The 141,993-nt window shown below is 43.4% G+C and overlaps 8 protein-coding genes and 1 long non-coding RNA gene across 11 annotated transcripts; 1 reads left to right on the forward strand and 8 right to left on the reverse strand.

The window, feature by feature from the left end:
* Window positions 1–16,718: 16,718 nt before the first annotated feature.
* HOXB2 (homeobox B2) lies at window positions 16,719–19,825 on the reverse strand. The gene is made up of 2 exons (XM_054993576.1): window positions 19,444–19,825; window positions 16,719–18,017 (listed from the first exon to the last, which is right to left on the reverse strand). The coding sequence occupies exons 1-2, from the start codon at window positions 19,823–19,825 to the stop codon at window positions 17,332–17,334; spliced, it is 1,068 nt and encodes a 355-aa protein (XP_054849551.1). The 3' UTR covers window positions 16,719–17,331.
* Window positions 19,826–28,077: 8,252 nt separating this feature from the next.
* HOXB3 (homeobox B3) lies at window positions 28,078–66,849 on the reverse strand. Its single transcript, XM_054992738.1, has 3 exons — window positions 66,841–66,849; window positions 37,248–37,842; window positions 28,078–32,157 (listed from the first exon to the last, which is right to left on the reverse strand). The coding sequence occupies exons 2-3, from the start codon at window positions 37,714–37,716 to the stop codon at window positions 31,391–31,393; spliced, it is 1,236 nt and encodes a 411-aa protein (XP_054848713.1). The 5' UTR covers window positions 37,717–37,842; window positions 66,841–66,849; the 3' UTR covers window positions 28,078–31,390.
* A 2,259-nt stretch (window positions 66,850–69,108) lies between these two features.
* On the reverse strand, window positions 69,109–73,034 carry HOXB4 (homeobox B4). The gene is made up of 2 exons (XM_054992739.1): window positions 72,488–73,034; window positions 69,109–70,623 (listed from the first exon to the last, which is right to left on the reverse strand). Exons 1-2 carry the CDS (start codon window positions 72,906–72,908, stop codon window positions 70,298–70,300), a joined length of 747 nt encoding a protein of 248 aa, XP_054848714.1. The 5' UTR covers window positions 72,909–73,034; the 3' UTR covers window positions 69,109–70,297.
* Window positions 73,035–92,147: 19,113 nt separating this feature from the next.
* On the reverse strand, window positions 92,148–95,296 carry HOXB5 (homeobox B5). Of its 2 annotated transcripts, XM_054993524.1 has the most exons (3): window positions 94,696–95,296; window positions 93,892–93,894; window positions 92,148–93,346 (listed from the first exon to the last, which is right to left on the reverse strand). In XM_054993524.1, the coding sequence occupies exons 1-3, from the start codon at window positions 95,294–95,296 to the stop codon at window positions 93,099–93,101; spliced, it is 852 nt and encodes a 283-aa protein (XP_054849499.1). In that variant the 3' UTR covers window positions 92,148–93,098. The 2 variants fall into 2 exon arrangements, with proteins under 2 accessions (XP_054849499.1, XP_054849498.1); XM_054993523.1 differs by lacking the exon at window positions 93,892–93,894.
* Window positions 95,297–97,623: 2,327 nt separating this feature from the next.
* On the reverse strand, window positions 97,624–100,986 carry HOXB6 (homeobox B6). Its single transcript, XM_054993528.1, has 2 exons — window positions 100,566–100,986; window positions 97,624–98,588 (listed from the first exon to the last, which is right to left on the reverse strand). The coding sequence occupies exons 1-2, from the start codon at window positions 100,984–100,986 to the stop codon at window positions 98,329–98,331; spliced, it is 681 nt and encodes a 226-aa protein (XP_054849503.1). The 3' UTR covers window positions 97,624–98,328.
* A 6,529-nt stretch (window positions 100,987–107,515) lies between these two features.
* On the forward strand, window positions 107,516–114,919 carry LOC129338958 (uncharacterized). Its single transcript, XR_008597979.1, has 2 exons — window positions 107,516–107,684; window positions 113,350–114,919. It is a non-coding gene; the product is annotated as an uncharacterized LOC129338958 (long non-coding RNA).
* HOXB7 (homeobox B7) lies at window positions 111,514–116,891 on the reverse strand. Its single transcript, XM_054993529.1, has 2 exons — window positions 116,449–116,891; window positions 111,514–112,383 (listed from the first exon to the last, which is right to left on the reverse strand). Exons 1-2 carry the CDS (start codon window positions 116,846–116,848, stop codon window positions 112,130–112,132), a joined length of 654 nt encoding a protein of 217 aa, XP_054849504.1. The 5' UTR covers window positions 116,849–116,891; the 3' UTR covers window positions 111,514–112,129.
* Window positions 116,892–119,721: 2,830 nt separating this feature from the next.
* On the reverse strand, window positions 119,722–121,280 carry HOXB8 (homeobox B8). 2 transcript variants are annotated; one of them, XM_054993527.1, is made up of 2 exons: window positions 120,849–121,280; window positions 119,722–120,026 (listed from the first exon to the last, which is right to left on the reverse strand). In XM_054993527.1, exons 1-2 carry the CDS (start codon window positions 121,267–121,269, stop codon window positions 119,722–119,724), a joined length of 726 nt encoding a protein of 241 aa, XP_054849502.1. In that variant the 5' UTR covers window positions 121,270–121,280. The 2 variants fall into 2 exon arrangements, with proteins under 2 accessions (XP_054849502.1, XP_054849501.1); XM_054993526.1 differs by having other exon boundaries at window positions 119,722–120,029.
* Window positions 121,281–127,316: 6,036 nt separating this feature from the next.
* HOXB9 (homeobox B9) lies at window positions 127,317–134,367 on the reverse strand. The gene is made up of 2 exons (XM_054995685.1): window positions 133,857–134,367; window positions 127,317–130,369 (listed from the first exon to the last, which is right to left on the reverse strand). The coding sequence occupies exons 1-2, from the start codon at window positions 134,365–134,367 to the stop codon at window positions 130,134–130,136; spliced, it is 747 nt and encodes a 248-aa protein (XP_054851660.1). The 3' UTR covers window positions 127,317–130,133.
* Between the last annotated feature and the right edge of the window lie 7,626 nt (window positions 134,368–141,993).

The raw sequence follows: 141,993 nt of genomic DNA on the forward strand, positions 1-141,993 counted from the left end.
AACAATCAGATTAATATCAACAGGGAGGCCTAAACAGAAAGCCAGTATAAGGAACATCAAACAGCGGCATCAACAAAATGCCCATCAAACGTCCTAAAGAAGCTAGTTTGCAGCAGGTCTAGATCATGCAGTTTTGCCTGTGGTGCCACACCTGACAATGTGCCTGCCATACAGCAGGGAGATACTTTCCCTCCTCCATGGCCCTTGGAAGTAATGTCACTGCTTCCACAGACACAGTAACGGGGCAGCCAGGGTCTTTCCCGCCCTTTGCTCACTCTTTGACTATATCAAAATTTACAGGAAATCTGGCTGAGGAGAAGAAAGGTGTCTCTGCTTTCACTTGATAATTCTTTGCCCTTCCAGTATTTTTACTGTTCTATAAGGTTTTTATTTATTTATTTATTTATTTATTTATTTATTTATTTATTTATTTAATGACTTTTCACCCCATCTTTGCTCCAAAAAGCTCCATGCAGTGTAACTGAATTTTCCCCTCCTCCATTTTTTATCCACACAGCAATCCAGTAAGTTAATACATTCTTTACTAAAGTCACAGACTAGAAAAATAAGACATGCAATGGCAATAATATTTACAGGAAATCATTATGTAGAAAATATAAAAGTAGCAGCACTGGACTAAGGTAGACTTTAGCAGCTGAACAGAATCTAGTGATTTTATCCATAGTTCCAGAGCAAGACCAACTAGATGGATGAAGGGAGTTTTGACTGTCAAAAGTTCATGCCTTGGAAATCTAATTGGTCTTTAAGGTGCTATTGAACCTGGATCTTGTTCTTCAACTGCAGACCAACACGGCTATCCACCTGAAACCATCCCTAGTTCTAGGCTCAAGATCTGCTAGAAGAAGGGAAGCACACAATTCCTTTGATCTACCAGGAGTTTGGGGGAGGATAGGAGTGATAAATGCATATCTGAAATCACTACAAAAGAGGCAATGAACTCAGTAAGTTAGCATAAGCTGAGAGAATGACTGGTCCAATATCACCCTGAAAGTTTCATGGCAAGCAGGGAATTCAACCCAGGAGTCCTCTGTCCTAATTCAATGCTCTAATATCCACTCTGAAAAATGAACCACAATGAAACTAAGGGATATAAGTCAGACACTAAACTTCATTATTTTTATATATGCATTATTATTTTACATCCCTTTTTATGTCAGCCCCACATCCCCAGAGCACCACCGTGCCTTTCAACAGAGCTCTTTAGCAAGAAGACACAGGGTTTCTGCAACCCAGCCAGTGTTTCCCTTGTTTTATATTTGCTTCCATCTTTCAAATTAACCATTTTCTTTTTTGCTAGTGTACACAAGAAAGTCCTGAAGGTTCCAAACAACAAAATAATAATGGGATCCCATCAGGGTACTGCAATTAAAAGAGATGGTGTATTCCATCAAGTATCAGGGTTATTTTTTTCTTGTTTCCTAAAAATATTTAATTAGACATTAGCCTTTAATTATATTTACTGCTTCATTTTCACTTGTGTATTTAGAGAGGCAATAGAGTCACTAATTATTGTTATCCCCTAAAGCACAACCGATAAAAGTCTCTCTCTCTCTCTCTCTCTCTCTCTCTCTCTCTCTCTCTCTCTCTCTCTCTCTCTTAATACTTTCACTTGATGAGGATTTGTCCCCCCACCCTAATTTTATTGTAAAGAAAAGCAATCAGAGGGGTTTTTTTTACTATTATTAGTGGTGTAAAAGTCTGGAACAGTCTCTCTGGAAAAGTTAAGGAAGCATGGAATCTCTCTGGGTTTGAGCTGAATACGTGTAGGAATATCATCCATAATAGCAGATCATAATAGCAAATTTCCCAATTTATATGCTTGGGACTTCCCTCTAAATCCTCCTCCTTTGGAGCACTGGGGGCCTCTGCCACTAAAGAGACAACATTGTACAGCATGGACTCAGATTCAGAAAGATTCTCCTTTGCGCAGCTGAATGGGTGGGTTTGTTCAGACATGGTGGTCCATCTCAAGGAGAGTCTGCTGGTAATTTGTGAGTACCATCTCAGCAACTATTCCTAACTCCCGCTCCTAGAACCTTCCTGAGGTTTGCAGTTGACCAATGTTAGCCACTGAAGCAAGATGTCCTTTTGTTGAAGCTACCCTTTGGTAGCTACAGGCTACAGCCGCTTCACTGGGCCCAGGTTACCATCATCCTTGCCCATGTACTAGGCTTTCAAAACTGCAGCACCTCTGGATATTCCAACAATACTATTTGATGGTGTGTACTAATGAACTGACTCCTGAGCAATTTGGTATTAAAGCCATATATTTATTTAACTTATGTACTCTACCTCTCTACTATATTTAGTGCTTGAGGCGGTTTACCACATGTATATTAAAATACTATTAAAATAATATAAATAAATACAAATATTAAAATAGGAATACGAACATTAAACCCCATACATCTAAAAGAACAGTGCTGTCACTAAGGTCATCTAGTCAGCTTCCATGGTAGCGTGGGGATTTGAGCCTAGGTCTCCCAGATCCTAGTCCAACATTCTAACCACTCTAACCACTACACCACACAGTTGGCTGTACCACAAGGAATGCTCAGTTCACACCTGGGCTGGGGTGCTGTTTTTAATGGGTTGGTCTTACCTAGTGTGGTCCAGGTCCAAGCCAAGTGACCCTTGTGGCACTGCTGACACCCTGGAGGCCTCGTCTCAACTTGCTTCAGAGATGTTTAAACATCGCAATTCATCCCTGGTAGGTGCTTAAGAAAGCTGCTAACTGAGTCAATATTTGTTACTTACATTTGGTGCAGTCACTAAATAATTACCATCTGATGACTCAAGCAAGAGAAGCAAGCTGCATGGAAAGGCCTAGAACATGTCTCACCTTTTGGATTTCTGTGTGTCAGGCTACAGTCAAAAGGACCAGAAAACAAACAAACAAATAAGATAATCAGAACAGAGTAACCTACAGCTACCTTTCAACTTTTCTCAAAATTGCACCACTGGTTTCCATGAAGATATTTCTCACCTAGATATTCTATATATACTAATAGCCAAGTGGCCCGGGGCTGTGGATACTTAAATCCAGAGACTGGAGCCATGAACAGACAAGACACATCTTCCTAGACTCCTAAATAATGCACCAGGTTTGCATAAAAATCTGAACTCTAAAAAAACTCATTTAAAAAAAAATCCAAAATGCCTGTAGCTTTAACTAGAGTCTCTCAGTGGCTGTTGCTAGGCAACCATAACAATTTAGCAAGTATTCCAGGCTTGGGTTCTGTCAGTAAAAGGCAGGGGAAGGGGGCAGTGCTCTTTCTTGGGCTGTTTTAGCCCCCAAGGGAGAGCTCACTGGGGCCAGGTCCAGAAGCAATCACAGAGTGACTTGATATCACAAGACTGTTTAATAGCCCCCCACCCCAAAGCCAGTGTAGTATAGTGGTTAGAGTTTCAGAATAGGAAATGGGGACACATGTTTAAATTACTACTCTACTGTGGAAGCTCACTGGGTGACTTTGATTCAGCAACACACTCTCAGCCTAGCCTATATCTCAGGGTTGTTGTGAAGATAATATGGAGACAAGGAGAATGATGTAAACTGCTTTGGATCCCCATTGGGGAGAAAGGCAGGACATAAAGGAAATAAATTATTAAATATAGATGAAGATGGGAGGCAGACGAAAGGTAAATTATTTCGTAGGTTTGAAGGAGATAAACCCATAGGGAAAGGTGAGCATATGGAGGCTACTAGGAGGAGGGAAAGAGGAAATAGTGTGAGTAAGGGGATACAGGGAAAAGTGAAGTATGCTGTACAAGCATACTTGTACAGATACTTGTTGCAGATTCCCAACCATGTAACTGGGACTGGCTCAGTCAGCACCATGCAACTGGGCCATATGGGAGCAGCTGCTAGGGGAGCAGAGGGGAAACCAGAGGGGTAGACAAAGGTGGGTTGGGAGGAGAGAAAGAAGCAGGAAAAAGAGAAGAATCCTGGGGGGGGGCAGAGAAAGGAAAGAGGACATGGTGGTGAAGTGGAAAATGAGATGCCCCTCCACAAGTCCTTGTGGGTCCCCCACTTGTCAGTATCATAATTTTGACACAATCCACTTTGGGACAACAGAATGGGATGCTTAATTTGACACTGGTGACTTTCATTACATTTCTTAATCCAGCATAATCCAGCCCCTCAAGAACCACTATGGCCAATATATCCACGGTTCAGATCAGGATAAAAGAAATGTTGCTTTGGTCTCATTGCAAATCCCAAAGGTCAGCCATGTTAGTCTAGTGTAGCAAAATCCTACAGGAGTCATGTAGAACCTTAAAGAGCTAACATGTTTTATTTCAGCATAAGTTTTTGTGAGTCACATATGCTTTTTTTAGACACATGCATTGTACAGCCCATGGACTTGATTTTATATACAGTATGTGGGGGTGAGGGTGGAAGAATGTTACAAAGAGAGCCCAGTGAAAAGCAAGATCCAAATGAAGGAGTGGTACAGAGTAGGTTTGAAACACTGCTAACCAAGGCTTTTTTTCAGCAGAAACATGGTGGAATGGAGTTCCGGCACCTCTTAAAAATGGTCACATGGCCGGTGGCCCCGCCCCCTGATCTCTAGACAGAGGGGAGTTTAGATTGCCCTCCGCACCACTTGGTGGTGTGGAGGGCAATCTAAACTCCCCTCTGTCTGGAGATCAGGGGGCAGGGCCACCAACCATGTGATCATTTTCACCAAGGGCAATTTAAACTTTAAAAAACTCCCCCTTTGTTCCAGCTGACCCAAAGTGACATCATTGTGCAGTCTTGAGTTCCACCACTGAGTTCCACCACCTCTTTTCCCAGAAAAAAAGCCCTGCTACTAACTAATACAAATGAAGTAGAATACATTATAGCACTTACTAGCTCTCACCTGGTTTGCATATTTGTTAGTTAATAATTTCTACTCTTGTGCTAGAGACAGCAATCAGAAGCATAATGTATGCCTGCCAGTTGCCAAGAACACTAGGCCAAGGCTTTTAAAAATACACACATTTCCTCCTGCAGTTGATGTTTTGAAGAAGTTTAAAAAAACAACAGCGGCCTGAACAAATGGAGAAATCTTTCAGTCATTCAATAATTTAGATTTTATTGAATATGTTCCCTCCTTTCCTCCAACACTTTGGTCTTGCTAATTAGGATAAATAAGAAGAGTTTGCTGTGAGCAAGGATAATAACTGGCGCGGCCTCCCATTTATTAAGTCACTTTCTGTGGGTGGAGAATTGATTGGTGGCTGTGAGTGGCATGTTGCCTAGACCTGCAGCGACTTGGAGGAGTCATTATGATCCGCACAAGGGCCCTAGCTAGAGATTTGTATTGATAAGGTGTCAGTTGGTTTTGTATTGGCCCTCTTGGAGAATTAACCCCTCTAACTTCCCCCTCTCTCTCTGCCCAGTGGTGAGTTATTACATCCTGGATATATGCCAAGTTTAGGTATGCCTCAACATCAAGGAAACCAAGCAACCATCCCCCAAAGTATCACAGTCCCATTGCAGTCTGATTGGCATTGTCAGGATCAGACTCAATTAGGTTGGCAAATAGCCTGGAGAAAAGTGTCCTGTCCCTTTAATAGAGATTTAAAGTGTAGAAATGGGCAGTTGAAGCTTTTAATTAATTTATTTATTTTGAAAATGTATATGGTACCTCTCCAGTGATATGCTCGAGGTGACTTACAGCTAAGATAATATGAAATCATTGTAATGCCCCTTCCCAAACAAACAAAGCCATTAAAACACAACCATTAGAAAAGAAGAGAACAATGCCATTAAAACAGCCAGGGCATGACCACAGCATAAAAAAAGCACACAGAGAACAGCCTCAAATTATGTAAATAAACTGGTCCTGAGGCCGGAAGCAAGCAGACCATATAAGGTTTAAAATATTAACTCCTCTGTTAAAAGCCTGGATAACAAAGAATGATTTAGCCTGGCACCTAAACAAATGCCTCTTTCATTTTATTCTCAAAACAAGGGTGTATGGTTAGACCAAGAGCACGTGGCTGGCCCAAGGTTCTATACAGAGTTGAGGTGTGAATATGGATCCCCCAGATAGTCCAGAGTTCTAATGTTTGTGTATGAGGAGGGAGGCAGCAGCACAGGTTGGAAATGTGTTGAGCTGGAGGTCTTTGCAGGGAGAGGCAAAAATGAAAAGGAACTTGTATCTCTTGTGTTGTGACTCCTCACTGCATAAAGCCTTGGAAATTAATCCCTTTGTGTTTACTACATTGGAAGCTGCCTTTCCAGGCCATTGTTCCATCAGGGTCAATTATGTCTACTAAGACTGGCAGTCACTCTTTAGGGTCTCAGATTGAGGTTTTTCACATCATCCACTACTTGACTGTGTTAACTGGCGATGTGGGGAGGTTAACCCTGGGGCCTTCCACATGCAAAGCAGATGATCTGCTATTGAGCCATTGAGCCACCTTAGCATGCTTTTATCATATGATGAAGATGAAACACAAGATGTGAAGGGATAGGGGGAAATTTCATCTCTAGCTGCCTACAGTAGGTTTGTTGCCTTGGGAATAGGGTTGCCAGCCTCCAGGTAGCGGCTGGAGATCTCCCAGAATTACAACTGGTCTCCAAGCCACAGGGATCAGTTCACCTGGAGAAAATGGCTACTTTTGGGGGTGGGCTCTATGGAATTATGCCATGCGAAGGTCCTTTCCCTCTCCAAACCCCACTTTCTCCAGGTTTCTCTAGGTTTCACCCCCTAGATCTCCAGGAATTTCCCAACTTGGAGATGGCAACCCTACTTGGGAACCCTGTTTGGGTGGAAAGGCGCCATATAAATGTTTTAAATAAGTACAGAAATAAACGTGCTTCTCCATATAACAGTGGGGCCTTCGATTTAGCAAAGAATTTCCTGGCTGTGCTCTGTCACTTTACTGATTCAGTCCAGGTTTACCAGGGCCAGACTCCAGAACCTTCACTGTTGAATTAATTATTGTACATTTGGAACTGGAGGGAGAGCTTCCCATCATGTAACCATGGTAGTGTGGCGTTTAGAGTGCCAGACTAGGCTGTGGAAGACCCAAGTTTGAATCCCTACTCTGCCATGGATGTTCACTGGGTGACCTTGGTTCAGTAATAGAGTCTTAGTCTAACCTTCCTCATAGGGCTTTGTGAGGATAAAATGGAGGAGAACAGAAAGATACAGGCAGGTTTGGTTGGGAAGGTACAAATGAATAAAAATAAAACATGAATCATTTAGGCATTGTGGTACTTGCATGGATTTTTCACAGATGTGGCACTGAACTGTTTTCTTCCAAAAAGTAATCAACGACACTGCTATATAATTTAGACAAAAATCCATGTTATTTGCAAATGACCTGAACATATCCTTCAAAGGAAAAGTAGTTTCAGAAGGCTGCTGTTTTGGATGAGGAGTTTGTGTGCATGGGCTGTGGAAGGGCGGGGATGAACTGTTCACTGCAAGCCCTCACTCAAATCACACCTAACACAGCTGCTTTCTCCCCTTTGGGGCTCCAGATGTATGTTTACCCTTGCATTTTAATATTGTTCCTGCTTAACAATGAATCTGGCACGATGAATCTGATCTAATTTAAATGCTCTTCCTTGGCATCTTGCCCACAGCTTTTGCATTTCTTTCACTGCAATGACTGTATTTCTCTTTTGTGGATCACTCATCTCTTCCCCAGAAAATTCCCTCCTGGGGTCAACCGTGTCCAAAAGTATCAGTGAAAGCTCTCCATTATCCTTCATCTTATTTAATATCACTGGCTTCTGAAATATGCTTGACTAGAAATTGTTCATAAATGAGGAGTTTAGTATTGGCACGTCTATGGCCTTGCAAGGGGAAATTAGGGAAAGATCCCTCTATGTACCTGGCTAGTTTCATCTACTAATGTTCCATTGATAGCTCTGGGGTTACCACCATCCTAACTTCCAAATATATTGTGAGAATATAACCCAAGCCTGCCAGAGTGAAGAATATTGGGATCCAAAATGAACAGAGCCTAAACCCAAACAAACCTGCATCAAAGACTATGGTTCCTATAGCTCACGGATTCTCAACCATAGGCAAAATCAACAGTAGCCCATACATGGGCATTCTCTGTGGTGGCCCTTACCCTATGGAACGGCCTGCCTGTGGCGGTCAGGAGAGCCCCCACTCTCCTAGCTTTCTGCAAACAATGCAAAACCAAATTATTTTAAAAGGCTTTTTACTCAGATAGGAGGGAATTATTGTAGGGAGGGGGTCTCAAATGCTTCGCTAATGAGTTAGGGTTTCCTTGCATATTATCAGTTGCTTTAAATATGTACTCCTATATACTACTTGTGCTTCATGTTGTTTAATGTCAATCCTAGAATTGATTATGTTCTGTTTCAGCAGTTCTTCAGCTATGTATTGGGTCCTTGCTAATTGTAAAATCCTATGACTTTTTTTATGGAAATGTTCTTGATACTGATTGTACTAATCTCACACTATGTAATCCGCCTTTAGTCTCAATGAGAAAGGCGGACTATAAATGACATAAACAAACAAACCAACAAACCTTTGGATTTGAAATGCAAGCAGTGGGTGCCAGTGCCATCACAAAGTGGTTGTCATATAGGGCCAATCACAGAAGGTTCCAAGAAGAGTCTCTTTTTCACATGGCTCTAGCTGTTTCCAGATTGGTGCTCCTTGCAGACATAGAGACAATTCCTTTTGGGGTCTTCTGAGGCAGAAAGTTCCAACGTCAGAGTTAGCTTTTCAGTTTGAGAAAGAAGGAAATGAGCACCAGAAAATATATTGGCATGTTGGAGATCGCAGAGATAGCTTAATGCCTAAAATTAGGGATGTTTCTGAAGATTATCAGAAAGCCACTGTCTGCTCTGGAATCTTATTTATCACCTACTTTTTTCTCCAGTGGGAGGGAACACAAAATGGCCTCTAATATCAACAAAACAAACCAGCCCCCAATACAAGAAGGGGCCTGTTCTGACTAGTAGGCATGTGTCCCATCTGTCTTCCTCCCTTGCTCTAAGCTACAACCCATACACTAAGAACTAAAGGGGGGAATCCTTTAACTTGAACCTTTGGGTACATCCAGGCCCTAAAACAGGGGTCACCAATGTTGCCAATGTCTTGCCTGTCACCAACCAAGTGTTTTTAGCTTCTGATCAGCTGTGGTGAATAAAACATTTCAGTAGCATCTTCCCCTAAGGTACTAGTTTAATTCTCTCACTCTCTTTTCCCAGTTTATTTTTAAAATTGCTTCTCTTCTTTTCTTCATTTGAGCGTCCTCTGTGTGGCTCCGCCTCCTATGGCAGCCATTTTGTAACTGGCTCTGCCTCCTGTGGCAATTATTTTGTGATTCTGTCCACCACCCTCTGTCAGCATTCCAAAAATGCCCACAAGCTCAAAAAAGTTGGGGACCCCTGATGGAAATACTTGAAAACAGAGGGAGGGGGGGAAACAAACTCAGCCATATCTTATTCAGCTGCTACTAGTCAATAGCGGGCTCGTCCCCACATCCTTCCCTAGTGAGAAATTTTACTTATTCGCATGTGTGAATGCCATTTGTGGTCTCATGCTCAGAGATATTTGTACACGTTCCAAGGACTCAGCCAGCATACTGAAAAGTGTGTTCCACATGCCTGCACATGGGTGAAATCAACAGCAGCCTGCACACAGGCTTTCTCTGTGGCAGCCCCCACCCTATGGAATGGTCTGCCTGAGGAGGTCAGGAGAATGTCCACTCTTCTGGCTTTCCGCAAACGATGCAAAAACGAATTATTCAAAAAGGCTTTTTACTCAGATCGGAGGGAAGTATTATAGGGAGGGGTCTCATATGCTTCGCTAATGAGTTAGGGACCATAGCCTTCACCACTATGTTGCCTTGCATATTATCTGTTGCTCAAATATGTACTCTTATACTACCTGTACTTCATGTTATCCTAATGTCAGTCCTAGAATTGATTATGTTCTGCTTCAGCAATTCTTCAATTCTGTATTGAATCCTTGCTAATGCTACGTCTTTGTAAAATCCTATGACATTGTTGTGGAAATGTCCTTAACACTGTATAGAAATGTCCTTGACACTGTATGGAAATGTTCCCAATACTGATTGTGCTAATCTCACGCTATGTAATCTGTCTTGAGTCTCAGTGAGAAAGGCGGACTATAAATGACATAAATAAAAAATACATAAATAAAAAACAAAGTTTAAACTTGCTTAACCGATGAGTTCAAATTGAGCTCTCTCTTTCTCTGGTTCATCAGGAAATGCATAATTAGAGAGACTGGATATTTGGCTGTGCCCTAAAACTTAATGGCATTTCAGTTTGGGGATGGTACCTAACTAATCAGCATATTTTTGACCAAGAAAAAATCTGCCTCTCATTTCATATTGGCTAGTAAGACTGGATACTGCTCTGGTTGGTTGAGACTAGCCTAATCTTATCAGATCTCAGATGCTAAGTAGGGTCAGCCCTGGTTAGTACTTGGATGGGAGATCACCAAGACAGTTCAGGGCTACTATGAGGAGGTAGACAATGGCAGATCACCTCTCTAGCCTTGGAAATCCTATGAGGTTGCCATAAATTGACTGTGAATTAAGGGTACTTTATACATATAAGATCATAAAAAGAGAGGCTAGGTTTATGAAATGTTATGTTTCTTTGTAATTCCTTAGCAATATTGTATCAGAGCAATGTTTTATAGTGGACCCTGCCTTTGGAGGCTAGGGTGGCAAGTGGCAACTCCAACTTGCTTGTGGACAACTGACCTTCAATTATCCTAGAATATGTATGAACAAGTTCAAATGTAATACACACTCCTACAAAAGTGCCTACCCTGACCTGGATAGCCCAGGTGAGAATGATCTTGTCAGATCACAGAAGCTAAGCAGGGTTGGACTTGGTTAGTAATTGGATGGGAGACCTCCAACTAAGACTAGCATTGCAGAGACAGGCAATGGCAAACCATCTCTGAGTGGAACTACAAGTGACAAAAGGCACAGATTGGACACTTGTCAGCTTCCCTCAAGTTTTGATGGGAAATGTAGGCATCCTAGTCTTGCAGCTTGGCTCTCTGACTGCTGTCTAATGGACTTTTCAACTGTCACTTGTCCAACATTCTGCCAAGCTGCCTACATTTCCCATCAAAACTTGAGGGAAGCTGACAAGTGTCCAATCTGTGCCTTTTGTCACTTGTAGTTCCGCTCTAAGTTAGTCTCTTGCCATGAAAACCCCACCAGGGGTCATCATAAGTCATCTCTGACTTGAGGGCACTCTCCACCACCAAAGGGTACAGAGGAGATAGGGCAGAAGAAAAGTTTCTACCTCTTAATACCAGAACTCATGACCATCCTATGAAATTCATTGGCAGGGATTCAGAAGGGACAAAAGACTTCTTCCTATAACACATCATAGCCTGGGGAACTCATTTGACCACTAGTTTAGATGGCTTTTAAAGAATGAGTCTACCAATGGCTACTAGACATTCAAGTCCTCAGCATAGAGAATCATACCTGATATCAGGCCTCTCTCTGCTTGACTCCTCTCTCTTTCCCTTCTCCTTATGTAATTTCCTGTAAATGATTTTCTTTCCTTCCATTGTATCTGAGGAAGTGAGTTCTTCTGACTCATGAAAGATCATACTGGAATAAATGTTCTTTAAAGTGCCACTGGACTTCTGTTTTATTAGACATGATAGCTAAATGGAACTTTCCTGTCCAGTGGCAGTATATCTGTGAATTCTAGTAGTTGAGAAGAATGGCTGCATTCATGACTTGCTTGTGGGATTCCCAGAGAAAGCTGGTTGACTGCTGTTGGATACAATTTACAATTTAAAGGTGAGACTATAATGGGCCCTATATTGGGGGTCTTCAAGAGGTGGACTGTAGAAATGTTTCTCCCTTCTCTCAGAATCTCCTTTCCGTGTGAATGCTGAACAAGGAATTACTATGGATCAGAAGAGTGTGGAAACCTTAAACAAAGTTCACCTTAAGGTCGCCATGTCCCTTAATTAGGGTAGCCAATTGACCAGGAAAACAATACCCTACCCAGTATGCCTTGGACTGCAGTATGGAATGCCAGAACCAGGGGCTGAACCTCTTCCTAGAATGAAGATAAATATGATCAAAGCTGTTGTTAAAAACCATGGCTGACTGAAAAATTGGCAACCTTACTTTAACTGAGGATTGTTAGTTTGCGCCAGTTATAGGAAAATGATAGAGGATGGATAGATTCAGTGCTTAATTTCTTGAAATAATACTGGACAAATCAAGTATAGTATTGAACTCTTACCCTGCCACCTCTTCCCCCCTCCCCCTCACGGCTTCATGCCCCAGCAATTACCTCCCTCAGGGGTGTGTGCCATTTGGAATATTTGCACCTAGCGTGGCCCTGAGTGAAAGTGAATTTATCATCCCCCACTGCTTCTTAAGCCTGGAAGTTTCTCCACCTGAACATACAGGTGGTGCTACCTCTTTTTGCCTGCAAATCCCTCTTCTAAATGCTGTGAGGCCATTAATCCCCATCAATAGCCCACTTTTAAGGACATGTGATTCTATTTGCTTGATTTTATGGCTGCACTTTTCTCTCCCTTCCTTACTCCTCTAATATCACTCCCTCTTCAAAGGAGAGTCAGTGTGGTACAGTGGCCAGAGCATCATCTAGGATCTCAGAGACCATGGTCTGAATCCTCACTCTGCAATGGAAGCATGCTGGGTGATCAGCCATACACTCTTAACCTAACCTACTACACAGGGTTGTTGTGAGGATAAAATAGAGAAGTCTAGTATGATGTAAGTCTTTTTGGAACCCCATCAGTGAGAAAGGTAGGGTATAGATGAACTAATTAATTGCCTTACAAGTTGCATGTTGTCTTCCTGTAAGCCATCAAGTTTAGTGACGGTGCTACTGGTAGGTGTAAACATATGAATAAATGAAAAGGTATACTGCATATGTTCAGAGGCAGTGTTTCTTTAAAATCCTTTCAGCTTTTCTATAAGTGAGCTTTGGCACTGAAACCACTCTGGAACTGAGCCGCATCTCATATTAAACCTTTGATACAGTTATCTTTCTAATGCCTCCAGACTGATATAGACAGAGCAGAGTCATTAATGATTAGTTATCTATATTTGTCAAGGCTCAGTTTGAGCAGGGCTGATCAGAGTGTATCCCTGGAATCTATTCTTCATGCCAGAGTGCAGCCCTGCATTTGTAGCTGGTATTGGAGGCTGAGAAAATTAAGGCTGTTCTGCAAACACTAAATCTGGAGTTAAGTCCCATTAAACATCTTGGAACTAATCCCTGAGTAAATATTCCTAGTACCAGAATGCAGCAGTCACCTCTCGTGTTATGTGGCTGTCCAAAGATAGGCCAGTCTTCGCCATCTCACACCCAGCCTCTGGAGCCCTGCCCCACAGAAGGCAGCCAGCAGAGGATGTGGGGGGTCCCACCAACCCCATACTCCCCAGGGCAGGCTGAGATACAGCATGGATTCCAGAAATCCAGCCCAGCAGAGGAGAGGGCAGCAACTACTACAAATGCATCACACTGCCAGGAGGATCAGATGGCCAGCAGGAGTCCAGGACTTCAGCAGCCTCTAGAAAGAATCTGCCTGCAGGTGACAACAGGCTCAAGCCAGCTGGTGGGGAGACTGAAACCTGCAGGCCTTCTGGCGTAGCCAATCAGAGGCCAAGGGATGGCCTATCGCAGAGAAGGAGACTACTTTTCCCTTCTCTGATAGGCTAGCCTGTTCGGGAGGCAAGAAGTTGAGGGAGAGAGGGCCAAAGCCAGCACACCAAAGAGAGATCCCTCAACAGGCAGAATCAGCAGCATTGGATTAGGGCACGAAGAACAGGATCCTGGAGGAGAGAGGAACCAGATGGTTCAACCTCCTCCACTTTCCATTCTTATATATACAGAGGGGAGGGGGTGTCAAACCAGGGTCTCCCACAACCTAGTCTAGTGTTCCTCACACTAATTGTCAATAGTAATTTGCATCCATGGCTCTTTGGATGAGTCCATGTATATCAAGAGATCTCTGAGAGCTGATGGTGCATAAATGATGCTATCTGAGAACAGCAAAAATCTTTTGGGCCAGATTTAGCTGCAAAAGTTGATCTTTCCAGTGGCCAGAATTCTGTGAGCTGATATGCATGCATTTCCCCACAGCAACCTCTGTTAGATGTTTTCACTGAGAGATCACCCTGGACTAGATCAGGCAATGTACATAAAAGATGTGTCCACACATAGTTGAATATTGCAAGCTAGCAATCATTCACTTCCTGGAGTATCTTGTCCACACAGGGATATCCAGCTGTGAATAGTTGCTATAAGTCATCATCCAACAGTCAGTGGATGCTACTGAAGATATTACAAATAGCGTAGTTTCAAAGTAAAAATAAACAGATGTGTATGTGTGTAAGTTTTAGGGTCAATCTCATACATTGCTTGCTAAAAGGTTTAATTTGAATAATACTCTGTTACTCGGGATGGAGTTATAAATCCAGGAGAATGGATAAACAGAAGTCCTTTGACAGAATAGATTTCTGCGTGTTCAAATTAAAGAATATAAAAAGGGATTCTTAAAAAATAATATATGGGGTTTTTGCTGTTCACTGCTGCCTGCAGTGGATTAAAAAAATAGAATTCTTTGCTCATATTTTAAGGGGAGGGCGTTGTATATTTTGAAAGAAAGAAAAAAAGCTGTCTTCCTTTTATTTCTACACACACACTCACATACACACACACAAGGAAAATAGTTATATGTGTCTAGAGATATGTGGGTGTGTGGGAGAGCCGTGGAAAGCACCCACTGCCCTTGCTCTTTCCATAAAGGAAGATCTTTCTGGAAACGTGTGTGTGTGAGAGAGAGAGGTGACACCGTTTATTTGCCCAGGAAAGGAAACGGTTTTGCAGACCATCTCAAAATGCCATCAGTAAATGTGTCTTTAGATGTAGAGCCCATCAAGATAATTGTGGGATCGGATCTTCTGAATGGAGGGCCTGGAACCCGCCGCCTCCCCGCCTGCGCCGAAGCGCGGCCAACATTCCATCCGCCTCCGCTCATTTCCCCCGCGAAGAAACAACACAAGATTTCTGCCGCCTGTAATGGCCGCCGGCCGGGCCCGCCGCCCCCCTCGCCGTGTGCAGTCTTCGCGTCCTGCGCCATCTTGAGCCTCCAGCGCTCCCCCGCCCGCCCCGCCACCTCCTCGCCTCCAGTGCCTGCCCCTCCTCGCCAGCATCGCACGGCGTGTTCCTTTGGCCCGCAAACGCGCCTTGAATGCCTCCCAAAATCCTGCCATGTTCGGGGAAACACCAGTGACTTAGCAGAGACGTAATATGATTTATTTGTGTGTGCGTGTGGGTCTGTTAAGCATTGTGTATGTCACACCGCCAAGCAGTCGTCCTCTGACCGCTTTTCATTCACGACCCGAGCAGCCGCTCCCCACCCCCCACCCCACTCGCCCCACGCCGCCCCTTTCGGGGAACCTCGGCATCCCTTTGGCGGTGGAAAATGCAGCGAAAGGAAAGGGAAGAAAAGACATAAAAAGAATTACACCGGCAGTTCAGGAGTATGGTTGACCATATCTAGAAAGAAAGAAAGAAAGAAAGAAAGAAAGAAAGAAAGAAAGAAAGAAAGAAAGAAAGAAAGAAAGAAAGAAAGAAAGAAAGAAAGAAAGAAAGAAAGAAAGAAAGAAAGAAAGAAAGAGACTTCGCGTCGGAAACCTCCCCTCCCTCTCTATTTCTAGATAACTGAAAACAGAATGAAATCCGTGCTCTGTGGGCTATTTCATCCCCTTCTTGAATTTTTTCTTCTCTTTTTTATTTTATGCTTGTGCATTATTTGAACCATTTAACTTTGTTGATCGGCTCCCTCTCCTCCCTTCCGCACCATTCTGACACAAAATTTGGGTTCCTAACTTTTGATTCTACTTTTTGGTTGCCACTAAAAAAAGTACAGTAAAAATACGTTTGTGGGGCTCAGTATCCTCTAGCTAGGAAAACTTCGCGCGTGTATTATTATTTGCTATTCGTCTTTCGTTCATTCAGATTAATGAACATGATTATAAGCTTGTTGTGCGGGGCGCTTTTTCGTTCTGCCAGAAATAAAAATTCCTCTAAATGTAGCATGAGTGAATAACTCATAGGAAAATGTCAATTCTGAACATAGCTACTGGTTTGTGAATGATACTAACAACAATTCTTTTGTTGACAAAGTTTGACATGCGTGGTGCTGTTTCTTACCGCCCATTCCCTTCCTAGTTTACACTATTTAGTGTTTGTTTTATAAAGATTAAGCTTATTATAAAGTAGTCTGGCTCATTTTAAAAAAAAACGCCCAAGAAGAAAACTTTGGTTTAAAACATGTCATCTAAATTCCTTTAAACTGAGCACAGCTTTTTTTTTTAAATCCCCTGTTAAATATTGCAAAGAGACTTTGAGTGCACATTGTAAATCTATGGCATTCACACAACCAATATAATTCACCACTTATCTTTAAAAGCAGAAAAAGATGTATAACTTGTATAAGCCAGTGTTGTAAGAAGGCTAAAATATTTATTTATACTGCTGAAATATTTATTTATAGCACTCTTCCTATTAAAGACGGCTAACCAGAAGAAAAATAAAACATATGTTTATTTTTAATGGAAGGAAAGGAAGTCAGATTTTTTAAAAACCCAATGGCCGTAAAAAACAGGAATGTAGCATTTTCTAGACTATAAAGCCATTTATTTAATCTATGAAAATAATGTACAATAAATAATTTGCATTTTACTATTAAAGCATTTGAATAAATAATCTACCTCTAAAACATAAAAGGAAGGGGGGAACTTCTGTTTTTGCTTTTACGTTCTTCCTTCTTTTACTTTTATGTTTCAATTAAGAAATCTAAACGTCTTGTTTTTCTTCCTGAGAAATTTAGTTTTAAGAAATCGGCAGACATTTTCTCCTGGTTGTGCTGAGATTTCGAATGGATGCTCCTATTGACTGGGGAGGAGGAGAATACTGACTGTAAAGATATTTAAAAGGCCAGGATGTAGTCTTCTTTTGGTCTATCAAAATGTATGCCCTCATTTATTATTTTGGCCCCTTTGGATCTCCCTAGTAGAGTGGCATCTATTCTTTAAAGAAACACAACTATGGAAATAAATGCCTACATTTTTAAAGGATTTGTCCTCTGAACTTTCCAAGGAAATGTTTTCCAGTGGGGTGTTCGAGGAGGTGAGAGTGTATGAAGGGAAGGGGGCTCCTCTTGGCTGAAATGACTGGGGCTGGGGTGCTAAATGACGGGGTGTATCCCTCCGTCTATCTTCATATGGGGCACAGGACCCAAGGCAAATCAAGGGCATTTACTGGAAATTCAAATGTGGAAGATCGAAAGTACAAAGCGTGCTTGTAAAAAAGTCCAGGTCGTCGACGGAGAAATTGACAGGGCTGTCTAAGAACCCCTGGAGGTTGGGAGAAAGGCCTTCTGAGGTCTGTGGGCAGGAATCCACCGAGAAGATACTCAGATCTGGTGGCAACAAAGGAGACTTCTGGCTTTCTCGGAAGGCATTGTCTGAGGAGGAAGAGGAGGAGGAGGAAGAGCGGGCGCCAGCTGTCCCATTTGGCTGGGCGTTGGGGGCTCTCTCCTCGGTAGGTGTTAGGTAACCAGCGGGGCCTCTGGAAGGTTCTCCGCTGTCGACCGGGTAAGGGCAAGGAATCTCCAGGGAGTCTCCAAATGGAGAAGAAGGGCCCCTCTCCTCTTCCACCGCCTCTTCGCTGCCTTGGTCCAGGCTGCTGCAACCACCAGGGTCCCCCTCGGGGATTTCCTTGTGCTGCGTCTGCCGCTTATGCTTCATCCTTCGGTTCTGGAACCAAACCTTCACCTGCCTTTCGGTCAAGTCCAGCAAAGCAGCGATTTCCACTCGCCGCGGTCTGCAGAGGTATTTGTTGAAGTGGAACTCCTTCTCCAGCTCCAGCAGTTGCGTGTTGGTGTAAGCCGTCCTCAGCCGCCTGGAACCGCTCCCGCTGTTGTCCAGGAAGCCTTGGGCGTCTGGAGGGAGAACGGATAGCAAATGAAACCAATGCAAAATCTAACATGCAATCAAAAGTAGGTTCCTTGAAGAACTGTATTGCGCGACGGATGGACCCTGTCCCGTTTTCTGCTTGGGTGCTCGCAGATTAAGCCTTAAATTGTTGTTTGGCAAAAGAGCAAAAAGTGTCTGTCCCCCGTCCAAAGGTGCTCAGGATCGCAGAGCCATTCATTAGTCAGCGACACAGAGGAGTGGGACGTGGGTTTTTGAAGGGGACTTGACGGAAGGAAGGTCTTCTCCGCTCATCTTGGAAAGGAGAAATTAGCATTCAACCTACGTTTAGGGAAGACCAGGACTTCACACATGCTACTCTCTCCCCATCGATTTAGAGATAGAAAGTCTCCTGCCCGCCCCCCGCATCCCACCCCAGTATGTGCAAAACGCCCGCGCTGTGGGAATCAATGTTCTCCTCCAGAATTATGTTAACTGTAAAGTTGCTTTGTTAGAACAAGGAAACAGAAGAATGAAATGAGATCGTGCGCCCTGTTTTTCTGTCTGTCCTCCTACCTACCTACCTACCGCACCAATTAGGAAACAAAATTCCAGCAACTAACCCCCCACCCCCAGTCCTCCTTCTTAGGGCGCTTTCCCTTCATCCAGAAAGCCAATTCCTTGCAGTACATCCCTCGGTGGGCACAAATCCAGCACCTTTAGGGGAATGGGGGGGGGGGGCGCTGAACATGAAAAGGGCCCCTTTCTCCCCCGGTTTGGCGATCAGGGGGAGGGGGGGGTCAGTTGGATTGGAAGAATCTTGAAATGAAGACTCTTGATTCCAAGGGATGGATCGAAAGGCTGCCTTGTGAATGGTTATCTGGGAGAGATGGGGGAGGGAGGAGCGGCTATTTTTTCCCCTGTATTTTGCTTTCTCTTCCTCCAGTTCTTTCCACCCATCTTTCTCCCAGTATTGAAATAAAGCAGCTTACAAGAAAATGCCCCCTTCTAAACATATCAAATTCTCTTCTGTGACTCCCTATGTTTATAGTTTCCCTTTGAGAGAGAGAGATATGCCCACAAAACACAAAACAAAACAATATATATATATATATCCCCACAAAACAACTATTGAAGAAATAGGCGATGAATTCGATGCCTCAGCCACAAGAGTGCTAAAACAATAATAAAAATTAGGAGTTGTTTTCAATAAAATTTGCGACACCTATTACTATTAGAATTTTTAAGGACTGAGAGGGGAAGGAAGGAAGGTTTCAGTGTTTTGGGGAGCTTTCAATTAGGTTAGTATTAGGCAGACACGTTTGCCCCCTTCCCGGAGACTGGGTGCCTCTCCCATGGCAGGGCTTTTGGGTGTCTTCATTCAGCCCCTCCACTTCCTCTCCTGCCACCCCAACTCCCCCCCCCCGTGGCCCCCGTGTTGTATGGTCTACAGACCTGCGGGAGAACCGACGGCAGATCCAGGCAGTGAAGAAGAGGAGGAAGATGGCGAAGAAGAGGCAGGGACCTGGCTGGCTTTCTTCAAGGATTTCTTCTCCTTCATCCAGGGGAATTCTCCAGCCAAAGAAGCAAGCTGCGGCGGGGGGTTCTGGGCCTGCCCATGTCTTGGTCTCTTCGGGCTCCTTGGCGTAGGCTGGCTGCTGGAACAAGGATCCAAGCTAAGGAGGGTTTGTTCCAAAGGAGGAGGAATTAACGTCGGTGGTTCCTTGATTGATGAAGTTTGAAATGTCTCCAGGACAGCGGGAAGGGACGTCAGACACTCCGCTAGCGACGGCTGGCTGTTTATGAAGCCTATCTCCCTCTCAAATTCAAAATTCATGGCTTTTTCCAGGGGCCCAGTGCAAAAGGGAGGGGGGAGGGGGAAATGGGGGTGGGTGGGTGGAAGGAAAAGAGGGGAAGAAACGATAGATCTTGAAGGTCTTTCTAATATTTTAGACTGCTTTAGCATTAATATTATTTGCAGTCTCCTCCCCCCCCCTTTATTTTTTTAAAAAATCTTATATTGCTGATAATACAGGCGTATGGGGACCTTGCTCTATTAAAGTGACGAGCAGGGATAAATTGCAGTCAATTCCTGATCACGTGGCCTTCCTTGACCAATAGCAGAACCGGCCTGTTAGAAAACAAAGTATTTTCCATAGTAGCTAATAATAATAATAATAATAATAATAATAATAATAATAATAATAATAATATGTAGCAGCAGCATCCCTTGACTTTGGAATACCTCACCAAATTAAGGTGTTTTATTCGCTACAAACGCAGTCCAAAAGTAGATGCCACGGAAGGTTTCAATGAGATGGCCGGAGAGCTGCAGATGGGTTACAATTTGACTTTTAACTCCTTCTCTACAGGGACTAGAGTTTTGGCATTAGTCCCTTCCAGGAGGGAAGATGGAATCAGGATAGAGGGACCCTTGCCTCTTGTCCCAAAGGACAAAGGACAGGCATGAAGGATGAAGAAGGACTCTCCCACGCAGAATCAAGAAACATTTCGTTTACACCCAGAGACACTAAAACCTCTAGAAAGAAAGTCAGGAGGAATGTCAGACTCGAAAATCTATTTTGGATTTATTTTTTAAAAATTAGCACAGCTGGCAAATTCAGGTCAGTATAAAGGTTGGTTTGAAAAGCTCTTGTTAAAAGTTGGTTTGAAAAGCTGTTGTTAGTCTTGTTCTGGGGCTTCTGTAACTGTTTGAAACTTTTAAAGTGATGGAGAGGGGAAAGATATCTGGTAGAAAAGATCCCTCCCCTCCCCTCCTCTAACAAAGATTAGGAAAAGGATTGTCTTTAAAAGTATAAAAATGAAGTTACAGTACGATATCTCCCTTTCCTATTCCCCTAAATACACCCTGGCCTAACAACAGAACTTTAGGAGTGTGTTTTACACACACACACACACAAAGGAGTTTGCAATAAGTATCCTAGAATATTTCCAGGCATATTTTGTTTCTTTTTGGCAGTTTCACACAAGCTTAGGGAAGGAGAGAGCAGAGCAGGCGTGGGGGAGAAAAAGAGAGAGAAGTGATCAATCTTTTCTCACCAAAGGTTTCTGACAGCCCTGGCTTTGCTAACATCCTAAAGAATTTGGGCGTTCATCAGAATTCCTTAGAGGAGATTTATTCACTAATTTGGTGAGAAGTTGGGAAAGGTAGAAAGGAAGACTCTTTTGAGACTGGGGAAAGAAAATGGATATATTAATGAATCCAAAGGAAATTCTATTAACCAGTTTGGGTGGCTTGGTTTATTTAATCTCCATTTATTTCTTCCAGCCCCAGCCCCAAACTTGCTTGAAAGTAGGCTGGAAAACTTCAATGAAGATTGTAGGAAAATTGTCCATTCAGACACTCAGTGTGGGTGGCATTAAGTAGAACCCCATAAATCTGGTGGTAAAAAGAATCTTGAAAGTGCCCCCCCCAAAAAACCCATCCCAAATCTATGCATGTGAAACTAAAAATGTACTTTGGCATTGAGGATAATGACCAGAACTTTCAGGCTAATTCATCTACAAATATTTCCAAAGCAAACAGAGTCTTGTGGCACCATTAAGACTAACAGATCTACTTTGAGCAAGATTTGGGTCCCATAGCAACTTAAAGACCAACTAGCTATAATACATGTTGCAATTAGCTTGATAGAGTAGGGGTGTGAAATGCAGAAAATTAGCATCTGTAGTGTTAGGGGGTCATTGTTCCAAATGTGCAAATAAACTCGGTTCTAATTTTACTCTGAAGATTCTCTACTTGAGAACTGTTACTCTTTGGTCTTAGATCTCTTGGGGCAACTTTGGGGCACACCCTACTTCATCAGGTGTGTGGAGTAAATCCTAAACCAGAAGATTTACATATACACTCTGTGGGGGGGGGGAGTATTTAAAAAAACATGAAGTGTGAGAGGCCAGGAAAACATACTCCTCTAGATATCTTGTGGTTTTGATGCAATAGACTAAAGACTAAAGACAGAAATATTTTCCAGTATTTCAAAATTGTATCCTCTGTTGCACTCAGGAAAGCACTGTGATCAGAAATATAGCAAAATATGTTGTTAAAAGGCTATGGGTGGAATCCCACCAGCTTTCCCCTTTCTTTCAAAATGGTACTCTTTGAACTCCACCCCCCAAAAGGCTATGGTGGAGATTGATAGACAAAAGCCATAAGGGATGTGGAGGGAACTGTAGCGAGGAGGCACATTGGGTGAGATTGAGAGGGAAGGGGATCTAGAGCTTGCCTTATGTTTCATGTTTCCATGTTAATTTATATAATGTAACTAGCAATGGGATTGTTAACAGTTGCATCACTACTACAGTTTCAGGTGGGTAGCTGTGTTGATATGCAGTAGAAAAGCAAGATCTGAGTTCAGTAGCACCTTATAGACCAACAACATTTCCAGCTGACAAAAGGAGTGGAAAACTTGTTGGTCTTTAAGGTACTACTGGACTCCAGTCTTGCTTCACTACTACTCGCAACACAAACTAATTGAAGCAATAGTGTAAGGGCATGATCTAGCCATAGTTAAGCTCTTTTCAATCTCACTGATTTTGCTAAATTTCCTGGGGAGGATTCAAGACATCTATCTGATGGCAACAAACTGATGGAACTTAAAAAGCAACATATATGGCTGATTTTTCCCCTTTCCCTTTCTCTCATTGCTTTGCTAGTATCTGTGAATCCAGATGGTGACAGAGACAAGCCTATCCTCCCACTATTGTTTGATATTGTGATATACTACTACTAAATATATCTTTTAAAGATTGGAGTATGTGTAGGACAGACCCTTTTATAACTTTGTACACACCCACACCCACGAATACTGCAAAGATGATATTCTGTACTACTACAGTAATATTCTGAGCAGAGAGAGTGGTCCATACAAACTTTGCAAAGAGGCTGTTTCTATATTTAAACTATTTCTAGCCCTAAAAGCAAAGAAGGAAATAAAATGCTGTATCAGTTTATATTGGGGTGTACTGAAAGAATATTGAGCATAGGGGAAGGATTTGGACAAGTTGTTTGAAAAACAATTGATTTTTAGTGCTCAATCAGGCATTCAGAGAATCTACTAGTTCCCATTTTTCAGCTCCATTTTTGCAAACAAAGAATAGGAATTTCTACAAGACATCTATCTGCCTGATCCAATTTCAGCCGACTTCATTTGCATTTCCATTCCCTCCAAGTTGTTATCCACTTACTTTAGTTAAAGGCCCTGGATATTGTTGTCTATTAATGTTTCATCCACGGTGACACTGCATAATGGACTTTGTAGTCATAAAGCTGTATAAAAGGACTTAAGACTACACAAGTGTAGGTTTATGTCAAGAGAATAAAGCTGGTTTGTTACAACTTTGGCAGTTATACACAGGAGTTTTACAGTGAAAATGAAAATGATTGTGTGTGGAAGAGTTTCTCATAAATGTTTATGTAAAGAAGCAAAACTATTGCAAGTATACAGATGGCTTGACTAGAAAAAAAGTTGAAACAGCATGAAGGAGTAGATATTGCAAAAATAGGAAATGCAGGCTATTAAAGCAGATTCACTGAAGTGTGACAGATTTTGGAATGGCTGGTAGGATTTTTTTTTGCATGAGGGTACAGAAGGGAGAGAACTAAAATATTCAGCCTCAGTTCTTGCTCCCCCCACCCCCCTGTGTGTAGGAGGGGGGGAGATCTCAGGCTGTTGATATGGTTGCTGAAATGTGAAGTTTTGTATGCATTCTCTGAAGAAGAGGCCTCTTTGAACTTTGTAACAAATTTAACCCTCACTTAAACTGGACATATTGGAAATTTAAAAGGCAATTTGAAAGAATGAAAAGCATAAACCACACAAATTTGTCTAGCCAGTACCATTAATAGAAAAGGTTAAACACAAAATAAAGAATTGCAAGAGCTTTTCTTATTGGAATGTTAAATGTGAGAACATGATAGGTTTTCAAACAAATGCTCTCAGGCTTACATGGTCTCATGATCTTGAAAGGCAAATCAAAGTAGATTCTAGTAGAACTTGCTGAGCAGGGTTGGAAGCCCATGCTGACTTCTAAGACTGCTTAACATTTATTTATGTCAATGGCGTGCAAGGCAGAAGACCATTTGGTTAACAACACATTCATATCTTTTAAAAATATTTCCAGAAATCTTGCATATCTGACCAACATCACAATCATGATTTTAGCTCAATTATATCATTCACAAAACCATATTCAGGGAAAACATGTCAGGTGGGGGGAGCGGGTCTTCCATTCTTGACTATTGTTGTTTGATCAGGTCCCAATCAATGTTTCCACGCTCTTATGCATTTAAATTATAGCATCACAGAATATTAAATTATGCTTTGCATGGATGAGCACAACCCAGCTACAGTCATGGACAAAGGCGGAATGGGTACTTTGTTTTTTTTTCCCCCAGTTGTTATTTATTGTTGCATGAAGGCTATAATTATTAGTGGGACTTAATATACTGACAAAGCAACAAAAATCAAATAGAAAACAGAATTAAAATAATTTTTCTTGCAAAGCCCTCTGGCCTGCAGTTTATGCCTGTCTGTAGAAATAATCTATTTTTTGCCTTCCATATTAATTAAAAAGAGTTACATGTATAAGATCAACAATACTTGTTCTGGGCAACCCTTTTTTAAAAGGGATATTCATTGCATACATGTTGTGACACATGATCCTTTTCCTTCAGAGTAGTCCTATTAAAACCATTGAGTCTGTTTGGGAGTTAATCGATATCATTTTGTGGACAGAACAGAATTCGCATGAGCAATATTACAACAACAACAACAAAACCCTTAATAGTGAATGCAGAACAGCACCCAGGATTGGACCAACCATCCTTGATGCTAGGGAAAAAGGTAAAGAGGAATCTTCTTTGACTACCAAAAAGATTATGCTGAGGATCATGGGACTTGTATGGGCAAAAGCTCTATGAGATGGAGGCTTTAATATGGAAAGGAGTTGAGTGAGATTAAGTGAAAAAGCTGGCTGGATTCAACAGCCCCCTTCCAAATTCTTTCTTAGAGGATTCAGTCCATGGACAAATATTTTTTGGTAGTCATGCAGAGAACTGCAGCTAAAGATTACTATGACAACTGTGGCTGGACTTGTATGTTACGTTTGTGTAATGGGTCTAGTTCCATCAATGATATATGAGATTTATTTATTTAAAACATTTTAATGCTGTCTTTCTGCTCAGTTCAGGGTGGTAAACTGCCAAAATGTTAAAACAAATTTTAAAATGTTTAATGTTCTAAACATTAAGATGTTTTAATGTGTTGGTTCTTTGCCACCCTAAGGACCCTGAACTGGGTGGAAAGGCAGCATAAAAATGTTAGACAGACAGAAAGATGTTGTGTGTATACATCACACATACACTAAAAAACAGTTCAGCAAACCATAAACATATAGGCACATTTGCATAAACAGAAAGGAGGGTCTATTAGGGTCACTGAGACAATGCTAAACAAAACAGAAAAATGTTCATTTGCTGGTGGATTGTAGTAATAGAGGGGGACACATGAATCTCCCTGGGGAGGAAAATCCTTAATTTCTGTGCTGAGAAGGCTTATTGCTGTTACCCATCTAACCTCAGATGGTGGGGGCACCAAAGCAGAGCCTCTGACAATGACCATAGTGGCCAGGTAGATTCATGTGGGAGTAGACAGTCCTTAAGATATGGTGGCCTCAAGCCTATGGGGGTTTAAAGGAAGAGTGGAAGCTACAATTCAAGGTGCTTAACTTTAGCACTTTGAATTGTAGCTTCCACTCTTCAAGGTCAACTCCATGTAAAGCACTTTGTAGTAGTCTAATCTAGGCGTTACCAGGGCATGCACCACAGTGCCAAGATCTTCTTTCCCAGGAAAAGTGTCAGCTGGCTCACCAGCCAAAGCTAGTAAAAGGCACCTCTGGTCCCCACTATCATCTGCTTATCCAACAGAAGCCCCAGGGGCAGCAGCAGCTCCAAGCTACAAACCTGCTCCTCTAAGGGGAATGCAACCGGCATCCAAAACAAGAGACACTTCATTTCCTCAGTGTCATAGATGAGATGGTAGCCACTGCTGAATAAACACCCTTACCATTGGAGGTGGCCCATCTGCATATAGGGGGTAACCTCGGGCAAATAATGGCTTAGGTGGGTTTGTTGCTGGTATGCTAATCCTATCCTTGAACAGTAAACTGATTCTATGCATGAATGAAGTGACTGCATGATGGAGGTGCGTGTTGAATTTTTACAGGGGTAGGCACTCAACAGCTTTGGCTGTATCTGGTAAACATGAACCATGTGGTCTTAAGTGCATAACTCTGTTCCTTCCCACACCAGTACTGCGTCTTCCAGGAACTGGCATCTGAGCCACATGATTCCTTTTTACAGACGATACTGCTAGGATCCTCCAAGTGGCTCTCACACTGCCCTAGCCACACTTGAATCAGGCCTATAACTCCGGGTACAGAGGAGCCATAACTCAGTGTCAGAGAACATAAGATCCCAGGTTTAATCCCTGGTATTGTGGGTGAAAAGAGTTTTAGGAAAGCAAGATGGGGAAAGGCCTCTCTCTGAGTGCTTGGAAAGCTGCTGCTGATCAATGCAGATAGTACTACGTGTCAATGTTCTATGATTATCTCTCATATTGGGTAAAACTTCCCACAGTGGGAGGAATCTACAACATTCCATTTAATTCCTTAGGGACTTATTAGGTTGGCCCCAACAAGCTTTGCTCCTGGCAAAAAGTAAGGAGGCATCCTCTTGGATGATCCCAAAAGGCTGTTCTTGAGACTCATGGCACCTGGAAGTACAAAAGCCATGGAAGAAGGAGGCTGTTCTCTGGAGGAGAATGGAAATTCCTTAGAAGCCAGCCGGGTCCTACCCACTACATGCATACTGACAAAGGAGGATGTGCCACAGAAGCTTTTCTGCAGCAGACAAAATTAATTTACAGTTTTGTTTCTTAGTATAAGAAGTACATTGCTAGATAGGAAGGTACATGGGTAGATTTGAGCAGAAAACCCTGAGCTAACACGTATCACATTTAAGCAAGAAAAACGTTCCAGCCTCTCCTACAACAGCCTCCTTTCCCAACTCCAGGTCGAAAATTAATCTGGCCCCCGCCCCCTCTCCCCTTTGCATCTTAGGGAAAACGGGAAAGATGCTTCGACTTTTACAGCCTCTGGCCGAGTGCTGTTGGTCCTGGCAGTGGCCGAAGCAGAAGCGGTGGTTGGGGATGGCGGCAGCAAGTAGCCCTCCCCGAGCAAGCAGAGCCCCCCAGCTCTGTCCCCCAAGATCTCAGCTCCACGAAGCTTGCCTTTTGCCTTTAGCTGTTCCTACACTCGTATAAATGTGACGTGCTAATTTGACAGGCCGTTTACATTCGGTTTCTAACATCATAAAAGTTTTATGGGAATGCGCTGCTTGTAAAAATAAGGCACCCCCCACCTTTTAAAAGACTTAGGAGCATAAAACACAAATTAGCCGTGGCGTTATCTTATCTGTCTTTTGGCTTTCACGCGTCCCCCTCCCCCCTCCATCCTTAAAACAGCATCTGCCTTCTACTCCTTTCTTGTTTTATTTAGTGATTTAATTTCACGACAGGTTCTCCCCCCGCCTTTAATTTCAGCAAGAAAGCCCCGTGTGCCTTTTGTTATGATTAATCATTTTCCTTTGTTTTCATTTTAGACCCAATGGCTGTTCAGTTTGGACCACACGTGACCCCCCTTCTTTGTATCCACAGAAGATGATGGGTAATTTTAATTGGCGTGAGACTGTTTAGAACAAGATTTTCAAAGTGGAAGGGAAGTGGGTGGGAAGGGGGAGATGGGGGGGAAAGCGAGAGGAGAAACGAAGCCCCTGGCGATTAACTTTTTAAGTAAACATAATCATCTAGGAAAAGTGTTCCAGTTTTATATGCTGTAAAATAAAAGCTCATATCCTAAGGGAGAAGCTGGAGGGAGGAACAGACAAATGTCTTTCTCGTTAATGTCTGAAAAATTTAGAAATGTTTTTGAACGTCTTTCTGCTTTCTGGCAGTAAAGCCTGCCTTCTGTTTAACGCCTGCTTTCAAATCTCACCAATGGGACACCAGCAAATAAAGAACAGAAAGTTTATTCAAGAATTGTTCAACAGACAACCCTTAAGCAAAGAAATAAAGTTATCTACTGTAAATAACAAAGAAAAATGTTTCAAAAAAGAAGGGCAGAAGAAGTGGCGGAGAAAGGGAAGAAGGGGGTTAGCTAGTTCTTCTAACTCAGGGCTATACAATTACAGTCTGGCTCTGCTTTCATGCCTCCAATAGAACTAAACACATTCTTTTTAAGTACAAAGGTAACTACTGGCTTTTTCCCTAAATTACAATAACTAAAAAAGAGAGGAGAGGGAGAGAGAGAGAGAGAGAGAAAGGTAGGTTGTACAATGGACAGGGAAAAAACACCATGTTCCTTTATAACAAGTAAATACTAAAAAAAGTACATTTTTCCTTATAAATACATAATGTTGGGGATAAATAATACAAAATCAACAAAAGAAAAAATAGTTTAAAACTGGCTATAACAAATAAATATATAATATATATATTTATATTTATATATATGAATGTTCACCAAAACACGCACACACCCCCATTGAAAGACGTCTCCAATGGGTGCCCTTCAAAAGTTGGTATATCTACCCATTAAAATGTAAACTCTAAGTGCAAGAAATATGCCAGTCCGAATAAGAAGCATCAGTAAACACCCACACTGCCCTCCCCTCCCAAAGGACAGTTTACTTCCGCTTTCACTTGGCGACATATCAGTTTTTGTTCAAATATACCCTGTATTCACTTTCTAGAGGAGAGGAGACGCAAGATGCCTTTAGACTTTCCACCCTTCATGAACCCTAAAGAAAGAGAGGCAGCTGCTTCATGAAGAAGGAGAGCTCAGAATGGGCACGTGTCAAAGTGTCTTCCTCCCTTTCTGTGTTTGGACTCTTGCTCCTTATTTTTTGTTTTTAAAAAGTCTCACTTTCCTTTTGCAAAGGGGCAGCCCAGTTTCCTCCACTCCCCCAGTTCTTGAAAGCTTCTGGTAGATACTGGGAAGGAGAGAAGAAATGGAGCTGGAAGTATTGGCCAGGATGCAAAGTTTCTGACTGTAAGGTTAGGGGGAGGGGAGGAAAGAAGGGTGCAGTATCAGTTTCGAAGGGAAAGTTCCACAGATTGTGTGTAGTGGTCAGAAGGTGGGATAGGAGACTTCATGAAGGCAGTTTTCACTCAACCTCTTGGATATCCTTTTATGTATTAATACATTTGTGACTTAGATTAGTTTGGAGGGGACATAGCTTTAACAGGCCATGTAACCAGATCCGCAATTTTGTCTGCATATTGTAAGATTTCTTTCCTTTCAAAAAAGAAATTAAATTATCTATTTCTCTCAGATTATCCCCTTACAAAAAATTAGTACCCTTTTACACATTCAAAAAAATTGTGTTGAAACCTCAGGAGAAAGGTAAATATGAAATGCAATCTTGGAATCCATTCTTCAGCTCCCAGAATTAATAAGGACTTAATAGATTCCAAAAAGAGTATTTTCAAAGGACTGAGAAGGCCCGTTTGTTGTTCCAAGGCACACCAGTCTTAATTGTGACTGGTATCAGTGTATTTGCTTTTCTCCAACAATATAGAAAGCCTAAGCAGGTCTACTCAGAAGTAAGTACCATATTAGTCAACAGGCCTACTCTCAGGAAAGTGTTTTTAGGATTGCAACCACAGCCTGCAATTCTAAATAATTTTATTTGGTAGCCCACATGGAAATGGGACCATTCCAGTTAAGGATATTTGACTTAGTAGTGTTCTATAGAAGAAAGAGTTACTAGTCCTGCACAAAGCAACCCCACTGAATTGGAAGTGGGCAGGAGAATTTCCTGTAGGATTGTGCCCAGTAACTTTAACCTTTTCTATATATTCCATTGCCAGCAAAATGTACCTGGGGCTGCATAGTATAATCTCAGGCCATCTAAATAGATTTATCAGTCAACCAATTAGGTATTCTAGTTAAAATGAAAGGCTCTTATGTAAATGAGAGCTAGTCTGCTGCTGTATAGTTTATACAGGGCACATGCTCAAGGCAATGTTTTTAAAATGCAAAATAATTACCACTAACAATGTCCAACATTACTACCCACATGACCATTAACTTTGCTATACAGGCTATATCCACAAAAGAATTGTAGCAGGATGTTAAATTGAGAGCCAGTATATGTAATGGTTAGAGTGTAAGACTGGGATGTGGAAGACCCAGGTTCAAATCCCCACTCTGCCATGGAAGCTGGCCGGGTGACCCTGGGCCAATCAGTGACTCTCAGCCAAACCGGTGGAGGGGAGTATGTGACTGGTTTGGGTTCCTACTGGGGAGAAAGGTGGGGTGCAAATATCCATGTAATACATTAGGAGATGGACAGGTGTAAGGTGGTAGAATGAACTGGCAGAGCGCTGTGCCACTTTGGACTGATGGTGGGGGATTGAGGTTTCTGAATTCTCCTATCCATTTAAAACAACAACAGCCACCCTGCAAATAGAAAATTAGCAGATTGGGGAGATAAACTAGTTTTACTGCCTGCAGAGACTACCGAAAGAGGAAGTATTCAGAAATACGACTTAACCTTCACTTTGAAATAGTCTGCAATACAGAATTATGCCTCCATCTTTCACTGCCTAAATAGTACTGAGGGTATATGTAATTTGATCAGGAGGGGGTGGGACATGTTTAGAATGGTCTTAAGCAGAGTTTAACCTTTTGGAGTCCATTCGCTTTAACTTATTTAGAAATGTGTAACTCTGCTTAGGGTAGCACTGTCAGGCAGTAAGATCTTAAAGTGAACCAAATGGAAGGTCTGGAGACCAACAAACCCTACTGAGTCCACCCATTCATTTTAAATGACGACTTCTTTTACCCGGGGTGGTAGTGGTCTCTCAGACCCAAGCATGGAACCCATTCTAATTGTTTTTGAAGCCAAAGCTCAGTTTTGGACCTCAGAAAGTACATTACACCAGGAGCAGGCATGAGAACATTTTCTTCCCCACTCTGCAGAATCACAAGCTGCCCCCACAGACCTGAGAATGGAATTGGTGGCAGAGCCTCCAGGTAGAATCATGACTTCCCAGGAGGCCTAAGACTCCCATTTCTGAAACCGCAGCACTGGAGAAAGCCACCCTCAAACAGATCCTCAATTTCTACAGAGTAGCAAGAAGCACTGATGACTGGATCAGATGGTAACCATTTTCAAACCCCTTTCCCCAAAAAGGTTTCAACACAAATGTTTTTGAAGTAAGAGCCCACTGACACTCCCCCTACACAACCACCCAACCAACAACTGCCCTCAGTTCCAGTTCTCCATTAACTCCCCCCTCCCAGTCTGTCCCATCCCTCATCACAGATGGGTTAGTTTGGGCGCCTCTTGGATTCTGCCCTGAGTAGAAGCATGGTGGGTGGAAAGGTCTGTGTACGTTGGATGAGACTCACAAGTTCCGTGGTGCTGATTGGACCCCATCTGAGGGGCACCATTGTATTCCATGCTTGGAGGCTGGTGGTGCTGGAGGGGGTTCAGCCCATACAGTGAGGGGGCAGAAGCAGGCATAGAATCCACATAGTTGCCACCAACGTACACTGGACTGCCTTGCATATTAGGGGGGCCGTAGCCGCCTCCCCCGTTACCCTGTAAGACGTGTGGATCATATTCAGGTGCCGTGTTGGCATACTTCTGTTGGGTGGGGCAACTTTTGATGGGGTTTTGGTAGGCAGTGGGCATGGCATAGGCATTCTGGTGGGGTTTGTTGAAGGAGGGTGGAGATGGGGCATCATAGTTTGAAGTGATGGGGTGCAGAGCGTTCATGAACCCAGCAGAGGATTGCATGGGCTGGGGAGGGCTTCCAGTGGGGGAAGGGCCCCCTGAAGAAGACCCCAAGCCTTTTGACTTCTGATCCTTTTTGTATTTCATTCTCCTGTTCTGGAACCAGATCTTGATCTGCCTCTCGCTGAGATTCAACAGGTTGGCCATTTCCACCCGGCGGGGTCTGCAAAGGTAGCGGTTGAAATGGAATTCCTTCTCCAACTCGACCAGCTGGGCGCTCGTATAAGCAGTGCGGGCTCTCTTGGAAGCCGAGGAGCCCGGAGGGCTTTTCTCACCGCTGCAGCTTTCTGAAAAGAAGGAAGGTCGGGAAATGAAATCAAAGATAATTACTTACATGCAGAAAATTGAATGCACAGGCCTCTTAATAAATCCTCAAACAGGCGAGAAGACTTCAACCTCCCCTCCTTCTCCTCCAGTCCCCACTCCATAATCATGTCATTTATTAAGAGTTCTGTTCTCCAAAGCTGCCCCCTCGCTTTATGAAAATTTGATCATGTCATGCAGAAAAGGAATCCAGGGCTATTTATTTGGGAGTCGATTATTTTGAAGCAGACCCTTTCAAAGGAAATTATGTCTGGCAAGTGGGCAGTGTTTGGAAAGCAAAAATTAATCAAGCACTCATATACACAGGCCTGCAACATTTGTATCCTCATTTTATGTTGGTTTTTCTGGAGGATTTAACAAGCAAGCCAAAGTGCACACATATAGGAGTGTAACAGATACTTGCCAGTGAATGACTGTCATTAATAGGCTCAATCCAACATGAAATTATTCTGTGCAAAACTCAATTCAGCTACCAGCTGAATTATACACAGTGTAATCCTAAACAGAGTCACACCCTCCCAGATCCTTTGAGGAGCAATAAATTTAGAAGAGTGTAATCCTGGTTAGAATTGCATTGTAGGTGTATGTATTTTAGAAGTCAATTTCATTATCAGTATAACCTAACATGAGCTGCAAGGTTTTGGGCCCTGGAACCAACTTCCTTCTGATCCAAAAGGAATAATAAAGTGCCTCTGAACATATGCAGAGAGCCATCTTACTCATCAGTGACTACAATTATCTTCCACACATCTAACACTAAGGTAAAAACTGGGGGGGGGGGGCAGTATGGAGCAGAACATTTACACCTTAACATCAGAGGAATTTCTGCTGTTGAGTAGAGGTTGGGGGTTTGACCCCAAGGATACAATGGTTTGGATCCAACCAACCATTTTGCTGATGAAAAGCAGAGGAGAGGGGCCTCATTGGCAACAGAATAACTATGCTGGGAATGATGGGACCTTCATGGAGAAAAGGCAAGTGGAATGGGGGCACTAGTAAGGAGAAGAATTGGGGCAGATTGGGAAGAAAAGCTGATTGGATCCAACCCAACTCTTTTCGTTTAGAAACAGCTGGATTTAGCATAAGTCTACACATTCAGCAGAATGAAATGATAAAGAGGAGATCTACCACTTCAGACTGCAAGTGTATATGGGACCACTTTTAATTACTTCCCACTGGAGAGGGAGTGGCTTTCTGCAAGAAGAAAACTCCTCCCAGATTAGGGATAATGTTCTAGTCCTGCTATGCTAGTTCTCTACTTAACACAGAAATTCCCTAAATAAATTCCTCTGCACATGTAAATTCTGCCTTGCCTTGGAGAAACTGAGATAGAAGATTATATACACAGCTATAGATGGCATATTATTTAAGGTCTACAAAGGTCAGTATCTGAAATGGAAATTGCCTGGGAACCCAATATATGCTCCTTGTATACATGCCATGGAATACAAGTGGGATCTAAATCTAACTGTATGTACACATATAAGATAATGCATACACATGTGATGGAACTATCCATGTATTTAATAGTTGTGCACACGGCAATGGTTTGCTATAAAATGTTTGCAATAGTTAGGGGGTATGGAGAGGTCAAAGAATGTAAAGGCCCCTTTGAAGAGCAAGCAACGCAGAATTACGCTTCATCAGTGGGAAAGTTTGATTGCTGATATAGGAGATGCTCATGGCATTTACTTGAGCTTACATGATTCAGCAACACTTTAGTTGCTGTTGTTGTTATTATTATTCACACTTGCGTGTCCCTTGCTATGCATCAAGTGGTGGTTTTTATGTGTGAAACACAATCATGGGTCTACACATAGATCTTTCAGAGCATCTCAAACATTACCCTTGCAAATAGAGGAAGGAATGTTCCACACTCAGTAGCTACAAGTAACGGATTAACAGATTATCAAGTGACACACATGCATGTCTGAATCACTTCCAATACACTATATTTCCAACAATGCTTCTAAAAGTTGTCATAGTTTTATTTTTGTTGAAGGCTGCAATTCTAAGGGTGTTTGCTTAGGAATGCTGTTACCAGATTTACTTCCAGGTGGGTAGACCTAGAATTGCAGCCTATAACCGGATCCACAGGTTTTGAATAATTCTGTTTATATCACAGACATCGTGAACTAGACAAAGTGATAGCAGATTGCTTGGTATCTGCACATTTTCTGAACATCCTACTCCTCTCCCCTCCTCCAAGATGCATAGCAACACACATAATGTTTACCCAAGAATAAAAAGAAGTTGGGGATTTTACAGAGGGACAATTATGGCAAAAAACCACCTTAATGACACTTTCCTGAATGTAAACCCAATTGGGACTTACTTCTGAGGAGACCTGTTAGGATGCCTCCCAATGTCTAACTTAAAAAAAAAACAGGCCTCCAGTTATGATCAATCATATTCATTCATTGCAGCTTATACTCAGACAGTAATCTGGTTCTGTGTATTATACGCAATTGCAACAATTAAACAAACAAAAATGTATTTCCAAATAGTATAGTACAGGCTACCTGGCTTTCTCTACAGGAGCTGACACAAAATCACTTTCTATAGGAAATTAACCAGTCACAATGATGGTCTTCCACAAGGAAACAAACCCTTTTGACTGCAAAAGGAACTTACTCCCATATAAGAGCTGCATCCTTAGCTCAATTAGAAGCTCCACTGAAATAACTCCTGCATTTCCAGATGCTTCAGATTTTAATATAAATGCACTAGGGATGATATCCAAAACCATTCACCAGCTTCAGTCCCATATACAGGTTGCAAGCCTAAGGACACTTTCCCAGGAGTAAGCCATACTGTATAACATGGGAGTTGCTTCTGAGTAGACCTGTTTAGGATTGCTTGCATAATCTGCAATATTGTATAATTCTGCACTTCTTGTAAGTGTAACCCCACAAACACTTTCCTGGGAGTAAAATGTCATTGAATAGACATGAGTAGGATTCTGAGTACACCTGCTTAGGAGTGCTCTGTATGTGCCAAACATGTAAATCTTTTTCACAGGAGGACAAACAGGTTCGATATAAAACCACTTTACCTGGTACAACAGGTGCATATGTTACAACAAATTAGTTGACTTCTGCTTAGTGTATGTGTTAGTGAGCATTCATGCACTTCCATATAAAAGGAGTACAGCACAATTTTGAGAGAAGGGGAGAGCATTTTATTGGTTGTAGGAAACTGATAAAATAAGCAGGGGGGGAGAATTAATGCACGATGAGCCAGTTGAGAACAGACAGGATTGAGACTCTGTCACTTAAGCTATGAATACATTGTCTGGGGGAAAAAAATCCTGTCCTTTTAATACAGACTTAATAGGATGTTATGTACCTCCATGCCTTGAAAAGCTTCAGCTTCCCATTTCCACAAATTAAACTTCTAATAATAATAATAATAATAACAACAACATTTGATTTATATACCACCCTTCTGGACAACTTAATGCCCACTCAGAGCAGTTTACAAAGTATTCTATTAAAAGGACAGGGCATTTTTCTCCAGACCTTGGCTAATGAGGCCCTATCTACACATAGAGTAGAATGAGGTGTGGATGAGATGGTAAAAAGGACAGTACTACTTTTAGGGTTGCCAAGCAGCCTGGAGAAAAATGTTCTGTTATTTTAATAGATGCTTAATATGTAAATATGGGCAACTGAAGCTTTTCAAGGAATGGAAGTAAATAACATCAACTGGTTCATAACATACCATCAAACCTATATTAGAGGAATGGGACTTTTTTCCCAGGCCTCTTGGCAACCCTAACAAGTACATTTTATTTTATGCTTGGTTCGAGTAGCTCAGGATTTCCCTCCCCTTCATTTTATCCTCAAAAGAAGTATGCGGTAGATTAGGCTGAGATCCAGTAACTGGCCCAAGATTCTGGCAGAGCAGAGATTTGAACCCAGGATACTCAGCATTCTAACCAGCGCACTATACTGGCTGTCAAACTTCAGGCTGTGGGTGTGGAAGTCATGTATTTGAATGCTCCCCTAGATTTTGTTTTTTAAAAAAACTCCCTGCAAGTAGAAAACTAACACATCAGTAAGTAGCTTGAACCAGAAAATGTCTGTTTTTTTAAAAAAAATTGCAGGGTTTTTAAACAACATAGAATGTTACAAAATGTAGGCCTGCAGGCTGAAGAGGCACAATACATTCTACCACCTCAGGATTTTACTACCTCATTCTACTAGATGTCTGGTCTGAGTTCAACAGCTGGGGCAACCCTGCAAGCTAATTCTATATGCCAGAAAACATGAGTGCTTTAAACCTTTGCCCATTGGGGGCAAAATCTAGTATGAAGTTTTTTTCTTTAGCCTGATATAATGGACAACCATTGAAATTCAGCCATAGTTCGATTCATCACCCCCAGATTTCTGGCATCCCTTGAAAGAATGAAGGCCCAATGGATCTTCAGAGACATGGAACAGAAAGAGGGGTGACCCAAAAGAGCAACCTCTATCCTTTATTTGCCTTCATCTTCCTCTGCACACCTCATAAATACATGCATTACATCCCCTGTGCTGCTCACCATGCAGCTGATATCCTGCCCCTTATGCCTGAGACAGCCTCCCTGTCTTTGTCATCAGCATTCTCCTTTTCCTTTCAATGCCTCCTCAAACCCCATCTTCTTTAGCAGAGCCTTTCCCTCTCCACTTGAGCCGTCACTTACCCTCAGTGTCCATTCCTAGCTCCTCCCCCCATCTAGGTCCCTACTCCTCCTCTGCCAGTGTTGGTCATTAGGGGAAGCTGTCTGGGCAGCAGCCTGCCATTTCTGGAGCTTGGCTCTTATAAATATAGGCCCAATCCAGAGATTTCCTGCATAATCCACACTGAAATGGAGTCACACAAGTTCAGGTTAATGGATGTTTCATAGGAGAACTTGTGTGTGGACAGTACCAATAAATGTTTCCTTCTGGACCCTACCCACTTCCTCCAAACAAGGTTTAGCACCTGGCTCCTCCTCTTTTCTGTTTAGCCCAGTTAAGGTGGGAGAAGTATTTATGGGAAAGGGGGAGAGTATTCCGAAAGCAGATACCTGTACTGGGGGAGCTGTTTTTCTGCTTGGAGTTTTGCCTCGACTCTTTCATCCAAGGGAAAATCTGCTTGGTGAGAGCCGCGTTACTAGAGGCCAGGCTGGCTTTGCTGGGGGCGCTTTTCACCCCCCCAGGCTGGCTATGGTTATTGCTGTTTCCCCCGTTGCTGCTGCTGCTGCTGTTGCTGCTGCTGCTGGTGATGGGATTCGAGGGTGGCGAGACGGGCGGGGGCGGGTGGTGCTCCGGGGGCAGGCTGGGGCGCATGCAGCTCCCGTTCAGGTCTTTCGTTTTGGCCAGGGGGGCGGCGTTGCCGAGGGACTGGAGGGTGCAAGCCGGCCTCTGGTAGTCGCTCTCCACATGAGCAGCGGGCTGGAAAGGTTGCTGGGGAGCCTCGTACCCGAAGCCATTGGCTCCCTGATAGGAGTAGCCCCCGAAGAGCGTGGAGGTGTCGTAATAGGTGGTCTTCTGCATGGCTGGCACTCCCCGGACTTCTGGCTGGCGGCTACCAGGCTCTTGGTGGCCCCTTCCTGGAAGGACATTGGCACCCCCAAGGTCACGTGGCGAGGAGGCCTTCCCCGGTGTCTTTGGGAGGCTGACCTGAAAGGTTAGAAAGGCACACAGAATAATACGCATCGGCCTATGAATCCATCTTGGCCGCTGAAAAGCCGCCTGACATGAATAGCTGCGCTACGGAGGAGGATGGGGAGACAGATAGCAGATGCTGCCAGGAGCAGATTTCTTGCCTGGCGCTCTCCGGCGGGCCCCGCTCTCTCCAGCTGAGGAGCCTCATCAAATGTTTTCCATTTTTTTTTCTTAAAAAGGGAAATAGATAAATTTTTAAAAGCCCTGTCTCTGTTCGCCTACAAAATCAATCCCTCAGTAGCATCGGCCTTGTTATTCTTTCCGATACCGTTCTGATAGAATAGTCATCAATAGACACGGATACAGCGAAAGGATCGGAGAAATATAGACACCGCCGAAGCCCGTGTGCCATTCACGTCAGCCCGGCAGGATCTGTGTGTGTTTGGATGCAAGCAGTTCCATACCTACATGCATACTTCGACACACTCTCGCTTGCCAGAACAAGAACAAGCGTATTCTTCCCACGCCCATAAGAAAAGAAGGGAGGCTTGCCTGCAAGGCTGCAAGGCACACTCCCATCGCCGGTCATTAAAGAAACCTCCGGAAAAGGGTTTAGATTAGAAGGGGGAACCCAGGACGAAGGAACAGCTCCACTGAAAACAGTGGGGCTGAGTGTAAACGTGTGTATACACATCCCAGGTAAATATCCTTTGTGGAACGAAAATATTTTTCAGGAAGAGGAAGAATTCTCTAATAAGTTCTCCTGATTTGATCTCCTTATATCAAAACTAGACTTTTATACTTTCTTTACACACACACACCATTTCCCCTCAGTTGTTGGATTTAGGGGCCTCAAAGAAACAAAACAAAGTGATGGGGGAGGGGAGTTTGATATTTAGCATTCGTTTAAATTTAAGACGAATCCGGATGTAGTCCTTGACCTCACGTTTTAAACGAATACTTCCCCTCTCCGATCAAATTAAAATTCTTAAATGTTGCCTAAAGTGCACAATCCCGATCCTGGGCATGCTTACACGGAAGCAAGTCTTACTGAATATTGCCGGACTTGCTACCAAGTAAATGTGCAGACTTTTGCTGTTTCCAGAATGGGGAGGAGGAGGAGGGGTAAGGAGTGAAAACATTGTCAGATTTGAAGGCATGCACTCAATTCTTTGATGTCCCTTTTGATTCCCTTTAGTTGTTATTTTTGTAACTTCGGTTGCATTTTGAAAATAGATCCTGGCTCAGTTGCCACTCCAGGTGTGAATCTGATCTGTTGCATAAAACACAGTCCCATTCTCTTTCTTCTCATCTTTTCTCAAGCAGACTCATAGAATTCTGTCACCTGACCAATTGGTCCTTTTTGGGGGGGGGGGATCACCCGTCCAAAAAAGACCCTTTATTCCTTTCTAGGAGAAGGTGAATTTTTTCCATGTTGGAAGGGCAGAATAAGATTAGAATTATTTAATGGATGAGAAAATGAATTGGCTGACAAAAAAAATCAATATATCTGTATATGTTGTTGTGTGCATAGGCACAGGAGCACATATATGTATTACCTCCATATATGAGGCCTATACAGAAGGAGTCCTATTTTTTGTGCCTAGCTACACACACTGTATTTAATTTCAAAAGACTTTCAAGTGAGCACCATTCTAATTACTGTTGTAACACAGTATTGGTCACTTCTGACCATTTGGAATAGATTGTAAGCTCTCCCTCCTGACTTCTCTGCATGTGACATTCAAAAGCCTAAATTTAATTCAGATCTTATACCCACGCAATTGCCCCTCCCCCTCCTCAATTTATGCCTTTATAAATCGAGTGTATTTTTTTAATAACCGGTCTAAAATACCATGTTGTGATCCTCCAGTATCTTGTATGGATTAGATATAATATTTCTTGGTGGATGCAGGCTGTTATATTTCCTCTGTATTACAGAAACGGGTTATATCGTAGCTGGCTTTTCTTTAGCTTCGGGAGAAGTATATCTTAGTATGCAGAAACAATCTAGCAGTCTCATCTTTATGAACTGATTTGAAGAGGGAAAGAAAAAACCATTCATTTGATTACAAAAAGGCTTGACTCTGTGAAACTGACTAAGGAGTTCAGCCGGAATGGAGATTCTAGGCCTTGCCGGTTTGTTTTGGATTTTTCTCTGGGACTTTTTAGAAACCTTAAACGATTAAAAAAAAAATTTTTAATGGTACATTAAAAATAAATCCGGCGCTCAGTCCACCTCAGAAGAGAAACCCAAAATGTTCTGTGAGTTCAGTAGCCAAGATTTTGGTCTTCCCTTTTGTATCTCAGCTTTCAACACGTCCCAAATGTCGGTCATTTATCTTAGTTGAAGACGGGTGGAATCGTAAATGATTTACTCCAAGGAATTGTTTTTTAAAAACCTACTGAATCTCTATAGGAATAATAAATAGGAAATTAGGGGGCATTTGCAATTAGTTCCCGGAATCCAGGCCCCCGAAGTTCCTTCTTGTCCGTTTAGAAGTTTCATTTTTTTTATGTCCTGGAGGAGGAAAACCCGATTATAAATCGCCTCCCTTCCTGGGAACTTTTGCAAGAAAGACAAATAAAACAAAAATGAATCGAACAGTCTAGAACAGTTAAATGGCCTGTGACGATCGAACTGCAGGGTGAAGGCATGGGTAGGAGGAAAATTCTTTCCTCTTTAACCTCCATGTTGGAAAAAGAATTCTAAAATTCGCAGTCAGTTCTCTGGGCATGGGAGAAACAGAAGAGCCTTTCCCCTGACAACATTTTCTCCCATACTGCGATGATGACAACGATAATAATAATAATAATAATAATAATAATAATAATAATAATAATAATAATGCTTCAGGGAAAATCCCAATAGAAAGCAAACTGTCGCTACATTTTTCTTGAAATAAAATCCCTCCATTACAAGAAAGAAAGAAAGAAAGAAAGAAAGAAAGAAAGAAAGAAAGAAAGAAAGAAAGAAAGAAAGAAAGAAAGAAAGAAAGAAAGAAAGAAAGAAATTCAGAGGGAAAGGGGAAAGGGAAGGAAAATAGAGGGGTACGAACAGCAAAAAGAGAGAAAAGGGGGGTTGAAGGAAGGGGAGGGAAAGAAAGGAGGGGGAAGGAGAGAGAGAGAGAGAGAGAGAGTCGCTGCGTGGAAGGAAGCTTAAAGCTTGTGAACTCTTCATGAACCGCGATGCGAGTCATACAGCTATAAATCATGGAGACACGGTCTCCGCCATTCACAAACTGATAGCCTATTTCGGTCCACCTTACCTTAGCCTCTGACGAGAGCAGCGCGGCGAGCAGACATAATATATTTTCGCAGCCAGCAAGCAACGCAATCAATAAGCGAGGAGAGCTCCCCCCATTCCTCTCGGTTAAAAAAAAACGTTCAAGGAATATCTAGAGAGAGAAATCCGGTCATAACGCCAAAAGGAGGGGGGGACATCTCTATGGGAGCCCACGGTGAGGGATGCTCGGTCCTCTCTCTCTCTCTCTCTCCCCTTCTCGCGCGCGCTCTCTCTCTCTCTCTCTCTGCTCGGGGAGGAGTGGGGGGAAGGTGAGAAGAGGTAGAAACGGCAAGATGCTCGACAGCCTTCCAAGGAGGTATAGGGAGGGAATCCTTTGATTCTGGCTGCCCTAGAGTCCCCGTACGCCCAGTGCACGGTTAACAATGGCCCCTGGCTTTACAGCAGAAGGCGAGAGTGGGGGGGGGGAGCGTGTGTGTGTGTGCGCTCTAGAGAGAGACAGACAGACAGACAGACAGACATGGTATAGAGGAGGCAGAAACAGAAAGAACAGCTCGCCTGAAATCCTACGCTTTGGACTGAGGTTTCAATTAAATAAATAAGTCAACGCCAGCGATTAAAAACAAATAAGGGAAGGCGAAGGAAAGCACAGAAGAAAGACATGTCGAGATTTGGTTTCTGGGGACGAGGAGCTTTTGCTTTGGAGGGCTTGGGCAAACGCCAAGGTTGCTTCCTAACGGCGTCAGGAGTGGAAAGGAAATATGCAAATCCAGACGTGGCGGACAGAGGCCTGGCGGGGAAGCAGAAAGCGGTCCCGACTCACGTGCTTCGCAATTAGGCGTCAAGTTATGCTAATGCATCTTCGGAACAGAGGCGCCCCCCCCCCGCCCGGCCCTCTGTCTCCCCTCCACCTCCACCCCCTTCCCGGGGATTTTCTTCAGTAAAGCTGCAGAGGACATCTTGGGCTCTCCCACTGCCCACCCAAGCCTCAGCGGGTGGCATCGGCCCGAAGTTGACAGGACTGGGACAGGCAGAGTTCGCAGCGTGTCTGGGGTGGGGTGCGGGGAGATGCCGCCGCCGCGAAGTAACTTCTTTTTTAAAATGTTGATAATAATAGGAAAAGAAAGGGTTTTTTAAACACATGCTGGGAAACATAAAAGAAGAGAATCGAAGTTTTAAGATAACTGTATTAAAACTGGCTGTCTTGTTCTGTACATGCTGGCACAGTGAGTGAGGGAGGGAGGGAGGGAAGATCTTCAAATTATTGGTGCTATTGTGAAAAAGCATTAGACATGGAGAAAGTAAAGGGAAGTTATTTAACTTTAGATGGGCGGGTGGGTGGATGGATGGACTGGCAGACGGACTCATGGACAGTCAAACAAGGGACAGATAGATAGACAGATAAGATAGAGATGACGTCTCTTCAAGTCACTCAAGATTTATGACCCCAGCAACTGCTTTGGTTGCAAAGCCAAACGTTCCCCCCAGCTGTAGCTGCTGACACCAAAAGATCTGCCACAGCAAACTGAGAGTGGGAGGAAGAAGTTGAGGTGTCTGCACATTTTTGGGTGCGTGTGGGTGAGAGAGAGATGATGGTGTTTCCCCCTCTTCTTCTTGCCAAGCCTATCTTGGGGGGTGGGGGAGGGATAAACTGCTGAATCGAGGGGAATGGGCATTCACAAAGGGAAGGGGCTCTGGAGTCGCCTCATTTCTCTCTCAGGAGGCCTTTGGGCATCATAGAAGAGCATCTTTTGCTCTATTCCATCTTTGGAAAGGTTTGTGAACTGGGAAAAAACTTTTTCCAGGTCCTTCACTGGATCCAGCTCAGCAGTTCGTAGCAACAAATGACTTCAAGAACTACATTCTCTCCACCTGGATAATAATACCTTCTTTCAGCGGCCTCTCATTCTTTGAGAGAGCTTCCAAAAGAAAATTCAGATCTTTGTGCAGTTATTTTCTGGATTGGAAGACCCTGTTGAGATTGGACGCCAGGCTGAAACACATCCAGGGAGTCCTAGAAGAACTTACGCTTTCAAAACAATCTGTGTGGAAATCCGTATTTGGACTTCAGTTTATCCTGGGCTATTTTTAGGACTACTACCGATGGTAAACTTCCATGGACAAACGCTGCAGTGTAGTTGGTTTTTCAGAGGTTGGAGAAAAGTTTATATCTTTGCCTAAAATGCATTTTTTAAGTCTTAAAGGTGTGTTTATTGCTCTCTGTATTGTGAATTGGATTCCAAGTTCTTCAGTATTTACAAGTCTGAGGTACAGAAATTCAATAATTCAACAAGAGCGAAAGTGGGGGGGGGGGTCGGTGCGGGCCTTGCTTTTTAAACAGTCACCAGATAAATCCTTGAAGCCCCTCTTTTTACATATAAAAAAGAAGAGGGATGCGGTGCACTTGGGGGTAACTCAAAATAGATCGTGAATGTTTTCTTAAAATTCACCAGTTCTCAGACCAATGATCCACCAGATACAAAACAGAAGTTCCTTTTGAGGGAAGGACTTTTTTAATTAAAAAGGGAGAATGAAAAAGAAGCAAAAGTTGGATAGTATGATAATACTGTGATACAAATCTGGGACTTGAAAAAAAGAGAGAACGTTTTAGGTGAAGGGCTGAAAAAAACATTTGAAATTATCAAAGACCGATATCACCATCCAAGCCCCCCTAGAGAATATTTTTTCTTCAAGATGGAATGCTTTCAGACCTGAGTCACTCTTTCCTCCTCTCCAAAGTTGCCGACTAACAGTTTACATATTTATTCCGGGGGCCCACTGAGGTCGAAGATGATACATGGCTACAGACCGGCTGTATTTTACTTGACACAAACATGTATTTACGAGCCGTTTGGTATGAACGGCTTCCAAGGCCGCTGGTCGGCGAGACGCACGCCTGTTAACTTTTTTCAGTTCTCGGGGCACATTTTCGTTTGCAGGGAGGGGGGAGTATTGATTGATGTCCCTGTTCGGTGAATGTATGCCTGTATTCCAATTAAAAGGGAAACAATTACCTAACGAGAGAGGTATTTCTAGATGCATTCAATCCCTGCTTATACGCTTATACGTTTCAGTTGTGGGAACACATTTCGAGGGGGCGGGCGGTGAGATGGCAAATTGCTGTTTTAGAAGGGGTGGGGGGACCATCGGGAATATTAATATTGGAGTCTCTCTGATTCCTGTTTTCATTAATCTGAAAAGTTTATTTTATTGGGGAAAACCAAATGAATACATATAGGGAGCTTCCCTGAAGTTAAGGGATAGGACAGGAGTAAAACCGACGCGAATTAAAACAGGGAGCCCAGTTTAAAAGGTCTCAGAATCTCCGCTGGGGTCCCACTGAGGTCTGCCAGGAGGAGGTTGGCGTGGAATTTGGCATGCATATGTGTATGTAAGTGAAACTGGAAGGGAACGAAAGCTATTACACCAAATAATTAACCAGGAAGTATGTAGAGATTTATCACTGACGCTTTGGTGAGGTTTTGTTGGGGGTGGGGGCGGAGAGAGAATATTTTCGTTTGGGGAAACATTCCTTGGCTCTAATAACCCGGTTTTCCGTTCGGAATGCTAATATTATTAATCCCTAATAAAAACGTCCGCTAACCACTCACTCCCGCTCCCACGCACGGCATCCCTGAAAGTCACAAGTTCTTGGGGCTATAAATCACGCCCGGGAGGCTCCTCGGCCCGCGCTCGATCCTCCGGGCTTCTGGCAATCATTTGAGCGTCGTTCCCCGAGGTTGCTTAAAGGAGCCCGCCCGTTAGAACCGCCACCAAGTCAGCACCGGCCCGTTTACTCCAGATCTTTTCTGGCTTCCTATTTACGTTATTCGTTCAGTAATAAAAAAAGTCGTTTCTGGAAGTATTTGTTTTCAAGGCGCTTCTAAACGGTGATAGAAATGCAATAGATGAAATCTGCCTTATTGTTACCAAACTTTTACCAATTTTAGATCTCAGCGAAGAAAAAGGGATGGTTTATTAAAGGCACCCCTAGTTCCTACCACTTTGAGGGGCAAGCCTAAGATGGTCTATGCGGAAGTAAGTCCCACTTTGTTCAATAGGACCTGCTTCCAGCCTTTCTACACAAGACATCTTACAGGGGGTGCTCCAGTGACTTACTTTCGGTGTGGTCTTATATTCAAGTGTACTTTGCCTCCCTAGCAGTGCATGTGTATCCACAAAAGGAGAACAAGTGCAAGATCTCTCACTTGAGCCTCCAGCGTAAGATGTCTTGTGTAGAAAGACTAGACTTAAGTTGAATGCAGGGGGATTTGCTTGAGTGTACACGCTTAGGATCCTGCTGCTGGCCCGTAGTTTATTGAGGGGTTACCGGGAAACGCAGTACATGATATATTTATTATGTAGGAAATGCCCATCGCCAGAGCTGTTCAAGGCGGCTCACAAAAACCTGCTGGCTTTTGGCTAGTATGGATAAAGATGGCGGGAGACAGACCTGTTAATATAAACTCCCTGAGCCCTGTAGATCCATCTCCACAGCTGGCCAAAACTCCAGGAAACAAAGCGCCAGGCATCATCTAGAATGGCAAGGAACAAGTCCAGAGGACTTCGAGGAAAGGGAAAATCGTCTTCATGGAGGATCAAGGATGCAAACGACAGTAGTATACCAACAAGTATCAAAAGATTACAGTACTCCTTCCATTTCCTGTTAATTTCAACGAGACTTATGTTTGAGAGCTTCCTTTTTACTATCAGTGAATAGCAAGGCAAACCCAAGCATGTGCACCCAGAAATAAATCCCACCAAGGTCAATGGGACTTCCTCGTAAACATGCTTAGTGTTGCAGCCTAACCGAGGTATTCAGGAAAAGCAGGAAAAGTAACCTAAAGTTTTCGCCTGGGTTGAAATTAAGAGAGTTAAAAGGTTTATTAAATGCTGCTGTTGTGATTGGTTGTAGCATTGTTACTTCTAGCAAGGCAATACTAAATAAAATATTCTATATGGCTCCTTTTGGGTACAAGTTGCCTTGCATGCCATTCTGTTTCCCTCTCCATCTCCATTTCTCTCTTACCCTGATTTTACCCGTAACTCTTTGTCTATCCATCTCCGCCCCCCTTGCTGTATCTGTGCTTTTATCTCTGTCTCTATCTCTGCCTCTTTCTCTAGCTCTGTCTCTATCTTTAGCTCCGTAGCTCTAATCTCAGATTCGATATGTATTGTATTGAAAAAAAGTTTCAGCATGGAAGGATTGGGGGGAAATTTAGAAGACTGCTGTCGATCACCTCTATATAATAAAGCCCCGAGTATGGAAATTAGTTCAATGGAAGCCAATGAAATCACCTTTAAATTAAAAAAAAAGAACAAAACTAAAAACAATCGGGATTACAGTCTAACAGTGCAATCCTAAAAAGAGTTACTCCAGTCTAAGGTCATTGAAGTCAGCAGGCTTAGACTGGAGTAACTCTGCGTAGGATTGCACTGTAAATCTCTCCCATTTTTTTTAACAACGGGGTTAATAGTGCTCCTGTTTTAAAATGTCTCAAGTGGGGGAGTCTTGCTGATTTACATCCAAGTGACAGTAGTTCAGATCTCAGTTCTACTTACAATATTGATCCTAAAGAGGATTGGGAGTCAGTCGAATTGAGATCAATGGAATTTGCTCCTACTTGATAAAGTACATCTGCTTAGGACTTCAGGCCTGCATACGGCAACCCAACATCTATTTGGTTATCGTAATAAGACTTATTTCTCAATAAAGTTGCAGTTTATGAATTGTTATCAGTAAATCCCAAGTAAACATGTTTATGATATGGGGACCCCCTAGATTTGTGCAAAGGCACTTGGTTGGAAACCAATCCTGATAAAATAAATAGGACTTGCTTCCAAGTACATCCGTTTAGGAAAAGGGGTGGTGGTGGTGTACAGCAGTTCTAGTTCAACAAGTAACCAAAGCCTTATGGTAAGAGAGAACCAGGACTGGATCCATCCAGCTTTCCCCTTGGATACGAGGGGGAAGGGCCCCTTTGACCACATGCTGGGGATCAAGGGACACTAGCCAAATGAAATGAGGCTGTAGTAAGGAGGAGAACTGGGCGAGACTGAGTAAAAAAAACTGTCTGGATCCAACTCCTAGAGGAAGCATGTTGTGTGGGTGTCAAATTAGTAGGAAATCCTATCAAAGCCCTTCCCTTCTTAGTTCCCCCCATAGCCACACGCGCACAAGAACTCTATCCAGAAGCCAACTCCGGAGAACAGCATCTCCACCAGATTACTTCCCTTGATGGATTGTAACTCTTTCTCCCAAACGACCTTCGGTTAAGAAGTCTAATAACTCAGCAGATTAATGGTCAATCTACGGAAGTAGTTTTGAATCGCCTCCAAAGTATAAAACATAAACAACAACACCAGGGGAAAGGGGGGAGGGGAAAGTCCCTCGATTGCTTTCTCCTTGTTCCCTCTCCTCCCCCAATCCGGGAAAAGCCAATTAGTCCTGCATAGGTCTACGCCGCGGTCTCCTTAACTTTTTGAGTAACTGGATGGGGTGCATGCATTCTAGTCCTCAAAAGTTTGTCAGAAGTTGACTAACCTCGTCTCTCCTCCCCATCCATCCTAAATATGTGCATCTGGAATAAGATTCAAATGAACTGCAATGATTGCTGTAGGTATCACCTGATCTGACTGCATTATGGTCACCTTGTAATCCACTTCCTGTATTGTTTATAGTACTCCTTGCCTTAAATCATTTGTTGTTCGTATTCTTCTCTGATTCTGCAATCCTAGTCCTATTGCATTTTTCATTTATGCCGCCTGATTGCACCCTTTACATCCTATAATCCGCCTTGAATTTCATCAAGAAAGGAGAAGCATAAATGAAGTATAAATAAATATGTTGGGTTGTCATTGAAATCCAAGGAACTGCTACCATTTAAGATGCCTAGAATGGAAGGGAGTGCATGACACACATTCGTTCTTCCGAAGTACAGGAACAGCCGGATCCCAATATGAATTGCCAAGATAAACCTCATTAAAGTTGCACTTCTATGCACACTGGGAGTAAGCACTGTAGATGCTAGTGGGACTTCTCCAGTCAACATGGATAAGATACGGTTGCATGTCCCAGTGGCTCACTTGAAATTCTCTTCCACTGAACTGAAAAAGGATTTCTTCTGAAGTAATTTTTATTTAGCTTTGGGATGCGCAAGAACTCCTTTCTTATCTCCCCGCCCCCCCCCCCCCCAAGGGTTTAAAATATACTTTCTGGAATTCATTTTATCCCACAAGCTCTTCTCTCCTCTCTTTCTTAATTCTTAGATTTCTTATAAACTTCTTATTGTCTTTCTTGCCCTTCTCTTGGTCTATTTGTTGTTTCTTTTCAGGAGGCGTCTATATGTGAAAGAGAGAAAGACTGTATGTGCGTGTGCTTGCATAAAGAGAAGAGGAAAAGCCAGGGGAAGAATAAGGTTTTCAACACACACTGATGTTAGGAAAGGAAAGAGAAATGTCTCTCTTAGTTCCCTGAACTTTGAAAATTCTGGCCTCCTCTGGTGTTGAACATTTTTGTTTTGTTATCTCTTCCTTGTTGGAACTGTTCTTGGCTGGATCCTACAGAGATACTTCCTACTTTACTAGAAAGTTATTGTGAAATGGTATTGAGGAAGCCTTGATCAACGCCCACGCTGAATTTCACAACAGCAGCTACAACCAAGTCCTTAATGGCAAGAAAAATGTAAGATGGTTATTCCGGGAAGGTGGTGTGATATTTTAAGATGTCTGTCCATTCGTCTGTCCTTTCTTCCTAGATTTGGATAGAACTTCACTCAGTGCTAATCTAACTTTATGATACTCTAAAGCATATCTCAGTCCTTTGCATACTTACTAGCACCAAAATCCTGTTTTACCCAACTGGAGCCCACATCGGAGTGAGCCAGAAGTGAATTTAAGAACTGGCTCAAAAATAAATTTTTGACCCAAAATTTGTAAAACAACACAGGAGTCATCCAAGGTACACCTCCTCCAGAAAGAGGAGGAAGTGGTGGATAAAACAAAAACTATTCCAGAAGGACCTAAAGTTTTGCAGCCGGAGAAATATAAGGTTGAATCCGATCAGTTTTTCCTGCTTGTGAGAACAGGGGGAAATGTTTCCCTTCGACCACCCAAAAAGGTTATGATCAGACCTGCTTGTTCAAAACTCACCTACGGCTGAGGCTGTAGTAAGAAGGGGAGTTGGACGAGATCGAAGGAAAATTCAGCTGGATCTAATCCATAATGAGGAAGGATGTGTGTAAAGAGGGGGGAGGGGAGGACTGGTAAGAAATGCGAGCAACATCTACGTTTTGACCTGAAAACGTGCCTTTTTAAAGTCACCCCCCCCCCCCAAAGACAGAAGTTACAAGGTACAAAGTTTTCTACTATTTATAGCCTTGAACTGTTTGGAGGAAGGGGAACACAGAAGACGACCCTAGAAGCCTGTTGTCTAGATCTAGGAGACAGGGATCTGAGCAGGAGGCCATTTGGTCTGGTTATAGGAAAAGTTAAGATATAATTCTTGGCGGCACACATCAGTGGGAAAAACAATGGCGATTTAATGCTACTGGGTAGAATTAGGCCAGAGAGAACTAACTTTCAGGCAAGAAGGGGGCTTTATTGAAGTTCTGCTGCTGATTCATTTTTTATTATTCTTACATTGGATCTTGACGACTGCAGAAAATATGCAGAAACCCAGTTCTACCCAAATATGATGCATATGTCACTCATTCTCCTTACTGAGTTTAGAATTCCTCCATTCCAAAAGAATGAACGCAAATGATACACTAAACCTTACCTGCTTTCCTGAGCGGATAGACACACAAAGACAGAGAAAAGAGGAGACTTTTTTGTAGTTGTTGTTTGCTTAGCTGAGCTTTCCACTTAGGAAAGAGGCTGCGCAGTAAGCAGGTAGCGTTACTGCGCAAGAACTTGGATTGCCAAACTATGTAGTCAGAGGCTGTGGCATTTCTGTGTCCTCCTGCGCTCTTCTTAGCGCATTTGGGGCTCTTGTAACTGCAAAGCAGTGGCAGTAGTAAAAGTCGCACTGTTAGAAACAGTAAACAGGTTTACTTAGGTAATAGCTAGCAAAAGAAGTAGAAAGCAAGGATGAGAAGATGGTGTGCAGAGGGGGGAGGAGAGAGAGAGAGAGAACAAGTATGCGCACGTGTATATACATTCCCTTCCATTCACTTAATCTGGAGTCAGAATCTTTCTGAAGCTCCAATTCAATGTGCCCTGAGGCAACTTCTTGAAACCTGGGAGACTATCCCGAAGTTAGTTTCCTCCTATAGAACTTCCCCCACCCCTATATTTGTGGGACTCAAAGAAACTTGCTTGGGAGGAAGTCCTGCTGAAAGCAATTGACTTCTTTCCAAGAAGAGGAGTTCAGGATATCTTTCTCCACGCTAGCTAGATCCACCTAGATTCATTCGGTCCTACACAGGAATCAGTTGTTCTCTTGTCCAGTTTTGTTTTTAGGAATTCTGCAAAGGCCTTTGATCTTTGGAATTAATCAGCATACCTAAAGGCTTCTTGGGACCCAGGCATCCATAACAGACAGAGCTGAAGTCCAGAGTTAATTTTTAATTGGATGATGAAGAATTGTGAAATGGCCAATGTTTAACAGGCTCTCAATAGCCTTATTGTGAGGCATGTCTTGAGGTTTGAATCACAGTTTGGAACTTGCTTTAACTCAGGGATCCTTGCAAAGGCAAGGAGCTTGCAGGCGTTTTGGAACTTCCACCATTAAATCGTACATTTTATGCTTTAAAAAAGGCCATTTGATTTATGGAATTCAAAAGATAGTTTTATCGGCATGGCCTCTGAAGAGCAGGAGAGACTAAACAGGTAACCGGATAGGCTGCTGGCACTGGAATAAAGACAGACATTTAAGAACTGGTGGGATATCAAGGACTGCTGATCTGAGTTTTGGCTGTGCAGATATTCCTATCTGACTACTGCCCAGGTCTCCAAAGCTTCATTGAAATCCTGTATAATTCTAAGTCTTCTCCTGGTTCTTCCAAATGTTACTGCCTAATTAAGAGATCTTTTGGGGGGGGGGGTGTTAATAAATTCCCCCAAAGAAGTTGCTGGAATATTGTCAACCAGCTGGAGGAAAACAACATCTGAATTAAAGAAGCAACCACTCCATTAATATCAATTTATTTCAATGAAAACTTTGGTTCTTCATCAACTTGATGATTTATGATAAAATCGATTAAATTAGGGTCACTTAAGGGCCTTGTGGTTTCCTCTTGGATTTCATCTGTCAACGCATCAAGCAGCTTCTTCTTTTTTTTAATCAAGTTTCGCTGGAGGCTAGTAAGGAAGATGATTCTGGAGCTGAGGAAATTTAATGCAAAGCAATTTTCAGGGCAGGGAGGCGCTGGGAGAACGGAGTCCTGTTCTCCCGCAATATGCCCTTATTTTGCCGCAGGAAATATTAGGCAGGGGAAAGGGTTTTTTTTAATAAAAAGATGCACGTTAGTAGCTGGTGCATGGTCCCAGGAACGGAGTTATTAACAGCCGGAGGAAGATCGAAGCCACCCTGAGCTCAGAGCTGGTCCGCAAACGTCTCTCCAACCATTTCACTCTTCTGTTTTTGCACCCCAACATTTCCACTGCAAAGTCCTTTTACGGAAGGGTTATAAAGGTGCGACTATTATTGAGAAAAACCCAGTGCAGAAAAGTGTTATGTCAGGGATAATGTGAAAGAGCAGATGGTTTTGAAGTAAAGAAAAGAGAAGCCCTTTTTGGAGAAGGTTTTTGGCCCTCGTCTAAAACCTTTCAAGCCCTTTAAATTAAGAAGCACTTCTCAGCTGCTGCAAAGCCTGGGAGATTTGCAGCCTTTTTTAATTACAGACTTTAGGAAGAATCTGAATCCGATTAGTTTAGTTTAACGGCAAGGACCTGAGGTCGAGTGGACTGTCAGTACACTCCTAAACAGAGTTACATGTTTCTAAATCCATTGAAACAAGTAGGCCTAAAGCATCGCAACTGGGTTAGGATGGCGCTGTAAACCTGCACAAGGTTGGAGCGCTGCCGCCCAGTTCGGCGCTTTTTCCCGGCCTGCTATACTGTTCAGATACGTTTACTTCCAGGTAAATGTTGCAGGTTTGCATTCAAAAGTTTCCGACAAACGTTCTCAATTCAGGAGTATGTGTGTGCGTGCAAGACACGCTGTCTCAGTATCCAAAGGTCCACTCTTATACACGTTTCCTAGGAAGTAAGTCCTACTGTTTCATTGCCCTTACTCAAAGGTAAATGTGCATAGGGTGGCATCCTTAAGGGGTCTGTGACTAACCGCCACGGTTGTATTACTTAACTATAACAACAAAAAGTCTGCGGAGACCATTCCCGTCTTCGGCAAGATATTTGTCAACCACAAATAGCAAACATAAAAGATGGGAATGTGGGGGGGGGGGCAGTGGCGCGGGGGGGGGGACTTCCTTTGGACAGATACAGATTTGGTCTTCTAGGAAAAGGCACCTCGTGACGGGAGCCACCTCAAATAAACACAACTTTCTCAGCGCCATAAATCACATCCCCCCACTTTCTCACTCCGTTCCTCCCCCCCCCCCAGAAGCGTTTGTAGTTTTCCTTTCAAACAACCCAAAGGCGTTAAACCTTTAACAAATGTGGCCGGGAGGGGCGGAGAAGGGGAGAGAGAGAATCTCCCTTGATCCAAACACACACTTTTCCAAAAAGCAACCCCCCCCACACACACACACATTTTATTTGCACTGGGCACCTTGTATTCATCATTAATATTTATTGAACAGATCACCCAGTTTACAGCCTTTTTAGATCCAGCTACCAGATCGGTGTCTTTTTCTTTTAAATAAGGTGCGCGTGGGGGGGGGGGGGCTAGTATTGATGCCGGCCAATGGACGTCTTTCCAAGCTTTGTCATGGCTATTAATTAAATCTCAACGGCCCTGGAATTCCTGTGCTAAGATCAGACGAGGTTGTATAGTGGTTTGGATTTTTTGGTTTTTAAACATCTTACCTGCAGTAATTCGCAACCAATGGACTTCAGTGGAAGAAGCGCAGGCGGCAGGACAGAAGAGCTGGAAGCAAGCGAATTTAGAAGATGGAGAAGGAGGGACGCTACATTACTATCGCGCGGTAACTCTGGCCGCTAAGGTCTGTCCTGTGACGGGGGGGGGCGGCAAGGAGTTGGTTTCCCTCTTAAGGATGCTTTGATTTTGGGGAGGGATTCGCATGGATTCCAAGTGAAGCAAAAATGCAGCAATTTCCAAGGCAAGAACCGGCGACGCTTCAATCCGTAGCAAGTCCAACGTTTAAAAGGAGCAACACCCCCCCAGGAGGGGAAAATCCTGAATCGTCTCCTAGCTAGGCTGTTTCTCTTTATAAAGTCTTTAAAATGTTGCAAGGGGAATCTGACTGACTGACAAGAGGTGCCAGAGAGAGGGGACCAAACGGATTCTGGTTTTAAGAGGCCGACAGGAATTGGCGGGTTCTCAACGTCAGGAAACGAAATTGATTCCATATGTCCTGTCCCCCCACCCCACCCCACACAAAATGAATTAAAGAAAAGTTTAAGCCAGTTATTCCTCATTTCTTGTAATAAGAGAGAGAGAAGTTCAAAATAAATGTTTTTACTATTGACATGTTTTAAATCGCAGATCTGACGGGTTTATATTTAAGCATAGAAAGGTAAGGCTTTGAGAACGGCCTTGCATGATCATTGTTTTGGGAAATTGTATGTCCTTCCGTCGATAGGTCTGTCCATCATCTTGTCCATCCAATCCTATCCATATATTCTCTGTCATTCCATGCATCAGTTTCCCCTCATTCATATTCTATCAGTGCAATAGGCATACTTTCCTGGGAGTAAAGCCCACTGAATAACATGAGAGTTACTTCTGAGTAGACCTGCTTTGGGTTGCTCTCTGGATGATGCCTTTCTCCTTAAAATATGACTGTGTAGTCACTAATCTCTCTCTGAAAGAATGATATCCTTACCTTCTTTGAAACATTTGCATGTTTATTCTGCCTGTGATTAACTTTCTCTTTCTTTCTTTCTTTCTTTCTTTCTTTCTTTCTTTCTTTCTTTCTTTCTTTCTTTCTTTCTTTCTTTCTTTCTTTCTTTCTTTCTTTCTTTCTTTGCAGACTCCGCCTTATTGATAAGCATGGAAGCTGTTCGGGACCCTAGCCTTTGGGTGGTGGTGAGTCAGGAACAAAAGAAAAAAATCACGCGGAATCCGGAGGCCAGCCTCCCCCTCCTCATCCCTCTCACTATCTACAGCTGCCTATAGCTGCCTACAGCTGGCTCTGGATCCTGTCTGGAAAACAACAGCCGAGAGTCCCTTGGCTTTTGAACAAAGAACTCTTGGTGGGGTTAGGTAGGTTCCTTTCAGACATCGGTTTTGGCAAAGGCCGGTATTGCATCCCTATCTGGGAACCATCCGGTGTGGAATAAGGCTCCAGTCCCGTGATTAGCCTGTGGCTGTTTTGTCCTTACAAATAAAAATAAAGCCTTCTCCAACTGCGGCCTCTGGCTCCTACCGCTGGAACGCTAATAGAGGAAGTCGTTTTTTTAAACAAATGATTTCTCCCCACGATGACACTAGAGAAAACCTTACGTTTACAAAGGCCAACTTCTAAGCAGAAAGACCAACGGGGATGGTTTGGTTTACACACTCTAGACAAGTTCAGCGGGATGTACTACCTAACTACGGTGTGCTTTAGGAAGTACCTAAGGTTGCAGTCCTGTGCTCCCTTCCCATTGAGCTTCATGGGATATAACAGGATACAAGTAAAATTGCTGGCTGTGGACTGGGTAATATTACATTTACACTGCCGTTGTTAAAATATATTCTATCGCCTACCACACTCATCCTAAAAATGGGAGGCTAAAGACAGATCTGAACCGTTTGCTTGCTTCTCTGAAGATTAATAAACAGCGAACAAGAGCTCCCGGTGGCTTTCCATCTCCTTCTTAATAGTAAGCATAAGAAATTCAGCGCAAGATGGACATTTTGCAAGAGCAAATGACCTGGAGAAACCTCTGTTGTACCATTTTTTTCTCCAGGGTTTTGTGATCTACCATTTCTTCTCCTTGCATATTTTAAATCAATGAACTGTTTTCAACTGCAAATCAGATAAGGGCACCCCGTTCCATTTTCTAAACATTATCCCAAATTAAGTTCCATTCATTGCAGCCTACTTCATTTCTAACATATACTCCAATGGTAATGGAGGTAAAGAAGCAGAAAGGTTTGGTGTGCAAGCCCTGTGCTCAAGTGCCCCAATGGTAACCCGGTTATCTTCAACTCAGTCACTGATTCCAAATACTACCCCACGCCTAAATATGTCAACAATACAAGCCGGAACATCAAAAACAGATGGAGCACGCCTAAGAATGCTTTCTTGGGAGGAAGCCCAATTGAGTAGACCTTCTTAGGATTGCGCTATGGGCCAGAACAAGAAACATTCTGTGTGTTCAGTCTCTTTAAAATTTGTCTAGCATTGTCCATGGATTACACTTTTAAAAATGTAAACGGGTCTGATTGTGGATGTCATGGTTTGAAATGTTCTACTAGGAAGAAATGGGATTTTTTTTCTGAAATATTTTCTCTTATTCATTTTGGTTGAATTTATGCAGGAGACCTTCCAGCTGAATTGTACGCACTGTCATGATTGCTGTTCCATATAACACGTTTAAACTCAGCTGCCTGGCATCAAACTCCACTGGAAGGCATAGGGTTCAGTTTGCAGAAGTGTTATATCTAGAACTTAGCCCAACTTTAAGAATGAATCTGTCTGTCTCTGCTTGGCTGTATGGGACAAAAACATCAAGGCCCCGTGGAAACTATTATTAACGTCTTCTGGGCACTCAAACTTGGCCCGATCCAAACCACACTTACTTTGAAGTCTTCTTCAGGCTCACTAGGCTCATTTCCGAGATAAATGTGAGCAGGCTAAACCAGAGAGGCGTAACGGTGTTTCAGATCGGGGTGCCAAAGTTGGAGGAAGGGGTTTGGTTTTATTTGGCCTGGAAGGAGGGGCGGGGGCAGGGGAGGTTGGCTTTATTTGGCTTGCTGTGCCTTCTGGGAAGCTGATTTGCGGAACTGTAGGCTTCTTCTGGCATTTTCCGAAAAAGATATTTCAGATACCCTTTTTGCAAAAGGCTGAAGAAATCCCATTTAGAAGCCTCTGGCGCCAACGTCCCTGCCTCGCCTACAGTTCTGGCTCATACTAACCACAGTCGCTGGCGGGCACCAATCGCATGAGGTAGGTTCCTAAGGAGCTGTGAGCGTCATGCGCGCACCCCACCCCCTTCTTTGTTCTTACAGTGCCTTCGGCACAAAAGGGCTCGGTTTCTCCCCGGTCCCTACTTCAGGCGTGCTTGGGGCTGCTTCTTCGGTCATGTGGGTCATCTGTCCCGAGAGTAGGGCTGTACCCTTGAGTCAAGCGCCCTGGTTTGAAGTAGGCGGCCTTCAAGTGTCTACAGTTCCCAGATTCCTTCTCCAAAAGTTGTATTTGATTAACCGCCAAGGCAACCAGCAGTTGAACCACTTTTCACACGATCCTCCTGCATAAATGAAGCGACTGCTTGTAAATATAGTGGGGGGGGGGGGAGAGACGGCTGTACTGACCTCCTGGCAAGATTTCCTAGCATGGGCTGAAGAGTAGGAGGAGCATCCTCACCACTGCCTCATTACACCTTTTGGGAAACAAGTTTTCAGCATTTCCCTCATTGTTCCCTTTGGGTTGCTGGGCAGTTATGCACCCTGTTGTTGGATCAGCTACGTTGTACTTGGCTTCAAACAATTCTTTTACAGAACTCCTTTAACACTAGGGCAAAGAAGACCACTGAATGCCTTGAACAACCCCCAACAAGCAAACACGCACGAAATTCCTCGAAAGTCTTCCTTGATGGGCCATTTCTTTTTTGGCCAGGGAAAGGAGAGGCTTTTGAATGGAATGGAATGTTTGTGTCATATTTACGCGGGGTGTTTATTTATTGTGTGTGGGTTGAGGGGGGCGGGACTCTCTTCGCTCGGAGTCTGGGAAAGGAAGGCATAGAAACACACACGGCAAAGCTGCATGCATTCCACTCTCGCCTCCCTTTAAAAGGACAGGGACTGCAAATAAGGCGTAGAACCTAAGCAGGCTTGCTGAGGAAGAGATGTTAACTGAAATCCGTGAGGCTTATTTTAGACTCGGGCATATTTTAAGTTGGGGAGCTGAATCTTGATTAGGTACAATCCAGTGGGAAAGTCTCGGGCATTGGAAGGAAAACGGGATATGGGAGCCGAGGCTACACAAAATAGAGAGCAGTAGGGTCTCCTCTCCTCTACTGAAGGTGTCCCAGTTTGGTTAGGGGATAATCCAACAGGCAGGGTGCAGAGAAGGGACAGAAGTCTGGGGACCCACGGAGCTGTGACTTGCTATGCAATCTGTTTTCCTGTGGTGTTTAGGCTGGGGGGGGGGCAGTGCACAGAGGGGATCTTTGGGAGCTCGTGGTGGCTCATGCCAGCCCTCCAGAGAAAAGCTCCCCTGCATACCCAAGCCAGGATGAAGCTTGTGCTGGAGAACTTCCTATTGGACTGTGTCCCAGAGAGGGGAAAAGTACGTAGTTCTTTTAACGTTTTAAAAACCTATATCTGAATTCTACTGTGGTTTTGATATGAGGAGAAACTTCTAAGTAACTCTGGAAGTGGTATAAGCAATTTGTGCCTGTATGAATAATTCAATAATCTATCGAATGTTTATACCTATGGTTTCTACTAGTACCTCTGTAACGGTATTGCCAAGTTTCTGATGAAGTGGAGATCAAGAGAGTTAATAAAGAATTATGCACACAACACAAGAGAAAACTGTAACGATTTTGCACATTCTGTTACCATCTTGTAGAAAAGAACGCGTGCAGCAACGTTATTATATTACCCCAATCGATGAATAAACCGATAATGAATACAAATGGGAAAATGTGTTATGATTTAATGAAGTCGGGTAGGCAGCGAATACAAAGATATAGGTTATGGGGAAACTAATGTCTACTATGGAGGGTGTGTGTGCAAGAATCGGAAGGAAGGAAGGAAGGAAGGAAGGAAGGAAGGAAGGAAGAGATGTATGGGTAGATGGGATGGACTGAGAGAAAAAGAGAAAGAAAAAGACGGGAAGGCTGACATATACTCTTTGAACCTTTATACTAGGACGACTGCTATAAAGACTATCATGATTTTTGCCTACTGTTGCCAAGCTGCTGGATCAAATTAAAACGTTTCCAGCAAATTTGGTCATAATAATCACAGATGTTTGTCGTTTTCCCCTTAACCTGTCCCCACGGATACCTTAGGAGCAATTAAGGAGGACATTTTTCCTCCACAAGCCCAGCTGAAATTAATGGCATAAACTAGTAGCCCACAAGAACTTCTTTCTTTATGGTGCGATTTTAAAAAAAAACAGGTGCACAGAAATGAGTGCTTCGCGTAAGCAAACTGCATCCACGTTCAGGACGTGCCCGAATCTTTCCCATTGTCCTGGGGTAGAGGACTTTTCACGCCTCCATCCTGCCCCCACCAATTCTGATGTTCCTAATAGGTCTGGGAAGTATTTCCAGCAAAGTCCTGGCCAGTTTGCCCCCGAAAGGAAGTGGAGGACCTGTGGCAATGAGGTTGGACCCGCATGGCCTTCTCCGGCTTCTCTAATCATCGACTTTTTTGGATACATTCAACCCCATTGACCGGGAGCTCTGATCTGAGGACAATGGCTCAGGGGAGGGAACCCGGTGCCCAGAACACGGCTCAATTCAAACACCCTTCCTTTGAGGCAAAGGGAAGGAGGGAGGCCAGGCTCCAGCGCGGGTGAACTTCGCTCCCCTCACAGAACCCCAGGCAAGAGCTAAGGAGACAGGACCCAGGAAATGAACCAGAGGCTCCTCAACCTGCCATTTCTTGATGTTTCTCTCCTAAACGGAGCTATTTTCTTTTCTCTTTTTTCCTTCCCTGTATTTTCTTTCTCATATTTTTAGCTTAAGCTGGTTTTCAGCTGCCTACTTCACCCGCCCCTTTCTTTCTCATATCTTAGCCTATGCCATTTTGTCTTTCCTCTGCTTACTTCCAGTAAACGAAGGAAGGGAAGGAAGGAAGGAAGGAAGGAAGGAAGGAAGGAAGGAAGGAAGGAAGGAAGGAAGGAAGGGACGGACTGTAGCTTTGAGAAAGCGTTAGAGGGGCTGGCTTGGCTTTCCACCGGTACTTTGAACCTCCCTCCTCGTCTCCATTCATATTTAATGAAAGTCACCGTGTTGGTCTAATTGCTCTACATAAAGGTTTACAGTAGCAAACAGAGTAAAATAGCACCACTCGGGGCGGTGTTAAAACTGGGGCTGGCGAGCAAAAGGGTAAAGGGGGAAGATGCGCAGCTGAGCATCCTATACGAAGTGTTTCTCATCTCCACCTCTCTCCAGTTGCCCGTCAGCTCCGTGTAGTTTCTTGCGCTGAGCAAAACTTGAGATTCCTAACTATGAAACGCTGCCCGGTCTGACTTTCCCCTTCCTAATTTTACCTCTTTGGGACTGGCTTCCTTGACTTTCTGGGTGTCTCCGGCTCTGTCTATGGTAATTGACTACGAATTGCCGCTTTCTAACCTGAGCTGAAAAAATGTCTCATTCCCTTGTCCGTTTGCATTTTTAACAAGTGGGATATGGTGGGGCCCCTTTCCTAACTCTAACCTCCAGATACCTTCCCCCCCCCCTCAATTATCTCCCAAAGACTCACTTGGCAGGTCGTTCCAAATGCCATCATTCCCTCTTGGAAACCTGCGACTGGGCGCAACTGAGTTGTAGACTGCAACCAGCAAGAACAACGCCTAAAACTTCGCAAAAGAAACTAGCCCGGCCTCGGAAGGCAGTGGAGGAGGCCCGCCCGGAACAAAATACATAGAGCCATATCAAAGAGAAAGCCAATTTACAAGCGCAAGTCCCCCCTATTTTAGAGGGTAGACTGAGGTCCGGAAGGAGGAAGGACGCCAAATCGGAAGGCTCCTTTCTGGTGTTCTATTGTGTCATTTCTGGGTTCGGAAAGGGTGCCTATTGTTCTCACTGCCAGGGTAAACTAAGCGGGCACACACAAACACAGGGGTTGTTCCCAACCAGTCTTGGCAATACACTGTGTGAGGTGCCATTCTGAACACCTCTCAGATTCTGTCATCCTTAATATTTTATCAATCTCTTGCACGTCCTTGAAAGCGGACGAAATTAGCCGAACCACTTCAAACTGTTCCTCTGAATTTTCTCACATGCCTTTCCCTTTTCTCGCGCTACACAGGGGAAAATGACCCGGAGTACTCCCCATTGAAGTGAATGGGGACTGGTGCACCAGCCTGGACAGGGGAATCTTCCGGTTGAACCCCCTAATGTTGGCTCACCGGAGAGTTTCTCCCCACACAAACTACACAAGAGGGACTACAAACTACGTTTGTGCAGCAAGAACACAGCCCGGACGGTTTCCTTCTGCGGATGCACGTTTGTAAAGGTCTTAGGCTCTCCACAAATTTCCTTACTTCTACTTTTATCTGTTCCAGCACTGCCCCAAATTTATACAAATCTTTCCTTAATTGGTAATCACAGATGCTTTAATTTAAGACCCCCAAGCTATACGGTTTTCACATTAGCTTTTGATCTATTACAGTAAATCGTCTGAAATAATCAACTCAAGGGTGGGGGGAGAAGAGTTCTGAAAGATCACACATCATTTTCGTTTGAGAAATGATTTATCTCGGACGGTGCCATAAACAACACAACTCTCTCTCTCCCCCAAAGACACACGCATACAATGGAAGACGCACCGTAGCTGCTGCTGCTGCTGGTGACATTGTTTATTGTAATAAATCAAGGGAGAGAGAGAGAAAGAGGAGGAGAGAGAGAAAGAGAGAGAGAGGAGAGAGAGATAAAGGGGGAGGGAGAAACGGTTTGAATGAGGAAAAAGAGAGAAAAGGATATATATGTATGTGTGTGTGTATATATATATATATGGAATGCCTCGATGGGTATAAATGTACACACCAGCACGGGGTGAAGAGAAATGGGAGAAAATGAAGATGGCTATTTGTCACATTTTACGACAATAACATTAATAACCAAACAATAAATTTACATGGGACATACAGACTGGGAGGCAAGACGGGATCTCCCGCTACTTACAATAAGTCCAGCCCTCGGCGTGGTTCTTGCTTCCTGAGAAATGTTTTATTGCAGCCCTCTCTCTCCCTCTTCGCTCTCTCATACACACATACACACTCTCTCTCTTCTCTCTCTCTTTCCCCCTCTCTCTCTCCCCCTCCCCCCCTTCCCCTGGTATAGGCTTGTGAGTGTGTGTGTATGAGAGAGAGCTACAGCGCTTTTTTTTTAAAGGACAGTTGAATTTCACGTCAGACACAAGGAGACCATGTCTGCGATTTTCCTGACGAATACATATCTATTCTGCAACCTCTGCATTAATTATTTAATGAATCACGTGACTTCACGAGGGGGGGGGGGTCTCTTTCTCTCTCCCCTTTCCTATCCACAGAGAGGGCCGCCTGTGACCTTCCACTGGAACGTTGGAAACTATATATCTATATCTATCTGCACACACACAGGCCTATGCATACGTGCGTATATGAACGCATTTCCAACATATTAGTGCAGAAATTAATAACATGAAGCTAAGACAAGTTTTGCAAAGGACTCAGTTGAAATATCACCAGGGGTGGGTGATTTTCCTTTAGTTAGCTCTACTGATTACAACCATTTCCCAAAGCATTGTCCCACTAAGAAAGAAAGGGGGAAGGGGAATCAAAGTACACCCCAATAAACCTAGAAAAAGTTGAGCTCTGTTACTTTTTATCTGGCATTCTTATCTTTCTTATTTGTCATCCCCTCCCCTTCTTTTTTCTTTGCTCCTCTTCTGTTCTCCTTTCACACCTCACCCATGTCAAATATGCTAAGCAAGTTTGGGACTTGAAAACCAGTGGCTTAATAAGTTGGTGCATTATTGTAGTAGTAGTAGTAGTAGTAGTAGTAGTAGTAGTAGTAGTAGTAGTATTGAGCCAGATGCTAGAGTATGGCTGCTGGCGCTGGAAGGAAATCTGGAATCTGCTTGTCTAAACAAAGGATTCTCCTCTACAAAGGGAAAAGGAAGGAGTCGTGTCCAAAAGAAGCTGTCTGTACAAGACAATAGAGGGTCAAACATAGCCACACGTGCTTGTGCAAACACATCGGAACAATCCTGATCTACCGAAAAGTGGGCGATTAAGCGTCGGTTCTGTTGTGTTAGTGAAGCGAACTGCGCTCCCCACCTCCCCTTTCTTTCCCCAGGTGATAAAAGAGCGCTTGCATCTCTTCTTCTAGACAATGGAACTGATAACGGCCTGGGAGGTCAGCGGCTTACATAGGCGGGGGAAACGATCGTGGTGAGAGTGAATACAGGCGTGCAATTCGGGGGTAGTCTTCTGGCAAAGAGAAAGAGCGTGTGTGTGGGACCCATATTGATGGTACTTGGAACAACTGGGTTCTTCCCCCCCCCCCTCCTATTTTTAAGGCTTTCGCAAATGTGAAATTCAAGATGACATTGTATGCAGAAAACATTTTAAACAGGAACCAGCCCAAGCAATTCGAGGTTATTCTAATCAGCAAGTCTGTAGAATAAAAGGAGCAGGGGGTGTTTCTGTCGTTGAGAAATGGATCGAACCGTTTTCTTGAAAATATAGTCTTTTTCTTTAAAGGGTCCTCAAGCTCCCCCACAAAAGCGTTCTCAGCCACCACCACCCCCAACCCTTGACCGTAGTATGGGGGGTCGAGGAAAGGGGGGGGGGAGTAAGGACAGTTTCGCCGAAGTATAAGACCGGGATACGGAGCAAGCTGACTTTCGGCTCCGAACATACCTCCAAGGAAGGTTCATGGCCTTTAATCAAGCCAAACTCCCAAGAAAATCCTATGGATGTCAGCTTGCAAGTTGCATCCCTCCCGAAACACTTTCGCTGCAGGGGAAGGAAAGTCCGCAACAATTCTATGAGACCCGCTTTTCAGCGAACAAGTGTTTGGGAGCGGCGCTGCAAGGGTTTGAAGCCAGCCTAGAACTTTCCCCGCTGGTGAAGAGACCTTGCCTACGAAAAAGAGCGTCTTTGGCCGAGGACCTGGCTGATCAAAAATACCCGACAGGCAGCCTCCCCCCGTCCCCGAAAAATTCAAACAAGGTTTCAAGAACAAAGCAATTATTTTTTTTGTTAAAAAGAGAAGTCTATAAAAAGGATGCCATTTTTTAGGGGAAAATGTCTATAATCCTTGGGTTGCAAAGAAAACAAAATTCCATCGGCCTCCCCCTTTCTCTCTTTCAAAAGAGGAACTTTGATTTAAAAAGACGCTTTTAGTCTTCTGTAGTTCAAAGGGAAGGAAGCGCCTCTCTTCGCCTTGGTAGGTGCGAGAATCCGAGCGAGTTTTTCTCTCCAAAGATAAAATGAACGTTTATATAGTGGGAAAGGCAGATTGATTTACGAATTTAAAACACGCCGATTTTATTGGGGATCATAAATCTGTCAGGGTGCTACCGATCAAACCGAGAAAGCCCCCAAACTCCGCTCCCCGGCCAGACAACCTCCCCGCCTCTTTCTCTGTCGCTGGAAGGGACGTTTCCAAAGGAAAAGCCAGAGCCGACATTCGAGTTTGCATGACTGTGTTTGTAGGGGTTCGTTTGGAGGCCAATACCTTTAGCCATAACTCAGACAGACAGGACAGACAGACAGACGAGACAGACAGACAGACAGACAGACAGGACAGACAGACAGAGCGAGCTTAATACGTGTCCGGGCTCAGGCCCCAGAATCTGTTTCCAATTGATAAAAGTAACAACAGCTTGCACTCACAAAATAAAGAACAGAGCATCTCAGTGCATGTACAGAATGTCTTATGCCTTTGAATAAACCGCAGCAAGGCCCCAGAACGTTGTCAGCGGGGGAAAGCATTCCAAGCAAGCTTGAGCTCTGCACACTGTCCCTTAAATTCAAGAAATGATGCAGTGCCCGCAGGCACACAAGCATCCAGGCCACACAACTGCAGAGATCCTTTCCCACCATGTTCTGCTGTGTACCTTTGCAGTAGAGGTATACATATACTGTGCCTGTAAGTACAACATATTCCAGGAGCAGGGAGAAAAAACCGACTTCCCCCTGCCCCATGTACTTAAGTCTTTCCTCTATGTACACCTCTACCTCTCCATCTACGTCCTCTTCTGTTTGTGTACAAGTGAAAAAAAATTAAGTTCTTATACCGTTTTTTTTTCTTCGTTTTCCTTTAGGAAAACTCGTCTAGTTTAGGATTTGGGTGGGAAGGGAGGCGAAGAATCTGTTAAGAACAATGGCCTATCTTTTTACTTGGAAACTGAACTGGCCTATTAATGGAGAGCTGGAGATATTGTTATGTGGCATTTGAGTGACAACTTTCATGGGAGCTTCTTTATATGTAATGCTTCCAACTCCACAACCAAAAGCGGACACTTAAAGGGCAATATTAGCAGCTCTTTTATGGCAGGCTAATTTTATAAACAACTTAGCCCCCCCCCTTAGAATTAGAAGAATTAGAATATAAATCTTTGGCCGGGTCTTCATTGAAGGCCCATTTACTCTGGCTTAACTGGTTCGGAGACAGTTTTTTTCCCCTTCACAATGACAAAAGCCCACCGCCTGTTTTGCCTTTCCTTCATGACAAATTTCCATTGGTTTAAACTGTGGTGGGTATCACTGAACCCTGTGTAAGTTTGCATGTCGGCAAGGATAAACATTTGCACAAGTTGATCTATTTACAACAGGATGTACTAAGGCAAAACCATTCCTTAGCACCAAATGTCCCTTTCCTTTGCAAAGCCAGGCTCATCCATCACTAGGTCGTCTGTGAGATGGCTCGAAATCCTCCTCAACCTACATAAGATCCCAATAAAACCATCACCATGAAGCATTTGGTTCTTATTTCTTTTTTTTCTTTGTGTGTGCAAATGCAGAATTTCAGCAGGGGTAAGAAGAGGGAAGGAACAAAAGGAAGAAAGACCCTACCATCCAGTATATGTGTTGGGTGGGGGGGTAGGCAGCCATTTTAAAGGAATGGAGATTCTTCTCAGCTAATGCTACCAAGCCGAGCAATAAACACGTTATCGTTCCATTCATCATCAATGCCTTGCCTTCTGCAAGATTTCTGCTTATTTTTGAAACCTATCACAGAGAGGGCTGCTGACTGCTGCATACTATTTGGGAGATGTTGCATAAAAGGTGGGGGGGAAACTGAGGCAGGGAGGGAAAGGGAAAGGACGTCGGGGCTCGAGTTCCCCTCCCCCACCTCCTCTTCCGGCAAACCTAGCTCTCCAATTTAATCGATTGGACCATAGCTTCCCCCACATTTCAAACTCTCCCTTCTGTCCCTTCGGAGAGGAAAACTGATCAAATCTAAAAGAAGAGTATCTAGATCAAATACCATTGCAACTCAGAACAGTGATGCTGAACATTATCCGTAGTGCTTGGTGACAAAGGGACCCCCCCCCCTCATCCCACGAACAGAAAATCCAAGTAGACAAAGCGATGATGAATTAATGGTTCCAGTCGCTTGTGCGATCTCTTGTTCAATTCCCATTTACTTGAGGAGAACTTCCTGCTAGGTTGCAGCCCTAAACTAGCAATACTTAAGGCCCTGGGAATGGCCAACAACACAGAAGAGATCTTAAAGAAACCTCTAGCAAGACATTCGGCAAGGCGTTCACAAACAAAAGCACGCTATAGATCCGGGAGGGTGCACCAGAGAGGTCTACAGGGCTGGCTGATCCCTGCCGGCGCCTTCCAGGTCTTTAGGTTGCTTTCCAGAGTTTGCTTTAGGCCGGCCGCGTTTCTCTGGGACCAGCACTGCACAGCACAATGTCCAGTCCTGGAAAGGTCAAGGGGTTTGCGGGGTCATCCTGTAGCTGCAATACCAGGCTAATCGCTTAGAAAACGTGTCCCTTGCATGAACTCTGCGCTGACTCCGCAGCGAGCCAGGCTCCGGTTTTAGCACCGTTTCTTTTAAATACTACCCTAACCCAACAGGGGACAGAAGATGAATGAATAATACTTAGACAATCTCACACTTCAATTGCAGAACCGATCAAAATCCACATCCCAGCCACAGCCGCGAATATTTCGCCAGCCGCACGCACGCAGCTTTTTAATCGGCAGCTACCAGCAATATTACAGCCAACTTAAAATAGCCCTGATAACAGAGGTGGAAGTCATCATTATATGGAGGTTACAGGTTTTCCACACCCATGAAGAAATAAAAGTACAGCAGCTCGAAGTCCCTTTTGAACAAACACCCAGAACACCGTCTCTAGCAACCCCTTCACCCACGTTCTCTTAAGAGGAAAGAAACAAAGCTCAATAGACAACACTTTTTAAAAAGCTAAAATTATTATTCCTTTACAAACACCTTCTCTCATCAGTAGGTCTCTTTCTTTCTTTCTTTCTTTCTTTCTTTCTTTCTTTCTTTCTTTCTTTCTTTCTTTCTTTCTTTCTTTCTTTCTTTCTTTCTTTCTTTCTTTCTTTCTTTCTTTCTTTCTTTCGCGGTGAAAACAATACCCCTCAGCTTCTAAAGAAACTCAAATCAAAGGCAACATAGCTTACTTCCAAGTAAACACAGTACAGAGAATCGGGCTGCAGAGGACAGGAGTTTAAGAGAATGCATTAAATGTTGCCCCGCCCTCTCTGATCCTGAAATATACGATTTCAAAAGAATGCACAGAGCTTTTTTAAAAAATTGCTTACCTTATTAACTTCTCAGGAGATTTTTCCAGATGCTCAAAGATGTTATTCATGACTGAAGAAAAGTCTTCCATTTTTTTTAAAAAAAGGAAAAAATATGTAACTTTGTGTGCATGTATGTGTGAATAAATATATAAATATATATATCATCAATACGTATATATCATTCATATATATATATTTATATATTAATTCCCCTTGAAGATCTCTTGAAAACTCTAGGCTCCCGGGTACTCTTTTTTTCCCAACAGAAGGTCTGCGGAGGTTTGCTGTTGAATAACAATAGGAAAAGGATAAGTATTTGAAGAAAAGAAATGATTAATGATTTTTTCCTGTATAATTCTCACATTTTTCTCGGCTTCTGTCTGCTTTACAATGCTTGTGAACTTTTAGGGCCTATAGAAATCTCAACCCTAGAATCTATTCACACGCTTCAGCTTTGATTTAGCTCTATAGAAACTACATTCTTACCAGCATATGCTTTAAAAGTTTTTCTTGGGAGAGTGTATTTGTGTATGTGTGTGTTTGTGACTGAAAGAGGCAAGCAATGCCTTTGGTTCGCACTGGAAAACATCTTCTAGCCCACTGAACCCAAAGGAAATTCAGGCATTGCCATTCAGTCTGAAGACCTTTCTTTTGTAAAATTCCAAATTATTTCCATATTAAAGTGTTCCTTCTTTTCGTTTGCTATCAAGAGATATCGTTCAATCCCCCTGCGAGCCTCACTGTTAGGTGATGGTGGTGGTGGTGGTGGTGGTAGTAGTATAGTAACACCCCCCCCAATAACAATATACTGACACCAGGAGAGTACAGCATAGGGCATATGGCTTGCAGAGGTATTGATTCAGGAAGTGCCCTCTTACAGTAAGACAAATAAGAAATCCAAGAAAGGTAGCCAGCGTCATCATCACAAAAGCATCTTATGTGCTGAAGGTGTGCAAAACCATTTCTGACCCAGGGCATCCTGTAAACATGGATTACAAACTATCCTGGTATCCTATTTTGGAGGACCTTTACTTTCAAGGATGGAAGATCTTAGCCTTGCGGCTGATAAAGCATCCTATTAAAGTGAAAGAAAATGTACTCGGTTGCTTTTGGATTGTGGCCGGTGGTGACCACCCACAAGCTACAGGTTCCTGAACAGTCCCAGCGGCCTTAGGATACCTATACTAAATCTGTTATGAAGTGGGAGGGGATGTGCTCTCCATATTTTTGAACGTTTGTCTATCTTCATATACATATTGCCTTATTTACAAAATCTCTACCACTCCCAAGTGATAATGTTAGATTGGGCTATCAGAAATTTATGTTTTGATGATACAATAAGGCAGTAAAGTAGCTCGCGGTTAGAAACATGGTTGGAAACTTTAACCTTCCTATGGGGGAAAAAACTTTTCTCTGGCACTTCTAAGGAATCCAGATGGAACATATCCTACAGAAAGCCCCATTGAAATGAATGAGGACTCTCTTTCAATGAGGAAACGGCTCTGCAAGACAGAAGCTTGCTGGATTGCGGCTTAAGCCTTGCAACCAAGTTGGGACCATGTTAATAGAAGAGGGGGGTTTTTTTTTAAAGAGAATGTTATGGTTTGCTTTGTACGTCTCAGAAATATATATATATATATATATTTGTAATTTAGAACTGGAATGCTATTTCGTCCTAAACAGTATTTTCGATACTTTGTATGAGAAAGAAAATGAAAATTAATACAAGAGCCGTGGAGCACAAAAGGAGTCATTTGTCTTCTTGATTATCTATTTGCTTGTCAGAGTTTGAGCTATTGCCGCGGCTGGCTCCTTTGTAATATAAAAATACACAGAAAAAACCTGCAAACACCGAGAAACATCTGTGCAAAAATTATGGTCATTAAATGCATTAAATACCTTGGAAAAGGTAGCTTTTCCTTAAAGAAGGGAGGAAAGAAAGGCATGGAAGAACATCCCCTCATAGAGAACGCTCTGGTGCTTTATAGTTTGACTGCCAGATAGAAATTTAACCAACAAACTACTAGTTTCGAACCACTCCAAAGGCAAAATATTAATACATGCTTTGAGGAAATAAATCATCACTCATAAGGCTTAGTTGTAGTTAAAGAGGATATACCCTATGGTCAAACATCTTTTGTTTCCATTAGAGAAGGGTAGGCTAGGAAATTGACAACAATAAAAAAAATCTGGTTGAAACTGAAAGGGATCTACAGACTGTCAGAACAAAGGAATCCCGGTTCCTGCTGCTACACATAATCTGAAAAACACAGAGAACCATTCATATTCACCATTATTATTATTTTTATTTCGGATTTTTTTCCCGCCATGGTTTACTATGTACACGTTCTTATGGAGATCACACAGAACAACAAGAGGTAATTATATGGAATTATGGGAGGCGGGCATTTTTCATCTCCCCAAAGTTGTCTGGAATTATACCATTCCGGAATGTCATATATTGGGGGAAGGGGAGGGGAGAGAGAGCTCGCATAGGCATATCCCTTTCCCCTTAATTCCCGAAGGGTTCCCCAGAAAATCCATCTTTATGCACATATTTCATTCAAAGATGGCAGTGAAGAGGGCGCTGAGCATCCTTATTTACAAAGGACCTCCCCCTTCTTTTAATGGCCCCAGAACCCAGATGGCTTTCTGTTATAATCAACTTTATAGGCTCAAGAGTACAGCTCTTCTCCGCTTTCCAGGTCTTGCAGGTTAGGTAATTAACCTGAAGTATTTTTGTAATGCATTGGTTGCTCCAGTGGAGGGGGGCTCCGGTTGTCCCTCCCCTATTTTTCCCCAATGGCGCTCCTCCTTACGGAACAATATGCACTATCCAATGAAGTCCTTAGAGGGCTCGGAGAATTTTATTTCTCTCTTCCAATCGCTTTGCCATCTACAGCTGTGTTAAGCAGATGCCAACACCTTTTCCGTCGCCTTTGGGGAAATGTCTGGGTTTTGTGGTTGGTTGGGAGAAGAAGAAAGAGGCTGGAAAAGGAGAGAGAGGAGGAGAGAGCTAGAGAGAAAGAGGGAGAGGGTCCAGTTCTTCCTAGGTGAAACCAGGCCTCATTTATTAAAGACGAGTCTGCCTGTCGAGTTAATGGCTGGCATAAGGTCCTTCGTTTGTACGCGAGAGTAAACATGACAAATGGCCCCGAGTTTGGCTTGATTAAGGGTGGAAAAGGGATTCATCTTAGCCAAATCTGCCCCCCCCAACTCCTATAGACCAGAGCTGCTACCCCAAATACAACCCTGCTTTCCGGACAACGGGATTCCCCCCCCCTCCTTCTTACCCTCTTTTGTCTCCTCTCCCTTCATATAAATAGTGTTCCCACCCACCCGCTCGACCCCTTCCCTCAAGGCCTTGGTGTTTCTCCCTCAGGGAACAGTGAAATCACAAGGCGCAGCTCCCTTTCATACATCAGTTCTCTTAGCAGTCACACACAGGCACACACCGACCACGCTCAAGCGAAGGTTATAGACTAGTGGTGGGATTGGAGGCTGGTCCATTGGTTCGGTCCTGGGGACCCGCACTCCCTCCTTGAGCCGGGAGACTGGCCGCAGAGCTAGAGCGGATCTTGGTATTGGGCAATTTGTGGTCCTTTTTCCATTTCATCCTCCTGTTCTGAAACCATATCTTGATCTGGCGTTCGGACAAGCAAAGGGAGTGGGCGATTTCCACCCGTCGCCTCCGGGTGAGGTAGCGGTTGTAGTGGAATTCTTTCTCCAGCTCAAGGACTTGCTGCCTGGTGTAAGCCGTCCTGGAACGTTTCGGCTCCCCTCCCGCGTAGTTGGGGTTGACTGAGGGAAGAAACATAAAAGAAGGAGGGGGAAAGGAGAGGGAAAGAGAGCAGGCACGGAGGGGGGTGAGGAGGGGGGGAGAGGTTGGAACGTTACTGCTCTGCCCCTTTTGGAAAAAGCGGCCTTCACTTCAAGAGACCGGGAAGGAAAAGCTCTGAATCCACACTGGAAGTACTTAAAAGCCCTTCCTTCTCCGGTCGTTCGTGTGCACACTCGAACGATCCCAAGCAAAACCAGAAACGAGGTTTCGGAATCGGCGGGTGTCCCCCATAAGAATCTGGAACCGCCGCTCCCTTTCTGCTTCCCTGCTTAATGGCTTCGGTCTCGGTGGAAAACAAAACACCACATTGCACCTCACCTCCCTTATTCCTAACTGGCCGGATCCTGGCAACCTCCTACTCGGAAGTAAACCAGGTTCCAAACCTAGGAGCACTTACCAGAGGACAAACTCCACTGAGATCATTGGGACTACTTCTGAAAGGATCAGGACTGATTTTGAAAACAGGGTCCGTCTGCTCTAAAACATCCAGCTTTGGAGGAGGGGGTGGGGTGGAATCCAGACTAAAGCTCAGTCCTTTGGTACAGCGCTGATAGACAGCATTAAAGTGTACCTTTCTCCGCTGTCTCCTTCAGCATTACTTGGTTTGCTCCCTTTTGTATTTCATACAAAACTAGCTATCTAAATCTTTTATCTGGCCCTTACACAACCCTAAATCGTGGAAAACCCAAACTGAATGAGTGGCCCAGAGCTTATGGAAACCCTCCAAGCTAAAACAGCCATGCTCAAACCCCTCCTCTAGAGTAATCTCATTGATATTTTTGTGGTTACTCCAGGCATAAATGGCCTTTGAGATCTGCATAAGGGGAGAACGGAAAGCAGAGAGCCAGCGAGAGTGAGTGAGAATGAAGCCAAAGTGCCCCCAAATTATGAAGCGTTTCCACCCCTGGTTTTGATCATCTGTTTCAAGCTTACGGGGAGAGGGGAAGGGGGAAAGAGTCGAACGTGCCCCAAATCCCCAAAAGAACCCAAGAATCTTAAGTGGGATGCAATGCAATCCTCTTGCAAAGTTACTTCAGTTTAAGCTCATTGACTTCAATGGGCAGAGAGAATCCGTTGTCAGATCTATCGGCTTAGACTGCTGTGATAGAGACCTGCAACCCGATCCGGAATTCTTTTAAGCTTCAAGTGTGCTTGAACTGAACCCAGCCTAAATCCGTCGCAGGTTCTGCGCTAAAACGCGAGCAGACCGAGACACTGGTTAAAAGTGCCTCCTAGATCGAGGTAGCCGGGAACGAATGTTCCCCACGTGTGCTGGGAAGGTGGTGATAAGGTTCTATAGCAGATGTAAGACAAAACTCTCCAGCCCAAATATCCTTTTCTTGGCCATCCCTCCCACTGAAACCCATGATATTCCCTAAAGAGCAAGTTTAGAAGTTTACCTAAACAACTCCAAACCCAAATTATGCATACATGAAAAACATCCTCTCTCTCCACAAAACTTTTCCTGATAAACATTCCAAGAAAGAAAGAAAGAAAGAAAGAAAGAAAGAAAGAAAGAAAGAAAGAAAGAAAGAAAGAAAGAAAGAAAGAAAGAAAGAAAGAAAGAAAGAAAGAAAGAAAGAAAGAAAGAAAGAAAGAAAGAAAGAAACTGGAGGATGTTAACAGGGACTTCAAAGGCAGTTGGCCAAGAAGAGCAATAAAAATTTATGGAGGATGTAATTATAGCGCTCTGCAAACAGGGAGACCATAAATCTCAAAGGGGAATGGTTCTTTTACAACAGGGGCAATAAGCTTTTTTTTTTCCCAACAAGACTTTGAGGTGCAGGTTAGTATAAAGCGAAAGGCTCTTTAAGGTTCACTTACCCGTGCTAACATGAACTTTCTTCATCCAGGGATAAACTACCGGTTCTTTGCAAGAGGATGGGCTTTGGTTGAGAGAGTTTTGGCTACAGGAAGGCGGTGGGCTTGGCGTGATGGATTCGCAAGGGTGGTTTGGTTCGGAGAGGTGGTTTTGAAGTCCAGCTGGAGCGTGGACATGCTGGCTCCTGGGAGAGAGGACCGATGGTTGGTGGCCGGAGCCCTGACACGAAGGATAGGTTGGTTGGTTACAGGCGGACCGCGCTGGGTACAACGCCTCGTGTTGGAAAGAGTTCTCCTCTCGCCTCTGGCCGCTGAAATATTCCGGAGAATGACTGGGAAGGTAATCGTGCTGCGAATATTCTTCGCATGGTGGGAATTTGGGGTCCACATAGTTGGAGTTGATCAAGAAAGAACTCATGGCCATTAGTATTTTGGGGGGGAATCCAGCAAGGGCGCGCGCGCGCCGGCACGCACACTCTCGCTCGCTCACTCACACGCACACCCCAAAAATATACTAAAATTTATTCCTATTTCTTTCGCCCCCCCTCCCCTTCCCCCTGCTCCCTTCCTTCCCCTCCCCTTCGCACTCGTTTTCCTGTTTCGCAGAGCCCTCCTACGTTTGCCGTCAAGTGAACAAAGTTAGATGTCCATGTGACCCCAGGAGCCAATGGAGTGGTTGTCTGGGATTCCCGGATAAGGAAATAATCAAAGGGGGAGGGAAACGGGGTGGGGGGACACGCGCGCGACCCTTCGCCTTTCCGTTGCAAGCGTCTGTGCAACTTTGGAGTAAGTTCCACTGTAGGACAATTGAACTGACTTCTCAACTAAGTGAGCAGAGGGTTAGGTATGAATCTGGATTCGGCCACGGGCAGCGGAGATTTCTTCTTCTTTTAAAGAAGGGTAGATACATCGTCAGAGGTCCGCCCTATAATCTCTCCATGATCGGAGTCGCAACATCCAAGTGCCCCCTCCCAATGCAAACCATGATAAATCAACGAATTACTGTAAAATGTAAACATGCGCGCACTATTCCCCTGGGCTGAAACTCACGAGTTAAACAACAATATCGTTCATTGGAAGAAACTGAAGACTGAAAGAAAACAAAGAAATGTTCGCCTAGATTTAGGACGCCTCGGTTTTCTAGCCAGCGCTGAAAATTTGTCTCTGAATGTAGGTGATAGGACCAGAGCTACTGGCAACGATCGATAGAGCGCTCCTAAGATCGATAGAGACGTCATTAACTAATTCGAGTTACCCATCCCTTCAAAGGACGGTTAGCTTCTGGCTTCTCCCACCAATCCACCGTCCCCCTCCCCAAATGTAGAAAATATGGAAGAAATATGGAAGGAGCCGAGAGCGTTAGGATTAGACCGATAACTTGAGGAATGAAAATGTCCAGTCGCAGAAATCATATCGATCGTTTAAAAATAGAGTTTTGAAAGAAAAGGGACTACACATTCAAGATTCTTGCAGGCACGCAGGCACGAGCGGGCGCGCCTCTCACACTTAATTAGGACATAATATATCCACCCATTTTGTAAGTGGTCGGGGCAGGGACCTGCCATTTGTATGTTGCTTGCAGCGGGGTTAGCATCGAATAAGTTATTTTTACTGGTAGCTCTAACTCAGAAAAATTCATATTGAAATCACTGTTGTTAAATCTTTAAGATGCCATTGGACTTTCGTTTTAGCTGGCTACAACGGACTAGCATGGCCACCCCTCTGCAATTACAAATGAGTGCCGTTATAGAATAACATGTGTCCTTATTAGAACATAGGGCAACAGCGAACTTTCCTGATTTTCTATAAAGCATCCAATCTGGATGCTCACAAGTCTCTAATCTTTTTTTAAAAAGGCTTGTGGTGAATGTTTTGTTCCCAAGCCAATAACAACAGATGCCATTTTTTAAAAAAATACCCCGTAATCCTCCTAGGAAAAGTCTTTAACAATATGCTTTCTCATTTTTTCCTCCCCTTCTTTTTCGACTTCTTCTTCCTCTGAGGCTGCGCTCCGTAGCGTTTGTGTCAACTACATATTCCCCTAGATGCGAATTTGTGAGGCAGCTTCTTTTACACAAATTCGGATCTACAGGGTACATATAGAAGACAGACACATTGTCCTTTGGCTAGAAATCTTCTTCGTGGTTTACAGCCGGGAGAAAAAAGGTGGCTGTGATCAACAAAAGAAAACTCCAAACCACTCAGATTTTAGAAAAAAGTATGTCCTGAAAGTTTTGCTTTTTACACACAAGAAAATACCACCGCTACTGCCACCCCAAACCCACCCGATTATTAGCCATAACATACAGTATGTTCTGTATTCATTTGCAGACGGAACCATAATCCATAGTTGTAATCCAATAAATTAGTAGGGAGGAAGGAATGTTGGTTCGTTAGTGGACCAAATAACATATTAAGCAGAAAGATTTTCCCTTTCCAATCTAGTCCAAAAAGAGTTATTGTTTAATTAGAATGAAAATTGCCCCTTTTGCAATTAATTGCAATTAAAAATAACTTCCACATATCATGAAGTTTTTAAAAGCTTATGTGGATCATTAACTCGCTTAAAACTCCTAACATAAATGGGATGAGGGATCTCTGAAAACAAAAAAGATAGATGGAAGAGCAAGGTGTGCCCTCCCCAGGACAATTCCTTTACCCTTCCAGAGGCTAAGAGGAAGAAAAGGATCAAAGGAATTTCATTTCCGAGAAAGGAAAGATATAAAGCAATAAAATATGCACATCGTATAACTAATGAACCTTCAGAGGGTAGGAAAAAGAAGAGCAAAGTGCTTTCTCGTAAACCGTTGTTGATTGAGTTCCTCTGAAAGAATAAACTGTGCTAGATTTCTCCTTGTGGTTTTTAATACCCGACCCTAGAATTATTTTAGTGTAAGAATAGGAAAACCTTCAGGTCACACAGAATTCCTCTTCAGGTAGAAGACTGTTAGTGAAATACTAACCTTGGGATTTCTCTGTAAGGGGGGCTGGGCCTGACCTTTGTGGTATTTTCATATGGAATGAAAGTAGCTCAGATTATGGCAACGATTTGTGACAACAGTTTATTTCTCCTCTGCTTTAAACAGAAATTATACCATAATGGAAAAACTGGAGTGTGCCTCCAAATTCCAGATTGACACGGTCTATTGGCTTCAATGGATCTCCTTTAAACTCCCACCCCACAAAATGTAAATAACAGCCCAAAAACTGGCACTGAAACATGGCCAACATGTCAACCCCATCTTCTTTCCCCCACCAAATAGATGTTGGTCACGTAAGGGCCACCTTTGGGTCTCAAACTGTTAAGTGTATTATATTCGACTAAAGGTCTAGTATGAATGAAATAAAAATACAAACCTCCAGGTAGAGCTTCAGGGCTTGGGCTATCATAGCTGCCATAACTAAGGGTACTAGAACTCTACCCCGAACTGGCACCTCTATCCTAAACTATTAACTTGGCAGTGCTGTTTGAAATGACACCTTCCAAGTGAGCATGCCGTGGGATCGCTTGCTGAAGTCCTACCCGCAATGTTTGAACAGGTGCAGCCTTCATTGCGTGTGGACAGGAGCTGTGAACATTTTTTCTGTACACCTCATATTTGTCCGAATGGTATCAGCGGGGTCTACTTGCAAGCAACCTCCTTAGGTTGGAGGAAAATGTTTTTAAAAATACAGAATCCTAGATTCCCAGCGGGAACACAAGGTAGCTTGTTCCTAAAGCATCACCTATCCCTAAGTACTTAATGCCAGAAGGGTAACTAACCCTTTTCCAGTGCAACCCTGGGCATAGCTCCATCCTTCTCAGTCCATAGAAGCCAATGGGCTGAGAATGGTGCGACTCTGCTTAGAACTGTACTATTAGTCTCTTGCTATGCAACTGATCAAGTGAGCTCTGACTCACCACGTTTTATGCCTGAATAAATGTTTTCCATCTTTAACAGGCCGTTAGGCTCCTGTTTTATTCAGAATAACTTGTATTAACTTAAATGACTCCCAAGCCAGTATGCTTAGGAGTAGGATCAAGTTAGCAAAGTTACAGAATAACGTTCTCACAAAGACGCCTGAGGAGCACTAAGATAAACTGGCCATACCTCTTAAAACGTCTGCGATTGGGATCGCTTTCATGTGTAATAGGTGGGTAGCCCTGTTGGTCGATAGCAGAAGAGCAACATTCAGGTCTAGTCGCACCTTGAAGACCAACTAGATTTCCAGCGCAGCTCATACCCTGGAGGTCTAGTTGGTCTTTATGGTGCTACTGGACCCAAATGTTGCTCTTCATGTGTAATTTTTCCTAATCCATCTGAGTCTAGTCCAGCAGAGTCATAAGGCAGAGGTTACAAGGGAAACGAACAGCTGGCCTTCTTCTGTTGTTCCTTTATTTTTAAAGGGCCACGTCCATTAAAAATCCCTTGTACAAAGAAGGTGGTGTGTGTGTTTGAGTGTGTGTTCATCTCAGCATCACCAGCACCCCTAGCGTCTAGCAGAAATCCCCCCTCTAAAAGCCACACACAAAATCAGCTTGCGGTCTCGAAATCAAAAGATAAAGAATGCCGCCACCCCCAACCGCACACACATCTCTCTCTCTCTCTTCCTCCCCCTTTAAACCATCCGCTTTTTTTTGGCACTTTCGATTGCTCTAATAAAAACGTCTCAACTTTTCCGGAAGTTTGGAAAGACAGATTTAGCCCCGACGTCCTCTGCATTTCAAAGAGACCAGCTAGGGAAGCCAGTGCCCAAAGCAGCAGAGCTTCCGAGCAGATGGACCCTGACTGCCAATACAGTAAAGATCAGCGAGATAGGAATGGGTCGGGTGCAGCATGTTTTCTACAGCGGGGGGCACGTTTCAGGATGGTCCTAGGACAACTTAAAAGTCCTTGAAGTCTCTCTCTCTCTCTCTCTCTCTCTCTCTCTCTCTCTCTCTCTCTCTCACACACACACACACACACACACACACACACACACACAGTACAAAGCACCTGCCAACTCATCTTTTAGAACTATTTTTAAAGACCATCTTACGCCCCTAACTGTCAAGATCTTTTCTAGAAAAGCTGGGCGCAGTCCCTGAGCCGTTGCCCATTCTTTCTGACTGAGGCTTGCGCAAGAGAACTTCTCGGTGGGTTGCACCCCTTGAGCTTGCCTTTCATCTGATTTTTAGGCACGGGAGGGGGGCTTTTCCAGAGCACTAAGCCAGAAACAAGTTTCAAGGACCTGACAGGGCCGACTCCGGAGTAAATGCGATTAGGGGTCCTTTTGTGCGCGTGTGTGGTGTAGTTGTTGCAATCACGGCATCTTTGGGAGCGAAGAGCCCCCTTTTTTCTCCTGAACATCTCCACGTATCCCACCTATTGCCTTCTTATTTTCTCAGCCCTCAAGGCCAACATTCTGAAACTAACCCGTCCCTTTCCTTCTTCACAGTTATAAATCACCTGCTCCAACACAGGATACCTTTGCTAAGACACTTCTGCTACAACCACCAAAAAAAAGTAAAACAATACTAACCGGGAAACTGGATTCTTCCGTTGTATCTTTCCCTCTTCCATGGCAAAGATTTCTCCCCGATAGGAACACTCTTTTCTTTCTTTCTTTCTTTTTTTCAAAGGATGATTTTTTAAAAGCCTTCGAAATCGCTGGCTGCCAGCTTGCAGGGAGCCTTAGGCCTAACTGAGCGTTTTCGATTCGGATACTCGCAAGTTTTCGTATTAATCTCCATACTTTGTCAGTCTTTGTTAAACAGCTAGGCGTGTCCCGAGCGCCTCCAACATTTTAATATTTGTTAGACGCGCTGACCTGAGTTTCACCCCACTCCGGGGCTCTCCCCCTCGCGTTTTCTATAATACGCTTGCATAGTTCCCTCGGTCATATTGAATTTTACCCAGGTCATTACTTTGGGGAGGGGGGGGGAGTAAGGATGCCACGACAAGGAATTTTAATGCAGATCTTTCCTCTGCCGTTTGCAAATGTCTACTTTTTCATTCTCTTTATACTTTTCTCTCGTGTGTCTATAGAGCGTATATGTATTCTTACTTCTATGTCAGTTGTTTGATATCGGAAGTAAACCTTCTGAATTCAGCATTAAATGTACACGCCGGCGGATTAAGAATGGGGGGGGAATTATTTCTAGCAAAACACTATTTCAACAAAGTTGGGAACCAAAACGGAAGAGGGAGAAAGAAAGAAGAAGAAAGAAAGAAAGAAAGAAAGAAAGAAAGAAAGAAAGAAAGAAAGAAAGAGGGGGATAGGGATGGAGGACAAAAATTCCCCCCTCTGTTCCCTCCTAAACAACTATTCAGCTGAAGGTTTCATTTCTGGAGTTTATATCTTATTACTCCCACCCCAACTAGCTCCAGAGGTGGCTTAGTTGAAAGGAAACATGTCACCTTTGAAGACCTCAGAGGTGTTATTCAACTCATCAAGGGTCTCTAGATTCTAAAATGCAAATGAAATGTTGAACATTTCAGTTTCCCGGGAGGAAAGGGAATATCACTGGACTTGTACGTCATGAATTTACCACCTATTCTACAGGTACAGGTAGAGGAAGCATGAGACCACATCACACAGGTAGAGAACATAAGAAGTCACTCAGAAAGGCCAACTGGCATGAGATTATAGCTGTGAATAGCTCATTACAGTGATTGCCTGGTAGAAATCATTTGCACCGTTATCTTTCTCTTTTTGGCTCAGACAAGCGTCCACCGTTGCCTAATATCAGAGGAGACCCACTACTTTCTCCTTTTCACCCCGTTTTCTGTCTATATGCTGACACTTCCTATAGGGATGGACAATTTACAAATGGAAATTTTCGAGACCTGAAGTAATTCCTAGCAGCACCTATTACAGTGCAGTGGAATCGCACCTGAACGATGTTAACCTTCCGAAAACAAATGTTATCCATTTAAACGCCCTCCCTTAGCATTGTACAAACCTGAAGTGGTGGAGACTGCGTTTCAGAGATAAGTGAAGTAATTAAAGGAGCCCTGAGATGGATGGTCCAAGTTACGCCTAATCGGTAGTCCATTTATCGTGATATTTTATAAATACCAAGCAAAGCCTCTGCAATTGGTTAGAGCCAACCTTTATCAATTTCCACACGTGCGGCCCTCTAAAAATATTTTCCTGCACTCGACAAATCATGGATACATCCCAATGCAAAAAAATAATAATAATGCATATTTTGAAACAAAGTAGATGGGTAGGATTTTTGGATCTGACTGATTTTTGGATCTGACTGATAGAACTGCTTGGTACCTGGAAGGATGGGAGGCACCTCCCACAAACCTTAAATCCGGGGTAATACCAGTGCTAGCAGGTAAAACCACAATCAGATACATCCTGGATCTTACCTTTCTGCCCAAAGGATCAATGTAAGAAGGCAGCTCTTGATCTGAATACTTTTTTTAAAAAATCAGGCTCTCTCAAAAATGATCCATTTAGGACCGATAAGTCCTTGAGGATTCATCCCTGATTCTAAGGAGGCTGTCTTGGAAACAACTTTCGTTTGCCACAATGGAATTTTCTTCCAAGCAGGAAGTTCAGCGTCTGTGTATTTAAAAAAATAAACAAACACGGGTCTATTTCTATGTATATGGGGGTTGTTCACTGCAGAGTTATTTTCATGCAGTTAATCCCTTACAATCCAATATAAGGAGAAAGCTAGTGCAGAACTGAATATTTATATTCCACAGTGGAATGGATTCAAAGTTTTGTTTTTTTTAAGTCGCTGCTCCAATCCTGTAAAAAATCAGTCTCTTCATTTTCAATCAAGGTATTACTTCCCATTGACTTATATCCAATTTGTTCATTCTGCAATTTTTCCTAATATATTCAGCAGCAATGTCTAATTTTTTCCCCTACATATACGGGAGATTTACATAGTAAAGGGGGAAAAGCCGGTTACATATTCTTAAAATATAAAAGCGTTTATAATGCTTTATAAAAACCGTTTTTAAAGTAGGACTTCAGCCTATCAAAATATTCAGTTGTTCTATCATTTAATAGAACAATGTTGGTCAGTCCATCACGTTTAAATAAATACATTTCAAAATCTCTCTAAAGACACATTTCCAAGAATCCGGAAGGAAATGCCAGATTCAAAATAAACAAAAGTTAACATTAAAGGGTCAAATTTCATACCTTTCCTTCATAAAATGTAGGGATATGGAAAAGTCTCTCTTTCAAGTAACACAGCAAACCCAAAACCAATGCAATGGAAAGGTAAACGAATTCAAGACCCATCAGTATTGTTGAAGCTCCAAGTTTTTTTTTTTTAAAAAAGGTCCTTTCCTTTTCTTTCAAGCTCTTTTGATCCAATGATCATGAGCAGCGGATGAGATATCTTTCCATTTTTAAAGAAAAATATGGTGGAAAGATACTGGGCCACAGCCAACGTAGTCCTTGTGTCTCTATCCCCCAACAGATAGGGAACTATGTTATATTTTGATGCAGTGGGAGATAATTTAGTTAAAATGGGAGCAATCCATAATTCTTATAAAATTTATAATGAGGGTATTCCAAGAGCATATGGGACAGGGAGTCAACGTTTGTCAAAACACATTGGCAGAGGCTACCCCAGAAAGGCAAAGTATCGCCCATATAGGACTGCTGAGGGGGCAGAGCTCCTTTTTAAAAGGTCAATTTTACTTTCATTAAACAGCAGGCTTCTCCTATAGTCGCTAGAGGCAAAGCCCACCACCCCCCATCCCAAAATCAGTACAGGTTGGTGGCTCTGTCCCAAGTCTTAAGGAGGGAAGTTTTAATCTGCTATTAGTGGCTTATGTTCTTCATATATTAAAGGATGGATTCGTGCAGAATCTCTTGAAGTGAACAAGACGGGCAAATTCAGGGCAGTTAATTTCCTTTCAGTTGGACTTGCCCAGCAGTAGCAGTAGTATATGAATATTAATGTTTACTCCTAATCAGGGATAATTAATCGATATTACTAATCCAGAATAATCAAGCTTCCAGATGGATTTTTTAAATCTTAAATTGAAGATGGATGCCCTTGTGTAGGATATATATTTTTTAAGAAATGCAAGAACAGTAGTTATACTTAGAAAAGGATTTATATGAAGAAACTAGAGTTTTTCAATTGTATCAAAATCGTCTGCATCTACATCTACTACTACTGGCTCCTGTTACTGAATTAATGTCCCCTTCCTGCCTCCTGTCTCTGTATGGTGTAGGTAGTCTAGGGCATCACTGAAACTGCATATTTTTGTAATGACAGTCTACTCACTACCCACTAGCCCTGACTGGCACCACCCGCAACACCCACATTTCCCCCTCCTCTGCCTCCTAACCCCACCCGCCCCTTCCCGGTAGATGTGCCCTTTACAATGTTGTGAATCGCACCTCGTCTTCCCTGACTCTTACCTCTCTCATCACTGGCCAGTAAACGAGAACGGCTTTTCCCTCTCTCCTCCCCCACCTCCAAGACACACCACCAGCCCGGCCTCCAGCCCTCCCTCTTGTCCTCTTTAGCACTGACATCCAGTCCGTCAGTCGCAAACGCAAGACCGGGTTTCGCACAGCCTAAACTTTTGACCCTCGCCTTTTTGACCCTTGAATCTATAATGGTGTGCTATCCATTTCGCCCAAGACGATATTCACCTCCCCAGACTTCAGAACCTGTACAGTTTCTTTCTTTCTTTCTTTCTTTCTTTCTTTCTTTCTTTCTTTCTTTCTTTCTTTCTTTCTTTCTTTCTTTCTTTCTTTCTTTCTTTCTTTCTTCTCTCTGTCTGCCTGTCTTGCTTGCTTGATTGCTTGCTTGCTTGCTTGCTTTATATTCTAACTGGCGTTGAATATATAGAGACGATCTCTCGAATGATTCGACTGATTTTTCAACCTTGAGAATTATTTCTCTTTTGTTAAGCGGTTTTCAACCAGCTTAATTCCACCCCCCTTCCATTCTTCATTCAGGGCTGGGGAGCTAGACAAAGCCCCCCCCCCCACACACACACACGACTGGGCGGGTTCTCAGGCGGTCACTAGGGCGAAGCTTTGTGGGGTATGGAGGACTCCCGAAACCATGCCAGAACGCCTGGGAAAGAACCTCCGGTCGGCTGCGGTGAATAGGTCTGAAGCGAGCTCTGCTGGTTATACTGAGTTGTTACAAGCGTGGAAATTTACTGTTTTCCCCATCTTGCCTTCTCTCCCCCCTCCCAATATTATAAGCTGTAGATTTCATTTTTCGGGAAGTGTTCCATTTGTACTTCACCGGTGAAATTGTACTTCTTAACTAAACCATAAGAAGGGCACCGGAAACTTTGTTTTGACAGATTCAAGATTAGGCTGTGTTAGTTTATATCTACAAGGAATACTTAGATTTAGATCTTAATTGCTGTGCAACCGCGTTTATTCAGAAGCAAAGGCCACTTTTTTAGTACCACTACGTTCTATGGTCTCACTCTAACTTGGCAGAAAGTCTTCGTGAATTCGCTTGATCTTGCCTCTACATAGGATATGGTTGCGTTTGTGTATGAGATGCAACCTTCTCTGGACAGGTTTTAAATCTATCTGCATCTACTTACCTTTCTATAATAGGAAGGAAGGAAGGAGGGATGGAGGGATGGAGGGATTTTGGACCAGACCAAAGTGTATCTTTACCGCCTAGATTTTGGTGCTTTTGATATTTCTTCCTTCAGTACTAGACATGCCAAATGGGAATATGTTTTGTCATCTGCAGAAACAAGATTATGTCATTGGTGGTCAATAGAAGTTTGGTCTGTCGGAGCTTGCAGGTTGATCCCAAGCCCGAGGAGCCAAACGCCTTTCTTTTATTTGTCTTCGCTTTATTTATTTTTGTTCAAGAAGAAGTTGTAATGCAACAATCCTATTTCTCATCCGACAATATGAAATACAGTCATTTGAGATTCCAGAAAATCCTTCCGCTTACTCTGAGAATCTTTCTGCCTGCCTGCCTGCCTGACTCTCTCGCTCATACACACCTCCTTTTTCGAGCTACCAGTTTTTGAGAACGACTTACACAAAATGATACAAAAGGAAAATGGAGACAGAGAAGGGGAGACAGGAAGAATAAGCAAAAACAGGTACCAACTGAAGTGGGAAATTAACACCCCACTTTATGCACATTTTCCTGGATCTGAAGCCTTGCTGATTTAAAGAACAGAGTGTTGATAGCACGCCTGGGAAGCGCGTTGTTCCCCTTTCATCTTGAAACAAAACGCAGGCACTTTAACAATTACGAAGACACCCTCCCCCACAAAATAATGATTTTCACATTTAGTCCAAAATACGATCAAAAGTCCAACGACACATTAAAGAGTAACTGAACTAGTTCCCTCCGATATGATCTGTCCTATTATATATGAGTTTTCCTGTATTTAGTCTTTAAGGGGCCTCTAGACTTTTGTTTTACTTTGCTGCGACGGAATAGGGTGTTGCCTCTTTTGCAATCGAAATATGATCGCCCTTTGCCATGCGTAAAAAAATAGTTTTACTGATCCCCAGTTATCGCACAGACTTGGCGGAAAGTGATGTTGATTGACAGTGATTTGCATAAGACTGAGATGAGACCCTGTCCAGGATCTGTCGAATTTTCTTTTAAGGAAAAGTGAACTTCTTTAGGAATGAGGCAAATCTAGAAGGAGCTTTTCCAAAAAGAAATCGGCAACGCGAATGTTCAGTTGGAACGCCCCCCGACTTCTTGAGGAAGAGGCGCCCGTTGCATTCTGATGGCGTGGGGGGGGGCGCTGCTTCTCCTATATAGATGCGGCTTTTTACCTCTCTGTCTGCTGACCTGGGAATGATCCCGAGCGCCTATGAATTATTGATGAGCTATAAGGACCGCTCCCCCCCTCCAGCATGCAAACCCCATTACACTGTTAAAATGGCGATTTAATCGTTCAGAATAGCTTCGCCTTGCTTCCTCCTAGCCCCCACTCCACCTCCTCAACACGCAGCTCATTTGAGCCCCCTTTTCATTTAATTTTCTTAATTAAAATCCTTTCACAGATTTTAATTCCTCTCCCTTTTTGGGGGGTGGGAGGTAGTTCTTGTACAGAAAGCGAGAGCGAGAGAGATCTTTACCCCCTAAATAAGCAAGACTGCCTTTTAAAACAAAACAAAACATTTTTAAAGAAGAGCAAACGTAAGGAGTGTTATTCTTCTCCATCTAATCCTAGCGGAAGCGAAACAACTACGTTGTTTATGTATTTTTTTAAATGAGGGTTACTTTTTTATATTAGAAATTGTGTGTATTGTGTGTGGGGGGGAGGGGGTCGTCAACAATGTAGTAGGTTGTAGTTCCTGGGCCATGACATTTTAACCTGGTTGGCAAAAGACTTTATAATAAAGATCATGCTCTTGTGCTATGATAGGTTGCATGACGGAAGAAGTGGGGGGAGATGAGGGGAGATCTAGGGCATTAACAAACCAACTTAAATATGTTTAAGTCTGGTTGATTTTAGTGTGAGAGTTAAATGCGTGCATAAATCTCTCCCCTTAAAATCAATGAGACTTCGAAGTGTTTAACTTTGGTGGGATCATGTCCTTATTTATTTTGACTTGAAGTTCGTTATCTGGCTCTGGATGGATTCTGTTTAATGATGGTTGCTGGCCACCTATCCAGATGAAATCAGATTGAAAGAGTGATGCAAGCTAAATCCACACACACACACACACACACACACACACACACACACACACACACACACACCTCCAGTATTATTTCTGTATCCCGGCTTTTAGCTTTGACACAGGTGGAAGGCAACCCCCCCCGCCCTTCTTTTCTGCGTCTCTGCAATAGTGAATTGCTCTTTGGGGCACACATCAGATACTCCCTGGAAAAAAAGGATGGCCTGTCTGTTTGTTTGTTCTTTCTGTTCTGGTTTTAAGAAGAGTTGCGTTAGTCTCTCCTCCATTGCTATTCAACCAGAGTTAAGAAGTCCTGCTTTTGTTGAACAGCATAGAACTTAACCTACCTTTTGCCCTTTCTACAGACTTGCCACTCAAGCCTTCAACCTATAACTTGTGCATTTAGGGTGCCGATTTGGGACGTGGGAGATTTTTTCCAACCCCCACCCCCAGCTACATTTTCTATATGCTCCATGCAAAGACCTAAAATAAAACCGACTGTAGGTTATCTCGAAAACGGGGGTGGGGGATGGAGGAGCTTGCAACGTCAATGTATTCTCCCAAAACTAAAAGTCTAGAGCTCCAGAAACCAAACAATTAATCAGTTTGTCCCTCTGCTTGTCACTGGTATCCTAAAGATGTGGTATCTAAAGACGTGAACTCAAGAAAGCTCACTCTGGAATAAATGGTGATAGTCTTTAAAGAGCCACTGGACTTCTGTTTTACTAGCCTAAAACATTGTCACAGAGGTCTTATTTTAAATCCATTGCAACTCATTCAACGTAAGCACCCTGAGGATGTATGGTATCAGCTAGCCACACATCAAATGTTCAAGTTTTTGTTAAAAGTCTTAACTTCCATGGGTCTCCTCAAAGGAACAACTTAGAAGTAAATGGTTATAGCTGGCCAATAGATCTGCTTCTGTATCTATAACTATAGAGATAATATTCATGCATAGCAAGAAGATGGATATAAGTGTATGTGAGAGAGAGGGGGGGAGGCATTCACACAATGGTTTATACACACACATGCGCCTGCAATGAATAGACTGGTCTGGTTATCACGAGGACAACCGAGTTCAAGGGGAGTTTATCCATTGACTTCAAAGAACATTGGATATGACCTTTTGTGGTCAAAAAGTCAACTATTGTCGCCTGACAAACGTACTACTTAAGAGAGGTGTATATTGGCTGGTCTGGAGCAGATTGTCTTCCCCTCCCTCCAAACCCCCTCCAATTTGTGGGGATAGACTGGAAAGATTAATTGGAAAAGTTTAAGATACCATGCATATACAGGCCTACTTTAGTTTTCGAAGGGCCCATCAACATTTCTAGTTTGTGGGGGTGGGGGAATGATGCCACGGTCGGCATTTGTGAGTGCAATATTGCGAGTCGTGTTAGAAAACAGACATCGTTACAAATCTAGCATGCTAACAATTACTTTGCTAGTAGACATCTGCTCAGAAACTGTGTCTTATATACCGAATGTAACCAATCTTATGAAAAAAACCGAGTCTTATGTTTAGAACTGGTGATCCTCTTTTTCATTTTCATTGAACACCCCGCCCAAATCTATAAGAAATAGTGGTCCTTCCACTTTCTGGTGCTGTGAAAAGACAACCTTCAGGAGAAAGAAGAGTTAGAATTGTGGACCCTTTGATGAAGGGATACTATTAATTATTAAAAAATCTACTGTATAAAGGAAGATATAAGGTTATATGCAAGGTACTGTGCTGGGCATGAGATGAGTGTATCTGTTTCCTGTTTACACTGCGTAAAACCAGAATTCAATATTGGCTGTAATAAGAATGCTAGAAGGGAAAGGAATTTTCTGTAGGAACCTTCCATAGCAAAGCCTTCAAAACTGCTTTCCTGTTTACTCTCCTGCTAAAGATTTCTCTATCCTTAAGAAAAGAAAGTATGAACAAGACAGAAAATATAAGAAAATATCTATTTACTGAGGAATGACTGTTCCAGGTTACATACAAAAAGCCTCCCAAGGGATTGTGGAGAAATTTAAAATGCTGTCTTTTAAATGGTAGGAAGAGTGCCTTATAAAAGAAACAGCGGGAATACAATCGAACAGAAAATTTATATTATTTTGACCTCTGTTTACTAATGGCACTGCAAAGTACTATGGCTTGGCGCGAGAAGGCCTAACAGGCTTAGGACTGCTCGGAGTAGATTGTTCCATTACTCCTTTCTTAAGATAGGAGAGACTGTGCCCCCCCAAGGAAGTCACTGTCCACACCTCTGATGAACAATGACCTCTCCTTGCTAACTTTGGAACCAAGACTCTCTTTACTTACAGGGGAGAAAGTGGGATGGAATCAACCCAACAACCTTGTGGCCGGGCTGGATTTGGGACATTGGACTTGGTTTAGAAACATTATAGGTAACATCCTGACCAGGAACTTGATCATTATAGATAGGTGGGACCTTAAAAGGACAGATAAAAGATAGATAGCTACAGAGAAGCAAGGATAGGAAGAAGAAAGTACTGTCCATCGCAACCGACTCTGGCAAACCCATTCCAAGCAAGAAACAAACCGAGGTGGTTTGCCATTGCTTTTCTCTGCATAGCAACCTGAGTCTTCCTTGGAGGTCTCCCATCCAAGGACTAACCGTGGCCAACTAGGATGAGTTCCCAAGCCCCCATGAGCTCGGCCTAAATTGGGTTATTTGGGCTGCTGGAGGAGGGGAAGAGAGGGGGCAGTTGGGCAAAGAGAGTGCTAGGGGATGGATAGGCTTCTGGACAGATGCTAGAAACGTCCTCAGCTACAAGGCTCTGCAGGGTTTGAGTCCGTGGCCCCTTAGAGACCAACGAGATTTTCAGGATATAAGCTTTCCAGAGTCTAAGCTCCCTTTGTCAGATATTTGAAGAACAGAGCTTGAATTCTCCCAGAGCTTTGAACCCGGAAATTTTTGTTGATCTCTAAGGTGCCACGGGACTCAAATCCTGCTGTTCCACTGCAGACCAACACGGCTCCCACCTCAGCAAGGTTCGGAATTCTCTTTCACCATGGAAATTCGTGCTGTCGCTTGCTGCCTTTCACTCATTCTCCTTGGACATCTTTGCCCAATAACTGGGGTTTCTTCCAGTTACTCTAAAGGCTACCATTGTGTATCAAGAGAAAACAATGTCACATATACATTAACGTCTTTCTATCAGACCACACTGCGGCATTTCATAAATAGATGCCACCGCATGACTGGCGCACAGTCTGCAAATTCCAAATCCAACAAATAGAAGGTGTTTCTCATCGTGCAGAGATCTGAGTCAAGGAATAATGCGAAGAGGCAAGGGGTCGAAAACCTTACATTTGTCCCAGATATTTCCTTCCAGTCCGAGAGTCCGATGCAGGAAAAGTTAAGAGCTTAACTGTATAATGGTAAACATCCTCAAGCCCATTGACTGCAGTAGACATAAGAAAGGTTCAGAAGTGCCGTGTAAGGACTTTTAAGTTAATGCAAAGGAAGCGTTTTAAGCGGATGAAGAATTCTGCCACTGAAATCAACGGGACTTAAAAGTGTTTGATGGGTGTGTGTGTGTGGTAGATGGGCATCTTTCCAGACAAACGCATGTTATGGACCAACAACGTGACAGTCATTCAGGATAAAGCATGAAAGGAGACATTCTCTCCCCCATCCGAACCAACACTAACCCCAGGGTTAGGATTAGCTATATACCGGCCCAATTCAGGGATTACAGTGAGAATAATATCAACACGCCAGTAAATATTACCAAGCAGCGTTTGAATGAAATAGGAACGGGGGAGGAATAGGGAAAGGCACAGCAACAGCAGAGACAGGATCCCATTTATGTTTTCTGCAGTAAACATGTCTCTCCCAAATGTTACCTTGTCCCGAAATTCCTGGCTTAAAGAATGAAGGGGGAGATCAAGGAGGAATAAAGTTGCAGAATGTTAAAGCAAGGCACTCGGCACCCCCTACCCTATACTCCTCACTTCACCAAGTTTCATTCAGTATGCGCAAGCACCTTTCAAAGGGATATAGCTCTTGGGAAGCCCCCATCCATTTGAATGGAGCTGGCGCGAGAAATCGTAGCTCGGCATTGCGCTGGGGAACTCATTCCGTTGCTTTTCAGTTGGCGGAGAGCAGTCAGGTTTTGGTTTCTGGCATTTCTTTTCTGCTTATTTTTTTAGGGACCCCCCGCCCCCACACACCAGCGTTCACTGGAATGAAACATGGTGCACAGGATCAGGAAATAATTCTACATTTCAAGACAGAAAATCAGTCTGATCCACTCAGACATTTTTGATGGGGAAGATGAAAATACAACCCCTTGAAACTCAGTTTTTGAAAACCTGGTCTATTTGCAGAAATGGGAGGACTGGTGGGGCCTCAGATGGTGGGGGCCCTCCTTCGAATGGGATCATAATTACAATCTATGGGGGTAAACACAGTGATTTACTGGGTTCACTAGTGTGCAAAGGATTGTCTGCCGGTCCCTGGTCCTCTAAAGACTTGCAATGAAATCCTAAACAGAGTTACTCAGTCTAAGACCATTGATTTCAATGGGCTTAGACTGAAATAACTGCATAATATTGCACTGTAATTGCCTGGCCTTGTGTGCTATCTGAGATTCCTGAGTTCCCTTACTCTTGAATGCAAGTTCTCAGGAAAACCATGGGAATGGCAGGGAGGCAGGCAGGCTGGCAAGGTCAAATTTGTCTTCTTAGGTGGGTTTAATTAACTGACAAAACCAGATTGTTTTGCACCAAATCTTTAAAATACAGAAAGAAAGAAATGTAGGTCTACAGCTGGATGTTTGAAGATATTCCTAAATTAGATACCATCCTGAAACTATATCTGCTACCTTTATCATTAGCGCTACTCTTTTTCAGATCAAAGACCTTGTTTCTGTCTGTCTGTCTATCGTGATATTTACACCTGGATAAAGATGCATAAAAGAGGACGGCGCACGGGAGGTACCAGGGAACGTCGGAGGCAAAGTCCTCACCGAAGGACTGGGCTCCTGCGGTTCCCTTCGGGAAAGCTTTCCGGGAGACCTTACTAACCCGCTGGATTCTGCCGATGGATGACAGCAACAAGTGAACAGCTAGAAATTCACTGAAGGGCGACAACCAGATGGAATTTTAGAGGAGGAAGATGGGGGAGGGGGAGGCCAAAGCAAGTTTCTTACATGTCAAAATGCCAAAAAGGGGGGGGTTGCATTCAGGTAAACTGACCCTCCCCAAGAAACATTCAGGCGAGCCTTAAAACCTGTTTTGCTTGTATTATGTTTATTTTACTTATTACTTCCCCTCTAAGATAGTAAATCGGTCTGACTGACTCACCTAGGATCTAATTCTTTGACCTCAACAAACTCCCCCAAACGGAGCGCCCCCCACAAACGCTGTTCTAGATTAATCCGTTGCCATACACGCTCACCCCTCCCAAGCAAAAAATCCAAGTCAAAACAGAAACAAAAACCCTGCAGCATTCTGCGGCAATGGTATCACCATTCATCTTGATGGAATAATTGTCGCCTTCCTTTTCTTCAGTCAAACATATACATTTTTTAAAAAAAGCTGTCGTGGGCCACTCCGGGGTAGAACTGGGGCCTTACTTACTTACGATCTCAGTAAGTTTCCTTACAGAAGAAAGTTTGAGACTCAATGCCCTCCCCTCACCCCCTCCCTGCTCCCGCCTCCTCCCACTCTATAGCAATCTAGCCCTTTAAAAGTCATTTAAGCAGATAGTATTTCAAGAGAAACTTACGTTAAGGTTAGCAGCTTCTAAGTCCTCTTTGGAGTAAACACTGAATCGTCAGTGTTTCCTATCCCAGCTATGGAGAAGCCTTTATCTCGCCTGGAAAAGGCCTCTCCCATGTCTGCCCCCTTCCAAGCCAAACCAGGCAGTTAAAGTGTCACTTAACATTCTAGAGAATGTGAAATATATTGTACATTGTCAACTCCCCAAAACCATAAAACTAACTTTATGGACCTCACGTGACTTTTGAGAGCCAGTGAGGGGTATCTGGCTGAGGTCTGGGCGATTTTTACGATCTAACTTCTAGATAAAACCCTATCCATTTGACATCTTAATGTCACAGCCACTTTTGGTATACTTACTTACTTTGCTATGGGTAAAATATATGTGTGTGTGTGTGTGTGTGTGCCTGTGTGTGTATTCAAGGGAAGGCGAGAAAATGGGTTGTTTTGGAAAATGCCAACTCGCCTCCCATTCCTCTCCAAACCATTTAAGAAGTAACTAAAGAGTTTGGGGTAAGTTTATAAGACCAATTTTACTTCCTACCGGATAGACAGCTCTGAAGTATAACTGTAGAGTATCCGAAGCTATTTCTTAATGGTGGCGCTTGAGTTGTGGGGAGGGGGAGGGATCCCAGTTTAATTTTTAAAAAAGAAGAGGAGGAAGCAGCAGCAGCAGTCTTGGTGCAAAAACTGTGTTTAATATTATTTGTATTGAAACAAGGCTTAAAGTATCGCAGCTGTGATTTTCATGTTCAGTCGAAGTCAAGGGGATTTTTTTTAAAAAATAGAGAACATGTGTGCCCTGTTATATATTTTTATGTATATGCATTGATGTGTGTGAAGAGCTATATATAAACGATTCTGCCATGTATAACAGCATATGCTACTTAGCTCTGCAGTTTAGAACGCATGTTTGTTCCCTGTTTAAGAAAAAGTCTAGTTGTCCTCCAAATGGCTTGGTTTATGGAGGTTTCTAGGTTGCAGTCCTAAGCACGGTGACTTCGAAGTAAGTGCCATTGAAACAAATGGGTACTGGTTGCCGAGTAAACACGGGTCAGGGCTGGGGTGTAAAAGAAGGAAGCCAAGTTTGGGAAGAGGACAAGGGGCTGTTTTCTTTTACTTTGGGTTGTGTTTTGCTGCGCAACAGCAATACTGTCTGAAGCGAGATGTTGTAAGGTTAGGCAAAGGCCTTTAGGAGAACTTGGCTTCCGTCGTGTGAAGACAGGACTTTCGGTGGCTTTGAAGTGTATGAGATTAGGAGCGACTTGGGTGTTGCGACTTTCTAACGGTGCGGTATCAAGAAAATACAAAAGAAGGTGTGAAGGGTTTTTTTTTCCTGTCAGGAGTAACGTTTATTTGACTTCAAGTTAAGGCTACAATGCATACGAAAAGCGTCTTGGCAAAGATGAAACAGGCAGCTAGACTTGACGAATGCCATTTCAGATACACAGAACACGGAATTCACCCTGCCCACTAAAACTTCCTATTAGTCACTGCAGAAATATGTCTAGTATTTACAAACATTTTTTCAACATACTATGGTTGGTCCAATCGTATACCCTTTTAAAGTGAACTTCACCCACATTAAAAAAAAAGTCTCAGAACTGCCCTGAGATTCAAGGCAGGCCGGAAATATGGACCGAATCACAGACTGGACACTTTCAAAGACAGAAAGATACATGAGCTTATATATAGATATATTGTAATCTTCTTTTTTTTTAAAAAAAAAAAAACCTTTTTTTGTGGCTGATGTTTTAAAATTCTCCTCACATACAGGATGCTCCGACTCGAGAAAAAAAGGAAGAGATAGGAGTCTCTCCGAAAGCTATACACTTTTAAAAAGAACCCCTCTTCCCATTTCCTCAGTACATTATAAATAAGTTATAACATTTAAAAGAGCGCACATTTTTTTAAAAGGACAAAAATTAAAAACAAACATGCTAGCTTTTTCCAGAAAGCATCATTATAGCACGGACACAAACATTTAGAACACTTAGATCATTAAAGAAGCCTCTGGAAATAACTTCCTTCTTCTTTTTAATTTAAGGGGGAGGGATCGCAGCAAAGGACGCGGTCCTGGGATCGTAGTACCAAGGAAGATGTTCCATTACAAAAAACAAATCAAAACAAACCAAACCAACAGCAATGGGACTGGAAAGTGCTTCAGTTGGCCGTACTTGGAACTTTTCAAAGGACTGGCTGTTGCTTCTTTTGTTTTAAACTTTGCTGGCTTGTCCCCCCCCCCCACCTTCTCATGCCTTCATATGCCCTCCTTGGTGTAATTTATGGCTGAAAGGCGCTCCCACCAGACGCTAAACTCATACTTTTGAGTTTGTTATCTTTCTTCCACTTCATCCGCCTGTTTTGGAACCAGATTTTTATCTGTCTTTCGGAGAGACACAACGCGTGGGCTATTTCTATTCGCCTTCGGCGGGTGAGGTAGCGGTTAAAATGAAACTCCTTCTCCAGTTCCAGGGTCTGGTAGCGAGTGTACGCCGTCCGGGCTCGTTTACCATCCGGTCCAGTCATATCTGAATAATAATACAGGGACAACATTTGGGGTTCTGCTGGTCTCATTTTTATTTCTTTATTTGCGGCAGAGTCAGAACAATGGCACCCTTCGCATTTGTTTCAATGGCCCTTGGGAAGGGTGCTTGCAAAAAAGACCCCCCCCCACCGCAGCACACGTGCACACTTTCCTTTCCTCCCTAGAACCCTGTAACTATTCATCATTTTAATTTTCTAACTCCAGCCCTTAATTTCACCTAATTTTAGGTATAGCTTGGTCTGTCTGCCTCTTATCTTTCCCCCCTCCTGCATTCCATTCTCTTTATCATATCCCAAAACAAGTTTAGATCATCCACAGCTGGAGCCTATGCATGGTTTACTCGGAAGTAAGCCCCACTCATTCCACGGTACTTACTCCCAAGTAAGAGAACGCAAGACGGCAGCATTAGCATTTTAAGTCTGAAAACTCCGCTCTGTACATTTATGGATATACGTGGATCTAAACAGAGCAGCAGGCAGAAAGACAGGCTAGAGACTGCATAACTGATCCTTTCCCATCCCCTATAACTGTCTCTCCCCACCCCTAGATCATTGACACATTTCACTGGAAGCAAGTTCCAGAGAAATCTTCGGGGCTTGCTGTCGCCTAAATGTGCTTAGCATTGGCGTGCTAAGCCAGTCGATATTCACCCCCCCCTTCAAACTCGGCAACTCTAAATTCTCCTTTGAAATGTGGTCTTTCATTTCAGCGTGGGGGAAGGGAGGCAAAAAGAGTTTGCCATTATCCCCACATTGTCACCGCAGCCACTAAAATGTGTGTGAGTTGCGGGGGGGGGGGAGGTTGACAGACCCATCCGTGTCTAAAAGAGCAATATATAAATAAATATATATATATATATATATATATATATATATTAAAAGACGGCCCATTTCTTTCCTCCTCTCTACTTCCTATCATTATACACATTATACGCGTTATTATTATTATTATTATTATTATTATTATTATTATTATTATTATTATTATTATTATTATTATTATTATTATTATTATTATTACAACCTCCTGTCTCCTCACTCCGAGTTATCTCTTTTTAAAAAAGAGGATTTTAAAAAAACTACACTGGAATATGAAAATCTTTCAGAGTCGAGCATTTTTAAAAATTTTTTAAAGGTACTTTCTGATTGAAACCGGAAGAGAAGCAACCCAGAGCCCTGCGAAAGGTCTGGCCAGCGCCTGTGTTCTCTCCCCATCTCCCCTCCCCCTCCCCAATCTGCCCTGCCAAGTCCGTCTCCTGTCTATGTAAATCTGTACATCTCGCATCTGTACATACATGCAACCCCGAAATTTTTAAAAAAGGGAGCTTAGTACCATGGCTAATGTGAAGTTTTCGCATCCAGGGGAATATCTGTGGGCTCTGCCCTTCTGTGGCCGGCGTGGTCGTGGCGATGGAGTCTGTCTGGGCTCTGGCGACGCTGCTGTTGACTTGGGAGCTGCTCTCTTCGGTTCCCGAGGACGCGCTGGTTTCGTCTATCTCTGTAAAATTGGTGGCGTTGGCGGCGCTGGAGGAGGCAGCCTGGTCGGTGGGGGAAGACGAGGCAGCTTTGCCTCCATGGCTCTCGCCGTTGCTGCCGCTGTTGTTGTTCTTGCTGCTGCTGCTGGTGCAAGGGAGGGACTCGGGAGAGGACAAGGAGCAGCTAGACGCCTGTCTAAACCTGCTTTCTGGCGTGGCTTGGGCAGGGAAGGCGCGGGAGCTCTCCCCAACCGTTCCAAAGTGGCTGGAGGAGGAGGTCGAACGGCTGATGCTCAGATCCATCCCATTGTAGTTGTATCCACCGTAAGAGCCGGCGTGCATGTTGCCTGGATCTCTATAAGATCCGTTCATGGAACTGCTGGTCCCATAATTTAACAGCTGATAGTCTGGGGCATTAGGATAGCGTCCTGAGAACGAGTTTACAAAGTAAGAACTCATTTGGGTTGTATTTTGGAGGGCTTGATTTGTGGGGCTCGTGGTCGTTATAACCCCTGTGCTTGAGGATTTATGATGTATTAATGAATTATAGCGATGCACTGTACTTCGTTTTTGCTATGTATGCGGCCAAATATGGGGGTGGGGTGGGGGGTGCGTTTGGGAATCACGTGCTTTTGTTGACCAGTCGTAAATTCTCACTGATGACCTCAAGAGGCAATTCATGCTCTATGGTTACAAATAATGACGATCCGAGAATCGTTAGGCCCATGTCAACGCGCGGCTTCCAAAAGGGGGAGGAAAGGGGGGGAGGAATCAGAAAACCAGAGATTGCTCCATGTTGGCGGAGTGCGCCACCTACTGGGCAAAGGAAGAGTTAACAGGCATGGAGGTTAGCTCGCCCACCCTTTTTAAAAATAAGTAAAGCGCTCTGCTTCTGAATACTGTCTTTTATGGAAATAAAATGTTTCTCGCTTAAAAGTGTTGTTTCAGATTCTTTGTGTCTCTTTTCGTCTCTTTCTTCCTTTCTGAACAGGACGCGTCTCTCAAATTCAGCATGAAGCTTACCTCATTATGGGAGCTCTTTTGCAAATTATAATATTGTTGCTATTACTACACCAACTACATGTAAAAACAAATTCTTACTACTGTCTAGTACTACGACTAGTAATAAGATATTATTCCAAAACCTTTACAGTGTTGCTATTAGAAATGGTGCGGCAGGAAGGAGACTTTATCCTGATGAAAACTGGAATGCCAATTCTTTCCTTTCCTTTCCTTTCCTTCTTCCACTCACATTCTCCTGCTGTCTCTCTGAAGATCTTAACTCTCAAAATATCATCAACTTACTTTATTATTGTTCTTACTTCTTTGCACTACAGTATTACTACCATCACCACCACAGTACCCTCATTGTGTAGGTATTGGAAAGGAAAGAATCAGTCCCCTTTAGAACTCAGAGGTCGGTGGACTGACTCATAATGGGAGAAATCGTGTGTGGGAAATTGTAAATCTGTTGAGGATTGATACAAAGGAAAGAGATTTACACCTTTCATGGAAAATGCAGATAAATGTTTAGTAAGCAGTGATATCCTGCAAAAATGGGGCCAGATGGAGTCAAACCTTTACCTTTGTTCTGCACTTGAAATAAATCCCCCCCCCACACCTACTTATTTCAAGATAGTTAAGGAATTTCCAAAATCCTGCCTGCAACTCATTGGAAATTTTATGAGCCATATTGAATCTGACATATAATTATAATAATTATGGGCAATAAAAATAGTAGCAATAAGTGTCCTACTGCTGCGAGGCTTCTGCAGCAATTGATTTTAAAAGTGATTGTCATTAAAGTAGAAGGAGGGGTGGTGGTTTTGTACCTGTGTACTTGGGGCGGTTGAAGCAAAAGGCCAACTCATTCTCTGAGGATCTCGCCTATTTTACTCTCATTAAAAACACATTTAAGGAAATCTGGGCAGAGCATGGCAGGTCAGAATTACTTGCAGGTGGTTGGCCCCCAAAGAAGGAGAGACAAGGATAACTGGTGTAAAATTATATTATTTTTTAAGCATGCTGAAAATCATATCGTTATTGGTACAAGAGTCTGGAAAATGTTCTTTGTTCAGATACGGAAAAGCTTTTTTTCTTTTAGAAAGAGAGAGAGAGACAGAGAGGAAGAAAGAAGGAAGGAAGGAAGAAGGGAAAGATCTGAATGGCTGTACATTTAAAAATTGCTATTTGAAAGAGTCTAGCTGTATTTAAATTGTTCATTTATTTCCTTGCTGGAATAACCTTTCAGCTTCCTACATGGAAAGAATGAATAGAGTGGGTCGCATGTTAATTTAATTTGGGGGTTTGGGGGAGAATGGACTCAGAAGAAGGGGGGTCAAGTGTCTTGAAAAAGGCTATAGGCTAAATAAATGTTTGGTATCTTTTAGCAGATGTATGATGAGGAGGTGGCACAGAGTTTTGCCTGTTTCTTTGATTTATTACAGATGTGGGACTCCCCCATAACTCTTTTGTGTTGTAACAATTAAAAAAAACATTAACGCTAAACATATTAAAGCTAAACGTCACTTCTTGAGATACTTTTGTTGAAAAGGTCTTTCATTTCAGGTTAGTCTGAAGAGCTGGAGTGTGTGTGTGTGTGACCAAATTCATCTTTCATCTCTTAACTTCTGTAGAGTTGAAGGAATTTTTTGTCTGTTCAGAACTTCTAACACGGATTTCTTTTTTTAACAAAACAAAACTAGTCAGGTTTCAGCAGAAGTAAGGGCGGGGGAGTAAGGAAAACACACCCCAACATACGAACGTGGCCAGTGTTCTTCTCAACATCTCTGTTTGCTTTTTTTATTAGAGGATTTTATCATCATAGCTAACACAAACTACAAACACAACACGTACAATAAAATGTAATAAAATAAAATGGACAAAAAAAATCACCCCTCTTGGTTTGATTATGCCATGCCTTTTCAGGTAGCGAGTGTTCCTTTTCCATACATTTTTTTCCCTTAAAAAATCTCTTCAATGGCAAAAACCTCTTCAACCTAGGGGTTGATTAACTTCACTTTTTATATAAAAAAGCAACATAGAAGTAAAATCGTGCACGATACTTTCGTAGGGTTTGTTTGTTTTTTGCAAAATGAAGACAACTAACCCCCCCCCCTCCCAATCTGATACATATATTGCAGCACTTCCATTTAAATACAAGAGTTAGCAGGAATCCTAAGAAGGACACTCAATGTTAAAAGAGAGAGGGGGAGAGCCGCATGTGGTGGGGGAGGGGACCAATAGAAAGGGCAGAAAAATAAAGGAGACTAGAAGCTGGGTGATGACTGGGCCGATTACTGGGTGCAAGAGAGGGCGCAAAGGGAAGGTGGGCTAACACCTCCATAGAGTCTCGGATATTTTACCCAAAAAAATTGTGCCTTGGTTGTGCCTCCCTCCCTCCCTCCGCAGCCCCCGCAACTGTTGGCATTGCGGCTTCCTTCCTTTTCCTTCCTTCTTCATTTCCATGCTTTCCCCCGCTCCCTCCTCTCTCATTCCGTTGTTTTCTCCTCTTCTTCCTCAGCGCTCAGCTGAGTGGAATTGAGTAGCTTGTTTTCTTTTTTCCACTTCATCCTTCGGTTCTGGAACCAGATTTTGATCTGGCGTTCCGTCAGACAAAGCGCGTGAGCGATCTCGATCCGGCGACGCCTTGTCAAGTAACGGTTGAAGTGGAATTCCTTCTCGAGTTCCAGGGTCTGGTAGCGCGTGTAGGTCTGTCGTCCTCGCCTGCCGCTCGGCCCAAAAGAGGAACCTGGGGAGGGGAGAAAGAGAAGGAGTGGATGGGACGTCGAACATTTATGGCAGTTGAATATATACGTGACTGTGGCTCTCCGGGGTGTGTGTGTGTGTACAGGCTTCTCTTCAACTCTTTACCAGTGCTTGTAACACTTCCTCCAATCCAGTCTACCCAAATCCTCTGCTCATATCTTTCACTTGGTTCCGGTGAAAACTCTGGACCCGTGTTGGCCCAAAAGAGTCCTGCAGTAGATAGCGGGACTCCGATTGTGAGGTAGAAGTCACTATAGGTCAGCTTACTTTAGGTTCAACTCTTTCAACGGGCAATGCAACATCCCCTTGATTTATTTCTCTGTTCTCACTGAAGAACAGTTCTGTGTAACTCAAAAGCCTACCGTGTCTGCTTTTGAAAGGCTATGTAAGGAAAGGGATCCCTGCATCCGTTTCCCACCTACCTTTACCTCGGGAATTTCATGCCCCACTGACTGGAGTCTAAAGACTTAGGCACCGTGCCCGGGCGTAAGTACCATTGGACACAGCGAGATTTACTTCTGGAGTAAAAATGGTTCAGGTCTGGCTGCATAAATCTCACAGTTCTGATCCTGAAGTCACTTCAACTGGAAGCAAAGGCTTGGAAGAAGACTCGTAGGACTTATACCATATAAATAAGTGTTAAGATTCAAGTGACACCGGAACATAATGGAGCATAGAAATGACTGGGACTTTGCTTCCAAATTGACGTGTCCCTCAGGTTCTCAGTGGAAAGCTCGCCGGACTTTGTCCTGAGAGAATCGCACAGATCTTCCTGTCTTCCCCCATGCCCCTTTTTACGCTGGTATCCAAACAGAATTGACGGCCAAAGTTATTAATTGCCTTTACCTTCACTTCCACTTTACTTCTTGCAGCCAACACTGGCCCCGCTCCTTTCTGTTATGTAAACCTCACAAAGAACGTGCTCCCCCCCCCTCACGTTTTATCGCTAACTGTAATAAATTCCAGGGTGTAAGCGAAGGGCATCATTCCCCTCCCTCCCTCCTGCCCCTAGCCCAGTGGGCAACATTTTAATTTTTTTTTTAAAAAAAGAGACAATAATAGGTTAAAATACAGGGATTGAAGAAGGGAAGATACTATTTCTTTGACTGAAAAAAGAGCATGGTTTTCATGGAAAATATGGCACTTGGAGCGCACAGGAGGGGGAATGGAGGGGGATGAATGAGTAGGTGAGGGAGTGAGTGAAAGAGAAACTATCTCCAACTCCTGTACAGACAGGCATTTCATTATGCGTGAGTTTCATTAAAAATGTAGCGCTCTCCTTTCAAATATTTAAGCCCTTCTGACATTATTCAACCAGCTGGGGCTACAGAACGTCCTCCCCGGGATGCGAATTGGCATCGGATAGATGCTTGAGAGGGATGAGGAAGGGGCAATCCAGATCCATTAAAATCAATCCTGGGTGGCTTTCGCGTGATGTGGATTCCCGTGAGTGTGTGTGTGTGTGTGTGTGTGTGTGAGTGTAAGTACATCAGCCACGTCTCTAAATCACTCCGAGTGAATGACAGCCAACATTGCGCTTACAAGACAGAGCCGGTCAATCAATAATTCCCGGGTCTTCTTTAGAGAGGTACAAAGTTAGCTGAGGAAAAAGACAAACAGAAAAGGGGTCTGCTGTACAAAGGGAAAGGGCAACAGATGAGAGTTCCTTTTCAGAAGCAGGATCTAGAAGTAGCATAAAACTTTGGAGAAAGTTTTCTGGTTGCACTGTGTGGAAGTTGAGTTTGCAAGCATCCTGTTCAGAAAGAAATGGGGTGGGTGGGTGCGTGGGTAGGTGATAGATAGATAGATAGATAGATAGATAGATAGATAGATAGATAGATAGATAGATAGATAGATAGATAGATAGATAGATAGATAGATAGATAGATAGATAGATAGATAGATAGATAGATAGATAGATAGATAGATAGATATGCAGAAAAAACGGAGAGGAACTCACTGTTGCAAGAATTCATCCTTTGCATCCAGGGGTACACTGGAGTGGAACACTTCTGATCCTCGCTATCCCCAAAAACGTGCTTGCTCTGCGAGCAATCTGACTTCCGGACTTGCTCCTGGCCAAACTGAACAGGGTCCTCTAAGCTGGAAAGAGAACAGGCGGTCTCTTTCTCCCTGTAAAAACCAGATGTCCCGTAATCGCAGGCAGGGCTCCGGTTGTAAGCTCCGTTGGCTTGCTGGTAATAAGGCGCGCCCGGGTAACCTTTCTCCTGCACTCCACCACCCCCAGTTCCGTAAGTGGAGGGGTAGTGCCTTAAAGGGTCCGCATACCCGGTGGAATATAAAGGGAGCTGTCCCAGAAACGGTTCTTGACCTCCGGCTAAGCTCACCGGGAAAGTAGAGTTGACAAAATATGAACTCATTGGAAACAGTAATAATAATAATAATAATAATAATAATAATAATAATAATAATAATAATAATAATAATAATACAAACAAGCAGAGGAACCGCGGCTGTTCTTTCCCTGGGTCTTTATGATTTGTTGCGTTTTATAGTCCAAGCGGTTTAGCTATTAGCAGTATATGGGAGATTGGGTTTTAGCTGAAGGGGGATGGCCGCGTGCCAACCAGGGACATAAGGGAAGAGAACCATCTGATCAGGCGCTGACCAATAGCAGGCGTGGAAGACTGCGAAATCGCACCCTAGAGGGGTTAGCATTGCACAGGGGACCCCCCTAGAACAAACCAGCGAAAGCATCTCTGCCACCAACACCATCACTTTTAAACAACAGAAACGCGCCCCCCTCCCGCCCCACATACACAAATAGACGCCTTCCCCCCTTAACCACATACTAATTATCTGCGAAAAGATCAATCCACCCAACATTCCGGAGTTTGCTATTTTTTATTATTATTATTTTAAAAATAGATAAATAAAATGGAGGAGGAGGAAGGTGAGAGGGGGACAAAAATTAAAGGCAGGGAGAAAAAACTAACGAGATCGAACTTAATCCACGGTTGTTGTGGACACAGGGGGAGGGGTGTGTGATTTTCGTTCTCATCTGGAAAAGTTTCCAGCGTGGTGGCGGATTGGGGGATGGGGCTGTTAATGTGGGTCTTTCTCTTCGGATTTGGGGGGGGGAGGTGGGGATAAAGGTGTGAGGAGTGACAATTATAATTAAGTATTTAATGAGGGGATCTATTTGCGGCAGGATTCTCGCGTGGGGTGGGAGTTTGACTACTCATGGCGAGAGTGCGAATGCGGGGTGTACTTTGTAAAGCATTTTTTTTCAAAAAGAAAGAACTTTACAAAGAATCTGAAGAGAAGAGCCCTCCTTGCATGAATTTGCTCGTGGGGACGGACGGAGGAATCCGTTTTGGTTCACGTCCTCCCTGGCCCGATGCCCCCCACCCCATGACATGTTCATAAAGGGCCAGGAGGAGCGTGTGTGTATGTGTGAGTGTACAATCTCACCCGCATGTTACAACGCCAGCCTAAAGCTATTCTTCGCCTGAAATTTCTCGGGAGTGGTATTATAAAGTCTAGAAGACGAATTGGTGAGGAGGCTTGGGAAGCTCAGCTCGGACAGTGCCTTTAAAGAACTGTGCCCTCTTGCGTTTTTACGGTTAAGGCCAGGTCTTCGGACAACTTAGAGTTAAGGGCAGCGGTTTGGTCTGACGGCCAAGAATACTCTTTATCGATCACCAAAGCATCGGGAAAAAAACGTTTGAAGGCAGCAGGGAAGGATCATCTGGTAGATGATGCTGAGGTTTTGTCGTTGGGAGGTGAGCCCTCAACATTTCGCTGCGGAGACCCAGGCAAAGCAGAAAGTCTGTCTCGCTCCCCTTGGCGGGTTGGAAGGGGTATTTCTTGGTTTTGTTTTTCAAACTGGAACGGATCTAACTCAGGAGGAAAAGAAACTCGCTCGGAATTCGGCGTCATCCTGCTGCTCTTTAAAAAGTGGATGAAATGAATGAATCGAGAGAGTAGCCGCCCAAAGACAGAAAGAAGTTCGGGTGTTTGCCTACACGCTTCCCCCCTCTAGTCCCTCCAAGGCAGAGAAGGCTATAATTCACTTTCATCACCACTTCCTTTAAGATCGGTACGATTGTGGTGGACAATTTCATTTGAATTTAATGCCCCTTTTTAAAAAGCGTGTTTTGGTTATCATCAAATGCACTTCAAGAGAGTTGGGGGGGGGGGAAATCCCGTCTTTGAACTGTACTGTCAATGTCTGTCTGTTTGTCCGTTTGTCTAATCCCGCCCTTGTCTAGCCACAAGGATGATCATAACCTTAGTTCTCTCAAACTTCTAAGTATCCCAGACCTCCACACGCACGGTTAACAATGCAAACCTGCTGTATATGCACCTCTTCACTTTACCCGAACTTCCTATCAACAGAATCTCCACGGCAATCTGAACAAACAGGGAACGTAAGTCAATCTGCCTCTCCCCCATCTCTGTCTTCCAGAGGCTCTAATCTGCGCAGAGTATCCGCCACACATGCACAATTGTTCCCAGATCGGATTTACATGGAGATATGATCCTTACAAGAATAACCAATGCGAACGAGGATTAGGGAGCCAGAGAGGAGCAAACAGGCTAGGATTTCATTTGTTATAAACCTCGTCTTGAATGGCAAGGAAGTGCACACTGTTTCATCACTGCCATAGACATTACTCTTAAAATTGAAGGAAATAACAGGCAAAGGAAGTGGATTGGGGGGGGGGCACTGGCTCACACCTCCCCTTTCTGGCTCCTGTGATATTGGTTCCTGCAGGTCGCCTCCCCCCCTCCCATCCAAACTTTAAATAGATCTGCTTTATTGGTGTGGGAAAACAAAAAGAATGAAGGAGAGGGAGAAGTGGGGAGAGTTGAATTGAAGACAAAAATGCTTATTTGAGGTATATGCGAACAACCCAACTCTTCACGGTCTAGCACAGGTCACGCCAGAACCAGAATATCTGGATGAATCTTGGAGGTTTGAATGCTTAATGTTGAAACGAGTGAGTAAATTAGCCCCTTGGCTTTAAGCTTTGAGATTTTTCTGTTTAAAAGTGTCCTTAGAAAAGCAGACCGTGTGTGTGTTTCTGTGTCTGTGTGTGTGTGTTGGAGGCAGATATAATGTGAAATTTATTCAGAGGAATTCTGTCGTTTTAAGATCCTGTTTATGACTAAGTAAACTTTAGGGTTTCAGCCTTTTGAATTATCTCTGTTTTTTCACAAAAAACTTGGGAGGAAATCACTACAACTGAAATTCTCTTTCTAATTAATAATAGTACACTACCTAGAAAAGCGGCCGCATCTGCTCCCATCAAAAATAAGCATGCTCTTCACTTCTGTTAACTCACATTCATTCAAAAGCTTTTAATTATTCAATTTTTAAAAAATAGATAGTTCTCCAAAAATTATTTTAAAATTGGGAGTGAGAGTGGGGGTGGAATAGAATTTAGGAGGTAATATACCTCAGGCTTCTTTGTTCAATGGGAAAGGAAGGGGAAAGGAACCGTGGGATTTGATTATTGAATAGGAGATTGTTCACAAGAAAAGCACATTGGTTTCCATCTGTCTTGCAAGTGTTTTGGAATGAAGTGATTAACATGAACGGGACAATTAACGGAAATCATGTCTATTTTCTAGTTACTTGGGCAACATTTTCTAGTATATGTGTATGTTTCTATCTACAGAATGCGATTAAACCACCATCTTGGACAGAGACCTTCTTTTCCTCTTCTTCCTCCTCCTCCTCAACAACAACAACCACTGACTACAAGTTAGGCAGCATTGCCACAATAATATTGAAGTTCTGTTTCCTGGCCCCTTAACACATTTCCTTCTATACTGGGCCTCCAGCTTAAAATATTATTGGAAAACTGATCTATGAGTGGGCTACCAGGAAAAAGAAACTCTCTCTCTTGTTGCATGGAGCTCATCAGTATGCCTTCATTTGGCCAGGGGAACCCATCTAGACCACTGCCCAGCATAACTCAAAAGGCAGAAAAGAAATAAAGATTAAAGAGACTTATTTACCACCGACTGTTACCGGTGCTGCCTAGTTGAGAAAGAGTTCCGAGTTTCTGCTTTCTCTCCCACCCTTTCCTCTCTGACCATTTTTGCTTTCTCTGCTTCTTAGAGACCAACTTTATAAAGCAGAAGGAAAGATGAGGAATGGTGGGGGCAGATAAATGAAGTTTTCTCCTTGTGCAAAGGCAGCCAGGGAATTTCTTTGTGGAAAAAGTTCAGGCAAAGTCCAGAAACTTGCTGGCAGAGACAAAAAAAATGGCATTCCCTCTCCAAAAACATCTCTTTTAAACTACCACCACAACACAAACAGTTGAGAAGTGTGAAACCAGCAGTTCTTCTTGGCAGAAAAGAGACCTATATTGGGACCATAAAGTAAGACAGGCCCTTAAACGCATGGCAAGGGCTGAATGGCTTCATGACTTTATTTGGGATCATAAAGCTTTGTCATATAGGTAACTCCAACTCCAGGCCCAAGAAGTCCTGATTCCCCACGTTATTGGCCGGCATAAGACAATGATCCCTAGAGGCATATGTTGATACATATACACTCTCCCTCCTTCCAAGCACATAACAATTTGAAACTTAATTTCCAGTCATTTACTTTTAATTTACCTGACTTCCTCTGCAGGGTATAATAATCTTGTTAATGGGACCATACAGGACTTCAAAAAGGAGGGAGGGGGAGGGGAGAAACCGCTCGACATTATTTTCTCCGAAGAGTTTAGCTAATAATTAGGGAAAGAGGGAAATGACCATTTGTGTTAAAGTTTGTGTGCGTATGAGAGAGAGAGAGAGAGAGAGAGAGAGAGAGAGAGAGAGAGAGAGAGAGAGAGAAGCCTCCATTTTGTTCGACGGGTCTGATCAACATTGAAGGGAAGCAGAGACCGCTAAACACAGTGATAACAGAAAAAGGGATGAGAACGAACCCGAGCAAAATCCTCCAGGAAGGTTCAGTTGGCTTCCTGGGGAGAAAGCCTGTCGAACGAAAGGAATAGGGGCACAATCCTGAGGAAAATTCTCTGGCGGAAGCCCCATTCATTTGAATGACACTTGCGCAGGAGAACGGCCCGGAGGGTTGTTGCCGATTTAATTATGAGGTCGGGTAGGTATTGAAAGGATCAGGGGAGAGAGGAGAGATTTTTTTAAAACATCTCCTGTTTTCCTATAAGGGAAACGTCGGCGCAACAGAGAGAGAGACATTGTTCTTTCTCAAACCACTGTAACTTGCAGCGATTCATCATGTTCCGTTTACATATAACCTCTCCACCCTCTGTTCATCTAGACACCACTAGACATTTGCTCACGCGAGTAGAAGCAAATCCAGACACAAACATTCGAGCCGAGAAATGACCAGAAACCGCCCCACCCCTAGAAAGTACCTGATTTTTTAACCGAAGTACTGATTTTCTTTAAGAAAATCTGTCATTATAAAACAGAAGCACATTTGCACACCCACGCACACATCCCACTGCGTAGTATGAATTAAATCTGAACAACATGGAACTATTTCACACGAGTTAAAAACGAAAACAATACCTTCTTAAGATGGGCGTGTTCTTTTTAAAAAATGAATGGATGGATGGAAATTCTCTTCAGCTCCGTTTCCAGACTGTGTAAGGCATGCCTAATGCATTACATGACAAAAATATATTAACTGTAGAAAATGAAAAGCTTGGTCTAGTTAAACTAGTTTTCATGGGAAATTAATCATTGTAAAGTATGGAAACAAAACCGAAGAGTTCTTGGGTTGGGCGGTAGATGGCACCAAATAGCATAGAATGAGCTGGAGGCCAGACTGTAAAGACCGCGCCAAAGAGAAAACAGAAAAATGAAATTCGACTGTCTGTTTGGGGAGGGGGGTTAGGGGAACGGAAAGATATAAACAACTTGATGGTGTTTAAGCGATAAGAACCCCGCAATTAGCAACTTATCTGAAAACATTTATAGTTTCTTCCATCCAGAAGCCCCACCTCCCCCACCCCCACCCCCACCCAAGCCGTTGGAATCGATGGAAGATGCGCGAGTTTTCCAGTGTGTGAGAGTAGCACGAATTTAAACATTTACAAAGGCAGATTTAGAAATTGCACATAATCTGAATATTCAGGGCAGAGATTTATTCCCGCGTCAAATTTATCCAGCAAAGTAGGAAGTATAGAGCTAGAGCAAGAAAAAAGCACCATAAATGAAAGTCCAACAGTCATAATTACATATGGAATGCAAAATAAAATTTCTCTACAAGTTTTCAACTTTCTTTTTGTTTTTCATCATACTTATAAAGAAATAGTAATTGTTTTTTTAAAAAACAGAAGGAGTTAATAGAATTGAAACTGGTATGCATTTTGTATTTTATTTTAAAAGCAGCATGTAACTTCTAGCACTTAGAAACAGCAGTCAATTCGTAGGTTGTTCATATAGTGTGTTGGTTGTTCAAATAAGATCCAGTTATAGTTTTAAAAACATGCACATTTAAAAAAATACTACATCATGATCACAGTAAATTTGGCATGTTGTTCATGAAATATTTGAAAATACTCCGTTTCTTTAAGCATTTCTGCCATCTTAAAAATAAACATTTCAATATACCTGGAGAGTACAAGAAGACATTTCCCAGCCCCCTGACACAACGACTTCTCAAGTGCCTAAACAATGGCAAATAAGTGCTTCAAATACCCAAAAGAAACGTTTTTACGTGCACACACGAACAGGCACACACATGCACTTTAAAAAATCCATGCAATCAATTCTACTGGATCGAAGTCCATTTAGCATATTCATCCCCTTTCATTTCGGCATTTCCTAGCATTCTTTTAAAAAAGAAAAACAAAGAGGGCACTGTGTGTAATTTTCATCACTCGGGTTTTAAAAAATAATAATTTATAATATTACCTCTTCTCCCCTCGCCCCTACCCCACCCCCACAGAATAGCACTTTGGAAGAAAAATCTCATACATCCTCACCGAAGACTGGAGAGAAGCATCTACTCCAACTGGGTTCTGTACAAAAACTTCCTTAAGAGACGGGATTCGTTTGAGGACAGAGCAACTCTGGCAAGATCGTTATTCTGAGAGGGGGGTGCCTTTGCGATGGAGAAGAGGTTTGAGGGGGGGGCAAGAAAAAAGGCACCTGATCTTTTTTTTTTTTAGTATTCAAAATGCAGACTTCCTTCACTTAGATGCTGCAGGAATTCTCTTTAGAGACCATGTCCAGGTGCCACGAATATTCTAAGTCTCGTGTCGTAGCACCATATCGCCCTTCCTTCCTTCTTTCCTTCCTTCGAACATTCCTTTTCCCTTTAGTTCTAGAAAGAGGTCACTTATAGAAAGAGAATAAACGAGGTCACATCCCTTCACCTCCGCCCCTTGATTTTTTCCTGTATCCTTTTAAAGAGAGAAAATGAAGATCACCTCGACGTACATAATCTTTCATTAAAACAACTATCAAGTCCAAAGGGGGGGGGGAAAGATAAATATATTCGCTTACCTTTCGACGCCCATCATTCTGTGTATAAGGGGAGGAGGAGGAAGAGGAGGAGGAGGAGGGGGAGAATAGAATTGCGTTTGCTTTTATGTGCTAGCTGACAAATATTGTCCCAACCTGATAGCCGTCCATTGCTACTTCTGAGAGCTTTTCCTTTGCTCCAGTCCTTTTTGCACAGAAAATGGAGTAACTTCCCTCTTTGAAAAATGACAAAAGCCTCCATCCGGTACAGATTCTCCATCTCCCTCTCCATCACTAGACAGAGAAACATTCCCCCCCCCCACCCATTAGCACGGAAATTTAGCATAGAAAATTAGGGAGGGAAGGGGAGAAAAAAATCGATAATAGTCGCAATCTAAAACCACTCCTGGATAGTGTGTGTGAGTGTGCGTGTGTGTGTCCTCCTTCTCCTCCTCTATTTTTAGCCCTATCGAGCTTACACATGTAAGTTTAAAAAAATGTTGAAAGAGGCGAGAGTCCTACAGAGGACAGTGATCCGACCCAAGATACAGCGGCCAAAAGAATGGTAGAATAACCACATGGGAAATCATAAAAAGTTCATGTTCACGGTTAGCAGTCCACATGACCAGCTCTGGCCAATCGCAGAACCCAGCCACTCATAAAGTTCTATCACAAAGTTGTAAATTTTCATAAAACAACAAGGAATTTATTGCATTTCTTCATGACTGCTTTAACAGCAGTCTTTTTCTCAGCCGCCATCTTTTCTTTTTTTAAAAAACCCGAAGAGAAGAATATGCAAAGATTTCGCACCCCCCTCCACTTCCCGATGGGGGGTCTCGAACAACCCTTATATAGGAAAGGTTAAAGGAACCCACTTTTATAAGACTAAAGATTGACCAGAGCATTTCACTCGTCAAAGAATCTTGTTATTTTTTAGGGGTGTGTGCCTGCCTCTATGTGTGTGTGTGTTTGCTTGTAATTTTTAATTACCGAAGAGATGGTTCAACTCAGGCATCGAGCCATATATTATTTCAAAAGGTCTTTTTTAGGACAAAGAGTACCATTCTGTTATTTTAATCTATTTATTGTTTTCTTTTAAAAATGGATGCTATTTCTAACCCTAGGCGGTTTCCCTTCCGGAAATTTGCCAAGAATTTACAGTGTTGATCCCCCCGCAATTGGGGGGGGGGGGAATTGAATTTTGGATAATAACAAGTGTAAGTAGCGTTTTAGATAGACAGCCAGGCAGACAGACAGGCATTGGTACACTACTCTGCGAGCATGCACATGCTCATATGTATATATATATATATATATATATATATGTATATTTGATATTAAAGATACAGCTATACGTGAATACAGGGCAAGAAAGACGCACAGGCGCACTGCTGCATCCAGGAGAGTCCACTACCGCAGTGGTACATGCCACGGAAACAATAGCAGTGGTCCAATGCAGCAAATTCGTAGTAGGTGGGCGATGGGATCCAATTTCCGCTTTGGAAAAAGGTCTACTGGATTCCAATTTACTTTCCAAGGAAACAACAACATATTGCCATTTTTTTAAAATTCAAAGGAGGGGGAAAATACAGCACCTTTGTATCTAACTGGTACGTACTGCGCATAGTTAGTCATGAACAGAGCTCCAGTAAACACATAGACTCGCTCACGCACATCTCTGTGTGTGATTGTATGTTCAAGTCTACCCGTCATAGTAAACCAGTTATTCTTCTCATAGGCTATTTTATTTGTACCTAATATTTGGTTATAGCATCTATCTAGAGAGCATTCCTGTGTTTGTGTACCTGTGTGTGTATCCTGATGCTGTCTATATGACACATTCTACAGATGGATATATATATATATATATATATATATATATATATATATATATATATATATATATATATATATATATATATATATATACAACACCCAGGCACAATCGCAAGTACGAACAACACATAGAACAATACATACATATTCACACAAATCCGTAAACACAAACACAGCCTATATATTTAAGGAGGTCTGATTGACAGGTCTCTAAGAAGATTCACACACATCTACTTAACAGACAATTTGTATACATATCTGCCAGAAAGAATATTGACAGGCAGATTTTTTTTTAAATGTTAGGTTCTTGGCTCCTCAAAACATTCAAATGGAAGGAAACCTCTTTGAGAATGTTCTTTTAAAAGCTAGGACAGCGATCCTGTAGCAGGAACATTCCTTTCCCTTTGAAATGTTATCTACATCTTTTGAAAAATCACTTGCAAGCAGAAAGAATGTGTTCTTTAAAAATGATGTTGTTAGGGGACAGTAGACTTTAAAATATTAAATCTGTCAAATGTGTTTATGTAGATGTAGGAAGAAAAACAAAGAAAAATATTAATTCCCTGTACCCCAACTGTCGCCTATTTTATTTCGGATTATTCTACCTTAGAGGCTAAATATATGTTCAATACAATCCCCAACTACTGCAGATCTTTGCCGTTCAAGCACGAAATAAAAATTATTATTTTTAGGATATATTGATATCGTCTAAAATTGGTTGTTTCACCATGCAGATTTCCCTGAGCTTTATTGCTTCCATTTATTTTATATTCGTTTTTATGTGGAGCCTTATTTGTCTCTAATGGAAGAAGTGCGTGTCCCCCTCCCCCCGATAAAACTACCGAAGTTGTGGGAGGGGGCAACGCTGAAGAAAATAATCCAGCGCCATTGCGCTATTTCTTTGCTCTCTCCCGCCCCAAGGTATTATTTAGTAGGTATTATTATTGTTGTTGTTGTTTTCTTTTTCTTCTTCTTGCCTCTTTGTTTCTTGAGGGAGCCAGGAAGCTCAAAGCTGGACTTTCTTGCGCGGAGGTAGACCTCAAATATGACGTAATGCGCATGTATTTTCTTAGCCCGGAGTTTTTCCGCCTCTGTTTTTAATGTAGTGTGGTTAGCACCGCGGTTTTACACAGTGGGACTTAACTAGAAAGCAATTTTTGCTATATCAATGATGCTGAAGAGCACGGGAGTAAAACAACAACCGGTTTCAGAAAGAAAATCCTATTTTTAAAAAAGTCCAAAAATTGATCTTGGGAACCATGCAGACACCCGCAGGTTTTATCAGGAAGTTCGGTGCAAGCCCCAGTGAAGCAGGAATCGTGCAAGAGCCCTTGGTTCATTCCAGCGGAATTGTCCCCATGCAAAATAACTGCACCCACGTACACACATACCCAAGAGTAATAATGACCCGACACGATTTCAGATCATATTCAGTAAGGTTATTTTTAATTATCCCCCCCCCCTACGCATAGTAATCACAAAATACGAATAAAAAGGCTTGGCCAACTATTAAATTATTTTGCTATCTATCATATACATCAGTTTACTCAGCACAATATTAATTTCGGTTTTTTCTAGTGACTGTCTTAAGGAAGTGGTCCATTGTCGAACATGTAAAAATATACACCAAGATAGACAAACAAGCAAAAAAAAAGGAAAAAAGGAAATACAGCACCGGTAACCAGACTTAGAGTCACAAATCTACCAAGAGAGGAGAAAAGAAATACAGGAATCTCATAGAATTATGTACAACATTTTATGCTTCAGCATTGTATTCCCTTCATAAGTTTGGAGTTCATGTTTTCTAAAGAAAAGTGCTAATCACATCCACTGTTTCACTTCAAATACTATTTTTAAAGTAAAAAATTACACGACAAAAGAACCTTTAAAAAAACCAAGAAAATTTACAAATACATGGACTAGATATGAAGACCCACACAGGAAAACAAAATTATCTATATTTGATTCTAAAGAGACATTGAATAGGTAGATTTATTATCCATTTTGTTGTACAAAAAAAGGAGAGAAATGTTAATATAGGTAGTTTTCCAAGAGCCAAGAAACAGACGAGACCATCCATTCCGTTTGTTTGTATGTTTTCCTTTAGTTTCTTGTTTAATGTACAGTCTTTATTCGCTAATTTTTAAAAATCCGCTCCTTGCTTTAACTTTCTGGACAGTGCAGTCAATTTGCTCCTCACACTTTCCACCCACCTCTCTCTTTCTTTCACTCTCACTCTCGTCCCCCCTCCCCCTCCTCCCCCCTTCACTCTTCTTCATCTTCTTCGGCGTCTGGTTTTTCCTGGCTGTTTGAGCCTGGACCTGCCGGCTTGTTTTCTTTTTTCCACTTCATACGCCTGTTCTGGAACCAGATTTTGATCTGTCTCTCTGTAAGACATAAGGCGTGGGCTATCTCAATGCGTCGCCTCCTGGTCAAGTAGCGGTTGTAGTGGAATTCCTTCTCCAGCTCCAGCGTCTGGTACCTGGTGTAGGTCTGGCGGCCTCGCTTTCTGTCGGTCCCTGTTTAAAAGAGAGAGACACACACACACAGACTCCGATGAGTTCTCCTTGGTGATATATATATATTCTAATTCCATATTGTGCTTCAAATTATTTTAGCCGAGTCTGGATTAACTGGCCCCTTTACCTGTCAAATCTCTCTCTCTCTCTCTCTCTCTTTCTCTCTCTCTCTGCTGAACAAGGATGATTAAAGTTTGCATTTATTGTAAGCATTTATAAATAAACAGAAGGAAGGAAGGAAGGAAGGAAGGAAGGAAGGAAGGAAGGAAGGAAGGAAGGAAGGAAGGAAGGAAGGAAGGGATGTAAAAAGAAGAACATAACGCACAAATATTCAACATGGCATCGGCCGCCATAATGAAGGCTTCTTGAAAAGGCCTTTTCAACAATATGGTCTCAAAAATATGTTACTGTTTATCAGTCCAGCCGACCATCCTATTTGCCTTCTTTCCCGGTCGATTTTCATAGGACCGCAGTTTAAGGGACTGCATTGCCCACCAAGGGTTTGGGGTAGGGAGGGGGTATACTTATAAAGTATATAATGTATGGCATATATTATAAAGTATATATGGTGTGTGTGTGTGTATATATACACATAATATATATGTGTATATGTGTGTGTGCGTATTTGTATGTGTGTATGTATATATATATCTTCTCATCCCCCCAAAAAACATTTCTTGAGATATGAATGTACTTGTATTAAACACGTATTTATTTATCTTAACTGTGATCCCATTAAGTCTTACTTGTGAGGGTAAAATGGAAAGGTACTCATTTGAAGCAAGCATCTCCTTGGTATTTATTTCCACATCTGGCCGGCTCTTTCCATAAAGTAGCTGTAACTGCAATAATTTAACAACAACAACGTGTGTGTGTGTGATCTTGTTTCCTTCCTAGTTCGGATTGCGTGAGTGTTTTGACTGTCTACGGGAAAAAATGGTATTTACTGTATTTTTTTTTCATTAGGGAATTCGGAAGCTGGATACAGTTGGTCGGCATGGGAATTCCTCAAAGCAAGAATCTTGTCTTTGACCACAACAATTTACTCGAGCATCCAAAGAATCTCGATTTTAAACCTGCGACCTGTTTCCCCTGTCATTTCTTGGAGTCCTCTCACGGGGTATGATCCTGTAAAACAGACTTGGCGCTCTTTGCCTGTGAATAGACACACGTTTATTTTTCTGCTCCTGTGCCCTCAAAAATCAGCCTACACCATTCACCGAAGACACCATCGGAGCGTTTAGGGTTTTGTTGTTTACCAAAAAAAGGTAGGCGGGTGGGGGATGGGCAGCGATGGTCTTCTGTTTAAGAAAGGGACAGTCGAAAAGCCAGTCCGGCTGTTAAGGGGGGGGGGTAAAGACGTCTGTGGAATGTGGGGTTGTAAAATCTTTCAAGGGAGCGCCATAAACTTCTCTTGAATGGGCAGACCAAGACGCATTCTCCTTTGGCTAACGGAATCTCCCAAATCTATCCAAAGGCCAGACAAGAAAGATAAAAAGAGACTCTGGTGAGGCGAAAAAAAGGACTATCTGGAAGGCCGATTTAAGTGCTTGAGAACTGGCAAAGAAACCAGGGAGTGATGAGAAAGTGCTCTCTTCAAACTGCACAGGACGCGTCTGAACCTTTTCCAACCCACCTTCCGCCCTGCCCCCTCCCCAACAGCCCGTGTTTTAAAAACCGTGGAGAAAATGAGAGGGTTATTCTTAAACTGGTCTCCCCCATCCTCCACACACACACACACACGTTTAAAAGCCCCTGGACTTTGAAAAATCATCTGTAAACCGCATTTATAGATCAGGAAAAATAAGAAACAACTATCCCAATCCATTAAACCTAAGACTTTAGGAAGTACTGGTTGATGCGCCTCTCCCCCCCCCCCTTCCCCAGCTTTCCTACAATTTGCATGTAGACCTGATTTAGATTATGTACTGTAGTCTTTCACCTCTCCCCTCTCGGAGTGTACTAAAAAGCTTCTTCATAGTTGGTTTTTCTTTGAAAAACAGGAAGAGGGAGAAGTGGAAGAGTCGGTAAACAGATAGTTTTAATATGAAGAGAAGAGGTATAAGATATTTACAAGGTACCTGTAGGTCTGTGTCCCGCTGGACCGATGGACGGATAGATAGATATGACATCTTCCTATATTTTGTATGAGCTCTCAAGCATTGAAATGAAAGGGATTTAATAAGTGACTTTTGTATTCTTACAGTGCAATTCCAAGCACAGTTTTAAGACCCCTGAATTCTGTTAAAGATTGCATTGGGAATTACCTTAGCTTCTCTCACACACAGACCCTTCATCTATTTTCCACTTTTGACGGTCATAGGGTAACACCTTTGAAATCAGTTTTGGTATATTTTGGGGTCATGAGAATGAACTGGGGGCTGTAGGGTTTCCAGAAGTCGCACCCACCCATCCTAGTTTCCCTATCAACGATACCCTTGTAAATCTGCAAGGAAGGCCAAGGAAGGGACTGGATAGCCTCAACTCTGCCTGCATTGCTTTGTCATTCTTCCTAATAAATATACGAACTACTGTTGTTTTGAGGTTGTGTGTGTGTTTTTAACCAAAACAGCTACCAGTAAATTATGTCTGTCAGGATGTTTAGACCCTCTTAATATTCCCTTGAAAACCAAAAGGGGGAAAACTAGTATCGACTATTTTGTTCAGATGTCTATAGACTTTTCCTACACCGGTAACTTCTATGGGAGCAGGAGACACAAGAATGTACTCTGTAGCCACAGGTTTTCTGATTTTTCTCCACCAAATATCCCACATGTTTCCCCCCTGAATAACATGACATTAAATAAAAAGTCAACCGAGGTTACGTCCCCTCCCACCTTTTTACTGAACCTCAGGTTCGAGAAAGCGTTCTGCCTAACTCTAAACTTTTCATGAATCAAATGTTTCACTGTACTTATGTGTTGGTTAGGTTTATTGAAAAAGAAAGGGGAGATGACTCACCAGTCCCATCAAAACAAGGAAATTCCTGCAATGTGAATTTAAGTTCATTCTTGAATTCCCCCCACCCCCTTTCTTGCATGTAATTCCGCTGCTTGATAGCTCAGAAATAAAGCAAATGTTTGGGACTGACTTTAACAAGTAGAAACTAAGATGCTGGTCGAAACAGAGAAAATATACATACACAGTTTAGAGGCAGTGATGGGCTAGATATTACTAAGCATTTGCCCTGCTGTTACCAAACACTTTCGCACTTCACCGCCTTTTACCATGTAAACAATCCCCGGTGTACGTTTATGCTCCTAAACTGAACATGCAAACCCTGAGCCCGTTTGCAAAAGGGTGGTATTTATCTCCTTCTGATTACTCCATTCCTTTCCAACCACTTTTTTGGGGGGGAGGGGGATATATGAGGGTTCTGCGGAGTCTGACGAGCAGTGAGGGGAAGAAAGTCAAGATTTTTGCGCGTGTGTGAAATCTCAGGGCCGAAGGAACGTCCTATAGTGTCGGTTTGATCAATTAAAAAGCTGTCATATTACGCAAGAAATACACTCACATACACACACACACACACACGTCTCTCCTGCTCCCCCTCCCTTCTTCTGTACCCCTCTGTCCTGTTCTTGGCGTCAACAAAAAAGAAGCTTATTCCTGAAGAAAAGCAACAAACAGCAATTTCCTGAACCAAATTCACGGGGTGGGGGGAGAGAAGCGGTTGCGCCAGACCGCCCCCCAACAATTAAATACGTAACTGCCCGAGGAGTTGCGTCGAGGAAATCAGCAGTAGGAAGAAGAGAAATAAATATTTAAATATTTATTTATTTATTTTTCCTGGGGACGCTTTCATCTGGGGTCTTTGGAAAAGACGAAGAGGGGACGAGCCAGAGAGAGAGAGAGAGAGAGAGAGAGAGAGAGAGAGAGAGAGAGAGAGAGAGAGAGAGAGAGGAACACGTCATAAAGGAGTTGAGAGAGCCAGCCTCCCCCCCAGCTTCCCCTCCCATCCAAACCATTTACATTCTCTTCTCCCCAAGGTTTCCCCAAGCCCACCCCAGCTCGCTGGCTCTCTCTCGCACACACACAGCCCCTCCGGTCCCGAAGGACACTCACCTGTGCTCCTCATCCAAGGATATATCCGCAAGTTGCTTTCGTGCCTCAAGTCTGGGTCCCGCTGGTCGCTTTTGTTACAGTTGGGCTTCGACGCGTCTCCCGGACACATCATGGAGAGGTTTTGTTCGAAGGGGGAGCAGTGCATGTTGAAAGAGCCGGCTTCCAGCCCGTAGCTGCTAGAGTACATGCCGGGGGCCTGGGGGTGCATGCCGCTCCCGTTGGGGTACAAACCAGGCATGGAAGCAGCGAAAGAGGCCGTGGAACTGGAGCCATACCCGGTGCGCTGAGCATTGGAAGCGAATGCGCAAGAAGTTTGCTCAGAAAACACTCCGGAGGGGAAAACCGAATTTGCGGCCTGATATTTAGAAAATAAAGCATTCGCATAATACAATGAACTCATAATCTGGCCGGGTGATTTGTAGGCCGGGACGTTTTAGTGTCGGTTTTACGAGGTACCGTGATATATTACGGAATTAGACTCCAGATTTACACCAAAAAGGACCCCCTTTTTCCTCCCTTTGGCCATGTGACTCTGGCCCACGTGATCCGGGCGCCTCCAATGGGCGCCGAGCTTCCTCCCTCCCTTCCACCTCTTCCCCGTCCCCCTTGTAATATGGGAAAGGGGCAAAAAAGCCCGCTGTGTACGGAGGGCTGGTTGGGATTTATAAAACACGCTGCATTATTGATGCTCGGAGGCCGAATCTCCCAAGACAGGGGCGTGGAAGGAGAGCAACTGGGCACGCGAGTCGCTCGGCCACCGGTGAGCTCAGGCGCTCAAGACCGGCTCGCAGGGAAGCAGGGTGGGGGGCGGTAGGAGAAGGCCGGGAGAAGGCGGGAGGCGGCTGAGGAAGAGGGCGAAAACAAACCCCGGAGAGAAGAAGTGGAAGGCTAGGATAAGTCGGAGGGGACGGAGAAGAGTCTGGCTTTGCTGATGAAAGCAGGAGGCTTCGAAAGTTCTCCCCTGCCAGCCCATCCTTGCTGCTTGACTCTGGCAAGAGAACTTCCTGCAGGATGGTACCCACCCTGCCTAGAAGAAACAGAAACGCTGCAGTCCTTCAGGGAGGGCGATTCCACGCGGTTGCCTCTCAGTTCCCATCTCCACCGGTCTCACCCGGTCTCTATTTCACCCAACTGACACATCTATCCCGCCCTATTCCGTGGCCTCCAGCCGAGTATCTTATTACACTATCAGGTTCCGCGGGCTCTGAAGTTGGTTCCCTCCCCCGCCTCCTGCGATCTCCAACACCTCCAGGCCCACCAGAACGAAACGATACTTCATACCCCCCCCCAATATCGCTCCCCTCCTTCTAAACGCCATTGAGCTCAATAAGTAATTTATTCCACAGCCACAGGCTGAGCCTTGGAGATGTCTCCCCCCCCCCCACTCCGGGTGGAGGAAAGGGAGGGGGGAGAGGAGGAAAGATTACAACAGATCTCTATTTAAGCGTGTCAGCTCTTCTGCTGGACTCAATTACGGAGAGAAGGAAAATGTGACCAGCTGGTGACTCGGATTTCTGCTAGGGAAGCAGGGATGGCATCCAAAGAAAGAAAGGAAAAGAAATAAAAAGAAAGAGGGGGAGAGGGAGAAATGGAGAGGGGGGGGCGGGAAACGCACACGTTTCATTGAAACTTATCAGCGCTTTCTATGACAACTATGAATAAAGATAGCCTCAGAAGTTAAAGAGATTGGCAGATATCCTTCTCAAGGTTAGGCTGCAAATGCGGGGGGGGGGGGGAGAGAAGGAAGGTGTATATATCCTAGGACTGGGGCTCTCTGAGATGGGGGGGGTATGAGTTGGGAGGACGGTAGAATTCAGTAGCGACTAAGCACATGCACAGATACAAACTTAAGTCCCCCCCCCCCGAAAAATAAGAACATCCTTTTGGCCCAGAGAGGTCATAGAAGAAATGTTAACCACACTCTTTATAAAATCCAGTTTGTCCCCCACCGCTCACTTAAGGTGCATTTTCACCATCAGTCCTAAGTTTCTTCCATGTCCTTCCAAAAGCTTTAATGGGTTACAGTAGCTGGACAGTGATGTTTTGTTTCATTTTTTAAAAACTCTTCTCTTCAAGACGTCCCCCTAGGAGGAAATTTTAAGCCGGATGAAGAAAGAATCATGTCAGGGGGAAATTGTGACTTGTAAACTTTATTGTAACTCCTTTCTTCCGCTGCTTCCAGCTTCAACAATAGAACAAAGTGAAGAGGACAAAATATAGCATTAGTTTCCCCGCCCCCCCATAAAGTAATTCACTTATACAGTATACATTCTCTTTTTTTCACAGTAAATCTAAGGTAAATGAAAAAAAAACCCAAAAACCCAAGGAGGGGGAGGGGGGAAAGCACTTTTTACAACTTGTTCCACTGTGCGCATGCTAACTAAATGGAGGGAGAGAGAGAGAGAGAGAGAGAGAGAGGCTCTCTTTTTTCTTTTTAAGATAGAGACATTTAAAAAGACAAACGTATAAACAAAGCAAAATCGGAAGCCAAAAGGAAGGGAGTCAACTTTTAAAATAAAGGAAACAACTACATCAGAAATAGGCAGTTTCATGTTGTCGGGGGTGTATGTTTTCAGAGCTACCTCCACAACAGGAGGGGAGAGAGAGAGAGAGAGAGAGAGAAAGAAAGAGAGAGAGAGGTTTGGTTTCGAACGTGCTCTAATATGGTTTTCACAGGTTTCCTATCTTTTGGAAAGAGCAAGAAGGGAAACCAGAGCTTTCAGAGTTGCACAGGGCCATCCCGAGTTGAGTTGTACCCTTCTAACCCCATTGACTCCAGCGGACTTAAGGAGGCAGCAACTCTGCTTGGGATGGCCCTGTCAGTATAGTCTGTCCACATATTCTCTATACCGCTGAGAGCATCTCTCGCCCCACTCAAGGGGGGAGAGAGAGAAAGGAGAGAGAGAGAGAGGAGAGAGAGAGAGAGAGAGAGAGAGAGAGAGAGAGAGCGAAATCATTTTCACAGTCATGGTTAACAGAAGCTATTGCATTACACTAAGACTAATTCTTAACTGGCAAGAAAACGGGGGGGGGAATCGCAACAAGGCTAAAAAGACCCCAAGATCTCTCTTTTTTTAAATATAGATATAGTTCATTGTATGTATCAAAGGACAATCAGAAGTAGACGCTCACAGCTATATTGTTTTACAGCAACGAAAGGGGGAATCCCCCTCCCCTAAGCAGTGTTTCTCCCCCCCCCCCAACACCCAGCTGGCATGAATGGAGGGACCAGAGGGGCTTTCTGCGGCAAGCCTGTCCGTCGCTTTCCAGCGCCTACTTCTTGTCCCCTGTCTGTGCTTCGCCGCCCTCTTCCACCTCCTGAGCCCTTTCCATTTTCTGCTTCTCCAATTCTTCCTGTTCGCATTTGCTGCTGGGAAACTTATCTTTGTTGTTCTCCTTTTTCCATTTCATCCTCCGGTTCTGAAACCAGATTTTCACTTGCCTTTCGGTCAGTCCCAGGGCGTGCGACACTTCGATCCGCCGCTTGCGGGTCAGGTAAGGATTGAAAAGGAACTCTTTCTCCAGCTCCAGGGTTTGGTAGCGGCTGTAGGTCTGCCTTCCTCTCCTCCGTCCAGCGGCTGCTGGGGTGTTGCAAAGGGGGAGGTGGGAGGGAGAGAAAAGGAGGGTTGAGAAGGTACATAAAACAGTTTAGGGGGCAGAGAGAGAGAGAGAGAGAGAGAGAGAGAGAGAGAGAGAGAGAGAGAGGAGGGACAGAAACACACACAAAGGCAGGGACGGAACTGCCCTTCTATAATATTACAAAAGGGAGGGTAATTATCCGGGGAAGGGTAGAGGGAGAGAGAGAGAGGCGAAGAGGACCACATAGGCGCTCAATCCCCCCAGCCTGCAATACCACCCTGTTTTCTTGAAAGAGGGGGAAGCACATTGCTCTCCCTACAGGCCCCCTCCCATGGCTCGCAAAAACGGTTCCCTCCCCAGCACCTTCTTGCAAGACCAGTCCTTAAAAGTGTCCCCCACACCCTCGCATGCCCCCATAGTATCTCCAGAGGGTTAAAAGATAATAACTAGGGTTGGGGGGGTGGAGGAGGAGGTTAAGGAGAGACACAAAAAGAGGGTCTTAAAGGTTGTAAAAGTACCATAAACTTTAAGGGAAGCTTCGCACATTGAAAGGGAGAAGGTGGGGGGGGGGAGAGAGAGGTCTGGTTCTCCCCATTCAGAAGAAAAAGGGTCTCTTTCAGGGTAATTAAGCGATAAAGCTATTGAGAGGTGCAAAAGTTTACGCTAATAAAACAGTAAAAAGTAACCGAGGGTTGGGGGAAGGAAGGAGGGGGAAAGATAGCGGCAGAGGTGGGGGGAAAGGAGGGCGAAGTTGTTTTATGGGTTCAGGAAATGCCTTGGCGGTGGCTGGGCTGCCGGCCCTTTCTAAGATGCCTCCTCACCTTGCGGTCTCATCCAGGGGAAAAGCTGCGTCGGAGAAGGGCTCTGCTCGGAATTGTCCGCGTCTTCTCCCAGCCCGGTGGAGGCGAGCTTGCAATCCGGATACTGCACTAGGTCGGACTCCTGGGCGCTGAAGAGGCTTTGTCTTTGCAACGGGTCATAGCCGTAGAAATTGCCGGGGTCCCCGTGGCACGCGACGGCGCAGGGGTTCTGTTGGTAAGGGGAGCTGGAGAGAGAAGACGCCCCGTGGTAGAACTCCTGGATCTGGGTGGGGTGCTGGAAGGTGCCCCCCGTGCTGGGCCCGTACACGACTGTAGGTCTCCCTCCGAGCTCCTGGGCGAACCCACAGTCGTAGAAGTTGGGGCGCAAGGAGTCTCCGGTTTTGTACTTGGAGAACAGGGAGTTGACGAAGTAAGAGCTCATTTTAATATAAATAGCTTATTTTAAATAGATAGAGATAGAGGTACAAAGACAGGGTGTATCAAAAGCCACAGGATATTAGCCACAGAATCGGATGAAAGCGAAGAGATGCTAACCCAAGAATCTTTGTGATTTCCAGGGATATATACAGATATACATAGATCTTTTAAAAAAAATTCCCAAGGATTGAGTCAAAACTCTTTGCCACAATGCATGGTATCAGATTCCTCTTTTTTATTGTTGTTTGATGTGATTGTTACTCCTTTCTGTCTTTCTTTCTCGCTCTCTGCCTTTCCCCCTCTCTCTCTCTTCTCCTTCTTCTTTTTTCCTTCTTCTTCTTCAACCCCCCCTAAAAAAATCGGCACTTAAAAAGGAGTTCTCGCTTTACATTTCCAAGGAGAGGTGCCAGTTCATAAACAGTTTTCCGTGATTTACTTCGGAGCAAATGAGTTTGTTCATATTTCGCAGTGTCTTTTCTGGATCATTTGCATCTATTACGGACCCCTCATCCTATTGGTTTCCACGTACTCCACACGGACTCTGTTCAGCCTGCGAGTAGAGAGGAGAGTGAGACGGAGGAGGAAAGAGAGGGGGAGAGAGAGAGGGAGAGGGAGAGAGAGAGAGAGAGAGAGAGAGAGAGAGCGCACAGAGAGCGAGCGAGCGAGCAAGGGAGAGAGAGGGGGTGGGGTGGGGTAAATATAGAGATTAAATATGCTAAACTATCTACGTTAATGAGATATCTCTCGCCCCACGACAAATCATCTACCTAAGCCCACCCAAAAGATTGATATTTGGGGAGGGTTGAAAAATTAAAGAGAGGCTTTGCTCCTATCGTTAATTTCCATTTTTTAATTTTTTTATTTTTTAACGAGGCAGTTTTAGCCTTTGGAAAATGTCAGGGTTGCTTTGGAAAACTGTAAAAAGAGGCCGGATTTAATTGCTACCCGTTTTTTTCTAAAAGCCTCCTATAAATGTAATTGGTATTTTAATACCAAGTTATCAAATCGTACGGCGTCCTGTAGCCTCAACATATTTTAAAACAAACGAGGTAGTCAGATTTAACATTTTAATGATCAATTTCCTTATTATTGATAAAGGTTTAACTATCAGCGCGAAAAGGAAAGAAATGGCCCATTTGTAACGGCCCCCCAAAAAGAGGGGGCTGTAAACTGTTTAACAAACTATAAAGCGCAATAAAATTTAGAGTGGGGGGGAGGAGGCACAAAAATAAATAAATAAATAAAAACACCCGGAGATGTTCTTGCTGGTTATATCGCACTACATAAAAAGCTGTTAAATGGTTTTTACGAGTTCTTTCCTCTACTGCTATAAAAACCCAGGCTTCGATTTGCGCCTTAACTCCATTATTGCAAGATGTTGGGGTGTCAATACTGAATTAAAATGATTATAGTTTTTCATATATAACATTGACTTTTCGGCTTTCTAGTATCCCCCCCCCATCTCCACCCTCCTGCTCTCTCTCCTCCCCCCTTCCCTCTTCCACATCGGAGAAGATGCGGTGTTGTGTCTATTAACTATCTCCAAAACGCCACATTTATGGGTGTTATTAACTGAGCATTCAAATCCACCCGTTCTCAGCACAGCCATGCGCCATCCCCAGCAAACTTGGGAGGGCAAGGTGGTGTGCTAACTTTGGAAGGGGGCGGGGGCGAAAGGGGGCTTCCTTGAGGAGCTGAAGAGGGGGCAGAAGGGGGGGGCTTTCTATTTTACTGACGTTTGTGAAAGTTGCCTTCAGTTTTTAGCATGCTAACTCGGCAATTTCACTCGATATAAACACACAGGGGGTGAATTCTAGGAACCCTTTCAACGCAGTCAGCAGCTATTACCAAGACGTTTTCTCAAATAATAATACTTCGGAGCTCCCCCCGCCCTCCACACACACCTAACCTGCAGTACCCCGCCAATAGCAAGTTCTCCATCAGGTTCCTGCCCCGTTTGAGAGATCTTCTCCGTAGAGACATTTTCAATATACCTGAGCCTGCTTTTTGTGGCTATGGGCCCCTCTCCATTGCTAATATCCCAGTCACCCCAGAAGCTGTATTCTGTTTACGCCCCAAAGGTTGATTAAAACAAGAGCTCAGCTCTGAAACTCAAGGGTCTCCACGAAAGAAGCCAAAACAAAAATTCTATAATTTAAGCAAGATATTGTAGATAAATCATTTGAAAGAGTCGCAGATCTATAGCTACCTAATACAGGCCTATAGCTACAAGGAAGGAAGGAAGGAAGGAAGGAAGGAAGGAAGGAAGGAGGGAGGGAGGGAGGGAAGGAAGGAAGGAAGGGTACTCAGACTCACTTCTTTTAAAGCAAACTGTTCTGTTTTATTTTGTGTAAGATTCATTTTATCGAACTGCTTTCTTCACCAAATTAAACGTATTTTAACGGCTTGTGATGCCTTAAAAGAGATCTTTCCCCACTTTTTTAAAAAGAGGAAATTTATGATTTTGTTTTATCTTCTGTTTTACTGTCCACTGTGCAGAATAAATTGTGGTGGTTGCTGTTGTTGCTGTTTTTAACGTTTGGTTACTTGTACCCAGAAATCCACCAAGTTACAACAGTCCCTTGGACAACCCCCCCCCCCCCATTTTCTTCCTTTCTACTATTTTGAAACGATCGAAAAGTTCCAAATACTTCTCTAAGATGATTTCAGAAAGAAACTGGTAGAAAAGAAACACACACACATATTACCGCTTGTGAAGGAGGGTATCTATATAGCAGTTTAATGTAGGCACAGGGGCGCTTAAGCGACGCGAGCGTTTCATGCACACATGTGGTCATTCCCTAAGAGATATCCACACACCAACATTAGTATTGTGGACAACATCCTAGTACACTGTGTGTGCGCGCGTGCGTGCGCGCGCGTGTGGGCACAAAGGGTGGTTGGAGGGGGGGAGTTGTCTTGGAACTTAACATTTTCTTTTAACCAAGTGGGATGAGGTTTAGGGTATAAATGCGCTACTAAGTACCACCAATGGATTAAGAATCCGTCGCTGCCTTTAAATCATTGGCATACAGTAGCAGCGATGGCTGATGAAAGGGAAATATTTCTATTATAAAGGGGAGACGAAAGCCACGAGAGAAAGTGGGAACATAATTTACAAATACCCAGTGGAGGAAAAGATTTATTAGGAAATCTTACCACCCAAAATACATCACATGGTAAACTATAAGTTCTCATTACTTTATAGCTCCATGAGGTTTTGTTTGTTTGTTTTTTCTAGGCCTTTGTAGGGATTATTGCTTTTATACCGTGTAAAGTTGCTTAAATTTGCCCTTTGGATTGCAGTGAATGGGAGGGAAGGTGTCTTTTTCTTTTCCTTGGTTTACTGCGGTTGTAAAATAGGTTTTGTGCCTGTTAACAAAATTGACTATCGAATTTCACCTATCTGCTGTATCTTCGGTCCTAATATTTCTAGAACTTAGAAGCTTTTGACAGAAATCCTTTATTAAAATGGGATTCCGGCCCCAATTTTCTCCTTTCTGGTGATGCTATTTTCCCCCTCCGAACAATTGAAAAGTGCTTTTTCCAATAATTCCCATTGATTATCCTTTGGAGCGAGGGTGAACCCTCCCAAAATACAAAGAGGTTTTTAAAAAAAAAATACAGATTTTTGGAAGCCAAACTTGCTACTTGCCATAGCTTGGATTAAGCGAACCTTTTCCATGGATCATAGCGGGAGCAAATCCCCCTCGGTTTTCTAGGCATTCCAAAGCCTCTTCTGGATGACTTGTATGTTTACAAACACACAACATACGGGAGAAGATACGTGCTTGAATGTGCAATGTGTGGTCATCATCGAGGTTGATAGCGAGCTAGGGGAAGCATTGATCCTTCGAACGATTTAAGTATTTAGAAAGACTGTCGATTGTTTACCTACATTCTTTACAACGCTGTATTGCTGCTCCCAGCACAATATAATGGGGTGCGTGTGCAATAAACAAGCTCCTGACTTCAACCCCATTTCTGTGATCCATCCTTCTTACCTACCGAAAGAAATTTTGGAAACAGTGATGTATAAGAATCGTAGCCCTGTTTGAATCCGCACCTCCTAATGGTGGAACAAAACGACCGTTCCGAAAACTATATTACGGGGCTATTAACTGAGTTTCTGTTTCCCTGTTTCTACACACAGACCCCCGCCCCCATAGACTCCCTCAAACATTAGATATCCAGATCCAAAATGTCCCTGTAAGTCCTCACTTGCAACCCCTTTGAAATCAATAGGAACTTCACAAAAGCTTCCATTCACGTCAATGTCTCTTGCGCAGGAGAAAGTCCTCTGGCATTTGTGCATCAAGTTTCCAACTTGGGGGGCGGGGGCGTTCATCGTCAAACTAAATACATTTACAGACCTTAAAAAAAAGTAAAAAATCGCCGTAATTGAAGATATATTTTATGTCTGTGCGGATTTATTCACAATGGTTTCGAACAACAATTCAGTTTATTGTTCCTAATGAAATCAAGGTGTTTTGGAGAAAAGAGGAAAAGCTACCAGCAGTGAAGTGAAGCGGCGGACCCAAGGTTTCTAAAGTGGAGTAATAGCGCCATCTAACGACTATTTGAAGTAAGACGCCCCTTACAAAAAACAAACAGAGCTAATAAACAAAGATGGGGTTAGGAAGACTTTATGCGCGCGCGCGGGTGCCTGCGCTTTTATGGAGCTCTCTTTCTCTCCCTTTGTGTTTGTTTCAAAGCATTGCTGAGTTTGATAAATCATTTATGAAATGATTAGGATTAGTATATGATGGCGATTAGAAAGCGGAGTCTCGGCCTCTATCTCAGAAGTCACTGGATAGCTTATACTGCATCACTTCCCAACCGGTCCTTTACAAGACAGTAAAAAGAGAAAAAGCTTTAGTTTGGGGGGGGTGGGGACACCATTGTTTTTTTAAAAAAAAAACACCCGAGACTAAACAGTTGCAGTATTCTGCTCTGGGAGGGGAAAGCTTGGGTTGTAAACAGATTTTAAAAAGAGGAGAGAAAAGGCTTTCGAGGGCCAGACGTCTCGCCAGAACTTTACGTGTGTGTGTGCGTGTGTGTGTCTATATCTGGTGTAGTGTGAGCGTTTGGAAGGGGGGCGTTGCTGTGACTTTATGGTCCAGGATGCCGGCAGCTTGGAAGTGATAAGGAACACAAAGCAAGCAAGAAGCAGCATCGCAGAACGCTGGATTGTCACAAAATCCACAAGAGGAAATAGACCTTCATCCTCCAAGTGTTAGTCTTTAAATTTTTTCTAAAAAACCTTACTTTAAAAAAAGGATTTGGGTGAACTAGAAATGTGTTCCCGGCACTGTTTCCACCCCCCCCCCCCTTCACGACATTCTAGTAATTTAGGAGCTTCTGAAAGTTTTCGACTCTTGTTTGCTTTACAGTTGCTTAGTTCCTTAACCTTCAGAAATTTATACCCTATAAAGTTTTATGGCGGTCATATTCTTTTATTGCAGCCCACTGCGCGGAGTTTCTTCTTCTTTCTCTCCTTTATGACAAGCTACTTTCTTCCGCTTCTCCTTCTGTAAGATCCAAAGATCCTTCGCCTCTCTTTCCACAGTTTACAAAAAGAACGATTTTTTAAAAAGGAGAATTTTAATGACGACAGCTCTTCTAAAAACCTTGAGCCAATTTTTCTTTTCAAAGCCAACACTCTAAAGAAAACTGGCGCTGTTCTCCTTGTCTGTTGGTTTGACATAGGACACTGGGACTAAATGTGGAAATAAAGGTTTTGTCTAAAGCACAAGAGGATTTCTCTGGAAGCAGGATTTCAAGAGAGTTTACTGAATATTCTAATTGTGCGCATTATTCTTTCGGTTAAAAAAAGAGGGGCAGGTTGAGGGCTTGGTTTCTTCACCCTTCTGGGAAGTGGGGAAGGCGCGTCGCAATTTCTCCTACATCACTGGATTCCATATAGATGTCTCTCAACTTGCAATGAGTAAATACCAACATTCATCCATTCACTCATAAATTCATCCATCTGTTCCATTCTCCATATTCTTTTATATCCCTTTCGTTAATAACGACTCCTTTGGTCACAAATGAAGACTGAAAAGCGCTTTTATTTCTGTTTTGCTGAATAGTTTCAGTAATGCAGTCGCTTAACACAGAAGCAAAAAAAATACACTGGAAATGTTTTTTTTTAATAATCTCCTCCCCTCCTTAATTTTTAAAATAATAATAATAAAAACTTCAGACCAAAATGCAAAACAAAACATCCTCTCAGATCTTTATAATACACCCTAAAGAACCACTAAAGAAAAAGAAAACACAATTGCAAATATTTCTGAATCCGAGAGAAAGCGATATAACACCTGGTAGGGGTCCCCTCCCAAACAATCGATTTTTATGCTGAGGCATTAAAAACTATGAGAATTTTTTTAAAAAATCTAAAAATTAAAAAAGGTCTTTCCAGCATCTCTCCCTTTTCCCCTAACGAAATCAACAATTATGCTAGAGAGAATGAAGAGGCTGATACATTTATGGAGGAAATTATCTTTCCAAAACGTTAAAATCAGGACTCTTTTGACCGTTTGTTCAAGCAGTTGAACACCCGACTGGAGCACCGTTGAACTGAGAAATACATACAAACCAGAGAATCTTATCAAACCTCACCGGGTGCAATAGATGGCTTGTTCAAACAGGGATTTTTAAAAATCACATTTATTGGGGGGGGGGCTACCTCGGAAATTTCCTTGCGAAATCCATGTAGTAAGACAAAGTGATTCCGACTAGATTTGAGCCACACACTAGAGTTAAGGTTTGAAGCTATAAAAAAGCATTTCTACCGTTTCCCTGGTATCCCACTAAAAAGAAAACTTATTTGGGAAATACCCCATGGTTTTTGAGGAAAGTCATCAAAACTCCTACAATCTTCTTTTTTTAAAAAAAAGCTGAACTTTTTACACTGAAGCCTATCCTAAAAGATTGGTTTCCTATCTTCGGAGAACTCTGCAAACCAGGCAATTCCATCCAAGGATCAAAATATGCCTATCAAATCTCTAAAGAACAACGGCTTATCCTCAGGCAGAAATGGTATAAAAATCCTATACAACATTCTATGAAATTAGATCTCTCAGTTGCAACCGTTTTGCCCAGAAATTACCTGAAAGAGACACGTTAATTTAGTCTGTCTCTTGTCTTGTTCCCCCCACCCCTTTGTTCTGTTACCAAAACTTATCAGTTCATACAGTGTTACTTCTAGAAAGATACTGGTATTTTAGCCTGGAAGTAAGGAAAGGGGAGGGGGATAAATTATATACGTATGCATCCCGCGGGTTCTGGAACTAACAGAAATCGACCCCATTTTATACTCCTAAAAGCCACGGAAAACAAGCGGAACATTCACAAAAGCACAATCACGAACACTTATTTTTAAAAAAAAAAAACACACACACACACACACACCATATGATCACTTTGTACTAAGCTACTTAACTACCTATTTTTCCCAAGTCCCACCAATGGAGGGGAGGGAAGCTAAATAGAAACATCCATAAAGACAACAGAATCCTAGATGAGATGTTTCGAAAGGAGAGTATATAGGTGAGACCCCAGCGGAGCTTTCAAAGTTGAGAATCCCATTCGCCCGAGTATGAAATGAGGATTCTTTTTTTGTAAACAATGAGGATGTCTGTCTGTTACAATAGCACACTCGCACAGTGCTCTCCCCACCACCACCACGAAAGGCCACCAAGATCTTTTATGCCACTCAAAACTTTGCTTTCCTGTTAACATGAGCGATGGCTACCTCCTCCAGCAGCAACTGGGGGGGGGGAGGCGGAAATATTCCTAGAACGTTCAAGTATTAAAACTTCTCTGCAGAAACCTGGGTGAAGGAGAAGAAAAATGGCCCAGAGAAGTTTGGCACTCCAATGCTTCTCTGAATACTCAATTTTCACAATAAATAGTCGGCCACTAGGAATGCACGCTTTCTCTTCACCGCCACAAAGGTGGTGATCTCCTCACGCTCAATTCTGCCAGTGGGTGGGAGCAAGAGGACGAGAGACTTCCTGTCTCGCCCTTTAAAAGTTAGGACCAACTTGTGGGGTACCTTAAGATCTCCTGTGCAAGCCCGTCTGGCGCGAAGGTCTCTCTGCCCTCAGGCCCTGAAGGCTTTTTCGTGTTAATAGTGTGTTAATACATTTCTTTTGGGAAAGTCGCTCAGCTGTCCTAGGTGGGTTTACTTGAAAGTAAAGAATGGCATTTAAATGTGCAGTGGCCCTTCCCCCCCCCCCCCAACCCTCAGGAAATGGACTTGGGTGCTCTAAAGGGGATGGTGAATCGAAGGGGCTTCCACTCCCATTCCATCTCCAGATCCGCATCGCCGTCTGTCCTCCTGAAGGACTATGGGAGGGGGGAAGCGTTGGGAGGGGGGGCACTATTTTCCAGGAAACCTCAGTGCTCTGGCACCATTTCCTGGAGGCTTGCGCAGGAGAACTTCCCAGTGCGTTGTGCCTCTTGACTGGGACAGTGTTTGGGGTTTGGGGCGGGGGAGGAAGAAGCACAGCAGCTCACTGAAGACTCCCCAAAGGGGCCACTGGGGGATTCACGTGAAATTAACATGAAACTGTCATCAGTCGTCTGCAAAGCTCCTCGCTCTCACTCTTCTTCACACAGTAGCATTATCTCCTCAATAGTTTTAAAAGGGAAAAAGAAGACCCGAAGAAACGAACAGGTGTGATCATTATGAACTCCTTGCATTCAAACCAAGCTGTCTGTTTCTGCTTCGGCTTGGCTCTCCGCCCCCGCCCCCATTCTCAAGCACCGCTAGGAAATCATCGCCCACAAATACGACACGAGTTTCGAAACGGGGCCCAAACTGGGGAGCAAAGAGGGAGGCCCCGGGCTAGGGAATCTTCATTCTTTCCCCTGTTCCTTGTTCATTTTCTTCATCTTCATCCTTCGATTCTGAAACCAGATTTTGACTTGTCTTTCGCTCAGGTTGAGGAGCCTGGCCACTTCGTGTCTACGGTCCCTGGTGAGGTACATATTGAACAGAAACTCCTTCTCCAGTTCCAAGGTCTGGTACTTTGTGTAGGGACATCGTTTCTTCCGGGAGGAGCGAGCGTGTAACCAGTTGGCCGCAGGGTTACCTGGAAGAGAGAGTAGGAACCCGTCAACGCCAATAGCTCAGTGTTGTACAGTTGGCCGATAGACCACCAGCAAGAAGAACTTTGGATCTGACAGAAAGAAGATCCGCACCCATGAAGGGGATGCCAATTACCGGGAGAAAAAACAGTTGTGCAAATTATACCCACCAGTATAAGAATATCCATGTGCTCTGGCCTGCAAATGTTACGTAAAGGGGGAGGAAAGGTTTACCTAGCCAGCCATCTACCTACAGTATCATCCATGCAGCTATAGGAAGGAAGAAGGAAGGAAGGAAGGAAGGAAGGAAGGAAGGAAGGAAGGAAGGAAGGAAGGAAGGAAATTAGTTTTTAGGAGTTTGGATGTTTTGTGGCAAACTTATTCTAGGAAGAAACGAAAGAAGAAGTTTAGGCCTTTTTAGAATGGCACAGAGGAAGGTTCACAGGGCGAGTGGGGGTAGCTGTGAGTTTCCTGCATTGTGCAGGGGGTTGGACTAGATAGCCCCGGGGATCCCAGCTGTATGTTTCTAAGCGAGGAAGAGATTGCTCATGGGAGGAAGAAAAGAAGGAAGGTCTAATCTATGAACCTCTTTTCATTGTAATAACATGAAATGATCTCTATTCCAGATGCATGTTTTTCGAATGGCGTGCGTATGTTTCCCGCTTGCATGCAACTACTAATTCATTAAAAAACTATGAATAATTGATCACTCTCTCTTCTAGTTTTTTTTAAAAATTTTAATATAATATCCACCCTACCAACAGGAAAGCAAATTGCCTGCGGTGGTGGTTTCCGTGTTGCTCAGGGAAGTCCTTTGCATCAGGGTCCATGTAGCACCGCAAGACAAGTATCAAAAAACAAGGGAAACCATCCCGGGGCACCAGCCACTGCCCTGAGCACACTCCTCAGGAACTACCCGGTGGACTGTGCACTGTGCCGTCCTAAGAAGACTTCCCTGGGAGTAAGCACCACTGAATAGTCTCGAGTGGGATTCTGAGCAGACCTCCGTAGGATTGCTCTCGGAGAAGCAATCCAGATGTGATGCTCGCGGCATGGTTAGGGGGGGTAGCCATCTAGGCGAGGCAGAAGAAAGACTGCAGTAGGAAGCCCCAGCCCACCGACTGCTGCGCAACGCTATTGATAGTTATAGGACTACTCGGGAGTAATGGGGATAGTTGTGATCGGCGCGTTGGCAAAAAAACCCCCAAACTCAGATGAATTTGCGCTGCGCTTTAAAAACTGGGCTGGAGGGAAGCGGCTGTGTTTGGGTTCATTCTTTTGTACAAAGGGAGAATCTCCTTCAAGGGACAGAGAAAGGCCAAACTTCTGCCTGACTTCTCAGGTCCTTCCGCAATGAAAGGCACCCCCCCCCCCGCGCCTCACACACATACAGCTAGGACTCTTCTAGTAAGCGGGGCAGGAGGTCTGGGAGCAAAAGCCACGGCCCGGCCTCTTCAGTGCGGCGCTTTCTGCTTTCTGTGTTCTAAAAACCAGCAGGCACATCTCCCGCCTTCCCAAGCCGACCCCCGCTTCCTCCGCAGAAGTGACTGGCTCTAATAGGCAGAATTAAATATTAAAGAACAGACAGGCACTTAATAATTAATACAGCTACCTATCTTTTAATGGCATGGGGGGGGGAATCTCCACCAATGACCCTCCCCCCTGCCTTTTTTTTTAAAAAAAAAATCGTGTTTGTGTGATTTCTTGGCACTTCAAGGAAACATGACGTCTGCCACAGGAAAACAAGTTTATCTTTCATTTCACGCTATTCCCCCAAACAGGAAGGGGGGGGGGAGAGTTATGTCGGATTGGCACGCCACATTTAAAAAAACAAACCCCAAACCCAAAAGCGGGGATTTACAAATAAGAAATTCCTATAGGACGTGGATTCCGAGTGGCGAACTGGCTTGCTCAGGGCGAATAACCACCCCAACTTCTTTTGGGGGGCAGACTTTGTTCTTTTCTTCTTTTTCTTTTTGGCATTCTTTCAATCTCCGACCAAGTCTGTCTTCTAAGCTACACTGAAGCAGCGGATGGTATTCCTTGGCCCTCTAGACCTGACCCGTTTGCTTGGACTAGATTTTTATACATCTTCACTCTCGGGAGAGGGGAGAGAAGGGCGCTGAAGGGGTGGGGGAGACCTCTTCCAATTCTTCTCAACCGTTCACCTCAGCCTCTAAGCCAAGAATTTCTGCCCAGTGCCCCAACACAAAACGCGCCGTTTTCGTCCCCCTCCCACTGTGCCAGAGTGAGCGGCGAGGTCCAGAAGGACACAAATCAGCCAATGCCTCGTGAATTTTCATTCACCCTCTTTTCCGACTGCTATTCTGGATCGGGAACAGGCAGAGAGGGGGGGGGGGACGGAGGTGCAGCTGCATAGATGCATAGATTTCATGTTTCAAAAGTTGCAAGAGGGCTATTGCCTTGATTATTGTTGTTTACGCTGCCGAGTCAATTTTTGAAAAAAAATTCCCCACACGCCCACAAAATACTGCACTACGGTCCTTAGTCTCTTTCCGCCCGGTGTACTGGAGAAGATTTCTCCCTGACAGCTCAAGCTTCTGGAAGGCCGTTGGAAAGGCGACTTGCCCCCTCTTCCTTACCTTTAAAGGAGGAGGCAGCGTATGTTTGCATTATATTTCACTGCGCTTCCATTCCCACCCGCCCACCCCAATCGTTTTCACTATATTTTTCCCTCAAAGGGTGGGGAAACCAAACGATCATAGCTGCCACCCGGTCGCAAAACGAACCACACGATTAAGTTTAAGAGTTTGCCAGTCTGTTCCCCCTAGCAAATAAAAGACCCAATTAAGCTCGTTTCCCTTTTTACTGTTTTGTTGGGGAAAGAGGGGGGAGGCTGTGGCTCTGAAATATTCATAGGCACGTCGGGCGCATTTCATAAACAAACGACAATCAACAACCGAGAAGGGAGAGTGACAGAAGAAGACAGCCTAAGGAACCGGGGGTCCTTCAAGGTAAACAAGGGCAACCAGCAACAAAGCCCCCTCCTCGCTTCTCCACGTGAACTTCTTCCCATCCCTTTAAAAAAAAAGAAAAGGAAACAAAAACAACCCGAATATCTTCTCCGCATCTCCTGTAGCATTTCTTCTGCAAAACACACACACACAAACACACAACATCTCCATATTTCCTCGTCGCCGAGCCTCGCATAAAAGAATTTACTACAGACAAGTTAGTCACTTGGACTCGTTCAAGTGAAGGTGGCATCGCCTCCCCCCTCCTGCGCATTATATATTTCATTTCAGCTTTTAAAAAACAATCCAAACACACACCGAGCAATCTCTTCCATTTCCTTTCCTCCCCTCCTCCCCAGCCTAGGTTAGCGCTACTGGGTTTTGGAGGGTAGGGGGAAAAAGGGGTCTCTTTTAAGACCTGCAATTTTTGTTAAAGCTTCCCTCTCCCATTGTGCCGTTTTATGACACCCCCTCTTAGGTTTTTATGCTGTTTACTTCCTCACTTTTTATAACTTACTTTGATCTGGCCTGCTTTTGTCCTCGCTTCCTTCACAAACTTTATTGTCCTCGAAGCTGGGCCTTTGATTGGAAGCGATCCCTTCCCTTCCAGCAGAAGTTTCTAAATGGTACTCCTGTGTCCCCTGTTTACGAATCTCCCCGGGGTGTCCCAGCAGCGGTTCTGTTTTAACTGGTCCCTGCCCGGCTATGTTTTCTGTTCTGGGCACTGGGTCCAGCCAGTTCCGTAGATACCTACTCTCGGAGGTTGGGAGGTTTTGATGCTGAATGTAAGGATGATAGACCGAAGGAAGGGCAGCTGCGCTGTGTGGCGTCAGAGGCGTCCAGGAAGCGCTGAAAACTGAAGATTTGGGCTGGAAACTACAAGAGGGGAATTCGAGGGGTTCACTGTGGCTAGTTTGCCGGGAGTTTGCATACTGCCCCGAAGAGAATTTGGCCGCGGGAGATTCTTCGCTGTCATGACTTATAATGGAGTCGACATAGTAATTGCTAAGAGTTCCAGAAATGGACATTCTTGGACATCATACGAGCCCCACGGTTCAATGAAGGGGGGAAAAAAGTAGCGAGCGAGCTAGCAATAAAATAAAATAAAAAAGGGAGAAGATCTCGAGTTAGCTGCTTCTATAGATATTAAAGTATATAAGGGTGGGGGGGGAGGCGAGCTGTAAAAAAAGGCGACACTCCCGCTTAACCCCCTTTCCTCCTCCAGCGTCAACTTCCTAGCCAAGAAAAAGTACAGTCGGGACTGCCGGGTTGGGAGCTTCCAGCAAAATGATTGGTCAAACTTTTTTCGTGAGGCTGATAAAGCGTCAGGGCAGGCGTAAATCAATCCGGGCGGAGGGGGCTGCGCGGGGCTGTCAAACCGCCCTCTGCATTCCATATCAAGGATGGATTGTGTTATGTTGATGCGATGTAGCACAACGTCAGGAGTTCAGAAAGCGAGAAACGTACAGTGCAAACGGGGGTGGGCAGGGGAGGAGACGAGGGTGGGGGTGGATGCTGCGGGTGGGGGTTAATAGATTTCTCTCTGTGTGTGTCTCTCCCCCCCTTGTGAAACATGAAAGAGAAATGCTGAGTTTTGCCCTCTCTTTGCCTCCAATAATACTCTTCTGGGGAATTCTCTTCCTCCCACCTATTCTTCCTCCCCCACCCCCACCAAAAAAAAAAAATCCCTGAACTGCAGTTCTGAACCGGCTTTTTCCTCCCTCCCAGTTGGCATTTGGCTGAATTGTGTATTATAGGATATAAAGTGAACTTTCAAATATGCTAAAAGAAGGCCTGGGGATACCTTTCACTGGCAGGCTTGTATGAGAAGGGTGTTTTGGGGAGGGGGGCTGGGGGGCTCGTGGCTTCTAAATTCTTGGTAGAAATGTTTGTAGTTTGGTACCTTCCTTAAACATTAACGGTCACAGGTTTGCATACTGTAATGTCTATGTGTATTGCATACAGAACGCGAGCGCATGCCTATTGTATATGCCTGTCTGTTCCGGGTGGGTATTTGCATGTATATTATATATGCATGTATGTAATGTATGAACCCATCCCGTTTTCCCAGAACCCTATACGAAGAACATATCATTTAAAGACAGGGAGACACCAAGTCAGATTATATGCTTTCATGTAAAGGTGTGCACAATTAAACTATAGACTTGAAAGTGCAGTTCTTTTGACTACAGAAGCGTGTCTGTATTTGTGTGCACCGTAATTAGAGGTGGCAGACAGACAGACAGACAGACAGACAGACAGACAGACAGACAGACTCATTCCTTGGGCTTCTGCAGTAATATCCCAGTTTGTTTTGAGTGGGGGGTGAGAAGACCGGGTTCCCTTGCAGAGACCAACATTCTCTCTGCCTCCTTCCCTCCCCGCCATATACACGCACTTTAATTTTACTACCCTTGTAAAATGTCCAATCCGGTACTGATCCTCTTTGTTTCCTTACAGAAGGCGTTAGACTTGAGACGGTTAAATAGTTGAATAAAACTTACATTAGCTTTCTTTGATTTTTATAGCCTTGAATTTACTGCCTGTGGAAAAGGAGGATGTTTAAAAGAGAGCGAGCGAGAGAGAGACAAGGGGAGAGAGAGAAAGCCAGGGGGTGCCTCGCGCAAATCAGAGCAAGCCGCGCTGCTCTCTCCTCTCTCTCCGCAGCCTTTTTGATGCCCTAGACCCAGTCTAGTTAAGCCGAATCGTTTGCATCTAATCCGATGATCCTGCTCTACGCATTTGCTTCCGAGGAGTCCTATTCGAGAGAATGGCTGTGGAGTACAATCCCGATCCTAAAATACGTTTGCATGCCAGTTTATTCTCACTTATTGCTGGGGAATTTCCTTCCAAGTAAAGTATATTTGAGGACAGCAGGTTGTGTCCAGTGGGAGTCCAAAGGACTATACTGACCCAGTAATGTGTCTCGGCTTAAGGGCCTTGTGGACCGAGGTGTTTGTCCGTGAAGGCGTGCACGAAGCCCGCTGGTAAATTCGGCTTTTTTGCAAGGAGGTGGATTTCGTTTTCTTTTTAGCAGAACAGGAAGTGTTCCAGGGAGGCTTTAAGCAGACGCAGCCCTGGACTCCCTCGGCGCTGTAAAGAGAGACGCCCTGTTGGTGCCCCCAGGAAGGGCTGAGCAACGCGCCGAGGAGAATTTTGCAGTATTGATGAAGGGGAGAAAGGTAAATTCTCTGGCATAAGAAGGACAGATACATACTGGCAAACTGGGCTGTTGGACGCATCGATTTGACTGTACTCATATTTGCATTTTATCATAAAGTAAATAAAGAGAGGCAGCAGCAAAATTGCACTTTTCTTTACGTGTTCTTCTCCTAAGGGAGGAAAGTGATATATGTGTCTATGTTGCACACAAGGGTATTAGGTAGGTAGGTATGAAAACATATCTGAGATGGAATATATATTGATGGGTAGAAAAAAGAGAAGGAAGGAAGGAAGGAAGGAAGGAAGCTCAAAGTGTTTTCCCCAGTAAATATTTTTAAATATAATTTTTTTAAAAATCCTACCTAAAGGGGAAACAGAGCAGTCCCATCAACAGTTATAATAACTGCTTGGGAACAAATTCCTGTGAAACTTATGGATGGGTAGATCTTTGACGCCAGCAGGGCTTAGTCTGGAGCAAACTTACTAAAATTGTACGAAAATGAAAAAATGAGAGTTAGAGAAAAGAAACAAGAAAAGAAGCAGAAGATAGGAGTCTAGCGTTGGCGAACAGTCAGCGGGCATGAACACAGAGAGCTACAGCGCAATCTTAGGCAGAGTTACTTCTGTCTAAATCCATTGATTTCAATGGACCGACCTCATAGGATTAAACTCAGCGAGTCGGACATATCACTAGATGGGCTCCTTTTTCTGTTGAAAATTTCAAGCAACACCTGAAACAAAACCTGAAATCTGAAATATTTTAATACCCTTAACTTGAGGGGGCGGGGAGAGCTCAACACATGTGCAAAATTAAGCACATTTTGTTCCATTAATAGGAGAGGGAGACTGAAGTCTGTGACTAACTTTCCCACTGAAATAAACGGGACATAAAAGTGCTTACTTTGAAAGGATCATACAACCCCCTCCCCCAAGCTAGACCGATATTGCAACAATACAACGAAAAAAAGAGTAATTAACACTAACATTTTGGATACCACCTTTGGAGTCAGTTGCCGAATTTGTATGGACTTCAAGGTATCCCAGCTCGACTTGTTTTTTAGCCAACTGTTGGATCTGAAACTTCCGATACTATTCCCGGGGCAATCTTGGTAATATAAACAAAACCTTCTTTCAGGAAATATTATTAAAAACAGGGCTTCGTGCCTACCAACTTCCCACGGAGATCTGTGCACTGCCAGATTTTCCTAACTCAAAAACAAAACACAACTTCTCTGGTATTAGGGAGATTTTCTTTGCCATTAACAATATCCCTGGTATAATGAAAACCAAAAATCAAGCATAGATTCAACCTTCCAGAAAAGGTTGTATTTTTTAAAAAATCCATCTGATGTGGATAGGGCCACTCTTTATCTCTGGAGTGAGTCAAAAATACAAGAAAACTGATTTAAAGGCATTGCGGAGAGGGAAAGGCCGGCTGGTGGGGGTTTAAATTAGTGACAGACAAATAGACATTTTGGGTTGTTGTTATGGGGGGGGGCGGTAAAATTAAGTAGCTATGAAATTTACTGAACATTAATTGAAAGGAAACACCTGTTCAGTGTTTTGCAAGATAAATTGTCCGTGTTTTACCTGTAATAAATATATTCTTGGAAAAATCCTGGGGCACCTCCTATAAATAATTATGAGGCATGTCAGCAGTTGAGTATATAATTTTGTGGAGTAGATAAATTCATACCAAAATGACTTCAAGAGAGCAACCCTGAGGTAGAACTCTGAGCTTTCAGGATTCCCCAGTGAACTTCAACCACACAAGAAGCCCTGCAAAATCCATTTACCTTCCCTTGTTTTAGTTTTATCCAGGGATATATTAATTTTCATTTCTTCTCCTCCTTTAAATATGTGTATTACCATTCAAGTCATCCTTTACATCCTGTAGTGCGAGGCTTGATACTGGGCTCCTCTGCTCGGAAGTTCTATTTGGGAAGGAAGTGGGGTTTTTTACCCTTCTGCTCAGCAAAGAATAGTTCCTTAAAGGAACCAGACTAAAGATCTTGTTCAAAAATCAAACAGCCCCAGTGCTTTAGGAGAGACAAATGGGGCCCAGTTGCCTTCAGGCACCATCAACGGCAGGGTTTTTAGTAGGACTATACAGAGGCCAGTAAAGAGGGGGGGGGTCCCCTTCAAATATTTAGTCCACAAGTCAGTTCTATTACTGAAGAACTCGGAGTTAAAAGAGTTACACAGGTGAAGTAAAAAATAATAGAGAAGCAAATGTCTAGGTTTGCTTTCTATCCTAAATATACTTCGGATTGAGAATCTGAGTGTTCTAGAGAAAACCCCATTTAGGCAAGTAGCGGATTTCAAATTCCACTTTCTTAAATAGTTCTAACAACTTTCCCTATATCTACAAAGTCAGCAACGCAAAAGGTTTTCGTATATTTTTCTAAAAAATTGAGTGCCCCAAAGCGCTCTTGAACTGTTCAGAAATATCTTTATTATTAATGACTGGAGGGTGTGTCCAAACACAATTTCTTAAAGAAACTCGGAATTCCCATATTGCACCATTTTTGTTAGATGTTTCCCAAAATTTTATTAAAAGATCACTTTTTAACACCAGCAGTACAGTTTGTTAAAACAAGCTAGTCACAAACCCTCCAACCCAATTTTGCTGAATTATAATATCTGAGGTCCAAATCCTGAATAACTCACTTCTTGCCAGAAATTCTGTCACCCAGCTGGGTTTGATTATTAAAATATCGTGAAGATTATCTTTATATGAGTCTTCTTTAGAGATAGATAGATAGATAGATAGATAGATAGATAGATAGATAGATAGATAGATAGATAGATAGATAGATAGATAGATAGATAGATAGATAGATAGATAGATAGATAGATAGATAGATAGATAGATAGATAGATAGATAGATAGATAGATAGATAGATAGATAGATAGATATTTGACAAATACATGGACAGTTGACAAAGCAACAAGTTTTGTTTCCCCCAAATCCATGAGAGCTTCTCACTTTACATCAGCCTGTGACTTCTATGCTGAGTAAAGTGGACTTCTATGCTTTGGAAGGCGGATGCTACCTTCAAACTCCTATGCCAGGCCCCACAATTAGGTTAGGTCGAAATACTAAAGTGTAAAGCTGTTTTAAGATTGAAACAGTAACACTGCTTAGAAGAACAGCCCCCGCTGAAATCGGATAAGGTTTAAACCTAAACCGACTCTAATGAAACATACAAATACCTTTGATCGGACGTTAAGTCCTTTCGATTACTATGGATATGACTTCCAAGTAAATGTGCTTGGGTTGCAGTTCCGAAGTCTCCATAGAAATCCATTTATATTCTGGCGCAGTCCGACTGACTAGCAGAGGGCTATTTCGAAGAGAATGGGTGGTGGGCTTTAGCGAGCCACTGAAATTACGGAGACCTTTTGGACAATGGTGATAACACCATAAGAAATTTGGGGTGTATTGAAGCCGCTGGATCTAAGGATATCTCTTCCCGGAAAACGTTTCGCAGCCTAACAGTTCACCCCTATAAACATCTTATTCCTTTCAAAATCTTCATTTTAACTCGGGCAGAGGTGCTTTAAGTGAACCGTTTGAACAGGCTTAAATCCAACCATTTCTGGGGAACGGACTTGTCATTTGTACAAAGTTAGGCGTCTCAAATCTTCTTGATAAGGACTGCTGTTGTGCACTTTGCAGCATGAAAACACCTCTCACACTAACTGATCTTTAAAAAAGCAAACGGCCTTTAAAAATTATTCATTTGCGCCAGTCTGTTAAGAGTCATGAAAGGACCATTGGTTCGAGGCGGGAGGGGTGGGAGAGAAGCCCTGCACACCAAAGCTTTATTTCGTTTTAAGTAAACCAGGTTTTTGTAGCCTGCTTTCCCCCCCTTCCCTTTTAGAAAGAAATCTACCTTTCTCCATTTCCTGTGCTAGCTCAGGGTTTTGAATGCTACCGTTTTGGCTGCGCCTGTGGAGGGAGAGAGCGAGGGAGGGAGAAAATTCCTTGTCTGAAGGGAAGCAAAACAATCCACACATGTGGGCAGCGCTCCAGACCTGAAACTGGACCCGAGTCCCAAACACGACTCCAAGAGGGGTTTATAATTTTAGCAGTTAATAAAGCTATGAGAGATCCCTTGTAAAGTTGGAGGCCTGCCTGGGTCTGGGGTGGGGAGGTTGCTAACGAAAGTCAGGAAAGGGGGACGGTACAGAAGCTTCTTCTGAGCTGTTTTCGAATCAGCACCCCCCCCCCCTTAGGTAGATTTAAGCTTGCATAAGGCATCTGCGGAGAGAGAGGACAAAAATCCAGCTCCCCTGCCGAAAGCGTAATACTATGCCCGTTCACTCAGAAAGTAAAACGAGCGAAGTGTTCAGCGCTGGCCTCTCCTTAAGTAAGAGTGAATGGCGTAGCCCCTTCGATGAAGTCAATGTAAACTAAACCTTTATAAGCATTCAAAGCTTCAGGCCAGCCCTTCCGGTCATGGAATTGCTCCGGAGTATATGGCTGCCTGGATAGCTGTTGCTTATTCAGGGGAGACCAGTCGAACTTACTTTGAAGTAAAAGCGCCGATGTCTGGGGACAAGAGGGATTGACCAAACAGAATTTCCTCCCATGTGGAAACAATAATGAACATTTTCAGAAATAATGAAAGCCCAGTTTTTAAAAAAAAACTGATACTGACCCAAGCTATCACTCTGTTGACAATTAGTACTAGCTGTGTTTTTAAAGTTGGCTTCTATGTGTGAATAAGTAAGAAACAGCAAAAGTACAACCCCCTCCCCTTTACTGGCTTGGAAGTGCCATTGATTCAAACTGAACTTTCAGATGGATAAATTTAAATGATTCAGACCCCGAACCAAAGCAATGGGAAGGGCTCCTGGAAAAGCCCTATGGAAATGCATAACAGCTGTCCACAAAGCTCTGCAGAAGTCAACCAGACGTTCCCCAAGTGAATAAGATTTGGAGAAGGGATACCAGTGTGAGAAATCTGTATACTGTAGCTATTACTGTTATTAGTAACAGTAGTAACCGCAACAATAGTAATAGCAGTAGTGTTACTCTGAGATGCAGCTACTTCCATTCAGTTGGATTGTGGGGCTGTGGTTGATCCAAGTCTTATGAGAAGTCCAGGATCCTACCTGAACATGTTTTGGACTTAAAGCTTGATTGGCACCGACAAGTCCATTCGGTATTTGCCAGCTACATGAAATTAAGGTCAGTCGAGAGGACCTGAAAAAGAGCATTCAGACTCTTTAACCTTATCATCTTACAACGCGAAAAGGGAGAACATGAGGGGAAGGGGATGGGGAACTGGACCAAAACGAACTTTCTAATGTAGATATGTACCAAGGGATCCCGAAACATTATTTAAAGCTTTATTATGAGAGGGGCTGGAATAACAGACCATGAAAGGTGGTGGTTGGTGTGTGAGCCCCAGATGGGAACACACACAGACACACACACACACACACACACAGAGGTATTAAGAGTTAGATTTCTAAAGTA

The sequence above is a fragment of the Eublepharis macularius genome, chromosome 12 (genome assembly GCF_028583425.1).
Source record: "Eublepharis macularius isolate TG4126 chromosome 12, MPM_Emac_v1.0, whole genome shotgun sequence".
NCBI lineage: Eukaryota > Metazoa > Chordata > Lepidosauria > Squamata > Eublepharidae > Eublepharis > Eublepharis macularius.

Bases quoted from the DNA above. Each gene is read 5' to 3' on its own strand.
- HOXB2 (XM_054993576.1), bottom strand. From the start codon at position 19,825: ATGAATTTTGAATTTGAGAGGGAGATAGGCTTCATAAACAGCCAGCCG. The intron at 18,018-19,443 runs GTCTGTAGACCA...TTCTCCCTCCAG, and splicing joins TGCCGTCGGTTCTCCCGCAG to ACGCCCAAGGCTTCCTGGAC.
- HOXB3 (XM_054992738.1), bottom strand. From the start codon at position 37,716: ATGCAGAAGACCACCTATTACGACACCTCCACGCTCTTCGGGGGCTAC. The intron at 32,158-37,247 runs GTATCTGCTTTC...CCTTCTTTTCAG, and splicing joins AAACAGCTCCCCCAGTACAG to AAAGCTGCAGCGGTGAGAAA.
- HOXB4 (XM_054992739.1), bottom strand. From the start codon at position 72,908: ATGGCCATGAGTTCTTTCTTGATCAACTCCAACTATGTGGACCCCAAA. The intron at 70,624-72,487 runs GTAAGTGAACCT...TTCTTCCCTCAG, and splicing joins GAAAGTTCATGTTAGCACGG to TCAACCCCAACTACGCGGGA.
- HOXB5 (XM_054993524.1), bottom strand. From the start codon at position 95,296: ATGAGTTCTTACTTTGTAAACTCGTTCTCAGGACGCTATCCTAATGCC.
- HOXB6 (XM_054993528.1), bottom strand. From the start codon at position 100,986: ATGAGTTCATATTTTGTCAACTCTACTTTCCCGGTGAGCTTAGCCGGA. The intron at 98,589-100,565 runs GTGAGTTCCTCT...TCCCCTCCCCAG, and splicing joins AAGGATGAATTCTTGCAACA to GTTCCTCTTTTGGGCCGAGC.
- HOXB7 (XM_054993529.1), bottom strand. From the start codon at position 116,848: ATGAGTTCATTGTATTATGCGAATGCTTTATTTTCTAAATATCAGGCC. The intron at 112,384-116,448 runs GTGAGTGTCCTT...TCTTTTAAACAG, and splicing joins TCCTTGGATGAGGAGCACAG to GGACCGACAGAAAGCGAGGC.
- HOXB8 (XM_054993526.1), bottom strand. From the start codon at position 121,269: ATGAGCTCTTACTTCGTCAACTCCCTGTTCTCCAAGTACAAAACCGGA. The intron at 120,030-120,848 runs GTGAGGAGGCAT...GCAACACCCCAG, and splicing joins CCCCTGGATGAGACCGCAAG to CAGCCGCTGGACGGAGGAGA.
- HOXB9 (XM_054995685.1), bottom strand. From the start codon at position 134,367: ATGTCCATTTCTGGAACTCTTAGCAATTACTATGTCGACTCCATTATA. The intron at 130,370-133,856 runs GTAAGTTATAAA...TCTCTCTTCCAG, and splicing joins CAAAAGCAGGCCAGATCAAA to GTAACCCTGCGGCCAACTGG.